General features: G+C 41.3%; 4 protein-coding genes, 1 long non-coding RNA gene and 1 pseudogene across 6 annotated transcripts in view; 5 read left to right on the top strand and 1 right to left on the bottom strand.

The window, feature by feature from the left end:
• The window catches only part of LOC143399550 (uncharacterized), a 21,409-nt gene extending 18,591 nt beyond the window's left edge, over positions 1–2,818 (top strand). Inside the window, exon 4 of the mRNA XM_076856280.1 lies at positions 378–2,818. Coding sequence (XP_076712395.1) covers positions 378–2,373 — 1,996 coding nt within the window. The 3' untranslated portion in view covers positions 2,374–2,818. The remainder of the gene's footprint in view (positions 1–377) is intronic.
• A 28,555-nt stretch (positions 2,819–31,373) lies between these two features.
• On the top strand, positions 31,374–49,665 carry LOC143399553 (uncharacterized). Of its 2 annotated transcripts, XM_076856283.1 has the most exons (5): positions 31,374–31,538; positions 34,553–34,692; positions 46,053–46,179; positions 46,442–46,502; positions 47,057–49,665. In XM_076856283.1, exons 2-5 carry the CDS (start codon positions 34,645–34,647, stop codon positions 48,891–48,893), a joined length of 2,073 nt encoding a protein of 690 aa, XP_076712398.1. In that variant the 5' UTR covers positions 31,374–31,538; positions 34,553–34,644; the 3' UTR covers positions 48,894–49,665. The 2 variants fall into 2 exon arrangements, with proteins under 2 accessions (XP_076712398.1, XP_076712399.1); XM_076856284.1 differs by lacking the exons at positions 31,374–31,538; positions 34,553–34,692 and adding an exon at positions 35,718–35,769.
• Positions 49,666–50,015: 350 nt separating this feature from the next.
• On the bottom strand, positions 50,016–77,035 carry LOC143399555 (uncharacterized). The gene is made up of 3 exons (XR_013091414.1): positions 76,753–77,035; positions 76,518–76,613; positions 50,016–50,388 (listed from the first exon to the last, which is right to left on the bottom strand). It is a non-coding gene; the product is annotated as an uncharacterized LOC143399555 (long non-coding RNA).
• Positions 77,036–77,873: 838 nt separating this feature from the next.
• Positions 77,874–92,536, top strand: LOC143399551 (uncharacterized). The gene is given in 6 exon segments (XM_076856282.2): positions 77,874–77,890; positions 80,016–80,068; positions 88,546–88,672; positions 89,102–89,162; positions 89,726–91,429; positions 91,431–92,536. Coding segments are annotated over 5 exon segments (2,112 nt in total). The 5' UTR covers positions 77,874–77,890; positions 80,016–80,020; the 3' UTR covers positions 91,603–92,536.
• A 12,344-nt stretch (positions 92,537–104,880) lies between these two features.
• Positions 104,881–125,869, top strand: LOC143399554 (uncharacterized). The gene is made up of 7 exons (XM_076856285.2): positions 104,881–104,980; positions 106,883–107,003; positions 111,223–111,342; positions 122,064–122,190; positions 122,456–122,516; positions 123,080–123,181; positions 123,298–125,869. The coding sequence occupies exons 3-7, from the start codon at positions 111,313–111,315 to the stop codon at positions 124,631–124,633; spliced, it is 1,656 nt and encodes a 551-aa protein (XP_076712400.2). The 5' UTR covers positions 104,881–104,980; positions 106,883–107,003; positions 111,223–111,312; the 3' UTR covers positions 124,634–125,869.
• Positions 125,870–139,644: 13,775 nt separating this feature from the next.
• On the top strand, positions 139,645–140,779 carry LOC143400226 (poly(rC)-binding protein 2 pseudogene; annotated as a pseudogene).
• The last annotated feature ends 3,400 nt before the right edge of the window (positions 140,780–144,179 follow it).

Here is a 144,179-nt window from a genome sequence, read left to right as displayed (position 1 = left end):
TACTAACAAACTGCATTCATGATACCACTGTTTAAGTAGTAGCTATGGAGAAGCAGTGTTGTAAAGTAATCTTCAAATTGACTTTCATATGGTTTAGACATGCCAGAAAACCAGTATTTTCACTGATCTTAATAATTGTGTAAGTCCAGTGCCTATTAATAAATGCAAAATTACAGAGCCAACCATAAATTGTGCTTGTAATTTTTTAACAGAAGTCATGTAGTAGGCTCTGGAAAAAATTTAAATGGTATTCAGTGTGGAAAAACTTTCAGTGAGATTCCAAATCTAGTCTTAAAAGGACATTCCTGGTAGAAAGTCCATGTGAAAGAAGTACATGTGGACAGGTCTTCATATATCAATTTTTTTTTTCTTAATAGGCCCATCATATCACACTCTGCAGACAAACCATATGAGAATGAAGAGTATGGAGGGAAGCTGCATGAACGTAAATGGATCAGAAAATCTTTCATTTCTCCCACAAAAACTCAAAGACATACTGGAGAGACGGCTCATACATGGAAACGATGTAGTAAAGCCTTCATTAACCTTAAAGTACACAAACAAACTCATACAGGAAAGAAGCCCTATCAATGTAAACAATGTGGAAAAACGTTTACTACTTACTCTTGCCTTCATATACATGAAGGAACTCATACTGGAAAGAAGCCCTATGAATGTAAACAATGTGGGAAAGCCTTCACTCAGTCCAGTCATCTTCACTCACATGAACAAACCCATATTGGAAAGAAGCCCTATCAGTGTAAACAATGTGGAAAAGCCTTTTGTAGTTCCTCTTACCTTCAAATACATAAACGAACTCATACTGGAGAGAGGCCCTATGAATGTAAAATATGCGGAAAAGCCTTTGCTTCAACCAATCACCTTCACTCACATGAAGGAACTCATACCAGAAAGAAGCCCTATGAATGTAAACAATGTGGGAAACCCTACACTAGGTCCGCTTACCTTCATAAGCATGAACGAAATCATACTGGAAAGAAGTCCTATGAATGTAAACAATGTGGGAAAGTCTTTCCCTGGTCCTCTTACCTTCAAATACATGAACGAACTCATACTGGAGAGAAGCCCTATGAATGTAAACAGTGTGGAAAAGCCTTCACTACGTCGTCTAACCTTCAAATTCATAATCGAATTCACACTGGAGAGAAGCCCTATCAATGTAAGCAGTGTGGCAAAGCTTTCACTCAGTCCAATCAACTTCACTCACATGAACAAACCCATACTGGAAAGAAGCCCTATGAGTGTAAACAATGTGGAAAAGCCTTCAGTTGTTCCTCTTACCTTCAAATACATAAACGAACTCATACTGGAGAGAGGCCCTATGAATGTAAAATATGTGGAAAAGCCTTTGCTTCATCCAGTCACCTTCACTCACATGAACGAAGTCATACAGGAAAGAAGCCCTATGAGTGTAAACAATGTGGGAATGCCTACACTAGGTCCTCTTACCTTCATATACATGAACGAATTCATACTGGAGAGAAGCCCTATGCATGTAAACAATGTGGAAAATCCTTCACTACGTCGTCTAACCTTCAAATACATAATAGAATTCACACTGGAGAGAAGCCCTATGAATGTAAGCAGTGTGGCAAAGCATTCGCTCAGTCCATTCAACTTCACTCACATGAACATACTCATACTGGAAAGAAGCCCTATGAGTGTAAACAATGTGGAAAAGCCTTTTTTAGTTCCTCTTACCTTCAAATACATAAACGAACTCATACTGGAGAGAAGCCCTATGAATGTAAGCAGTGTGGAAAAGCCTTCATTGCTTCCCTTTACCTTCAGGTACATGAACGAACTCATACTGGAGAGAAGCCCTATGAGTGTGAACAATGTGGAAAAGCCTTTGCTTCCTCCAGTGACCTTCACTCACATGAACGAACTCATACAGGAAAAAAACCCTATGAATGTAAACAATGTGGGAAAGCCTTCACTAGGTCCTCTTACCTTCAAATACATAAACGAACTCATACCGGAGAGAAGCCTTATGAATGTAAACAATGTGGAAAAGCCTTTACTACAACATCTAACCTTCAAATGCATAATCGAATTCACACTGGAGAGAAGCCCTATGAATGTAAGCAGTGTGGCAAAGCATTTACTCAGTCCATTCAACTTCACATACATGAACATACTCATACTGGAAAGAAGCCTTATGAATGTAAACAATGTGGAAAAGCCTTTTGTAGTTCCTCTTACCTTTATAGACATAAACGAATTCATACTGGAGAGAAGCCCTATGAATGTAAACAATGTGGGAAAGCCTTCACTAGGTCCTCTTCCCTTCAAACACATAAACGAACTCATGATAGAGAGAAGCCCAATGGGTCTTCTTTACTTACATGAATAAACTCATACTGGGAATAAGCCCTTTCACTACTTCATCTTACTTTTAAAAACATAAATGAACTTATACTAGAGACAAGCCCTATGATTGTAAGCTGTGTGGGAAAGCCTTTGCTAATTCATCTAGCCTTGAAATACATGATTGAACTCATAATGGACATAAGTTTTGTTGTGCTTTGGATTTGAGGTTTTCACTAAAAGGTTAAATGTGTAACAATGCAAGAAGTTTCAGAGGAGAAATGATTTTCTCATGGGAGTCTTAAATCAATCAGTCCATTAATCCCCTGACAGGGATTCACTGAGTGGTAGTGAGTGGCTGGAGGAGGTGGGAATTGGCAAGGCTTTGGAGTATATATTTGTATCTGGCCAGTAAAGATCTCTCACTCTGTTTCCTGATCATCATGTGAGCTGCTTTCCTTTGTCACACTCTTCCATTATGATGTTCTTCTGCCTTACCTCAAGCCTTTGAGGAATGGAGACTACTGTCTGAATTGACCCCTTAAATAAACTTCCTGCCCTACAATTGTACTGGTTGATTCTTTTAATCATAGCGTGAAAAAGATGACTAAAACAAATTTGTACCAAGAGTGAGGTCATTGTTGTTAGTAACCTGATGATATATTTCATAAGCATTTGCAGCTTTTGGAATAGGATGGAGGAATTTTGAGATTTTTAGCAGTTCAAGCTGGAAATTGTATAGGTTGTTGTAAGGGGAGCTTAATAGCCGGTAATGGTGGGAGCTCAATAAGACTGTGGACAGTGAAGACAGGGCTCAAGTGTGTTTAGAGGAAAAGGATGACACTACTGGTGATTGGACTAAAGGTCATTCCTGTTATGCTCTGGCTAAGAAGTTGTCTGCATTTTACCCATGTCATGAGTCTTTCTGTGAGGCTCATTTTAAAAGTGATGGACTTCTTAATCTGGCAGAAGAAATTTCTATGTAGCATAGCTTTCTGGTTGTGGCATGGATATTGCTGGCAGCTTTTAGCCAGATTTATTGTAGTAAGGAGCAGAAAGCAGAATAGAAAGATTTGGAAAATGTGGACTTGAACAAAACAGGGACTAAGAAAGTTGCAGTTGTTAAAGACATTACTGCCACTAAAGAAATGCTAAAGAGTGTCCATAGACAACAAGAAAGATGGTCTGAGGGCGTCTCAGGAGCTGGCAAGACCACACCCTTCTCATGAAGCTCTAGGGAATAATAGTGAAAATTCTCTTGAGACCAGTGGGGCACCCTTCTTAACACAAAGGGCCATAGGAAGTTTCTTCCCCATGCTCAGCCACCCAGATACTCACAGGCTGCTGCATCCAGGGTCTCTGCTCAAGATGGTAACATGACTTTGGCACCATGTAGTGCTCTTTTGGCACGAATGCAGGATGCTTCAGTTAGGAATTCAGGGAGGCTTCATGAAAATTTCAAATATCTGGTAGGCCAGGCAAAGTGCATCAGGGTCAGAGTCCCTGTGGGACTCCCCTGAGAATTCAAAATGTGGAGATGTGAGGAGGAAGCTGAAGGTGAAGAACCCAGAGATTAAAAAATGCCAATAACATGGGACATAATCATAGGAAAGCAGCAGGCATTGAGCAGAGACAAGCCAACACAAAGGCCATAGGGCTAGAGCTACACAAGCTTTTGAAGAGAACATCACAATGCCTTGTGCCTCAAATGCCAGATGTGGAGCTATAGGACCTGTTTGCCCAGCTGGATTTTGGTATCAGTTTGATCCTATCCCTTCATTCTATGCTCCAATTTCTGTAAATTAAAATGTTTATTGTGTACCGAAATTTTCTAAAAGTAAAGCTCAGGGTTTTTTGTTTTTGTTTTTGTTTTCAGTTGTTACTGTCTTCTCTAAAGGTCAGGCGAGCATCGGAGGAAGAGACCACCAAGAGACTGTCTCATGCAACAGCAAGGGGTTTATTGGGGGTCCAGCATGCTGGGGCTCAGAGCTCACTTGAATAGAGCAAAGAGCTTTCATTTTCCACTTTTTCTTGTTACTTTTAATCATAAAAGTGATCATTGGGGGGTGTCACATTTTATGTCTGCTAGTGGGGTATATTGTTGTCTGATTACCATAAGTTTGACTTGTCCAATTTGAGCTTGGAGAAAGGAAACTACACGGTTGAGCAAACAGCGTCCTATAGTTACCAATAATATGAGGATTATTAAAGGACTGGCCAGGGCTGATAAAAGCGTAGTTAACCAGGGGGACTGTGTGAACCAAGACTCATACCACCCTTTTTGGGTCTCTCTCTCTCTCATTGATGCTCTTCAAGGCGTCTTTTTAATTTACTCATAGATTCTTTTACAACTTCAGTATGGTCAGCATAAAAACAACATTCTTCCCTCAATGCAGCACAAAGGCCCTCTTTTCTCATGAAGAGGAGGTCCAACCTTCGCCTGTTCTGTAAAACAACTTCAGAGAGAGAGGTTAAAGATTCCTGCAAAGCTGTGATGGAGGTTTCTAATATCTTTAAGTTTTGGTCTATTGCTGTTTCTAATTGGGTCATTTGTTGTGTCCCCATGGACCAGGGCAGTGGTTCTTTTGCCCACCCCTGCAGCAACTCCTATTGCTAATAGGATAGCTAAAGTGAGGGATACAGGTTCCCGGCAGAACCGGGTTGTATGCCCCCCTTTTTGATCTTCAAATGAACCTGCGTCATGATAGAGCACTCTGGGAAACATCTGCACCATTACATAATTAATTATATCTGTTGACCAGTTCATGAAAACAAACAATGTTTAAGTATATAGAATTATACTCTTGTAGGGACAGACAAGGCAAGGCACCTAAGATAGTACCAAAGACAGGGAAACTCCCATTTGGTTGCAACCAGATTCAGAGGGCATTGCTTCTGTTGTAATCAATTAATCCCCTGAACCCCAAGTTTAGGTAGTTTCAGAATTTTGTACCCAACATGTAAGGGAAGGGGCTCAGAAGTTCACAGTCTGCAGAAGTTTATAAAAAGCAGTTTTTGTTTCTGTTTTTTTTTCCTCTGTTCTGGGCAAGTTAACTTTTCAAGGACACCTGGGAGGGCGATAGCTTTTTCTTCTTTTGTTTTGTTTTTTTTTTTTTCTCCCTGCCAGCTGTTACCATGGAGCCCAGTTGGTAACTTTTTTATCTTAGAAATGTATCCATCTCTGTGAAGCCCCAGCTCAAGGACAGAGGCCTTGTTTATATATTTTGTGAAAAACTAGTAAGGGGGTGTCTAGCTTAGGAGTGCTGATTTTTCCAGCCAGTGGCCAAGTAGAACAGGGCAACATGAAAAGAGGAAGTTTATCTATACTGAACTCTTTTATAGGGACTCTTTTGCTGAAAGTTCTAAAGTCAGCTATGGTGAAGACTTCTGGAGAAGGTCAGTTAAGACTTTTTTGTGGGCCTGGTATAGAGGGGGAAGATGGGGAAGGCGGGGCTGAGAGTAGCTCCCTGGATCTGAGAATGAGGAAGGAGAGATATAAAAGAATAATGGGAAAGGGTTTTGGGATTTTCCTAGCAACAAAAACTTGAGTAGTAGAACAGGTAGAGCAGAGGGGAAGACCGGAGTGAGTATCCCAAAAAGCCTGTGAGGGACTTTATAAATTTTTAGTAACCTGTTTTCAGTGATGACAAAGCAACTTTAAAGGCCATTTTCATTCCATCTTGGATAGGGGTCTGATGGCTCTCAGCTGGTTTGAGCTTTGGGTTAGCTGGTAAGAGGACCTGGTGGGACCCGGTGTGGGCACTGACAGGAGAAGAGAGGAGTGAGTGGGTGGAGGGGTTCCTCAGTACCTGTTACCTCAGCAAGGGGGCAATGGTCTGAGAACCGGCGGAGGTTTGGGTTTTTGATCTAGTAATTGGAGGGAAGAAATCAGGTTGCTGAGGTGGGAGTGACAGCAGAGAGTCTGGAGCAGAAGGCTGAGGGTGAGGATCTATTGGAGAAGCATAGTTTAGGATGTGAGCGAAGGAGGGAAAAGGCCTCCACATAGGGGAATCTCCTTTCACCCTTTTGAGCACTTGCAGAAGTTAAAAAGGTCACACAGAATTTGAGGATCTAGAGACCCCTCTGGGGGCCATCAGTTTTGGTTATCTAATTGGTAATATGGCCAATGCTATGTACTGAATTTGATTGGGAGTTTGGGTTCCATCAGGTAGCCCCTGTATGTTCACATCCTTATGACTTACAGAAGAATTCGGTTTTTCCCCCACACAGCCGTGACTGGGCTTTGATAGTCCACCGGGCAAACATAGTAATCTAGGTTAGCCAACCTGCATCTGGCTAGCGTGTTCCTACATCCATAATGTTTGTTTTCATTATCTATGGTACAGAAGGGATTTAATGGAATTTTAGTGGGATCCTCTTCATCAGGGATATCCCAATAGGAAAGACCTATAGCCAGCTGACAAATGTCTGGGTGGAGAGATGGTCATCAGGTCCCTAAGGGGGCTGTATGTGAGATAGACCATACTTCTTGTCCAGTAGGATTTGTGATCAGCCATCGCTGCTGAACGGGCTGATGAGGGTTAGGACTATTGGTGGTCAAGGGGAGAGTCTATAGCCCTATCCACATGGTGAATACGCAACTTGAAAGGGTTACCAGTTTTTTTCCAGTTTCTAGCCAGAGTCTGGACAGGGCGCAGGCTTGAGATGAGAGGCATGGATCCAGGAAGTGATTCCGTCTACCTTTACTGCTGTAGGTGTTATAAGTAGCACCTGGTATGGTCCTTTCCAGCGGGGTTCCAGGGATGACACCTGATGTCAAAGACCCCCGAGAACAGTTTAAGCAGAGCTTATATATTTTCCTTGGAGAGGGCAGGGAGGGAAGTTCATTGATGGGTCAGGGCGAGTGGGCGGTTTGCATGCAACCTGGTAAGGGAATACATTCTGCAGTTTGGCAGTTGGGGACAGCACATTCTGGGAACAAGATTAGCAAACAGTTCTCAAGATTATTAACCTTTCACTTCAATTGAATATTTCATAGTGATCATCCCTTCTGGTGTTTGTTTGCATTTTTGTTTTTCACTTTTGAGATAGGGTGTGGCTAAGTTTCCCAGGCTGCATTAGCATATTGCTAAGTGTCTAAGACTGGCTTTCAACCTGTGATTCTCAGGCCTTAGCCTCCCAAGATGCTCGAATTACAGGTGTGTGCCACCACACCTGGCTTCCATTCTGTTTTAATCAGATGGTTTAAACCTGTTTCAACATCTTTGGCAGGCTTCCCCAGGATCAAAGTTTTAAATTAAATTTCTTCAAACTGAAGGTAAATTTTGGACATTTCAAAGAACCCCAGAACTTTTCAGATGTTTATATTGCAAAAAGGAGATATTAAGCTCCTCAGGCTAATTTGCTAAGTTGCAATGTATGGCAACATTGTCAAATGACACAGTAATTATAAATTCTTTCAAAGTTATATTGGTATGAATGTCGATGTGATTATGTTAGAGAGTAAATGGAATTTATAGCTGTCCTGATATGATGCCGTTGATCACGATTTGGGTCATCTTAAAATGTTATCTGAAATAACTGAATTTTTCAATTAGTAAAATTTCATGTGATTTTAACCATTTATTTTCTAAGTCATTGTTATCAATAAACAATGACTATTTTGACTTTTCTCTGAAGATATGCAGTTGGATTAATGGAAATAAATGACTGACAAGTACTCTTCAATACAGTTTTCTGATTATTTTAAGACCTTGGAGGGATGAGACCTTCCATCTGGGACCCTAGTTAGTGCTTATGAGGAAATTGCTGGAGGTGGTTTTCATTCTAATTGTTAAATAAATTTTTAAAATTTTATTTCTGAGTTCCTCTGTGACCCACTGTTTATTCAATGTCTTTTTTTTTTTTTTTTTTTTTTTTTTTTGTGGTTTGGATCTGGAATGAAAGTGTGGTCTCAGTGCAGCAGGGCTGAGGTTGGGGGGTCTTTCACAATTTCCTGGGTCATGAGGGCTGTAACTTCATCAGTGGTTTCATCCCCTGATGGCTGAACAGGCCACAGGAAGTGGGATCTAGTTGAGGGAGTAGGTCACTTCCTGTCTGTCTCTGTTTTCCTACTGACTGGAGCTCAGTAGTGTGCCTTCACTGTGTTCTTCTGTCATTCTCTTTTTGCTTAGAGCTAGCCAGCTATGGACGGAATTTGATTTGATTGTGATCAGAAAAGATATGATTTCAAGGTGTTTGTTAAGACTTGTCTATGGCTTAATACATATTCTAGAGAAAGTTTCATGCAGTGATGAAAAGAAGTTGAATTTTACAGCTGTTGGGTATAATATTTTTGTAAAAGATGGTTTGTAATATACTTTGATATTTCTTTATTCCTGTTTTTTGTCTAAACAATTTGTTCATTAATGAAAAAGTGGGCTGTTAAGTTCCCCTCTAGGACCATACTGGATCTTGTAATTCTGGTAGTTGTTGTTTGATAGAATGGTGTGCACATAGAAAGTCAAGAGCGCAGTGTCTTTCTGCTGAAGAGTTCCCTCCCTCTGCATACTGACCTTCCATAGCTCTTTACACTTCTGGTCTCTAAGCCTGTCCAACTGGATGGAAGAGAAGCTGTTCCTGCTGCTCTGCTTTCTGTGGTGTGGGTACCTCTCTCCACTTTGGCACTGTCTCTGTAGCAGTTGAAGTGAATTTCTCATAGGCAGCATGTTGTATCGTGGTTTTTATCCATTCTACCAATCTTTTTTTTTTAAAAAAAAAATCCTTTTTAAATTGTAGATGGACACAGTCCCTTTATTTTACACTCATTTTCATGTAGTGCTGAGGATTGAACCCAGTGCTTCACACATGCTAGGCAAGCGCTCCACCAGGGAGCCACAGCCCCAGCCCTTCAACTATATCTGTCTTTTAATTAACAGATTTAGCCCTTTTACTTTTACAATTATTCTTGACAGTTAAGAAGTCTTTCCTTTCATTTTATTGTTTTTTAAAATTTTTCTCTGAATATCTACCTTTCTAGTGGGCTGTATATTTTCCCATGCTTTTTTAAAATTTTGTTACTGGGGTTTCAATTCAGGGTACTCAACCACTGAGCCACAACCCCAACCCTATTTTTTATTTTATTTATAGAGACAGGGTCTTACTGAGTTGCTTAGTGCCTCACTAAATTGCCTCACTAAATTGAACTCCCAATCCTGCTCCCTCAGCCTCCCAAGCTGCTGGATTACAGGTGTGCTCCACAACACCCAGGGGGTCTGCATGCTTTCTTGATAATAGTCACTTTTCTTGTACTTCTGTAGGTATGACTCCCTTAAGTGTCTTTTATAAGACTGGTGTTGTCAAAATTTTCTCAATTGATACTGGTCATGAAAATCTTTTCTTTTTTTTTTCATAAAGAAACAAACTATGGGGGCTGGGGATGTGGCTCAAGCGGTAGCGCGCTCGCCTGCCATGTGTGCGGCCCGGGTTCGATCCTTAGCACCACATACAGACAAAGATGTTGTGTCCGCCAAATACTGAAAAATAAATATTAAAATTCTCTCTCTCTCTCCCAATCTCTTACTTTCTCTCACTCTTAAAAAAAAAAAAAAAGAAAGAAACAAACTATGTTTTTCCTGGGTGTAGTAATCTATATTACTAGTTATTTTCTTCTAAGTCTTTGAATACTACATTCCATTCTCTCTTGGCCTAATAGATTTCTACTGTGAAATCTATTAGTTTCATGGGGATACAGTTAAATGTGACATGCCACTTTTCACTTACAGATTTCAAAATTCTTTCTTTGGCTGGACACAGTGGCACAGGCCTGTTATCCCAGGCTTGGGAGGCTGAGGCAGAAGAATCACAATTTTAAAGCCAGCCTCAGCAACCTAGTGAGGCCCTAGGCAACTCAGAGAGACTCTTTCTCTAATTTAAAAATTAAAAAAAAAAATAGGGATGTGTCTCAGTGACTTAGCACCCCTGGGTTCAATCTCTAGTGGGGAGGGGAAAGTACCCATTTATTGGTCCAACCACTAAATTTTTTTTTCTTTCTTTCTTTCTTTTTTTTTTTTTTTTGTGGTGTTCAGGATGAAACCCAGGGCCTTGTGATCATTTGGTGCATGTTTTACCACAGAACTACAGCTTAACTACTTAATTTTGTCTAAAAATTATATTTAATATTCATTCATATATTATCGGTTTTGGAAGTAGTATTTATGGCAGTTTTAATGTCACCTAATAGAATAGTAAGTACACCAGTTTATCCTTTTCACTGAATCATTGTTACATATTTAAAACTATTATGTATGAAATCTATATGTGCAAATGCTTAGGAAAATATTTGTTATATACTATGTATAGTTCGTAGTACTCTGATTCATTAAAATGTCAACCATTTTTAATATTTTTACTTCAAAATGCTCTTTTCCATTTTTAAAGTTTCATATCTGTGTTACCTAGCCAAGATGTGGGCTCAGTTTGCCATATTGATAAAACCTAAAGTCAAATCACACAATCTCTGAATTAACTTTGGATAAGATTTCTCATGAGTGTCATAAAAATATGTCTTGACTATTAGGTACAGCAATCATTGTCATTTTCCCCTCCTTACTAAAGAGAACACTGAGATTGGGTATCCACAGTATCTCAAAGTCTCATCCCTTCATACTATTTTAAAAAATAAACTACAAGGACATTTAGAAATGCAAGCTATTACAAATTGTTATTTCTTTTTTTTTATTGGTTGTTCAAAACATTACAAAGCTCTTGACATATCATATTTCATACATTAGATTCAAGTGGGTTATGAACTCCCATTTTTACCCCAAATACAGATTGCAGAATCACATCGGTTACACATCCACATTTTTACATAATGCCATATTAGTAACTGTTGTATTCTGCTGCCTTTCCTATCCTCTACTATCCCCCCTCCCAAAAATTCTTATTTCTTAATATACAAAATTACGAAACCCTCAAACAAATTGTGTTAGTAGACCTATGTCAAATAACAGTTAAAATTATTTATATTTTCTTGCCCAACTAATACCCCATATCTACATGGTCTGAAGGACACATTATACCGTTTTGTAATGATGAATACTGATTGGAGGTTCAAGGAAGGTTGAATGGAGGCATTGGACACTCATGTGACCCTCTACAAGAAGTTATAGAAGCAGCAGATGTATCGCTGCATATTGAGGTAAGAGATCATGGGAGAGCACTGGAATTCAATAGGCGAAAAATAAAAACCTTGGAAAATCCACAGACTCTGGACAGCAGCATGGCAAGAGAAATAAAATTCTAGCACCTGCTGCCTCAGCTCCTTAAAGGAAGGGGGAGTCTCCCACATGCCGAAGTAAATATGAGAGTCCCAGCAAACTATCAGCAGACACTGGCATTCTTAAGAATAATAAAGGTTCAGCATCCTTGTGGGATGATAACTTAACTGGATAAGGAACCAGAAATCTGCATAATAGTTGTGCTTTGGAAGAGGATTTCACATTATTATCCAGTGAACATTCGAGGTGCATTAGCCAGGAGGAGCTATTTAGAAGGGACCTATCATGTGAACTGGGACTGTTTTAGGGGACATAAAGACAGTCCAAAGCACTAGCTTTATGGGTAGCTGCCTTATGAACCAAATTCATTTCAGTAAGTGATTGACTCTGGCTGGGGAATATAGCTGAGTTGGTAGAGAGCTTGCTTTGCATGCACAAGGCCCTGGGTTCAGTCCCCAGCACCACAAAAAGTGACTGACACATACACACGGTGCTTCGCTACGTAGGGGGTGATGCTGTGACAGAAGGGACTGGAGGGGCACCAACTTCTAGATTTAGGAGATGTGGGAGCCTGCCATCCAAGACCAGGGAGAAGACCAGCTTCATACCAATGTTACACTGAAGGTGGGTCGCCCAGGCAATTTCTACCACCCTTTCCCCATTGCTGGGCACAGGCCCCTGCCACTGAATTTTGGGGGGAAGAATTCCCTGGTACCATGGCTACCCTGCTCACATGAGCATGCAAAGGCCGTCTTTGGATACATAGGTAGCCTAAGGTGCTCAGAGATGAGCTTTACCCAGACCAACCAAGTTGTCTATAGTCAGTCCCACAAGCACTTGAGTGACTATTTACCTGGCTCCAGCCATAACTCACTCCTGCTTGCTTTCTGGTGGGAACTATAGCTGAAAGATTGAAGAGAGAAAAGTCAGGGAAACCTTACAAAGGGTCTACCCAGGGGACCTTGGTAGATATTGGGAGGCAGCTCCATGGAGTCATAGTCCATGATCATCTGGAGCTTAATGGGCTCTTGGCATCCTGTCCTTTAGGGAAGTCTAGAGGCATATGATGGGGTTGTTATGGTTTGGATGTGAGGTGTCTCCCAAAAGCTCATGGGATAGACAATGCAAGAACATTCAGAGGAAAATGATTGGGTTGTAAGAATGTTAACCCAATCAGTGAATTAACCCCCTGATGGGGATTATGAGTGGTAACTGAAGTAGTAGGGTATGGCTGGAGGAGGAGGGAATTAGGGATAGAGCCGTGGAGCCAGGTATGGCTGAATGGGGCCCAATATCCCCACTGCCTGGTGTGGGGATGGCCTTAGGCCTTAACCTAAGCAACTCCAATTTAAAATAAGCCTGCAGTCTCACCAGGCAAGCATATGTCACCAGGCATAGCCTGATAAAAACAAGTCATTTTCACAACCCTGATAAGAGTCAGAGTGAAGTCACATGCCATTTGCCTTAACCCTGATAAAAGTCGGAGGGTAATATCAGGGTAGAAACCACCAGACCATATGTCCTCCCTAAGATGAAGTATGTCACTAAGAAACTGGGTAACAGCTTATAGGGACCTAAAGGGAGAGCAGAAGCTCCCAAAATTGATATAAATAATAGAGCAAAAGGGCAGACATTCAGCCAATGGGCACTGATGCACACAAGCCTGAGAGCCTGATGAGGACCTGGACTGACAACCCAGCTCTTCTCATCATCTGCCTGATCCTCTGGATCGTCCTCACTGCTTTCCAACTCTACAGCAGCCTCTTGACCCTGGTGAGAAAGGTAACTTCTTACAACCATCTCCTCAGCCAGCCGTCAGTTTCACCCCAGGAGAAGAATCCATCGGTTCCTGACCTGGTCACTGTGGTCTGAGTAAATGTGGATCTGCTGTACTTGAGACCCGAGACTTAAGACTTTAAATCTTAAGCTTAGCATGCAGAGGGAATGTCTGTAATAGGTCTGTCATGATTGTGTTTGCAGTGCTTAGAGTTAACTTAGAATATGTTTGTGTTAAACCATGACACAAAGAAAAGACCAACTCCAATTTCAGATCAAATTAAAGCAAACTTGTAACTATGGCCAGAACTGTCTGTCCTGAAAACCCTGGGCTCTATAGAGAACAACACCCCAGCTCTGTAGGAGCATAGTTTTATAGCACAAAAAGTTGCAAAGGGGGGTTTCTTGAGAACTTACAGCTAACAGGATTTTGATAAGCATAATACAAAGGCAGATAGTAGGTTAGTGATCTACATGGTATGATATTTCAAGGTAGGGAATAAATTTAGATCCCAACATAAGAATTTATAAGGCACTGCTGAGGTTTCAGAGAGGGTTATTATCTGGTTAAGGGAAGCCAGGCATGGGTGAGTTCAAGGCAGGAATTCCAAACAAGTTTAGAAATCACATTTATAGTAAAACAGAAATTAATTTTTCTTGACTTTGTGATGGGATGGCTTCCAATCTTAAAATGAAATTAGGCTAGGTTCATCACTGGGTTCAATCCCTAGTGAGAGAGAGGGGGCGGGGGAGATACTGTATTGAGTGCTTTTGAGTGAATAAAGAATTGAAAAGGGCATAACACATGGACATTATTTATCTTTCCTCTTGAGTGCAGATGTTGCACCTTGGCCCATGAGGACACCTAGTCACTTTACTACATATTCTAGTTTATCCTCCTGTAGTGCTTGGGTCTTCCTTTTCCCTTCCTGTTCATCATGATGAAGTAGGACAGGATAGACACCTGAAGAATTTTCAGGAAGCAGGTTTCTTGACCTCAGGGTTCAGAGATGGCTCTCGGCTAAGAATTCTTCTGAATAAAGATTTTGGAAATACTTTGAACTTTCTATCCAATGTGGGGAAGGGGTACGTGGAGATTCACATGACAAGTGATTTCTGTTCCATCCCTTAGAGCAGACATAGATTCACGATTTTTTTTTCTTTTTTAACCAAGAAACAGAAAATCTCTTTGTGCACAAGGAGCTTGTACACTAACTCACATCTTTTGTGTGCAAGCCTAACATTTATAAGACAGAGGAAGTCTCAACCACAGTAACCTGCAGACATCCTGCTAATCTGACAAGAGGAGAAGCTTAGTTATGGTGACTTCTGGGTGGGCGGCTCAGGCTGGCTCTAAGGACTGTAGATAGACCTTAGCACTCTCCTTACCTGCTTGGGATTCCCACCCTGCTGTCCTGTCCAGCTGCCTGCCCTGCATTCTGTCACTTACACTTGATGCCAAGCGCTGAATTCTGGAAGTGGATCGCTGACCTATTTCTCACACTCCCCCTCCATGAACTGCTCATTGATTTCTGCCTGTTGCCCACCCTTGTGCTCCTATTTAGCTGTGGCCTTCTACACCAAGATGCAGACATTCTGGCCCCTATCAGGTCCCCATAGGGCTCGGCTGTCCTGCCTGAAAAGGGCTGGGCCGAGTATGTCACTCGGGCCTGTGACAGCCAGGGACTGGACGACATGGGCTGTCCCTCAATGCTAGGAGGGGTGCTTGTCCCCTGTCTGTCAGGGGCCCTGGGGTGGAACTGTCCGGTCAGGCACAGAAGGAGGGGAAAGTTTCCACAATCTCCCGGGTTTTCTTTCCTCACCAGTCCTCTCCTTACTCTGCAGGTCAGTCGTTCCCTACTCTGGAGGCCCTGGAAGCCCCAGAACTGCAGCCTGCATGTCCAGGGACGTACCTTGGGAGAACAGCAGGTGAGTCTGCAGCTAGGACTGGAGGGACCTGGTCAGCAACTGCCCTGGGGCCCTGGCGTGGGGGTGAGCATTGCCAATCCCTGGGTCCCTCACAGTGGGCTGGGTGGCGGGTCGTGAGGTCAACTGCACAGTGTGCAGCCAAGAATCTTCTGGTAGGTCACTCTGGGACCCTGTCTGCTGAGCCTGCAGGGTAGGCTGGCCAAGTCTTGTCCCTGTCATCCTGTACCTTCCCTTTTGGCAACCTTCCTAGGTCATCCCTGGGTCGCTCCTGAAGCCTGCTTCCAGACTGTGTGGTGAGCATTAGCGGGAAATGAGTGGGAGGACACCGAGATCTGGAATCTGGAAGCAACACTTTATTAGTGGCAACAGGTCCCAGAGGGGTAATTCGCCAAGTCTGAGTCCTGGGCTCAACAAGGCCTTTCCTTTCATACATAAACAAGTTCGGAGTCTTTACATAGTTTTTTTTTTTTTGGGGGGGGGGTTACTGGGTATTGACCTCAGGGGCACTTGACCACTGAGCCACATCCCTGGCCCTATTTTGTACTTTTTATTCACAGAGAGGGTCTCACTGAATTGCTTTGCACCTCACCATTGCTAAGGCTGGCTTTGAAGTCTCAATCCTCTTACCTCAGCCTCCTGAGCTGCTGGGATTACAAGTGTGTGCCACTGTGCCTGGTGCATAGTTTGCTCTCTATTATGTTGTTGAGACTTTTTGTATCTATAGGCAAAGAGATTAGTGTACACTGATAGGTAGTACACATTATTTAGCACATAAACTGTATGTATGCATACATATACCTGTATGTAGGATACAGTACAATTTTATAAGTAAATAATGTATACTATATAACTAGTTTGTATGATAATATAATTATGTACTATGTAATTAATATAGCACACAGTAATTTACAGCATCATTGTATAGTATTAAATTCTTATCAATTTGTAGTAAAAGATGTTTCCATTTCCTCCTAACCAGCCCTGTCTCAAACCAAGCACATAATTTTGTGGGAACCAAAGGGCATCTTACTTAGATGATACTACAAATTCTTTCTCCCTTGTCCACTGTTCTCTCTGCAATCAAGTGCAATCCTCTGTGGGCCTGGATGGCTTACTGTGCTATCCTCTGCATAACTATGTGTGTATGTAATACATTTCCATTTTTCTTATGTGTCCAATGGGGGTGTTACATGTTTGTCCAAGTCACCCTGGGTGTTAATTCATTTGTAGCTAGTGGTGTGAGTAGGAGGCTGTTAGAAACCTTTGTAGCATAAACAGAATGGAGCCAACATGAATGAAAACAGCTGCTCAGCTTTTACTAATTGCACTTGGTGACTGCTTCCATGGTATAGTGAAAGTCACATGAGTCAGAAGCTACAGTTTTTGATGGGGTTGGCCTTTGTCTGCACACACTTCCTGATTTGTATTTGGTATTGTCATTTCTTCCCTTACATGAGTATCTGCATCCCCTACATAGCAGTGACTCACTGACTTTGCTCAATGTATGCCTTTCTCTACCAAGAAAGTGGAAAAACAGTACAGCAACCCAGCCAGTGCTTCAGTCCTGATTAACAAGAGACAGGCTAAAGCTCTGTGGACCCTGCATTTAATCTGGGAACCATTGCTGATTGCTTGGAATATCCAAGTGAACATAATAAGCAAATACTCCTGGGAGAGGCCCAGGGATAGTTCTTTGTTCTAGGAACCCAGTACCCAATGGCTTGGCTCCTCAAGACCTGGGAGTTGTACGGCCACTGCCACTACTGCCTGTGCCTCTGTCTCAACAAAAGTCTTGATCCCTGTGTAGATGCAAATGGCTCTTCAGCTGTTCTCAGGCTAACCCAATTCTCCCCTTTCTCACTTTTTTTTCACAAATAACTAGAATGTGGGAACAGAAGAATGAGGACCACTCCCAAGAGCCACTCCCAAGAGCCAATGGCCAACCTCCCTGTCTTTGGATAAGGTGAAGAGGAAAAAAAAATGCACAGGGGAAGTGGTAAGATGCTGTGTGATGGGAGAGGGCTCCTCCCCACAGACCTCCCCTGGTCAGGGGCCAGGTAATGGGTTGGGCTTAAAAGATTTTGTCTTCAGAAGCAATAGCAGAGTAGATGTCCTTGTTTTTACTTCCAATTTCACCCAGAGGGGTCAGACCTACTGTGGGACACAGCATTAGAGCACAACTCTAGGCCTTAAATGTGGCAAAGAGAGGGAAAAATAAACAAAATTGTTGGAATTAATATATTTGCTCTGATGCTGCATTTTCCTGGCATGGTCACTTGATCTTTGGGTAGCTCTCAAGATTAAGTCCATTGTTTAAAGTTCCTGTTTTCTGGAGATTGAGGAGCAGTGGAGCTTGGTGAAACATTGTGGTTGTCTAGCAAGCCAGTTCCTTTATTCCCAGGAGCTGAGTGCCTGAGATCAAAGTAGAGGCTGATAAGACTCTAGCACACAGCCTTCTCATGGAGGGCACTGCCACAGCAGCTACATATCCTGCACCTTTGCACAAAAACTTTTCCAGGCACTGAGCATGTCACAGCATTAAGTCATCAGAGGCCCCAATATCAGATGCTGCTGTCCTATTTGCTGTCAGCCCTCTCCACAACCAGAGAAAACTCGCTGTCCTGTACATTTCTACAGTCAGAACCCTTACAGACCACACAGGGTAAATCATTGTGACTTTGAAATTCAGTATAATGATAGGACATTCTTACTGTTGGGTACTCTATTTCTGTCACCATATTTGAAATGGTAGATAGTTAACATATTTTGGAAGCTGATTTAAAAAAATTTAAATAAAATTACAATAAAGTAGGCTGCTAATGTCATCCATGGATATTGTTTTACCTGAAATCAAAACTGGGAAAAGTCAGCACTAGACCACTTGAAGTTAATTTTTTGTTTTGTTTCAAGGATTGAACTCAGGGGCACTCCACCACTGAGCCAGATCCCTGGCCCTATTTTGTATTTTATTAGAGACAGGGTGTCACTGAGTTGCTTAGCACTTCATCATTGCGGAGGCTGGCTTTGAACTTGTGATCCTCCTGCCTCTGCCTTCCAAGCCACTGAGTTTACAGGTGTGCGCCACCATGCCCAGCCATTTGAAATTAATTTTAAGGATCAAAACAGATACAGAAGTCCTTATAAAACGGGATTAGTTGAATCTAGAATTTTATGAAAGAATAATACAAAGTGTTCGCATATAGTGTATCCTTGAAATTAAAATAAAGTTTAAAAAAGTATCTTTCTTATATGAAATAAGTGCTAATTGTCCATGTAAAGATACAGTCATCTAAACAGGTATCTATACATAAGTCATTATTTTTATTTTTTACTTTTTTAAAGAGAGAGAGAGAGAAAGAAAAAGAAGAGAAAGAGAGAGAATTTTTAAATATTTATTTTTCAGTTTTCGGTGGACACAACATCTTTATTTTTTATTTTTATGTGGTGCTGAGGATCGAACCCAGCACCCCCCACATGCCAGGCGAGCGCATTAGGCTTGAGCCACATCCCCAGCCCTATACATCAGTCTTTATTACCTATCACAAAACCACCCATCCTTGGAATGCATGAAAAGGCTTCATGTGAAAAGAAAGAGGGTAATAAAGGATGCATTTTAAGACTACGGTTTAAATTAATTTATAGATGTGGTCCACTGATGTGTATATGTGTTCAGAAAATAGAAGGTATTTTCCCTGAAATCTTCCAGATATTTTCAGAGAATATTTGTTAAACTTGAGACTAGAACTACTGTTACAGAAAAGAAGAGGCCACGGTCATGGGCATGAGGAGCGGAAGCCCTTCCCAGAGCCGATGGAAAGATAATGGCATCATTAGAGGAGGTAGCTGAGACGGCTGTGTGGCTGTGCCCTGTGCTTCATGCTGCCACAGGGAAGCATCAGGACACCAAAGAAGTGCTTTTAGCAGAGACTGAGGCAGGCTCAGGAAATTAATAGGGAAGGAAGGGAGCTCTGGATAGCACAGAGTTCACAAGGCAACCTTCAGACAAGGACAATGCAGTTTGCAATTTCACTCACTCCTGTCCACCAGGCACTGAGAAAGCCCCAGTTGTGTCCCACGGCTCCAGAAACGTAGGAGTTAGTGGCTCAAGCCCACCACCTGTGCTCACCTGTCCAGATCTAGCCAAACACCCCCTGGGCCACACCACTAGGGTTGGAAAATCCCATCTTAACTCATTTCTTTTTTATTCTTTTAAATATTCATAGTGATTTTATTAAAAAATGAACAAAAAATTCCCAAATGCCCATCAACCAGTAAACAGATATTCAAATTGTGGTATACCCTATATATAGTGCCCACCTTCACTCGTTTCTATTCTTTGGGAAATGAGAAAACTTCCAGCACAGTCCCACCACTCCAGAATTATGACTCCCAGTGATCCAGATTCCCACCAGTACCTGAAATCATCTTGCAAAATCTGGGAAGGTCTCCATATCCTCAAGCCTGAGATGCTGAGGCAAAGTATGGACTTTACTTACACCAGCCCTCTGGGAATGAACAGGCTGTGGAAGCCATTTTGCACAGCTCCTGGAATAAGAAATCCAATAGCATCATTATCCAGCACCACATTTGATCACCTGGTAGAAATTAGGGAAAATGCCAATGCCCTGCAAATTGCAGCTGCTGTTGAAAATAGCTTCAACATCACTCAAGCTTGACTCAGTCATGTAGCCCTAGGATTGTAAGTACAAACACTATAAGATGGGCTCTGGCCAGAATTGGCCTCAAATGATCTAGAGATATTTTCAGCCCTGTTCTACTTCTTCAGGATTGCAAATATCAAACCACAGTCTTCTGCACCTCCTGTGTAAAACCCATGGTACCTGTCGAGGTATCTCCATATACATCTCCCCACCTCCAGGAGCATGGATACCCAGTGTCAAAGTTCCAAACATGACCTGCACCATCATCAGAAACACATCAATACTCTCCACAGATCACAGACTTCAGACCTGAGATGCTGGTGCCAAAAGCCCTAGTACCACTTGTGCTCCTTTCTTGGGATGGTGTCAGGATGGTGGCAGCTGCCACCAAAAGCTTCATTTCCATCAGGGATTGGCACTGGAGCCAAAGGATACACACTTTTCATGCTTACCTTCACTGAAATGTTGGATACCTAGTTTCTCAAACTGCAGTCAGATATCGAGGTCCTCATGCAGTACGGACATAAATTAAAAAAAAAAAATCACAGAGACTATTCTTCTATTCTTTATACCTCCCTATAGCCAAATCTAATGCATTTGTACAACTGACATCCTATAGTCCATCTACATAGCATCCTTTTGCAAAGTCCACTCCATAAAATTGGAAAATTATATTCTCTAAAATTACAGTAGATGTGCACAAATCAGTGTCTGGATACAAGAATCACGAATGGAAACTTGACACCATCAATGTGGAAAATAACTCCCCAGGAATATATCTGCACTTGAGGGTCAGCTGTAAAATACTTTAAAAAAGTTTAAAATGTGGTAAGGAATATCAGTAAGATGTAAGCCAACATAGAAGAATGATAATAAGAAATGAGAAAAGGAAATTCTGGTTTAAAAACGAGAAATTCCCCAAAGAGGTAGAAATCATAAAGCAGACACAACCAGGAGCAGGGTTGTGGCTCAGTGTTAAGAGCACTTTCCTAGTATGTGTGATGCACTGGGTTAGATTCTCAGCAATGCATATAAATAAAAGAATAAAATAAAGGTCCATCAACAACTAGAATAAAAATTAAAAAGAAAACTAGGGTTGGGGATTTGATTGAGATGTAGAGTCTTTGCCTAGCATTCTTGAAGCCTTGGGTTTGATCCTCAGCACCACATTAAAAAACAACCAATCAGAAATCTTGGATCTACATCTGCAAAAAATCAAAAAAGAATTTAAGAGAGAGTTTGCATAACAGATTTGATGAGCAGAAGGAAGAAATTTTGAACTTCAGGAGAGTCTGTAGAATTTGCCCAGTTAGTCTAAAAAAAACTAAAAAACAAAAAACCAACCAAAGAAATAATTAAATGAAAGCCTAGCAGGCTTATGGATAATAATAAGTGAATGAATTTTCACATTATCAGAACCCCTGAACCTGAAGAAAATGTGAAAGCCATTGAAAATACAGCTTACAAAATAATAGTTTAAAACTTCCAAACCTTGAAAGAAATAAGGATGTTCTGATACAGGAAGCACCAAAGAGACCTTCATGAAGGTGTGTTACAGAAAAATGAAAGAAATGCAAGCAGAATAATTCTAAAAGAGCTAGAGAAAAATGTGAAGTGACATATAATAGAATGCCCATTAGACTCACAACACATTTTTTAGCAGCAGCCTTACAGGCCAGGAGAGAATGTGATGATATATTCATAATACTGAAAGAAAATAACTGGCAACCAAGAATACTACACCCTTTAAACTTACCCCTCCAACGACATGAGGAACCAGCATGGTGGTCTACAACTCTAATCTTAACCACTGGGGAGACCAAGGATGAAAACTACCATCCTGAAAACACATGAATAAAGAAAACTCAGTAGGGGCCTGTAGAGCACCCAGGATCACAGTAGGCCTGGGTCCAGTCCTCCACCAGCAGGGCACAGAACCCAGCCTCTGTCTCACGGCCATCCTTTCCAACCAGCAGATTAACACAGGATGCCAGGCCCAGCCCAGACGTGCCCATACAGCCTGCTTGGGACCCAGGCTCACAGTACACCCAGGTCTATCCATCCACTTTAGACACCCGCCAGAGCCCAGCCTCCAGCACAGGACTATCCCTTCCATCCATCAGATTACTGTGGGAGATAAGTCCCAGCAAAGATCCACCTTCACCAACCTGCTTGGGATCCAGGTCCAGGGTAGTTCCTAGTTCACCCCTCCTAACCTGGGAGCCTAAGCCTAACCCACTTCCATCTTGGGACACTGCAGAGTATCATAGTCTTCCCCACACCATAGCCCCCCTACCTTTTTGACAACAGACAGGGCCTTCAAGAAGCTGCATCTCAGAGCAGACATCCCAAAGAGAGTGTGAGGTCCACCATTTCATCTCCATCTCTGTAAGACACTGCTTCCATATGGGGCACCTCTAGTATTATCTCAAGTTACCTCTGCTATTGCTGCCACCAACCTTAGAGGCAGTAGCAAACATTGAGGGACTGGAAGGATCTGGAAGCCCAACATCAAGATGAGGCACCGACAATCTGCATAGATACTATCATTATATAATAGGGTAAAAACCGTAATATCTCAGATCCACATTACAAGAAAGGAAGACACATAGACAACATGATAAAACAAGAGAGGAAAGTGCCCCCAAACAAACCAGGACACTATAATAACAGAACCCATGGAAGTTGACGAAATGTCAGAAGAGATCAAAAGTTTCATAATGAAAATGATCTGTGAATTAAGGAATGACCTAATGAGCAAATACAGGTAGCAAAAGATTACTTTAAGAAAGAGACAGACTTTGAAAAAAGAAACAGTCAAAAATCCTTGAAATGAAGGATACAATAAACTGAATTAAAAACTCAATGGAGAACATAACCAACAGACTAGATCACGTGCAAGAAAGAACCTCAGATAATGAAGACAAAGTATACAATCTGGAAAATAAAGTTGATCACACAGTGAACATAGTAAGAAACCATAAATAGAACATCCAATAATTATGTGACAGCATCAAAAGACCAAATCTAAGAGTTATTGGGATAGAGGAAGACACAGCATTTCAAACCAAGGGAATGCACAATCCCTTCAATGAGATAATAACAGAAAATTTCCCAAGCATGAAAAATGAATTGGAAAACCAAATACAAGAGGCTAACAGGACACCAAATGTACAAAATTACAAAGACCTCACCAAGACACATGAAAATGAGAATGCCTAGTATACTGAATAAGGATAAACTCTTAAAAGTCACAAGACAGAAGAATCAGATCACATATAGGGGGAGACCAATTTGTATCTCAGCAGAGTTTTCAACCCAGACCCTCAAAGCCAGGAGATCATGGAACAACATATAACAAGTTCTGAAAGAAAATGGATGCCAACCAAGAATCCTAAATTCTGCAAGACTAAGCTTTAGATTTGATGATGAAATAAAAACCTTTCATGATAAACAAAAGTTAAAAGAATTTACAACTAGAAAGCCTGCACTACAGAACATCCTCAACAAAATATTCCACAAAGAGGAAATGAAAAACAATGATGAAAATCAACAGAGGGAGGTATTACACTAAAGGAAAATCTAATCAGAGGAGAAATCAATTCAAACTGAATACCAAAAATAAACAAAAATGGCTGGGAATACAAATCATGTCTCAATAATAACCCTGAATATTAGTGGCCTAAACTCACCAATCAAAAGACATAGACTGGTATATTGGATTAAATAAAAAGACACAACAATATGCTGCCTCCAAGAGACTCATCTCATAGGAAAAGGCATCTGCAGACTTAAGGTGAAGGGTTGGGAAAAATCATACCACTCACATGGACTGCAGAAGCAAGCAGGGGTTTCCATCCTCATATCAAATAAAGTAGACTTCAAACTAAAGTCAATCAAAAAGGATAAAGAAGGACACTACAGACTGCTCAAGGGAACCATACACCAACAAGACTTAATAATTATATATGCCCCAAACAATGGAGCAAATATGTTCATCAAACAAACTCTTCTCAAGTTCAAGAGTCAAATAGACTAAAACACAATAATTTTAAAAATGTCTTTTAATTTATATATATGCAGTGCTGAGAATTAAACCCAGGGACTCACACATGCCAGGCAAATGCTCTACCACTGAGTCACAACCCCAGCCCCTAAAACACAATAATTTTGGGTGACTTGAACACACCCCTTTCATCACTAGATATATCTTCTAAACAAAAGCTGAACAAAGAAACTATAAAACTCAATAATACAATCAATAACTTAGACTTAACTGACATACATAGAATATTTCATCTTTCAATGAAAGAATTCACTTTCTTCTCAGCAGCATATGGATCTTTTTCTAAAATAGACCATATAATATGCCATAAAGCAACTCTTAGCAAATAATAAAAAATAGAGATACTTCCCTGCATTCTATCAGATCATAATGGGATGAAATTAAAAATCAATGGTAAAATAAGAAATAAAGGCTACACCAACACCTGGAGACTAAATAATATGCTACTGAATGAACAATGAGTTGCAGAAGACATCAAGGAGGAGAATAAAAAAATTTTAGAGGTGAATGAAAACACAGGTACAATATATATGAAAGCTTTCTAAGAGAAAAGTTCATTACATGTAGTTCATTCCTTAAAAGAAGAAAAAGTCAACAAATAAATTACATCTTAACATTATATCTCAAAGCCTTAGGAAAAGAAGAACAAATATGCACCAAAAGCAGAAGACAGGAAACAATTAAAATCAGAGCTAAAATCAATTGAAATTGAAACAAAAGAAACAATTGAAAAAATTGACAGAACAAAAAGTTGGTTCTTTGAAAAAATAAATAAAATTTATAGACCCTTAGCCATTGCTAATGAAGAGAAGGAGAGAAAAAACTTAAACTACTAACATACATGATGAAAAAGGAAATATCACAACAGACACTATGGAAATACAGAAGATAATTAGAAAGTATTTTGAAAACTTGTACTCTAATAAAATAGAAAATATTGAAGCCATCAACGAATTTTCTAGAGTCATATAATTTGCCCAAATTGAATCAGGATGATATATACAATTTAAACAGAAAAATTTCAAGCAACACTATAGAAGATGCCATCAGAAATCTAGAAACCAATAAGAGCCCAGGACCGGATGGATTCACAGCCGAGTTCTACAAGTCCTTTAAGAAGAACTAATACCAATACTCTTCAATTTATTTCAGGAAATAGAAAAAGAGGGAGCAATTTCAAACTCATTCTATGAGGCCAGTATCCCCTGATTCCAAAACCAGCCAAAGACATATCAAACAAAGAAAACTTCAAACCAATATCTCTAATGAACATAGATTCAAAAATTCTCAATAAAATTTTGGCAAATCAAATCCAAAACATATCAAAAAGATTGTGCACCACGATCAAGTGCGATTCATCCCAGGGATGTAAGATTGCTTCAACGTATGGAAATCAATAAATGTAATTCATCACAGACACAGATGCCCTTTTTTACCACTTTTATTTAACACAGTTCTTGAAACACTGGCCTGAGCAATTAGACAGATGAAAGAAATTAAAGGGATACACATATGAAAAGCAGAACTCAAATTGGCCCTATTTGCTGATGATATGATTCTATACCTAGAAGACCCTAAAAGTTCCACTAGAATACTTCTACAACTAGTAAATGAGTTCATCAAAGCAGCAGGATATAAAAATCAACACCCATAAATCAAATGCATTTCTGTATAAAAGTGACAAGTTCTCAGAAAGGGAAATGAGGAAAACTACCCCATTTACAATAGCCTCAAAGAAACACAACAACTTGGGAATCAATAAAAGAGGTGAAAAATCTATATAAGACCTTAGAAGATGGAAGGATCTACCTTGCTCTTGGGATAGGAAGAATTAATATTATCAAAATGACCATACTATGAAAAGCACTATACAGATTTAATGCAATTCCCATCGAAATCCCAATGACATTTCTCATAGAAATAGAAAAAGCAGTAATGAAATTTATTTGGAAAAATAAGAGACTCAGAATAGCTAAAGCAATCCTTAGCAAGAAGAATGAAGTAGCATCACTATACCAGACTTTAAACTATACTACAGAGCAATAGTAACAAAAACAGCATGCTATTGGCACCAAAGCAGACGGGTAGACCAATGGTACAGAATAGAGGACACAGAGACTAACCCACAAAATTACAATCCTCTTATGTTAGACACAGGTGCCCAAAACATGCACTGGAGAAAAGAAAACTAGAGATTCATATGTAACAAAATGAAATAAACCCCTATCTCTCACCCTGCACAAAACTCAACTCAAAATGGATCAAGGATTTAGGAATAAAACCAGAGACTCTGGATGTAATAGAAGAAAAAGGCCCTAATCTCCATCATGTGGGATTAGGCCCCAACTTCCTTAATAAGACTCCTTATTAATTCTTACACCTGTAAGAATTAAAATCAAGAATCAATAAATGGAATGGACTCAAACTAAAAAGTTTCTTCTTAGCAAAGGAAACAATCTGTGAAGTGAATAGAGAGCCTACATCTTGGGAGCAAATCTTTACCCATCACACATCAGATAGAGCACTAATCTCTAGGGTATATAAAGAACTCAAAAAGCTAAGCACCAAAAAAACCAGAAACCCAATCAATAAACGGGCCAAGGACCTGAACAGACATTTCTCAGAAGATGATATACACTCAATCAACAAATATATGAAAAAATATTCATCATCGCTAGCAATGAGAGAAATGCAAATCAAAACCACTCTAAGATATCATCTCACTCCAGTCAGAATGGCGCCTGTTATGAATACAAACAACAATAAGTGTTGGCGAGGATGTGGGGGAAAAGGCACACTCATACATTGCTGGTGGGGCTACAAATTGGTGCAGCCAATATGGAAAACAGTATGGAGATTTCTTGGAAAATTGGGAATGGAACCACCATTTGACCCGGCTATCCCTCTCCTTGGCCTATACCAAAGGACTTAAAAACAGCATACTACAGGGACACTGTCACATCAATGTTTACAGCAGCACAATTCACAATAGCTAAACTGTGGAACCAACTTAGATGCCCTTCAATAGATGAATAGATTTTTTTTAAAAATGTGGCATATATACACAATGGAACATTACTCAGCAATAAAAGAGAATAACATCATGGCATTTGAAGGTAAATGGATGGAGTTAGAGAAGATAATGCTAAGTGAAGTTAGCCAATCCCCCCAAAAAAACAAATGCTGAATGTTTTCTCTGATGTAAGGAGGCTGACTCATAGTGGGGTAGGGAGGGGGAGCATGGGAGGAACAGATGAACTCTAGATAGGGCAGAGGGGTGGGTGGGGAAGGGAAGAGGGACATGGGGTTAGAAATGACGGTAGAATGTGATGGACATCATTAACCAAACTACATGTATGAAGACATGAATTGGTGTGAATATACTTTGTATACAACCAGAGTTGAAAAATCGTGCTGTATATGTGTAATAAGAATTGTAATGCATTCCACTGTCATATATGAATTAAAAAATTAACTAAAAAAAGAAAACTCTGTAGAAGAACAGACAAAGGAGAAGATAATCATATATTAGCATTAGAAAACAAATTTGCCCTTTTAAATTAGACTCCATATATAAGAGAGTTTATGTTACATTTTTCTTTGGGTTATTTCACTTGGCATAAATCTTTTTATTTTTATTTTTTATTTTTTTGCTTTTTGAGAGACCTTTATTTATTTTTTTATTTATATGTGGTGCTAAGAATCGAACCCAGTGCTTCATACATGACAAGCAAGTGTGCTACCACTAAGCAACAGCCACAGCCCTTATCATAGATCTTCAAGTTTAATCCACATCATCACAAATGACAGTATCATCTTTTCAAAAGCTAAACAATTCACACAGACATATCTACAATTTTTTTTATCCAGTCTTCCTTCACTGTATATTGTGTTTGTTTCTACATATTAGCTACTGTTAGGGAAGCTGAAATAAGTATTGGAGTGCAGGTATGCCCACAAGGGCTGTTTCATGTCCTTAATATACATACTTGGAAGAGAAATTGTGAAGTCATTGAATACCTCTGCTTTCATTTCATTTGAGGAACCTGCACAGTCTTTTCCATGGTGTTTGTACCAATTTATATCCACACCAATATTTTATATGTGCCTCCTTTTCTCCATATTCTGGGCAAACTATGGTAACACCTATAAATTCTGAGAAAATATTTGCTAAAATATTAATGTGCCTATGTGTACATGGAACTCATGCAAGTCAATATAGAAAAAAGAAAAATATCAAATAACCTGATTGATATGGGCCAGAAACTGAATAGATATTTTTTTTAAAAAAGATATAAAATGGCTAACAGGCACTCAGCATTACTGATCACCAGGAATTGTAAATAAAAACCCTAATTTGGATCCTATACCTCATTTATTTCACATAATAAAAATAAGTACCAAATACAGCAGGTAATTTCTATTCCACCACAGAAAACCCTAAGATGTCATGCATGGGCTGTCCAAACTCTCTTTCAGCAAACATTATTCTTTCTCAACTGCCATGGAAGTCTAGAAAACTGGAATACAACTTAGAAATACATCCCCAGATGGGCAAGTGATTAAAGTAAACTCAATAAGAAGTACAATATAGGGCTGGGGCTATAGCTTAGTGGTAGAGTACTTGTCTCGCACATGTAAGACTCTAGGTTCAATCCTCAGCACCATATAAAAATAAATAAATAAAGGTATTAAATCCATCTACTGCTAGAAAAATAAAAAAGAAGTACAATATATTAATAAACCTATAGGTAAAGAATTAGAATATATGAATGGAAGTATCACAATGACATTCATTGGAGACATTCTCATAAAGAAAAGCCCACACTCCAGTGAATTGTACTATAGTTGAATAAATTAATACCAATGCTTCAATGTTACCTCCAAAAAATAGAGAAGACAATAAAATATTGAGTATTGTGGCTGGGGTGGACTTTTGGGAGATGTTGGCTAAATCAGAAAACTTCAGTTAGATGGGGAAATTCAAAAGATCTGTTGAACAATGTGGTGATGATAGGTGATAAGGATGCAGTTTTTTTTTCTTGAAAATCACCCAGAGAGTAGATTTTAGTGTTCTTAGCACAGAATTAACTATGTGAAGTAATGTATGGTTAATAAGATTGTTTTAGCAATATTATAATATGATGGTATTATGTTTCATCATATTTTATATTGAAAATACACATTTTGGCCCTCAATAATTTTTTTAATGGAAGAGAAAATTTACATATGTATTTGTTTGCATAAACTACTACCCAGATAACATGCAATAATCTTTCTTAAAGAAAACTATAAGCCTTTATCTATTATAAATGTAGACATATATCTTCAAAAGTACGGGCAAGTTGAATGAAGACATAATAACTACAAGAAACCAAGCAAGATTATCTCATAAAGACAAATGTGATTTAGAGAAGAAAAGCAATATAACAAACTACCATAATGCCATAATGTAAAACAATTAATTTGACAGAGACTAACTGGATTTGTCTAACTGTAGACTAATCCAGGGTTCCTCCAGGATAAAATCTGTAGCACTTGAGAGCTACAGGAGGGCTTCTTAGACAAGCTAAAAGGCATCCATAGAATCAATAGACAGTGCCACCAAAGGTAAAAGCTGGGTGTTTATCTCAGGGAATGGTGAGACAAAAGAGTGCTGACTTTGCTGTTTGTATTCATTATTTAACTGGAGGTTTGGATGTTGAACAATGAATAGAAATTATATTGAAAGCATATGTAAAAATTTCTAAGGCATTCATACACAGTGAGCACACAACACTAGATTCAATCAGCTCAGAAAGCTGCAATTGACAAGACAAACACAAAAATAGAAGATGATGGAAACAGTCTGAAAAATGAAAATAAGAAGCAATTCTATTCAAAATTGTACAAAAAATATGTAGAAATAAATTTTACAATAGAGTGTTAAAACAGAAAGTTGAAAGTAATCAAAGAAGAGTTAAATAAATGGAAAGGTAGCTAATATTCAAGCACAAAAAGTTCAACACTCTCAAGATCACATTTTCTTTATTTATTGCATCCAATAAAATACAACAAATATGACAGTGTATCATTGTGCATCTTGGAGCTGAGCTATATCCCCATTCGAGCTGGGGATATAGCTCAGTTGGTAGAGGGCTTGTTATAACACCCTGGGTTCGATCCCCAGCACCACCAAAAAAAAAAAAAAAAAAAAAAAAAAAAAAAAAAAAAGGTCCACGTGCTTGTCTTCTTACCAGATCCCTCCAACTCCATGAGCACAAAGACTAAGTTGCTGAAGGAGATACCATGGGGAGGAGAACCAAGGTGCCCCCTCAACAGCCAGTTCTCCCCCAGAAGCAGAGCTGCCTGGTCAACACCTAGAACAGAGGTCTGAGTGGGCCCCACTGCACCAAGATTGCTGACCAGCCCACTCATGAGCTGGTAAGTTGTGGAGTGATTAGCAGCCTGACACATAGATCTAGTGCAGATGGGAGGCCAGGGTTCAACAACATGTCCACTGGGAGTTACCTTGTTGTGGGGTACAGATGAGGCAAGGCACCAAAGATAGCAGGAAACAGTTTTATTTGGCTGCAGCCAGGTTCAGAGGGCACAGCTTTTGCTGTAATCAATCCCCGTTAACCCTGAGTTCAGGAAGTTTCAGAGTTTAATACCCAGCATGTAAGGGGAGGGGCTCAGAAGCTCACAGTCTGCAGAAGTTCACAAAAAAGCAGCTTTTTCTTTCACTGTTCTAGGCAAGTTAACCTTTCAAGGACAACACCTGAGAAGGGGGAAGCTTCTTTTCTCCTTTCTTTCCTCCCCCTGTCAGCTGTTACCATGGAGCCCAACTGGTAACTTTCTTATCTTACAAATGTAAACATCTCTGTGAAGCCCAGCTCAAGGCCGGAGGCACATTTCTACAAATTACTATACTGGATGTTTGTGAAAAACTAGTAAGGGGGTGTCTAGCACCTGGAGTGCTGGTATCTTCTGGGCCAGTGGCCAAGTAAAACAGGGCAACATGAAAATAGGAAGTTTATCTACTTGCAGAGACTCTTTTGCTGACAGTACTAAAATCAGCCATGGTGAAGATTTCTGGAAAGGCCCAGTTAATACTTTTCTATGGAGAAAGGGGGTGCTACTACAGTATCATAAAGACAAGTAGTTAATTAATAGTTCAGATACCTCAGGCTTCCCTGGTGCCCACAGGCGTTATCCCCGGGGTCAGAGGAGGTGCTGCCTGAAAAGGGCTGGGCCTATTTCATCAGAGATTGGTTACTTTAGCTGTCCCTCCGGTGGGGGCGGGGCCTGGAGGCTGTCCCTCAGGGCAGCGCTGTCCAATCAGGCGCGCAGCTGGGGCAAGGGCGGGCTTCCGCAGGCTCGCCCTTTCCTTGCTGGGCCGCACTGGTCCTTCTTCCTCAGGTTGCGGGTCTTGGGCACGGATTCTGGGCGCCTCTGCGTAGCCAGAGAGTCCCAGAAGCTGAGGTGGCCGAAGTTCCTTCGTGAGGACGTCTGGTGATCCCAGAGGCCCAAACGGAGAGTGTGCGGCCAGGGCTGGCGGGTCCTGGCGGGCAGGTGAGCGTGGGAGCGGGTCGAGTCCCGGCTGGCGGGTGGCCCTGGGGCCTGTCCCCTGGTCCCGCGGGGTGGGCTGGGAGGAGGGTCCCCGGTCAGCTGCAGAGTGTGTTAATGAGCCCCCTCGGATGGCCCCTGGACCCCGGATCCTTGGTCCCTCGGGACGGACTGGGAGCGGGTCTCCGGCGTTCGCTGCGGAGGATGGCACTGTCCGCTCTGGCTGGTGGCCCTGGGCCCTTTCCCCTGGTCCCGCGGGGAGGGCTGGCCAGCGGGTCGCCTGGTCAGCTGCAGAGCGTGGCCTCAGTGGCCAGGACCCTCATGTGCCTCCTGGTGGGTGCTTGGGTCAGAGTGAGAACCAAGGTCCTGCAGGAGGGAACATTCTACGCTGGGGAGAGAAGAGCACAGTGACCTTCCAGAACCAAATGTCCAGCTGCTCAGGTTCCCTCATTCCTAGGGAGCCACCTGGGCTGCATCCGCTGTGAGAGTGTCCCTGGGCTTGGGGATGTGTTTAGCCACCAAGCGGGGTTCCTGGAGAACTGGGGGTGACAGGCTGCTTCCCTGCGCTAGTGCTTGTTGTTTCCTTTATCACATCTCGCTGCCAAGAAATTCCAGTTTGTCCACAAGTATGTAAGAAGCTCATTCCTTGATTGAATTCCTTGATTTTATGTTATTGGTTAACGTTTAATTGGATACAGTAATGTGATGTAAAGAAGAAGAGAGTTCTTGAAATAATTTTTTTAATGCTCAGTTTAGTGGGAATCTAAACACCTGTATAACCCGCCCAAAGAGAGGTGAATGGGCCCTGGTCAGGCTGCCTCTCCCAGCTCTCCCCTACCTGTGCCTGGAGGGGAGCACAGTTCCAATTTTTTTCTGTCATTCCTTGTACTTGAGCCATCTGTGAGGAGGCAGAATTTTAGTTGGTGCTTCTTATTTGAGTTTTCAATAACTTAATGTTGAAAACACAAAATGAGGGGTGCAGACCTCAAAGATTTAGGAAGGTGCTTATTCCTCTTCAGGACCTCAGGCACCTGGGGACTTATTTTCTGAATATGTGAATGGCCATCAGTTACAGAGGGGATTTGGGTTTTATACGGTACAATTGTGCTGATTTCACCATTGGAACTTGTGAGTGTGCTGTTTGGACAGTCAGGGGTAGTTATGTAGGTGAAAACTTTTAACTCAGGAAGGCAGCTGTAAAAAGTTGAGACTCATTGCTACTAAGAGAGATAGGAGTCCAGATTGTGAGGGATGGGTATTTCTTTTTCTGCAATTTGTTGTCTCCCAGAGATTCAGTATTTCTCTCCTTCCTTTGGGGCCCATGTTATCAGAAAAGGATTTTACTGGAAGGTTATCGGTGGGCTAGTTTCCCCTCACTCCTACCGAGCTGCCTTGTGTCTCCACTTTTCTTTGAGGGCTGTTTTGTAGGATTATTATTTTCCATAACTCTTCAAACGTTATGATTAGTACTCTATCACTGTGGTGCTGTAATGTGAATTGTTGGTTCCTCTGCCTCAGTTGCTTAGACTCGTATTACTATCTGTAGGCCTTCCGGTTCCCTTCCCTGTTCCTGCTTCAGGAACATCACTTGTTTCCAGTTTAATTTTTTAATTTTACGTTCTTGACCATTTCATTCTCTTTTAAAATTTGGTCCTCAAGTGTCCACACTTCATAAGTTTTGTACACGTTGGGAAATCATTGTTAGGTTATAGCTTGTGGATTAATTAAAATTACTAGAAAATTTCAGTGCAGTGTATATACACATGTGTATTCATCCCTTATACTATCTATCCTTGTTTACTTCCATGTGGCTATATATTGCTTTTTGCTGAATACCTTTTATGAGAACATTTTTCTCTGTATTTCCATGTTCCTCTGGGCACAGGGTCACAAACATTTGTGAGAAATTACATATCTGGTGTCCAAGGCAGCCAACCCTGAGCTCAGAGAACACCTATTCATTGAAAAGGTGTTCAGTCATTTTCTCATGTTTAATTCATTTGTGAAGTTATTTTTTGTTTTGTCTTAACATACCCTCTACATGAATTCTTTTTTTTTTTTTTTTTTTGTAAAGACTGCAGACTTTTCCTCTGAGGGAGGGCAGCCTTCTTTGACCCTATTGCAGTTTGATGGAGGAGTCTCTTTTTTAATAGATGTGAGTTTATCACTTTCTTCCTTTGTAACTTTTTTATCTTCTTACATAAGAAAACTTATAGGATGGTGACATGTTGGGCTCCCCGAGGTAAATCCTTAGGTGGACCCTCTTGGCCATGGAGTTCCAACCCTTCTGTGGTACATTTCAGCAGTCAAAGTCTGGCGCCCAAATAAGTTTTGTAAGCTTGGAAATATGTATATACCTCTGCAAGTGGGTTTTCATTGAACTGTGGATGAAGCAGGTATCTTTCCTCAACTAGTTCATGTGATTGCTTTTCCTTTTAAATTATTTTTATTGCCATATAATTAGGTTTTCATGTATTTAATAACTGTATTCCTTTGTTGTCTTTTCATTTTCTTGGCTGGAAATGAGTTGACTGAGAGTTAAAGTGTGAGGAGGCCTTGGCATACAGCCCTGACCTCTTCCCCAAGATGGATGCCTATATCCCTCCTTTCCAGTCTGTTGTAACCCGGCACCCACCTTCTCTGAGCTCAGGGTTGGCTGCCTTGGACACCAAATATGTAATTTCTCACAAATGCTTGTGACTCTGTGCCCAGAGGAACAGGAAGACAACAGGGCCTGCTTGAGAAAGGGCTTAAGTACCTGAGGGGAAATGTCCCCCTGGTGGGGCAGGTCCCTTGCAGGGAGAAAGTCTTGCCTGAAAAGGGCTTTTGCGTACTACCTGTCCTTCTGGCCTCATTTGTCCAAGAGTCTGATACATCTCCTGTCACTCAGAGTCCCAGGGTGTACATATGTGGCTGGGGTGAGAGAAGGGTCTTGTGGAGTCCTGGCCAGTGAGGAGGCAGCTGGTGGGAGGGGGTGGCCTTCCACAGTCTAACAGGACTTTCTCTCTCACCCTGTGCAGCTCATAATCCATCTCCAGGACTGTGTCTTCTCTGCTATGTGAGGCCCAAGTGATTCTGGCTCAGGTCTGTCTCCCTGTGACCTGCAGGTGCCATGAGGTCCACAGGAAGGATGTCAGGACTCCCCAGAAGGCAGGAAATGGTGAGTGTGTGAGGCCAGGACTGCTCAGGGAGGTGGGATGGTTAGAACTGGTGGGAACCAGCTGTGGCTGGACTCTGGCCTCCTACTGTCAGTTCCAGAGTCGGCCAACCCAGACCTGAGCCATGGTGTGGGCTGGTGCAAGTGACAGAACCCTCTCTGCACATCTGGACCCCAGCCCTAGGCCCTCAGTGTGCAGTGAAGGCAGAGGACCTCAGGGATCCTGCCTCAGGTGTGGGGCTCCTTCCTATGTGGAGGATTCTGGTCTGAGGGGGTCCATGTCCCTCCTTCTTCTGAAGAGTCATCTGGTTTTCCCCCACCTAGCCATTGTTAGGGTGCTCATTAGATCCTTTAAATTCGAGCTCTCTTCACATTTTCAGACTTTGACTCCCCATCAAGTTCCCAGAATTATCCCCTCTTTGCTCCTTATACTGCATTCAGTGGGCACAGCCTCGTAGATTTGTTTCTGTTTCTGAATTTGCCATGTAGTGAGAGCAAAGAAGAGTTACCTGGAACTCCACTGTTAAAACTCTGTGCCTCTCTTCCTTTACCTTCCCTAGGCATAGACGCCTTATCAGAATAACTTGTGCAGAGGTTTCCATTGGACCCTCCAGGGTCCTGTGTCCTCAGCCACTGTCCTTTCCTGTGGCTGCCACCTTGTCGCAGCCTGTGGAAGCTGCCCAGTGTCCTGCAAAGGGTAGGCAATTTCAGGCCCTGGGTCAGCACAGCCTGAGGTGTGGGATGCTGCCTCTCAGGGGAGCAGCTAGAGGTCCTGGGGCTGAGGAATCTCCTGGAATAGGCCTCATCTAGAGAGCTGTCATCTTGGGACATTGTTTTACCCACTCCCTGTTCCCATGTCTCTGATATCAGTGGACAGTTAGCCTGTAGATGCTGATGCTGAGGGGCCAGGTCAGCAGTGATTCTTGCCCTTGCATTCTCTCACAGTTGTGAAGGAGGAAAATTCTCCCAGAGCATAGGACATCCACCCCAGTGCAGTGCTGTGCAAACCTGAAAAGCCTGGAGTCATGGTCCAGGTCTCCTGGGAGGGTGATCATGGAGTGTTTCAGTGAGCAGGACGAGGTAGGAGGATGCCCAGCTCACAGGGACCTTACCTGCTTGCTCCTTGAGCCTGACATGTCTGCTCCCTCAGCACAAGCCCTTTATTTATCACTTGGAAATGATCTGCTCCCTTATATGACAGCCAGATTTCCTTAAATGTGAATGTATTTATTTAGAGCTGAGCAAGGTAGAATATTTTAAAAGAGGTAAAAAAGAAGTAAATTTAAAAAGAAAACAGATTTTTTTTTGTATATGATAAAAATTCTTAAGTTACCTTTCTGATTTGTTTAGAACATGCAGAACATTTCTGAGACCTCACTTTTTTTTTTTTTTTTTTAATTTGATTTCAAATGGAGTTACATGTGGTAGATTCATGAATGCTACTTTAGTGGCTGGGGTTGTGGCTTAGTGGCAGAGTGCTTGCCTAGCATGTGTGAAGCACTTGGTTTCTCAACACTGCATATAAGTAAATAAAAAAAAGGTTCATTGACATCTAAAAAAATTTTAAAAAATAAAAGAATGCTACTTTAGAAAATGAAAAATCCGTGTGTCATTGTTGCTGTAGAAAATGTTTCATTTTCACAAAAGGTGTGGTAGGTAAATTTATACTCCGTGGATTCATGAGAATATTAGTTCCCTTGTATAATGAAGAACTTGTCACAGTGAATAACTTCTCTTTGCTTTCTGTTACCTGAACTTGGAAGATTACTACTAAATTTCATGGGACAAATATGGCAATTGCCACAAATATCAAAGTATGTTCATTTGTTTATGAATTGATGTAGTGTCATGGAAATTGTTACTGAATATCATCTCTGTTGGCTGAACAAAACAGGTTTTCGTGAGATTATTATAATTCATGAGCATCTTTCATGATCTTATCTGATTCCAAGTGCCCCCTCCTAATGCCACCCAATGGGTGTTCACCTTTCACCTTGTGAATCTTGGGGTTGAAATAGACCTTCAATCTATAATATTACCTGATGGTATTTTCTACAAGGTATTGGAGACTCCTGGACATTTTGGTTACTCTTAGATATTTGTCTACTATTTCCACTTGTAGAAATAGTTTTCTGAATTTCCTCAACAAAGATATCCTGGTCTTGGATTTCATAGAATTTAAGAAATGAAGCTAGAGAATCAATTGTGCTGCTTCTCCACGATTTAATAAAATTGCATGCAATTCATTTCTCCTTTTTTCATTATTTATTGCTTAGTTGTAATTTTGCCAGGGTGCTGAATCCAGCCATCAGTGGTCCATGCAGGTTCCCTGGCTTGGCTGCCAGAAACTGTTAACATTGCAATATGTCATATAGGCTACCCCTTGAGGAATGAGTTGGAAGTGTTACCTGCTTCCTCTTAGAGGAGATTAAGGGTAGTTTTCATTGCCTCCTTAGTGTGGTGCAGAATCCACCATGACACCCCTGGGCCATGCCTTTCCTCTGATGACAGTTATTATCACTTCATTAACTTGTTCATGTTGTGTATTTCTCTTTTTGTGTGAGTTATGGTAGATTGTTTTCCTCCTGGAGTTGGTCCAGTTCATCTGAATTCTCAAATTGTGTCCGACAGTTATTCATAATATTCCTTTATGGTTCTTTTACTCTCCCTGAATAATGGTGTCTTTCATTTCTACTGAGGAAGTTTTGTTTCTGTTTTCTTAGTTTCTTAGTTTTCTTATTTCTGTTACAAGCATGTCCACAAAAAACCTGCTTTTTATTTTTTATTTTTTAATAGTTATAGATGGACAGCATGCCTTTATGCATGGGCTCTCTCTCATCTAGTGAGGAGGTCCATGGAATAGGTAGAGGAGAGTGTGGCTGCCGAGTCATGAATCAAGACCTCCAGAGATCTCACAGGAAGCAGGTCTGATTTTATTGTGCAGTTACCATGTATATATACGTGGCCAGTAGTTAAGCAGATTTTAGGCAGCCACCGATACAATTTCTGGCCAACTGTCCTTGTAGCAACCAATTGAGGAGTGGCCGTAGAGCAGCACTGGGACCACAACATGTGACCTCATGCTCAGGGTGCTGTGCCTACGGACTAAGCAGCCTGCCTCTCAGGCGTCCTTAACATATGCCATATATACAGTACTCCATGCACCTATTTCCATACCTTTATTTGTTTAGTTTTTTATGCTGTGCTAAGGATTGAACCCAGTGCCTCACACATGCTAGGCAAGTGCTCTGCCTTTGAGCTACAGCCTCAGCCCTGAAGAGCTTGCTTTTGAGTTGATTCTCTATTGATTTCCTATCACAGTTTCATTGATGTCTTTAATTATATGCTAGCATCGGATGTAGGTTCTCCTTGCTGTTTGTTCTTTAGTTCCTGAAGTGGAAGGATGAAGGGTTGATTTTTATTCTTTTGTAATGTAAGCCTTCAGTACCTCTAATTCTCCCTAAGCCCTGCCTGTGCTCTGTTCCACAAAGTTTCCTAAGATGCAGTTTCAGTTCTTTTCCTTTGAAATATTCAGTCTGATCCTGAGACACCCTTGACCCATGTGTTGTTTAGAACTTTGGGATTTGACCTGCAGATATCTGGAGGTCACCCAGCTGTGTTTCTGTTACTGACGCCAGTGTTCCTGGTGCCATGTTGGGATTTGGTAGCCTTCTGCACTAACGCCTGTCGTGGCTGGAGGTGGCTGGTCGTGGAGACTTCCCTGTGATGTTGAGAAGGATGTGTGCTGGGCTGCTGTTGGCTGAGTGCCCTAGAGGTACCTGTGGTGGGTGTGCTGTTGAGCTAGATACCACTACAGCTCTTCTGTATGCTCCAGCTGTCACTCACTGTCAGACGATTGCTGCTGACTCTTTCTGTCACTGGATTTCACCACGTGTCCATGTGAGTCTCTCAGTTGTTCATCAGGTGTTTTGACCTGTTGTAGGTCGTACATCTTAAAAGATTCAGGCAGTTGGTTTTAAGTCTTATTAGTGAGTCTAGTGTCCATGTTTTCTCAGTAGTGGTTTAACTCAAGCATTTTTTCCCCATTGGTGAGATGTACTTTGCTCTTTATGTGTATTCCTTATTTTGTTACTTTTGCAAAGTGGGTATTTGAATATTATAATCGTTTCTCCTCTGAAATCAGTTTTTCCCTCTATTCAGAGTTTGCCCTTGTTTGTTGAAGACTGTAGCCATTGTGTGTAGTGACTTTCCAGAGTATTTTTGGAGATAGTAGTTTAGTTGCTCAGTGTACTCAGAGGGTCTCTCTTAGCTTGTGTTGAGCTTGAGTTTTAATGGAGTTCCATGAGGAAATAGCTGGAAAGAAAACAAGAAACAGCAAGAGCTCAGCTCCTCCCGGGCCTGTGGATAGTGGAGCTGGGGCTGCTGCTTTAACACATGGTCATGCTGTTTAAAACCCCTTCAGCCTCAGTTCTCTGCAGACCTGAGCCTGGAGAGCAGCCTGTGGTCAGCATATGGGTCTTGGTCCTCTCTGAAAGGATTTCTCTTGGCCTGGGTGGGCTTCCACCCTGGTATACCAGGGTGCTGTGAACACTCATTTCTTCTTTTTTTCTGTAGTAGGGATTGAATACAGGGACAATCTACTACTGAGCTACATTCTCCAATCTTTTTTTTATTTTGAAGCAGGTTCTTGCTATGTAGCCCTGCATAGACTGCGACATGTTATCCTCCCACCTCAGCTTCCTAAATCCCTGGGATTTGAGCCACTGTGCCCATCTGAATACTCTAGTTTTTTGTTTTTGTTTTTGGATACCAGGGATTGAACATGGTAGTGCCAAACCACTGAGCAACATCCTCAGCTCTTTTTATTTTTTAGAGACAGGTTTTTGCTAAGTTGCTTAGGACTTAGCCAAGTTCTAAGGCTGGCTTTGACTTGTGATCTTCCTACGTCAACCTCCTAAATCACTAGGATTTGAGCTGTTCACCACCACACCTTGCCTGAATATTGTAATTTCTGAGAATATATTTTATTGTACCTTTCTCTCTCACACTTCACATTGTGATTTTTTTGTTTTGTTTAAACAACCACATGTAGGATTGATTTTTTTTGGGGGGGGGGGGTTACTGGGGATTGAACTCAGGGTCAGTCAACCACTGAGCCACATCCTATTTTGTATTTTGTTAGAGACAGAGTCTCACTGAGTTGCTTAGCACCTCACCATTGCTGAGGCTGGCTCTGAACCTGTGAATCTCCTGTCTCAGCCTTCCAAGCTGCTAAGTGAGGAAAGCAGTGGCAGTGGCTGTGGCAGCAATGGTGGTCATCAGGGCAATAATTCTATCGCTGATGAGGCTAATTGCACATCTTGTCTGGTACAGGATCTCATTCGGAAGGTTCTTCATCTCCATGTCCCATGGACTCCTCCACTGTCTGGACAGGTTCGCTGGAAGCCAGATTTCTGGGGGCACTCTGAAGAAAAATATACGTTTAGCTTTCATAGCAGGGGTTAGACAATTTATTGACTGCACAAGGGATCTCTGTATGAGTGATATTTATGCCATCAGTATCATTGATTATTACCATGGCAAAGGGTGGCATAACACAAGCTTGTGCATAGTGGGTATGGGTATCATTTGGGATGAAGGTAAATCCATGGCTAGGGCCTTGGTTCAACATCGACCCATTCTTCCAGCCCTCTGCTGCCCATTTGATGGGTCTAGCAGCCAACAATATGTGATATCCATCATGCCATATTGAATTTCTACATAACAGTTAGTAACAGATTGTCCCATGTAGCAGTTACTGCAGTAGCCCATATGGCTTTGGGGCCTGTTAAATGAATTGCAGGGAGCTGTGCCTACCCAAATGCACAGGTATTGTTCTTCCCTGGAGATATTTCTCTTATCAAGTAGAAGAGGTCTAGATGTGATGCATTGATTCCCGGGAGTGGTGTCATTATCTGAGGGGGACTTCCCAAAAAGCATCTTAGGACATGTTGGCAGTAAGTGTTTTTTTCATTTGCCATGGGGGAGTCTATGGCTCTAGGTAGCATTAACTATAACTCTAAGGTCAGTGAGAGACAGCCCAACATATGACTTATTATAGTTATCTACAATAGTTTCATTGGCAAAAGCAAAGCAAAGGGGGTTGTCCTGATTGTAGGTCTCATTATCAATTATGGAGAAACAAATGGGCAGAGCAGGCATGGAAATGCTGGTATTCCACTGCACAGTTAATTCAGGATCGATAAGATTAGATTTATTGGAAAAGAGCTTAGGTAGGTCTCTTTCCCAATTGGCCACCACTTTTAGTGGTGGCCTAGTGACCAAAGCCCAATTTACCTGACAGGAAGCTTCACTGTTAGCAGTGAGCACTGCATACGATAGGACCACCATCATAGGCCCAGGGATGGGGTTGCCAGCAGGTGAAGGGGCCATTCTGGTGGCATGGTCAACAGGACCTTAAATATCACCCCAGGTTACTTTACATGAGGTCCATTTGTGTTGTTGAGTCCTTTGCTTTCCTCCAGAGTTAGTTCCTTCATTTTCTTGGTTGGTGGTTCTGGTGGTCCAGGGCTTGACACTTCTGGCATGCACCCAGATGGGGTGAGGCGCCTATTCTGGAAAAACACCTGTAAACCCTTGACCCATGGTTAGGACGGGACCTGGACTATTCCATGCCCTTGTTATAAGATCCTTCCATGAGACCATAGGTAGATGGGGGTCCCCAAGAGGGGGGCCCAGAGCTTATGGGCTGCTGTTTCTATAGAAGATTTTGAAATGGTGAGGAAATTTAGAGTGAATAGGGTTTTGTTCATAGCATCGTGTGGGGAGCTAGTGTAGTTTCCCCACCTCTGCTTTTGGAGCATGGTCTTGAGTTCCCTGTGTATGTGTTCCACAATACCCTGAACCTAAGGATTATAGGGCAGGCCAGTTCCACATTTTATGTGACAGGTAGAGCAAAATTTCTTGAAGATTTTGCTTGCATAGGCTGGGCCATTGTCAATTTTTATAGAGACAGAAACTCTCATGATCCCAAAGCATTTAAGCAGATGGAAGATGACTTTTTTCATGGTTTTTCCAGTAGAAGGTGTAGCCATAATAAAACCTGAGTAGGTATCAATGACTACGTGAACGTATTTAAGGTTGCCAAAAGGCAAATAATGAGTAACATTCATCTGCCAAAGGGTGTTGGATTTGAGCCCTCAAGAGCTTACCCCTGTAGGTTGCAAGGATCTGATGGGGAGAAAAGGCACACAGTTTTTGCATCTCTGACTAGCCTCTTTAGTCAGTTCTGAAAATAATCTAGAGGCTTTAGGCAGATTGGTGGAAATGTGTGTGTAACCCTTGAGTTTGCTCAGTTACAGTCAAGCCCAATGTCATCCCTTTTTGAATCTAGGGCAAATAGAAGGAGGTGCACGTGGTTTGCTAGGGCTATTTGGGCATTCTCGCTGGAGATGTCCTGTTCCTCCATATCCCCAACAAGTGGAGCAACCTCTTTCTTTACTATTATTTTGTCCCCGCTTCAATGCAACTGCCATGGCTGAGGTCAGCAGAGAGGCTTGAGCTGTTTGTCTCCCTATGTCCTGGGTGGCCAAAATCCAGTCATCTGGGGTGTCATTGCACACTGGTGCGATGGCAGCCCTATGCTCCTTGTTTAATCCTTCCCAGAGTAACTCTTTGGCTAGGGCTTCCCTAGCTCATACGTGGGATACCTTCCCTTCTACCACCTTGTTTACTCTACAGATAAACTGTGGCAAGTCCTCAGTGGCTTTCTGCCTTAGTCCCTGTATAGAAACTGTTCTTCCTCCAGCTGGTAACTTCCTGCAGGCTCTTAAGGCAGAGTTGCACCTGGTTGAAATAATTTGGCAGACCTGTAACTTATACCACAGGGGAACAGCAGATTCCCTCTCCCTGCAAGCATTTAGCTGGGAGGTTAACAACTATGATGAGGTTGCGACCTCCTTGCTGCTCATATTCATTATAGAAAATGCCTTCCATTTTAGGTATGTGGATGGCTCAAGGGTGGCTCTTGCCAAGTCTTTCCAATCCTGTGGGCAGTCTACACTTGGGCTAAGGGTTTCAAGGACTTGTTCAGCAAAGGGACCCCTAGGTCTGTCTTCCTTCACTGCCTTCTTAAACTACTTTAATATTGCTAGGACATGAGGATACCAGTGTAGTGGCCTTTGAGGGGTGGGGTTCACATTGACTGAGAACGCAGTTGGTATCTCCTGTTCATAGGCACGCCATGCTTGGTCCTTTGTTCAACCTAAGTCTGAGAATGGATTAGATTCTGACCTTGGAGGAGCGGGTACTGGCCAAGGTGGAAGGGGGCCTATAAGGCTCTCCCTTTTACCTTCTCTATCTGTAACTGTTTCATTAGATTTGACAAAGAGCAGTAAATTTTCTTTGGCTTAATTGTGTCTGTCCCCTTTTCTGTTTGTTGTGGTTCAAAGGACTTTGCCTCAGAGCTTACCTGTGATTCTTCCTCCCTTTGTCTTGTTCTCCTTGTTCCCCTGCCTCTGATGCCATAACCAGATGGGTTACACCCTTTGTGCCCCTGAGATTGCTGGGTTGCTGTGACATTTGGAAAGGAATGAAGAGGCAGGGTATATCCCTGCCTAACTTCTGCTTGCCTTGCATTAACCATAATTCTTTCCCATATACTTGGATCAAACACATCAGCTGCTTTCACCCAGGGATAGGTATCAATTACCACATCCCCAAATTTGGGCTTCCTTTCTATTTAGTGTTAATCCTCTCATGCTAAGGAGGGTGCGCAGCAGCTGTGAGTCCTTAGTGGAGGTTGGTAAGTTGCCCATTTTTCCCTGTTTCCCTGGGGTCCAACACCTGCACTTACCTGCTTGCCTCAGGTTCCTCTGCAGGCGCCAAATGTGGGCTCTCTTGATCCAGCCAAAGCCCACTGAACACCTGAGGAGGGTGTGGTGACAAAGTCGAAAAGACTTCCAGAGACCAATTTCACAGAACTCTATCCACTTTATTATTGCATAGGCGAAGTTTTTATAATGATCCAATGAGCTACCAACATACTTATGAGGGGCAACCAATGGGCTAATAGGTCAGTGGCAGAAAAGCAGAAGGAAAGGAACATGCTGTGCATGGGGAGGACAATTACCCTGGTGATGGGGCTGAGTGCGGTTAACTAACCGTGGTATCTGGATTCAGTGTGCTGAACTCTGAGAGCCCCTCACATATGTAACATAGGCCACTTTTCAACTCCTGGGCCCAACATATTTTATTTAGAGACAGGGTCTCCCTGAGTGGCTTAGTGCCTCGCCATTGCTGAGGTTGGCTTTGAACTCCCAATCCTTCTCAGTCTCCCAAGTGTGCACCACCATGCTCGCCTAGAAGTTGATTTTTGATTATTAGTTTATTTTTTATTGAGTTTTGTATATGAATTTTTCACTGCTGACTTGGGGAACATATCTTCCTCATGGATACATGCAGGCTTTAGTGTATTGCTGCTATAAATATTGCAACACAGGATTTCGTGTAGACCTACATTGTGAACTTATTTGGGTTACCCCAACTTTGGGAAATGGCTTGGGTTCCAGGAGCCACCACTCTGACCTATTTGATGTGGTTGATCACTTCAGTCTGTGAAAGTTGAGGGGTCATGGGCCTGCCAGGAGGTTTGTGTGAGACCTGTGTGTATTTGAGTATGTGTTAAGAGCCCTGGGATTTATCAGGTATCCATCTACACCAATGTAGCCGATGTTCTGGTAGGAGCAGCATCTGAAAAAACCCCATCGGATATCCTTGTCCACTTGCCTTAGACACTCTAGGAAACAGGAATGCAAATGAGATGTGCACTGTGTCAGGTGGTCAGTATTGATGGGGAGAACCTCAGTAAAGGGTGCAGAGGCTGCACTGTCTCCTCCCATCTTGGTGCCTGTGGCTGTTCTCTCTGCAGGTGATAGTCTGAGTCTGAGTTGCCTATGCCCACCTCCATGTGCTTGGTGAAGTCCTTGATTTTGTCCCACTATCTGTGGCTACATGAGTTGGCTGAAGTCTGGAACACAGGGATTTTTTTCCTGGCTTCCCTGGTAGCACTCCTTGCTGTGTTGTCTGGAAGTGGTGAGAGCAGGCATCCTTGACTTGTTTTTGTTGTCATGGAGACAGCCTTTCATCCTTCAATGTAGCCTTCAGTGTAGGTTTTGAAGATCTCTGGCACTTTTTAAGGTGTTTCTTTTTATTACAGTTAGGTTTGCATCCTTATGTCAGAAGGAGTTGAGCTTTGTCAGCTGGTTTTTCTTCACTCTTTCAAGTTTTCAACTCCTTTCCAGATGCACAATGTGCAGGTATTTTCTACAATTCCTTCCGGTGCCATTTCACCTGCTGACGGTGTCCTATGAAGGACAACATTTTCCTTTCTAATGCTGATTCACTTTTAAGTTGCACATGTGGATGAGGTGCAATGAGGTGGTTGCACACCTGTTTCATTACATCTTAATCAGATCAGGGCACTAGCTCTTCCATTCCTAACATTTATCATTTCTTAGGGTCAGTGGACTGCTCCCCAGCTTTATTATGAAAACTACAGTGACATGTTGTGCACTATGGCCACCTACTCTGCTGGAGAGCAGAAGTGCTGGCTCCTCCTGAGTGGACTCTGGTACCTGATACCCAGCCCTGCTGTCCCCTCTCTTCTCTCCTCCTCATCACTGGTGAATACCCTTGTACTTTCTGTGAAGCCAACTTGGAGCTTTGCTGTGTAAGGACACACAGTCGGTGTCTCTCTCTCTTCCTGACTTATTTCACTTAAGATGGTATTCAGTAGTCCTGGCTTTGTTGCTGCAAATGAAAGGACTAAAAGCTATTTTTGGTGAAATTTGGTTTATCTATTATTTTCATGAATCAAATGGATGGTACTCTATCCCAGAAACCATCCCCAAATCCAGTGTTGTGAGACATGTGGTCTGCGTTTTCTTCTAAGAATTGGTGAGGTTCACATCTTACTTCAGGACTTTGGTCCCCATGGATCTCATGTATGTACCTCACAAATGCTAGGCAAGTACTCTGTCTCTGAGCTACAGTCCCAGCCCTGAGTACAAATATGGACTAAATACTTGGAGACCATAGAATCATGAGAACATCTCACATGTCTAGAATAGAGCCCTTATGTTTTCAGTCTCTCATGGCCTGCACTACATTTCTATTATTATTATTTTTACTATTGATAGGTCTTTATTTTATTTATTTATATGTGGTGCTGAGAATCGAACCCAGTGCCTCACACATACCAGGTAATGCACTACTGCTGAGCCCCAGCCCCAGCCCCAGCACCCCCGCTTTTTAAAAATTTTTAAAAATTGTTGATAGACCTTTATTTTTTTCATTTATATGCTGCACTACTTTTTTTTTTTTTTTTTTTGATGATATTTTAGACCTCAGTGTTCTTTGAAGATGTGGCTGTGAACTTCACTCAGGAGGAGTGGGCTTTGCTGGATCCTTCCCAGAAGAATCTCTACAGAGATGTGATGCAGGAAGTCCTTAGAAACCTGGCTTCTATAGGTAACGGTGATGTTTCATTACATATTGAAAGGCAGAGCACCCGGGAGTCCCCCCACCCACCCACTCATGTATTTAGAAGGTGGAAAGGGAGTACTTTTAGGAAAAAATGGGGCCTAATGTCAGTGCACTGTGCAGCATAAATACCATAATTCTTTTTTTTCCTCTTTTATTATTTTTATGTTTTAGTTATCCATATTATAAATCCCATAATCCATTCTGAAATTATGATAATTTTAATCACTGTTCTGGGTGTACGTTTTAGGATTCAGATGGGAGAACCAAAGTGCTGAAGATCAGAATACAAATCCTGGGATAGATCTAAGGTAACTTGTACTCATGAGAGGAAACAGAGAGCCCTGAAGGAATCCTAGCATATCCTATAATTTTACAAACAAGCAAAGTATGCAAGCATGGTATGAACTATATTTATTCTTTTTAAACCCAAAACATGAACTTTAAGATACATATTTAGTGTTTTCAAAATAACTGATTTTTTTGACAGAGCTAACAAACTGCATTTATAATACCACTGTTTTCATAGTAGCTATGGAGAAGCAGTCTCACAAAGTAGTCATGATATTGACTTTCAAACAGTTTCGACATGACAGAAAACCAGTACTTTCCCTGATACTAGTGTAAGTCCAATGCCTATAAGTAAATATAATATTGTTAATTAGCCAACCATAAATTGTACTTGTAGTTGTTTTTTTTTTTTTTTTTTTTTTTTAACAGGAATCTTATGGTAGATTCTGGAAAAATTTAAAAAGATATTTCAGGGAGATTCCAAATCTAGTCTTAAAAGGACATTCCTGCTAGAAATTCCATGTGAAAGCAGTATGTGTGGACAGGTCTTCATATATAATGTTTTCCTAAACAGGCCCATCATATCTCTCTCTGCAAACAAACCACATGAGGATGAGGAGTATGAAGGAAAGCCATATGAATTTAAACAGAACAGAAAATCCTTTATTTCTCTCACAAATGTTCAAAGGCATGTGTCAGAGCACACTGTAAATGGATTGTATGGATGTTTGACATGTGGAAAAGAGTTTATTTGTTCCAGGTGTATTGAAAAATCTCGACGATCTCATACTAGAGAGAAGATATATGAAGGCAAGCAATGTGGGAAAGCCTTCAGTACTTCAAATTATCTTCAGTTACATGTACAAACTCACACTGGAGAGGCGGCTTACAGATGTAAACAATGTGGAAATGCATTCATTAGTCTGGCTAATCTTAAAGTACATGAAGAATCTCATAATGGGGAGATTATGAGATGTAAACAATGTGGAAAAGCCTTCAGTTGTTCCAGTTCCCTTCAAAAACATGAACAAACTTATGCTGGAAAGAACCCTAATCAATGTGAACAAGGTGGGAAAGCCTTTGTTATATCCTCTAAGCTATACCCACAAGAACAAACATATAGAGGAAAGAAGCTATATGAATGTAAACAATGTGGAAAAGCCTTCACTAGTTCTTCTTATCTTCAGATTCATAAACGAACTCATACAGGAGAGAAGCTCAATGAATGTAAACAATGTGGTAAAGCCTACACTACTTCATCTTACCTTCAAATACATGAACGAACTCATACTGGATTGAAGCCCTATGAATGTAAGCAGTGTGGCAAAGCCTTCACTCAGTCCAGTCACCTTCAAATACATAAAAGAACTCATGCAGTAAAGAAGCCCTATGAATGTAAACAATGTGGGAAATCCCTCTGTAGTTTTTCTTACCTTCAAATACATGAACGAACTCATACTGGAGAGAAGCCCTATAAATGTAAACAATGTGGGAAAGCCTTTGCTTCATCCAGTGACCTTCATGCACATGAACGAACTCATACAGGAACAAAGCCCTATGAATGTAAACAATGTGGGAAAGCTTTCACTAGTTCCTCTTACCTTCAAATACATAAACGAACTCATACTGGAGAGAAGCCCTATGAATGTAAGCAGTGTGGGAAAGCCTTCACACAGTCCAGTCAGCTTCACACACATGAACGAACTCATACAGGAGAGAAGCCCTATGAATGCAAACAATGTGGAAAAGCCTTCACTACTTATTCTCATCTTCTAATACATGAACGAACTCATTCTGGAGAGAAGCCCTATGAATGCAAACAATGTGGAAAAGCCTTTACTACTTCCTCTTACCTTCAAATACATGAACGGACACATACTGGAGAGAATCCCTATCAATGTGAACAATGTGGGAAAGCCTTTGCTATATCTAGTCAGCTTAACACACATATAGCAATTCATATAGGAAAGAAGCCCTATGAATGTAAACAATGTGGAAAAGCCTTCACTTTTTCCAGTCCCCTTAAAGTGCATGAACGAACTCATACTGGAGAGAAGCCCTATGAATGTAAACAATGTGGTAAAGCCTTTGCTACATCTGGTAACCTTCACTCACATGAACGAACTCATACAGGAAGAAAGCCCTATGAATGTAAACAATGTGGAAAAGCCTACAGTAGTTCTACTTGCCTTAAAATACATGAAAGGACTCATACTGGAGAGAAGCCCTATGACTGTAAGCAGTGTGGCAAAGCCTTTACCCAGTCCAGTCACCTTCACTCACATGAACGAACTCATAGAGGAAAGAAGGCCAATGTGGGTAAACAATCTGGTAAAGTCTTCAGTTGTTCCACTTATCTTCCTGTGCATGAAAAGCCTCACACTGGAGATAAGCCCTATCAATGTAAATAGTATGGTAAAATTTTCATTTTTTTCCCTTTTCCTTTGAATACATGAACTATCTCTGTGGAGAAAGGCCCTATAAGTGTAAATTGATGACCTTGGTAAAGCCTTCACTAGTTTGACTTATTATGAAAGATATGAAAAATCTCATACTGGGGAAAAACTTTATGGATGTAAACAATTTGGGAAAGCCTTCACTTATACCTTTGGGCTTTGTGTACATAAAAATATTTATACAGGGGATGACCCTATGGATGTAAATGATGTGTTAAATCCTTCACTGATTGTGATTATTTTCATGTTGTGAATGAACTCATACTGGGGAGATGCCTCAGGAATGTAAACAATGTGGTGCAACCTTTCCTTATTTCAATTCATTTTGAAAAACACTAGGGAACACACACTGGAGAGAGATTGTATGAATGTAAACAATCTGGAAAAACATTCAAGATTTCCACTCACCTTTAAGTGTATAAATGCACACATACTACAAAGAAACCTTATAAATATAAGCAATGAAGGAAAGGTTTCATGTATTCTTATCAGATTCCAATCATAAATTCACACTGGATAGAAGCCTTATGAATGTCAACAATATGTGAAAGCCTTCAATTGATCTTCCTACCTTCAAATACAAGAACAAATGTTGGTTAGAAGCCCTTCAAGTATAAACAGTGTAGAAAAGCCTTTATTTGTGGCAGTTACAACATGAAATAACTCACATAGGAACAAAGCTATTCTAATATAACAAAGCTATACTAGTAATCAGAAATACCTTCTTTCCTTACTCCTAATAAGTATTAAATAAATGGTAATGTAGAAATGCCCTTTGAATGCAATAATTGTCACAAATCATTCAACTTTCCTGGTCATCTTCAAATACATGAAAGTATTCACACTACAGAAACTCTGAACATTAAAAATATGGTAAATCAGTGCTCCCAGTTGCTTTAAAAGCCATTTCACTCATAGTGGAAAAGAAACCCTCTAAATATCTGATATTTACCTCCTATACATGAAAGGTAATGGAGCAAAGAAATGTGTGAAAATGTTCAATTTTTTCAGGTCCTTTGAAGAACAATTGCACAGGGTGAGAAACTGAACCAGAAATCTGATAGAGTTTTCATAAATTCCAGTTTTATTTTTGTGTCAGATTTCCATTGCACTGATGAAAATACCAGAGAAAATTCAACCGAAGGGAGGGAAGATTTATTTTGGCTCATGGTTTTATAATATTCAGTCCATCATGGGCTGACTGCCTTGCTTTAGCCCCGAGGTCAAGCAGAACATGGGATGGAATGGTGAAGCGGGGTAGACCTATTTATCTCATGGAAGCTGGGAAGAAGAGAGAGAATATGAATTAAGTATATCACTAGTTACCTCGCAGGTTTTATTGTGCAGACGGTAGTTGTGGTCTTTCTATTTTCTGTGATGCTGCTTCCCTTGATACTGTAGTGTGCGCTTATGATGGGGTTCACATCTTTGGTGCCTCATGGTCCAGGTACTGATTAGTAAAGGAAGAGAAAACAATGATGCTAGCTTCTAAGAAAACATGAGAGAGGCTACTACCTCAAGTGTTCTGAGGGCAAAATCCCTAGTCAGCATGTGGGTTTTCCTTAGCACTGCTGTCTACCAGCATTGCAAACTTCTCATGAGAATAAGGTTTGATGACCTTGGAGAAAATGACACTGCATTTTGTGTATTTTCTGAAGATTGAGTTGGTGGCTTCCATTGTGGGTTATTGGATAGCTAAACTCTTTCATTTAACCACACAGAACATGACCACTATCAGGGATCAGATGAAGATATTTCCTGTGCAACCTACAAGTTTGCATGAATAACTACCCCAAATTTTTCAGAAGCACTTTATGTAGAGAGAAGAGTAGTTATGGGTAATGGGCTGTTCTAGCAACCTAATAACAAATGAAGTTGTTATTAGGGTCTGCCTCACCAAGACCCTTGAATACTATGTGCTATGCCTCCAGCTCAGGAAGTGTGATGATCCCCTGGTATCAGGTACAGGATGTTCTTCAGTTGGTCTTCCCCAGTTCTTCCCCACCCCTCTTTGTTCCTTATAAATCTCAAGAATACATGTAGAATGAGGATGTAGAAGAATGAAAAGCAATCCCATGAGATGACAGGCCAAACTGTCTGTCTCTTGGAGAAGGAGAAGTGTGGGAAGGCAAAAGTAAGAAGCGGCAGAATGGGAAGTGGAAAGAGATGGGGAGAGAACCCACTGACCATGTCCCTCCCTGGACCAGGGTCCAGTACAATGGGATGGAGTCTTTAAAGGATTTGTCTCTTAAGGCCACATTAGAGTAAATGTTCTTATTTTCAATGAATCCCCAAAGGATAATTGAGAGTAATATGGGTTAGGGTTTGATTTATGGTTGGGGTATAGAGAATATTAGTTTAGGGTTAGGTCTGGAGTTAGTTTTCTGTTTAGGGTTAGGATTACAATTAGGGTTATGGCTAGGATTACAATTACGTTTAGGTTTCGGGTTAGGGTAATGGGTAAGTTTAGAGCTAGGGTTAGGGCTTGTGTTAAGGTTAGAATTAGGACTAGGTTTTGGGTTAGATTCAGGGATAGTTCTAGGTTTATGTTTATAGTAACAGGTTTTGAGTTAGTGTTAGAACTAAGGCGAGGGTTAGGTTTTGGTTTAGGGTTAGGGTTAAAGTTATGCTTAGGGCTAGGTTAAGGCCTAGGATTAGCTCTAGGTTCAACCAGAGAAACAAGACAATCGATTACAATAGAATTCAAAGAGTTAAACCCACACAGATTGTCATTTGATCCTAGACAAGTGTGCCAAAAATATATTAGAGAAAGAACAGCCTTTATTAAAAAAAAAAAAAATGTGCTGGGAAAACTTGTTATCCATTTGTAGAAGAATGAGACTGAATCCCTGTCCCTCACCTTGCACAAAATTCAATTCATGGATCAAAGGGCTATGAATTAGATGATAAGCTATGAATTCGTAGGAGAAAACAGTCAACACTGCAACATGGTTGCAAGCAACAATTTTCTCAGGAGAATTCCTGAAGGTTGAGAACTAACTTGAAGAATTAATAAATGGGATGACATCAAATTCAGAATTTTCTGCAAGGCAAAGCAAACAAAAATGTGGTTAAAGGAGGAGAATAAATTTTCTGAGAGAATAGTAGTATCCAGTATGCATAAAGAACTCCAGCATCTTATAATCAAGAATAACCCAATTAATAAAGAAGTGAATTAAGTAAACACTTATTAAAAGAAGAAATACATTTGATCATATATAATGAGAAAAAAATATATGTATACAGATATATAATACACACACACATATATAAAATGATAAAAAAAATTTACCATCTTTAGGAATTGGGGAAATGAAAATCAAAACTACACTACATTTCATCTTACTTTGTTTAGAATGGCAGTCATTTGAATACAAAAAATAATAAATACTGGAGATATTGTGAATACTTTCACACCCTTGGAGGGATTGTAACTATGGAAATCAGTAGGAAGTTCCTCAAAACACTAGGTATGAAAAACCACATGATACAGTTATATCATCGCTTGGTATTTAACATAAAATATTGAAGTTAGGATATTATAGTGATACATGCATGGCCAGATTTAAAGGAGCACAACTTAAAATATGGAACTGGCCTCGATGTGTACCAGTAGATGTATGGATAAGAAAACGTGGGGTAAATCCACAGTAGAAGCTTATTCAGTCATAAAGAAGGATGAAATTGTTATTTACAGGAGAATGTATGGAACAGGAGAATATATGTGAAGTGAAAAAAGTCAACTCAGAAAGTCAAGGTTCATGTTTTCCCTCATGTGTGGAAGCTACAAAGAAAGGAAATGTATAGAGGGAGCTCTTATGACAATCAGAGGGAGATCAGTAGAGGAAGGGACCAGGCACAAGGAGGAGGGAAGGATAAGGAAAAAGAAGAGATGCTGGGAGGGTAATGGCAAAGTTATATTGTTCTACTTTGTGCATGTGTGACTGCCTTATAACATCACAGCATTACGTGTAAGTATCATGCACTAAGGAAAATGCAGGAAAAAAGAAAGGGTACATTCCAGCTAATCTGCAATCCCAGTGTCTGAAGTTCTCTGCATCCTATTCCTCCCCTCCTGTTGGAGGCGACCCCAAAGAGGAGTTTCCCTCTCAGGGCCAGTGCCAACTGGGAATCACAGCATGCACGGGAAGGTAAGTAGAGAGTGAAGGTTGCAGGTTCCCTCTGGGGTACCTTCATCTCCAAATTTGGAAACAGTAGCCACCTCCAGGAGAGTTGCTCCCTATGTGCATATCCTGACCTTTGCTGGGTTATAATGTCCATCAGCTCCCCTACTGGACTGTGGCAACTCATGCTTGTGCTGTTATCATCCAGGCAGGTGTCCCAAGCCAGTCCTCAGTACATAGGGCTCCTCATTGTTTCACAAGAGAAATATTGAGAAAGTGGTGACACAAAATGATAACGTAGCTTTTAAGGAAGTAGGAAATTATTTTATTCTGAGGCAAACTAAGAAATTAGTTTATTAGTTTTATCATGGCCTTGATAATACACAGATTCATGTTACTGTTCATAACATGTTCCACCATGGAAGTGCTTTGATGAACTTTTATACCCGTGGAACGAAGACCATGAATCTGTAGATTTAACAAATTCTTCACTGGGGTCCTTATGTAGGCAGGCAAGGAGACCTGCTTTATAGTTTTCAGAAATTATCTTGAAGAATTTGTAGCTTTAAGATTGATATAGGGAATAGGTTGGCTAAGCTTAGTGATACATTTTCATAATATCACAAGGATGTTTGATGAGATAAAATAGTTGAAAATACACAGCTTTTTTTTTTTGTATCCGGGATTGAGTTCAGAGGCACCCGACCACTGAGCCACATCCCCAGGCCTATTTTATATTTTATTTGGAGACAGGGTCACATTGAGTTGCTTAGCAACTCGCTTTTTGCTCAGGCTCATTTTGAACTCATGATCCTCTTGTCTCAGCCACCCAAGCTTGTGCCACCATGCCTGGCAAACACAGCTTTTAAAGGCATGAGATAGCCCAAAATACTTATGGTTCTTGTGAAGTGCAATTTTCCTCCCTCCACAGTCATGAGGGTCTGCTTTATCAAGATCTTATACTGTGCAGGATCTCCAATACATATGCCGCTTCAGAGAAGTTCAGCTTCATAGTGGACCCTTTGGGCTAAGTACCAAAGTGTGCATACAGAGCTTGAAAGTCTCAATCATAGCATTTGATAGAGTCTGAGAGAAAGGAACGTAGTCTTCAGGAAAAGGAAATAGTTCTAAAGCCTTCAAGGAAGCAATCCCTGCATGATGTTAGTGATACTAGCCATTGTGAGCTAGTTCTCAGCTTTAGTCATTTCCATCCTCTGCATCTGACAGCATTCCCCTCCAACATAAAATAGGTATAATATATTCAAAGTACACGTGATCAAGATTATACTGTGAAGAAAATGTGGTGAATGAATGGTTAGGCATCCAAACCAACCCCCAAACCTCTTTGTGCATCATCATACTCTGATGGGACTGACAGTATGTTTTCCCACTGTATGCACAGTTATCTGTACTTTGTGAATTGCTTCACTTGATGTTTGGAGTATTTAATTCATTATCAGTTTGATTTTTTTCTCCTGGCCACTTTGAGTCCATGGCCATAGAGTTGTGTTCAGTACCTGGTTCTAAGAAAGGTTTATCTTTAATGTCCAAATTATTGTAACTCTTATTCCCTCTATATGTACAGTTTTTATAAGATTCAAAATCTTTGGGAATCCCATATGACAGTCAACAGAGTAGAAGTCATGGTGAGGTGGTAGAAATCCATATGTCATAGTGCTCCCAAGCATTTTCTGCAGCTGATGATAGTATTTACATCATCTGGAATTTTGGATTCAAAAAATTGTTCCTATAAATAGTAGTTCATTTGGGTGATTAATAAGGTTTGGTGCAGACTTTGGGATGTGTACCACAATGACAAGGAGTGGATGTCCACTCAGGTTTGTTGCACTGGGAAACAGATTCAGCTGCAATAAGTTGACAATTATATTTGTCATATGAAATTTGTCATAACTTACTGTCTCCAGGAATAATGAAAAAACTGTTATGCAGTTGACTAGAACCACATTAGCATGCTTTCTTTTTTCCTTTGCATAGGAAGAAAGTTTGTTTTGGCTGGAAAGGTTTGGTATATGAAATACAGAGATTCCCAAAGGAGAGTTGGTAGGTTTGAGTCTGTGGTGTGCCCCCAAAGTTGCTGTTAATTCAAGAATATCCAGAGGTAAAGCTCGGAATGGAACCACCATTTGATCCAGCTATTCCCCTACTCGGTCTATTCCCTAAAGACCTAAAAAGAGCACACTATAGGGACACTGCTACATCCATGTTCATAGCAGCACAATTCACAATAGCAAAACTGTGGAACCAAACTAGATGCCCTTCAATAGACGAATGGATTAAAAAAATGTGGCATTTATACACAATGGAGTATTACTCTGCATTAAGAAATGACAAAATCATAGAATTTGGAGGGAAATGGATGGCATTAGAGCAGATTATGCTAAGTGAAGCTAGCCAATCCCTTAAAAACAAATGCCAAATGTCTTCCTTGATATAAGGAGAGTAACTAAGAACGGAGTAGGGATGAAGAGCATGAGAAGAAGATTAACATTAAACAGGGATGAGAGGTGGGAGGGAAAGGGAGAGAGAAGGGAAATTGCATGTAAATGGAAGGAGACCCTCAGGGGTATACAAAATTACATACAAGAGGAAGTGAGGGGAAAGGAGGAAAAATATAAGGGGGAGAAATGAATTACAGTAGAGGGGGTAGAGAGAGAAGGGGGGAGGGGATGGGGGAGGGGGATAGTAGAGGATAGGAAAGGCAGCAGAATACAACAGACACCAGAATGGCAATATGTAAATCAATGGTTGTGCAACTAATGTGATTCTGCAATCTGTATATGGGGTAAAAATGGGAGTTCATATCCCACTTGAATCAAAGTGTGAAATGTGATATATCAAGAACTATGTAATGTTTTGAACAACCTACAATAAAAATTAATTTTAAAAAAATATGGGGGAAAATACTGAATATTGGTTATGAAATTAAACTATAATCACTACTTTATAAAGTTTAAAACTGCTTTTTGGAATAAATTAGTGTATGGTCAATCTCTAGGGAAAGGCGATGGAATGGGACTGGTACAGGAACAAGGCAAAAGAAGACACATACACCTATTTTTATCTTTTCAATTTTAGCTCACAACCACGTATCTATCACCCATTTAAAAAATAAATATTTTCAAAAAGAGAATAATATAATTCAACCTCAAAAAAAAAAAGAATATCCAGAGGTGAAATGATTAGATTATGAGAGCTGTGATCTTATCAATTCATTCTAGTTTGGATGGACTGAGTGGGTGGTAAAAGCAGATAGGTGGGGTGTAGTTAGGTGGAATGAGTCACTAGGAGCATGTCCTGGAAGGGTTATTCTTCCTGGAGCACCTCTCTCTCTCCCCCCTCCCTCTCTCTCCCCTTCTTGGCCCCACCATGACCCAACCAGCTTCCATCAGGTTGGTTCTTCCACCCAATTGTGCTTCCTCACCTTGAGCCCAGAACAAGGTAGTCAACCATTTGTGGTCTGAGACCTCTGAAACCAGGAGTCCCAAATCAACCTTCCTCCTTTACATTGTTTACGCTGGATATTTTGGTCACAGTGATGCAGAAACTGACCAAAATATAGTTTCTTTCTCTAGATGTGATTTAGATTTGTGATGTCCCACATAAGCTCACATGTGTGACACTGGAAGTAGGTTTAGAGGTGAAATGATGTGGTGATGAGCATTTTTACCTGATCAGCTCACTAATCCACTTTAATGGATTACCTTGCTGGCAACTTAGGAGGTAGGGTATGGCTGGTGGAGATAGGTAGCTGGGGATGTGGCTTTGCAGGTTATATTTTGTCCTTGGTGAAGGCAGCCCTCTCTTTCTGCTTCCTGACTGCTACATCCTGAGCTGCTTTTCTTCTCCATGCCCTTCTGACATGGTGTTCTGCCTCACATTGGGCTCAGAGCAAGGTAGTTAGCTGTCCATGGACTCAGACCTCTGAAACTATGAGCAACAAATAAATTACCTGCTCTAAAGTTGTTGTCAGATCTTCTAGTCTTGGCAGCAAAAAAAGCTGATTAAAATAGTAGATTTGGGCTGGGGTTGTGGCTCAGTGGCAGAGTGCTTGCCTCACACATATGAGGCACTGGGTTCGATCCTCAGTACCACTCAAAAATAAATTAACAAAAATCAATATATTGTGTTCATGTATAAATAAAAAATATTAAAAAAAGGAAAATAGTAGATTTACAGGCATGGTGGTGCACGCCTGTAATCCCAGCAGCTGAGGAGGCTCAGGAAGAAGAATTATGAGTTCAAAACCAGCCTCAGCAAAAGCTAGGTTCTAAGCAACTCAGTGAGACCCTGTTTCTAAAAAAAAAAAAAAAAAAAAAAAAAAAAAAAATAGAAAATAGGACTGGAGATGTGGCTCAGTGGTTAAGTGCCCCTGAGTTTCATCCCTGGTACCCTCCCCCCAAAAAAATGTGGTTTTACCAGCTAAAACCTGGAATTTTACTTAAATATAATTAAATTATGAGAGAATTATTACTTGGGGTTAATGTAAAACCTGAATCTTTTGAAGTTTAAATTTTGGTTCCATTGAAGTAGGAGATTTGAGATAAAGAAAAAGGACATTTATAACAAAACATGACTAATGTGAGGTTATAATGTCATACTATGTAGTTAACTGAAACTGTTGAGTTTAACATTTTTCTTGACATTTAACAAAATATGTCAAGGAAAATCTTACCACCTAGGCACACATATGGCAGATATGATGTTAAGATAACAATAAACAAGAAGTAACACATTTTCTATAAGCAATTAGCACAAAAGCAATCTATTATTAGCAGAATTTCCTGCTCCTTTTTCCACTTCTTTCTTTTCTGAGCCAACTCCTCAAGTTTACATTCTAGGACTGACAGCTATCAGGTTCTAGAAAGGCAGGGTATAAAATTGACATCTAAAAGCTTAGAGCTTGGGCTTTAGGCTCAGCATTGTGTTAAGTACCATCATTTGCCCAATCAGATGAAGGTGTGTATAGGTAAAGAGTCTTTAAGACAGGACAAGGGGCTGGGCCTGGGGCTCAGTGCTAGAGCTTGCCTAGCGAGCCTGGTAGGTGGAGAGAATGGCTGATGGACAGACATGCCATATCTTCCTCCCACAAGAAGGCTGAGTTTTGGAGGCTGCTCCTTAAAAGGGACGAGAGACATGTCCCAGGCCACCTGGGTTGAAGAAGTGATCTGGGCCTCTGCAGAGTCCCCTGCAAGACCCATTTCTAGGAGAGTGACAATCCAGGCCTGAGTAAGCCCCCTGTCCCCATATTTCATGATCACCCAGGGTCCATAAGAGAAAATGTAGTGAGCAACTTGGTCCTAAGTCTGCTTCAGGTCTCCTTCCTGGCTGCTTGAGTGCACACAGTTTGGGGCTCTGACCTTCTAGAAGAGTCTGAACAGGAAGGTGACACCCACAGAGGTATGGGGTAGCCCTGCTGGATGACCTTGTTCCCTGGTCACAAGGGCTTGGGAGTTGAGGTGGCCTGTCCTCTGGCAGCAAGGGCAGCCCAACAGCCCAGGGTTCCCTGGGAGGGAGATTTGAAATGGAAAGTGAGGATTGAGACTCTGCTGCCTGCCCCCAGTGCCATCCAGTCCATCTTGGATGCCTGGCCAGACAAGCACCCAGAGGAGTCCTGTCAACTCCCAATTTTGCCCAGTTTCAAAGTGAAATATATAGAGGGCCTGGGGGTGGGTTGCCTTGGTCTGGGTGAAGCTCAGGCTACACATGGGCCCTAGGAGACAGACCGCTGGACAGGATCCTGGCTCCATCACTGGCCCATGTGATGGGTGTGTCTCACCAGAGGCTTGGTTTCCTCCTGTGTGAAGGGATGATGCTGTGATCATCCTTGTTTGTCTACCTGAGAGGACAAAACACCAAGGGTGTGGGAATGCAGTTTATCTGGGCCAATGCAAAGATGATCCCCAGGAGAACAAAGTTCTGCCCACCTAGAATGTGTGCTCTGTAAATGGCATCTGAGTGATCTCGGTTTATAGATCATTAAGGAAAACAATGGAAGAAAAATAGAAGGAGGAGGTGACAGCACACCTGTGGCTGTGCTGTGCTGACGGAGGACAGTAGCACAGGAGTGGTGTTGAGAGTAGTGGTTAATTTGTCCTCTACAGCTTTGGAGTTGTTTTGTTTCCTCACTTGTGGTGAAAGCGTAAATGAGATTTAGATTCCATCAGTCCTTCTCAAATTAAGAAATCCTGGGCTGGGGTTGTGGCTCAGTGGTATAGAGGTTGCCTAGCATGTGTAAGGCACTGGGTACGATTCTCACATACAAACAAATAAAAATAAAGGTACAGTGACAACTAAAAAATATTAAAGGCAAAAAAGGAGAGAAAAGAAATCCTGCAGAAGTGTGAGTTGTGGGAAGGCCCCCCCCCTGCCTGGCTCCTGCAGGATCACAGGGCTGCACGGCTCTCAAGAGTCCAAGTTAGCCTCAGACGGTGTCACCTGGGCAGTGAATGGAAACAGGCCCTCACATCCCCCAGGCTCCAGAGGTGTGGGGTGTTTGCACAGAGCCTGTCAATAACCTTGGAGAAACAGATGAGATAACACTGCAGGAACCATGTCCTGATCCAGGTCAGGGGCAGCCTTTCCATCGTGCTGGAAGAAGAGGCAGCATCCAAAGGAGCCACGTGGAAATAATGGATGTGTACATTTATGTTCACACCTCACCCAGCAGACATTGTGCTGATGGTAAGGCCAGGGGCACATGTGGGAAGCAGATGAAGGAGAGGGGCAGCTTCTCCCTGGTGCACATGAAAGAGTGCAGGCCTCTAAGTCATTCTCCGTACTCAGGGACTCACACATGTCTGGAGACCGCTCCACAACACTGAGTAGCATCACCATGTGGATGACAGCCCAGTGACAGGCAGCTGGGTCAATGGACATGGGTCTGCATGATTGTATAGCCATGAAGTGTGCAATCAAAGAAGCAAAGTGCTGCTGAGATGCCAATTGCAAGGAGGGAAAATTGTGGTTTTTAATGATAACCAGGGTGGAAACTGTGTGAACCTTCATGGTGAACAAGAAAGACTTTTTATATCTTAAAAATAACAGATCATATGTCACTGGTGTTCTTTTTTGGTAGTCAAAATCTTAATAAATTATAATGTTTTCTACTTTATCCACTCACAGTCTTGATAGGTCCTGACTCTCTCATCAACTCTATGACTCAGCCTCCCTTAGCTGGACTTGTCATTTCCATTCTCTCACTGTCACTCTGTGTGTATCTTTACAGGAGAGGTTAGGTTCTTGAGGCAGTATATTTTGGGGTCTTGTTTTTTTATTCATTCAAGCAGTAGATAGATGTCTTTAAGTGGAGAACTAGCAACTTATATTGAATTATTGAAAGGCATGGGCTTTATCATTTTGTTGATTTTCTTCTCATTTTTTGTATGTCCTTTGTTACTTCTTCCTATCTTATTCATCTCTGTGGTTTGATGCATACTGATTGATCATGTCTGATTCTTCCCTAGTCTCAATTAAATGTGTGCTCTTGTATTGGGATTTATTCTTTCCCACGTTCTTGTTTTGGTAGTCTCTCTTCTTCCACTCCCAGGTGTGGGATTCACTTTAGCTTCCTTTGCAATGCTAGTATGTGTTCATGAATTCCCTTGGTGGGAGCATATCTTGGGAGGTCTTTATTTCTCCTTTGACTGTGCAGTCTACCATTGCTGGGTATAGTAATCTTTGGTGGCACTTGTTTTATTTCAGGACTTGAAATACACCATCCATGTCCTCTGGCCCTTAGGTCTTCTGAGAAGGCCGATGTCAGCAATGGTCTTGTCTTTGGTGCTGTTTGGTGCTCTCTCATGCTGGTTCTAAAGTTTCTTGTGCTGCACTTTTCACTGAAGGAGCTGTTGTGGTGGTGGTATTTTCTCATCATGTGCATTTGGGGTTCCACAGCCCTGTGCATCTGGTGTCTGTGTCTCCACGTGTGTGCCACTGGGAGGCATCAACAAGTGGGTCTTTTTCTCCCCCTAATTCTGTCATGAAAGTGAGTACCTGGGTATGAGTATGAGTGGATGGTGGTTGGAGCTGGGCAAAAGTCCCGTCATCTGGGCTTGGGGTGCTCCAAAAGGAACATAAATAATGAAGCTTGGATCTGATCCCGCCATGTCAGATTGGCTTTCTACAGGATTTGGTGGGCCATGGCACAGCATCCTACTCTGCGTTCATGTGTCAGAGAATACTTATGGAGTGGACACTGAAGCATTGGAAAGATACAGTGGCATCCCAGATGGGAATGCCATGTGAGTGCAAGATGGTGGTACTCCCTTGAGTACCATCGGCCTATCTGGGTGAGGTCCTCCATTGGCTTCAATGCACAGACCTGAAAGGAGGTCTGAAAAGAAAAGTAATTGAATGGAGCATTTTTGTAGAAAATATTGAAACCCTCAATTATATTTTACAACAAGCTGTAATCAGTTAAAGTAGATGAGGGGCCACAAAATTTTAGTGATCCTAGTCCTTCCTTTATCTGACCACTGAAGGCGCTTTCCTGACCAAACAAAATAGGGTTTGTTCTAATCAGCCTAGTGAACTTCTAGATTCATAATTTTACCCAGTGGTAGTTAATGAACATAAGCTCCCAGGTACAACACATTTTTTTTAAGTTATGAGGCTTCTTGTTTATTTAGTTTTATTAAGTTGTGCTAGTGATCAAACCTAGTGCCTCACCTGTGCTAAGCAAGCACTCTACCACTGAGCCACAACCCCAGCCCCACAACACGTTTTTAACACAAAGATATCCCTGCATTTTCCTCTTTAGCATACTACCTTGTGTGTGTGTGTGTGTGTGTGCGTGTGTGTGTGTTTGTGTGTTTGTGTATGTAAATATATTTTTTGGCGGGTGGTACCAGGGATTGAACTCAGGGGCACTGAACCGCTGAGTTACATCCCCAGCCCTATTTTGTATTTTATTTAGAGACAGGGTCTCACTGAGTTGCTTAGCACCTTACCTTGCTTTTTGCTGAGGGTGGATTTGAACTCATGGTCCTCTGCCTCAACCTCCCAAGCTGCTGGGATTGCAGGTGTGTGCCACTGCACCCAACACACCCAGTATATTTCTTTGCATGTAAATTATCTTTATCTTGGTGCAGTTTAAAAAATATAATTCATCCCTAACCAACCAAACCAGCAGCCAGGAGCATTGGCATTGCTCTCTATCTCCTCCCCTCCTCCTCCAACCTCTCCACCTCTGCCTCCATTCCCCCTTCTCCAACTCCTCCTCCCAACCCCTCCCTCTCCCCTCCTCTACCCTTTCCTCCCCCTTCTCCATCTTCTTCCAATTCCTCCTCCCCTTCCTCCACCTCCACTCTCCCCTCCTTTTCCTCCTCCACCTCTCCTCCTCCCCCTTCTTCCCCTTCTGCACTCAGTTCCTCCTTCTCCACTCCCTTTCTTCTCCCCTTCTTCCTACGCTTCCACCTCCTTTCTCCTCCTCCCTCTTTCTTCTTCACCCCTTCCTTCTCCTGTACCCCAATTTTCCTCTAATAGAACAACCTGAATTAGTTTAAGAGAAGAAGCCTAAAAGAAACATAGAATAAAATGTTGAGTCCCAATACAATACTGACTCTAATTACATGGAAGGGGAAACTCTAAAATTATAGGAATTAAAGTTAAAACTCATTATTTACTTCCACTTGAATGCTACTGGATGTCTAACACAAAAACTCTGGTTTGTCACCTGACTTCCCAATCAGGAGGGTTGTGAGGACCCAAGAGAACAAAAAGTCAACCAGTATACACTCTGTAAAGAGGGTCACTGGAGAGGGAAGACATATGTATTCAGCAAGAGCCTGACCCAACCTGGCAGATGGCACAACATGTAGAGGAAAGCTAAAGGATCAAGAAGGGCTGGTCATGGTGGCACATGCCTGTAATTCCAGTGGCTCAGGAGGCTGAGGCAGGAGGACTGCAAGTTCAAAGCCAGCCTCAGCAAAAGCAAGGTGCTAATAAACTCAGTGAGACCCTGTCTAAATAAAATACAAAACAGGGCTGGGGATGTGGCTCAGTGGTTGAGTGACCCTGAGTTCAATTTCCAGTATAAAAAAAAAAAAAAAAGCCAAGAGGCTTCTCACAACTTGCCAGTGAACCCTGAGGAATCTCACCTGACATTAACAATATAAGAACAAGTTCTGTTTTCTATGAACCTGATATTAAGCACCTGGCAGTAATATATAACCAAAGCACGATCATATATGTACATTGAACAGGTAGACAATATTTTTCTTTCTTCTTTTTAAAATTTTTTGTTTTAATTAGTTATATGTGACAGTAGAATGCATTTATGCACTTTGACATATCATACATAGATGGGATATAATTTCTCATTTTTCTGATTGTACATGTTGCAGAATCATATTGGTCACACAGTCACATATATACATACAGTAATAATGTGTGATTCATTCTACTATCTTTTTAAAAAATATTTATTTTTTAGTTATAGGTGGATACAATATCTTTATTTTTATGTGGTGCTGAGGCTTGAACCTGGTGCCTCATGCATGGTAGGTGAGCACTGTGCCTCTGAGCCGCAACCCCAGCCCTCATTCTATTATCTTTCTTATCCTCACATCCCCATCGCTCCCCTCCCATAATTTCCTGCTACATAATCTAAGATAATGTTATTCTTCCCTAGTGCCTCCTGCCTTACTGTGAATTAGCATCCACATATTAGAGAAAATATTTGGCCTCATATTTTGTGGGATTGGCTTATTTCGCTTAGCATAATATTCCCCAACTTCAACCATTCACTGGAAAATGTCATAATTTCACAATTCTTTAAAGCTGAGTAATATTCCATTTTTTAATCCATTCATCTATTGAAGGGCATCTAGGTTGCCTCCACAGTTTAGCTACTGTGAATTGAGCTGCTATAAACATTTATATGTCTGTCTCACTATAGTATTCTGATTTAAAATCCTTTGGGTATAAACCAAGGAGTGGGATAGCTGGGTCAAATGATGGTTCCATTTCCAGTTTTCTGAGGAATCTCCATACTTCTTTCCATAGTGGTTGCACCAATTTTCAGCTCCACAAGCAGTGTATGAGTGTACATTTTCCCCAACATCCTCACTAACATTTATTGTTGCCTGTATTCTTGATGAATACCATTCTGACAGGAGTGAGATGAAATCTTAGAATAGTTTTGATTTGCATTTCTCTAATTGCTAGACATGTTGAACACTTTTTCATATATTTGTTGATCTATTTTATTTCTCCTTTGAAGTGTCTGTTCAGTTCCTTAGCCCATTTATTAATTGGGTTATTTGTTTTTTTGGTGTTAAGTTTTGTGTGTTCTTAATATCCTAGAGAATAATGCTTTATTGGAGTGCAAGTGATAAAGAATTTCTCCCAATCTGTAGGCCCTCTCCTTAAATTATTAATTGTTTCCTTTGCTGAGAAGAAGCTTTTTATTTTGAATATATCCCATTTATTTGTTCTTGATTTACTTCTTGTGCTTTAGGAGTCTTGTTAAGGAAGTCAGATCCTAGATTGATGTGTTGAAGATTGGGGCCTATTTTTTCTTCTATTAGGTACAGGGTCTCTGTTTTAGTGCCTAAGTCTTTGATCTATTTTGAGTTGATTTTTGTGCAGGACGAGAGACAGAAGTTTAATTTAATTTTGCTACATACGGATTTCTTGTTTTGCCAGCACCCTTTGTTGAATAGGCTATTTTTTCTCCAGTGAATGTTTTTGGCACCCTTGTTTAGTGTGAGATAACCGTATTTATGTGGGTTTGTCTCTGTGTCCTCTATTCTGTACCATTGGTCTACATGTCTGTTTTGGTGCCAATATCATGCTGTTTTTTGTTACTATAGCTCTGTAGAATAGTTTAAGCTCTAGTATTGTGATGCCTCCTGCTTCACTTTTCTTGCTAAGGATTGCTTTAGCTATTCTGGGTCTCTTATTTTTCCAAATAAATTTCAAGATTGCTTTTTGTATTTCTATGAAGAATGTCATTGGTAGGAATTGCATTAAATCTGAGAATTGAGAATTTTTGCATCTATGTTCATCAGGGATATTGATCTGAAGTTTTCTTTCCTTGATGTGGCTTTGTCTGGTTTTGGTATCAAGGTGTTATTAGCCTCATAGAATGAGTTTGGAAGGATTCCCTCATTTACTATTATGCTTTTGGTAGTACAGTCATTTTGATAATATTAATTCTGCCTATCCAGGAGCATGGAAGATCTTTCTGTCTTCTGAGGTTTTTTTCAATTTCTTTCTTTAATGTTCTGTAATTTTCATTGTGCAGGTTTTCCACCTGTTTTGTTAGATTGATTCCCAGGTATTTTATTTATTTATGTTTTTTGAGGATATTGTGAATGGAGTAGTTTTCCTAATTTCTCTTTTAGTGGATTCATTGGTGATGTATAGGAATGTGTTTAATTTGTGGGTGTTGATTTTATATACTGTTATTTTGCTGAATTTATTTATTAGTTCTAGAAGTTTTATGGTGGAATTTTTTTGGATCTTTCAGATATAGAATCATGTTTTTGCAAACAGTGATAGTTTGAGATCTTCTTTACCTATTTGTAGCCATTTAATTTCTTTCTTTTAATTGCTCTGGCTAGAGTTTCAAGGATGATGTTGAACAGAAGTGGTGAAAGAGGACATCCTTGTCATGTTCCAATTTTTAGTGGGAATGTTTTCAATTTTTCTCTATTTAGGATGATGCTAGCCTTGGGTTTAGGACATCTCAAAGCCCTAGAAAAAGAATAAATCAACACCAAAAGCAGTAGAAGACAGGAAATAATTAAAATCAGAGCTGAAATAAGTGAAATTGAAACAAAAAAATTGGCAAAATAAAAAGTTGGTTCTTTGAGCAATCAGATTTCTGTCCTTGGTACATTGGATCACCATTTATTCCATATCTGGATAACTTGCCAAACTTCAATAGATCAGTTGATGGATCAATCAGGCTGCCAATTGTGGATAAGTACAAGGATATGGTCACTATGGTCCTGGAATCAGGATCTATTTGTAAAGTCCAGAAACTTTTGATGATGCCAAATAAGTATAATGTGGAAGTTGTAGGAATACTTTCTGAAGATGTAGAAACAGATTCTGTAGCAATAGGTGAAAACTTCAAAATCAGACTCAAAACAATTGAAGAAGAAGAGATTCTTCCAGTATTCAAATTTTGTGATCCTAATAACCTTTGTCATTCTGGACGCACATTTGACGCCAGATAGTGATTATATAGCACAAATCCATCATCTACCCAGGGTATAATGTGGTGCTGCATATTCATACCTGTATTGAGGAAGTCAAAATAACAGCCTTAATCTGCTTGGTAGACAAAAAATCAGGGAAAAAAGTAAGACTTGACCCCGTTTTGTGAAACAAGATCAAGTATGCATCGCCTGCTTAAGGACAGCAGGAACCATCTGCCTTAAGACCTTTAAAGACTTCCCTCAAATGGGTCGTTTTACTTTAAGAGATGAGGGTAAGACCATTGTAATTGGAAAAGTTCTGAAATTGGTTCCAGAGAAAGACTAAGCATTTTCTTGATGACCCTGCACAATACTGTGGGGAAAATTGACTGCAAAAGCCTACTTCACACCACCTTCTCTTATTTTCTCCCCATTGATAAACTTCTTCCCATATTTTCCAAAGAGAAAATTCACAGCAAAAGTCCACATTATGTCAGATTTCTCATATTGAGAGCTCTGCTATAGCACTGTGGAATTTATCCCAAGATCTCCTCCTCCCCTTTCAAACTCTGTTTCCTTGGATAGATTTGGCAATAGCTTTGTAAGTGATGTGGACATAATTGCCTACAATAATGGAAACCTACAGGAATTTTTAATTTTTCATTTTCCCCTTAGGCATAGTCGTTTTTCCCCAGGCAGATCATTCTGAGTGTACAGAGTCTGTGTGCACGTGTTACAAAGACAACTACCATGTTAATAAAATATTCCATTTGGGAAAAAAAAAGTTGGTTCTTTGAAAAAATAAATGAAATAGATACACCTCTGGTCATGCTAACAAAGAGAAAAAGAGAAAACTCCAATTACTAAAAAACAAGATGGAGAAAATACTACAATGGACACGTCTGAAATACAGACGGTAACTAGAAAGTATTTTGATAATTTATACTCTAATAAAATAGAAAATATTAAAGACATTGACAAATTTCTAGACATATGACCTATACAAACTGAATGAGGAGGTCATGCATGCTTTAAACATATCAGTTTCAAGTAATGAAATAGAAAATGCCATCAGAAGCCTACCAACTGTGGTTGTAGCTCAGTTATAACGTGCTTGTGTAGCATGCATGAGGCACTGGGTTCGATGCTCAGCACCACCTACAAATAAATAAAATAAAGGTCCATCAACAACTAATAAATAAGTAAATTAAAAGAATATAAATTTTAAAAAAAAAGCCTACCAACCAAGGAAAGCCAAGGATCAGATGGATTCTCAGTCAAGTTCTACAAGACTTTCAAAGAAAAACATCAATACTCCTCAAAGTATTCCATGAAATAGTAAAGGAGGGAACACTTCCAAACTTTCTATGAGGCTAATAACACCCTGATACCAAAACCAGACAAAGACACATCAAGGAAAGAAAACTTCAAATCAATATCCCTGATGAACATAGATGCAAAAATTCTCAATAAAATTCTGGCAAATTTGTATACAAAAACATATTAAAAAGATAGTGCACCATGATCAAGTGGAATTTATCCCAGGGATGCAGGGTTGGATCAACATACAGAAATCAATAAACATAACTCATCATATTAATAGACTTAAAAACAAGAATCATGATCATCTCAATAGATGCAGAAAAAGCATATGACAAAGTACAGCACACCATCATGTGAAAAACTAGGGATAGTAGGAACAGACAATTTTTTTTAACTGAAACTTGTGATGTGCAGTTGTGTCAAACCTCTCAAAAGTAAATAAAGCTGGAAGGTTATAAGGAAAGGTTCTAGTGTGGGGGTGCCTAGTAATATCTATCACAAAGGCTCCTCCGGAGTCAGAAGTTTATCCTGAGTCAATTTTGGCCTAATTTCATAAGCCTAAAATCCTTCTAACTTGCTACATAAGCAGAATTGATCTGTAACTATTTTTTGCTGGTATGATTATCTAGCCCAAATATTTATTCCTCAGATTGGTCTAAAAGATGGCATGTTAAAGTGCTAACTTCACCAAGAGATCCCAAATGACACAGATCAAAGGATCCCTCTACTAACACAGTGGTAACAGAGAACAAAAGCTGTTTTATTTTGATGTATCTTTGTCTGGTTTTTGTATCAGGGTGATATTAGCTCATAGAATGATTTTTGGAAGGGTTCTTTTTCTATTTCATAGAATACTTGGAGGAGTATTGGTATTAATTATTCTTTGAAGGTGTTGTAAAACATTGCTAAAAATTCATCTGGTCCTGGGATTTTCTTAATCAGTAGTCTTTTGATGGTGTTTTCTATTTCTTTACTTGTGATTGATCTGTTTAAATTGTGTATGCCCTCCTGATTCAGTTTGTGTAGGTCATATGTTTTTAGAGATTTGTAGATGTCTTCAAGATTTTCTATTTTATTGGAGTGTAAATTTTCAAAATAGTTTCTAATTTTCTTCTGTATTTCAGTTGTATCTGCTGTGATGTTTCCTTTGTCATTGTGTATTTTAGTACTTTTGTGTTTTCTCTTCAATAGTGTTACTAGGGGTTTATTGATTTTATTTAGTTTTTCAAAGAACCAACTTTTTCTTTTGTCAATTTTTAAAAATTGTTTGTTTCAACTCCATTGATTTCAACTCTGATTTTAATGATTTCCTGCCTTGTATTGTATTTGATGTTGATTTGTTTTTATTTTCCTAGGCCTTTGAGATGTAAATTTAGGTCATTTATTTTTTGATTTTTATTCTTTTAATAAATGAGCTCAATGCAATGAAGGTTCCTCTTAACACTGACCTCAGCGTGTCCCAGAGATTTTGATATGTTGTATCACTCTTCTTATTTACCCTGAGTATTTTTTAAATTTCATCCCTGATTTCATCTGTTATCCATTTGTCATTTAATAGCATATTATTTAGTCTCTAGGTGTTAGAGTAGCTTCTATTCTTTATTCTATCATTGATTTCTAATTTCATTCCATTATGATTTGATAGAACTCAGGGTATTATTTCTATTTTTTTTGTATTTGCTAAAAGTTGCTTTATGGCATGTGATATGGTCTATTTTAGAGAAGGATCCATGTGCTGCTGAGAAGAAAGTGTATTTGCTCATTGATGGATGAAATGTAAATATGTCTGTTATGCCTAAATTATTGATTGTATTATTTAGTTCTAGAGTTTCTTTGTTTAGTTTTTTTTGGGGGATCTATCCAGTGGCTACAAATGTGTTAAAATCATCCAGTATTATTGTGTTGTGGTGTATCTGATTCTTTTTTTAAAAAAATATTTATTTTATTCATTTATTCATTTTAGTTATTGATGGACTTTTATTTTTTATTTATATGTGGTGCTGAGAATTCAACTCAGTACATCACATATTCAAGGCAAGCACTCTACCTCTGAGCCAAAACCCCAGACCCAGTCTGTTTGATTCTTGAAGTTGAAAAGTGTTTGTTTGATGTATATAGATGCTCCATTGTTTAGGGCATAAATATATGTGATTGTAATGTCTGGTTGATGAATAATTCCCTTAAGCAGTATAAAATTGCCTTCTTCTATCCCTTTTGATTAACTCCGGCTTGAAGTCCACTTTATCTGATATGATGATGGAAACCCTGCTTGTTTACACAGTCCATATATGTGATTTTCCCCATCCTTTCACCTTCAGTCTGTGGATGTCTTGGCCTACGAGGTGAATCTCTTGGAGACAGCACATTGTTGGGTTTTGTTTTTTATTCCCATTTGACACTCTATGTCTTTTGATTGATGAGTTTGGGCCATTAACATCCATGATTTATATTTCTAGTCATTTTGGCTTATTTCTGGTTTTTAATTTGACTTAGTTTCTCCTTTGGTTGACTATTCCTTTGGTGTAGTTCCTCTCTTTGCTGGTTTTCACTTTTTTTTCCCACTTCATCCTCATGGAATATTTTGAGAATGTTCTGTAGTACAGGCTTTCTAATGTGAATTGTTTTAACTCTTGTTTATCATGCAAGATTTTTTATTTAATCTTCAAAGCTGAAACTTAATTTTGCTAGATTTAAAATTCTTGGTTGGCATCCATTTTCTTTCAGAGCTTAAAATATACTATTCCAGGATTTACCCCATACATAGTTTCCCCCCCCACTCTCTTGTGATATTTAAAAATTTATCCTTATTCTCTGTTAATCATTCTCATTATAATGTGTCTTGGTAAGGTCTGCTGTTTTTTAAATTTGGAGTTTTGGGAGCCTCTTGTATTTGATTTTCCATTTCATTTTGTAAGTTTGAGAAATTTTCTGATATTATATCTTTGAAAAGATTGTGCATTTCTTTGGTTTTTTATCTATACTCCTTCATCTAGCTCAGTAACTCTTAAATTTTACTTTTTTTCATATTATCCCATAATTCTTGGAAGTTCTGTTCTTGGTTTCTTATGATCTTGTCTGGAGGTCAATCAGTCAAAGGCACATCAAAGGAAGAAAACTTCACACCAATATCCCAGATGAATATAGACATAAAAATTCTCAATAAAATTCTGGCAAACTGCATATAAGAACATATTAAAGAGTGCACCATGATCAAGTAGGGTTCATCCAAGGGATGAAGGTTGGTTCAGTCAATAACAATAATTCAACACATCAATAGATGTAAAAATAAGAATCATGATCATCTCAATAGATTTTAAAAAAGCATTTGACAAAATACAGCACTCCTTAATGTTCAAAACACTAGAAAAACTAAATATAGTAGGAGCATACCTCAACATCATAGAAGCTATCTATGCTAAACTCAAGGCCAACATCATTCTAAATGGATAAAAATTGAAAGCATTCCCTCTAAAAAGTGGAACAAGACAAGAATGTCCTCTTTGATCACTTCTATTCAACATCATCCTTGAAATTCTAGCCAAAGTAGTTAGACAGGAGAAAGAAATTAAATGGATACAAATAGGAAAAGAAGAACTCAAATTATTTGCTGATGACATGATTCTATATTTAGAAGACCCCAAAAATTCCACCAGAAAACTTCTAGAACTCATAAATCAATTCAGCAAAGTTTCAGATTATAAAATCAACATGGATAAATCAAACACATTCCTATATATTAGTGATGAATCTACTGAAAGTGAAATTAGGAAAATTACCCCATTCACAATAGCCTCAAAAAAAAAAAAACTGTGAATCAATCTAACAAAAAAGGTGAAAAATCTCTACAATGAAAACTATAGAACACTAAAGAAATAAATTGAAGAAGACTTCAGAAGATGGAAATATCTCTAATGTTCTTGGATATGCAAAATTAATATAGTCAAAATTATCATACTGCCAAAAGCATTATATAGATTTAATTAAATTCCTATTAAAATCCCAGTAAGTGGGCTGAGGCTGTAGCTCAGTGGTAAAGCTTTTGCCTCGCATGCTGAGGCACTGAGTTCAATCCTCAGCACCACATAAATAAAAAAACTGTGTGTTCATCTACAACTAAAATATATATATAAAAATATTTAAAAAAATAAAATCCCAATGACTTTCTTAATAGAAATAGAAAAAGTAACCATGGGACCCATTTGGAAAACTAAGAGACACACAGCAGCCAAAGCAACCCTTAGCAAGAAGAGTGAAGCAGGTGGCATCACAATACCAGACCTTAAACTATACTATAGAGCCATAGTAACAAAACAACATGGTACTGGCAATAAAACAGACATGTAGACCAATGGTACAGAAGAGAGACACAGAGACAAACCCATTTAAATACAGTTATCTCATACTAGACAAAGGTGCCCAAAACATACATTAGAGAAAAAACAGCCTATTCAATAAATGGTGCTAGGAAAACTGGAACTCCTCATATAACAAAATGACATTAATCTCCTATCTCCCACCCTGCATGGAACTCAACTCAAAAAAGACCAGAGACCCTACACCTAATAAAAAGTAGGCCTAAACCTTCACAATGTTGACTTCCTTAACAAAACTCCTAAAACACAAGAAGTAATATCAAGAATCAATAAATGAGATGGATTCAAACTAAAAAGCTTGTTCTCAGAAAGGAAACAATCAATAAGTTGAAGAAACAGCCTATATAGGGCTAGGGAGATAGCTCAGTTGGTAGAGTGCTTGTGTCACATGCACAAGGCCCTAAGTTCAATCCTCAGCACCAAACAAACAAACAAACAAACAAACAAAAAAAACTTCAAGACATAACCCTCAGAATGGGAGAAAAATCTTTCCCACCCACAGAGAGCAAACTAATCTCTAGGGTATCTAAAGAACTCAAAAAAACTTAACACCAAAAAAAAAAACAAATAACCTAATCAATAAATGGGCTAATGAACTAAACAGACACTTCACAGTACAATAAAATGCAATCAATCAACAAACATATAAAAACTGTTCAACATCTCTACCAATTACAGAATGCAAATCAAAACTACTCTAAGATTTCATCTCATTCCAGTCAGAATGGCACTCATCAAGAATACAAACAATAAAAAATGTTGCAAGGAAGGTGGTGAGGGCAGCAAGGTATACACTCATACATTCCTTGTGGGATTAAAAATTGGTGCAATCATTATGGAAAGCAGTTTGGAGATTCCTCAGAATACTTGAAATGGAATCACCATTGGACTCAGCTATCCCACTCCTCAGTTTATACCCTAAGGACTTAAAATCAGCATATTACCATGATGCAGCCACATCAATGTTTATAGCAGGTCAACTCACAATAGCTAAACTATGGAACCAATCTAGGTGCCCTTCAACACATGAATGGATTTAAAAATGTAGTGTATATATATATGATGAACTATTACTCAGCCTTAAAGAAGAATGAAATTATGGCATTTGTTGGTAAATGGATGGAATTGGAGAATATCATGCTAAGTAAAATAAGCCCATTCCCCCAAACCAAATGTGGGGGTAAGCTAGGGAAGAATAAAGTTACTTTAGGTAGAGGGGAATAAAGGAAAGGGAGAAGGTATGGGGGCAGGAAGGATAGTAGAAAGTATGAGACATTATTACCATATGTATATATATGACTGTATGACTGGTGGGATTCTACATCATGTACAATCTGATGATCTATCAAAGTGCACTCTACTGTCATGTATTACTAATTAGGACAAATATTTTTAAAAAAGGTGTTTTACAGAATCCAATGACATTAGATTTCTATAGTTTAAGGGACACCTATGATTTTATTAAAACTATATGATGTGTACATGTTTCTCACGATTCTGAAAATCTTTCCAAAGCCTTAAATGGCTTCCACTCACAAATCAGTGGCATATGGCTCATCCCCAAAGCTTTTACGAGTTACTGTCTTCATTCAGAGACTGACCGATGGAACTGATTGCTTCTGTGCTATCTGCAGACAATAGTGCTTTGTTGTGCTTTTTACTGTTGTTCTAGCATGATTCTTGCTCTACATTTGCCTCATGCACCAACATGAACCTCTGATGTTCTGCAATGCTACATACCCTTCATGTTCCATGTCCTACCTGAGAAAGAACAAGGACCCGTGGTCACCTCTCCTAGGTTCACTTCCTTCAGCAGAAAGCAGCCAGATCATGCTGATGTGCAAATGTCTTGGAACAATCTGGGGGGATGCTGGGGATATAGCTCAGTTGGTAGATATAGCTTAGGTGCTTGCCTTGCATGCATAAGGCCCTGGACTCAGTCCCTAGCACAACAGAAAACAACAGAATCCAGGAGAGACTGTTAGGTGGCCAGTTGACCATGAATGAGTGAACGGAAGAGATCAAGAAGTGCGGCTGAGCCTCGGGAGCCTTATCTGAGTGGCAAACACCTGTAAGATGGGGGCCTGCTAGGTCAAAGCCTCCTCTAGCATTCATTGAGATAAACTATCATTTCTGGACCATGTCATCATTATTTCATGTAACCAAGGCTCCTGGATCCTCCCTTGTCTCCAAAACTAGGTCATAACACATATTAAAAAGTAATGAACCAATTAAAGGGCAGGAAATTGAGGCAAAAATAGGGAAATTCAATAAGAAATCCATTAGGGGATGGGGAAATTGAGACAAAACAATGGGACTCAATCTCCCTAAAAACTCTCAATTCTGAGCAGTACATCATCCTCTCTGGGAGGAAGTCCACGCAGCTCCTATGATGTAAGTCAAAAGGTGGCATGGACAGGACTCTGGAAACTTCCTGGACCTCCCAGTGAAACTGGAGAGCAGGAGGAGTGTGCTGAACCTCTCCTTCCTGAGAGGACTCACTCTCTGCCTTCAGTGATCCTTTGCCACTTTCACATGCATTCTAATGAGCTCACTTCTGTTACACTGAGAAACATTTCTGGAATCTTTCTGGCATGATTGCAAGTCTTGGGGTGAAGGGGGGCTCTTCATGATGCCTCAGTTGTGTGGAAGGCCTCATACCTGTAACATCACCATGGGGTGGGAAAGAGGTCCATGTTTCCAGAGCTGCTCCAGACACAGGCTGCACTGAGGGTGACATGAGCGGTGACTTGGCTCTGTCCGTCTGCCCACCCCTGGGGTACACAGCCTAAGTTGGTGTGGAGAGGGACTTTGCCACATCCTGTCTAGCTTGATTCCATGGGCACTTTAGTTCAAAGAGTTGTGGGGTGAAAATCCCTGCCATTCTCCTTGGGTGCACAGGAGGCCTGGGAGGAAGTGTCCCTGGCTCTGGCTCCAGCTTGCTCCCTGGTGATAGAGGAAAGACCTGGCTGTCTTCCCGTCCCCAGGCATGCCAGCTAGGACATACCACAGTAGCAATAGAGGGGACCCTGAAATCTCCATGAGAACAAACCCACATCAGCCTGCTGGAGGAAGGTGCACCACAAGGAGGAAAGTGGAGGTGCCCCAGTACACAGCCAGCTCACCCCCAGAAGCAGAGCTGTCTGGTCAGCCATCCTAATGCTCACCTGAAGGAGCCCAGCTGAGCCTACCTGGAATTGCTGGCCAGCTCATTCATAAACTAATTTTATGGAGTGATTTGTTTTGCAGCAGTAGGTAAGAAATACATAAAGAAATACATGCAGGTAAATTGAAAAGTTTCTCTGATATGCAGGAGCTAATTAAAAATAAGAGAGGAGGGGTGGTAAAAAAAAAGAAGAGAGAAAAAAACACAGGAGAGGAAATCTCAACAAAGTAGAGGAAAGATGAGTACACTAGACAAAGGGGACAGAGGAGGAGGAAGAAGGGATGGGAAAAGGAAGGAGCAGTGGAAGGGATCTGACAGAATTTTCCTATATGTCTGGTCGGGGGATGGTGGATCCTGGCATCAGGCATATCCACAGGACACTAAGGATTTTTTAAAAACTACACTGTAGATGAACTGAAGAGATCAGTGGAGTGGAGGGAGTGGTGGGGGGGGGCAGGGGGAAGTGCTGGGGACTGAACTGGTATAGGTTGATTTCATATCTTTATAAACATGTCAGGGCATATCCTGGTGTTGTATATAACTAAAAGAATAAATGTTTTAAAAAACAGAGAGGAGTGCCAGGGACCAAAGATAAACCCCAAAGGCAAGCTCACAGGACATACTTCCTCCAGCAGGCCCTGCCTGTTTACAGGTACCATCCAGTATAGCGGTTCTTTAAAATGATTAATCCATCAAGTGGATGAACCCACTGATGAAGTTACAACTCTCATAAAATAATCATTTTGATAGGAGGCAGATAGATGTGAGTGGTGGAAACATGAGGTCAAGTGAATAATTCTCTAAAATGGGCCCACTGTCCTGCCCCTCCTCATGCTTTATTTTCCAAGAAGTAATTCATACACACTACTGCCTGGCCTCATATGTCACATTCTCCTCAACAAACTACCTGTTATCTGCAGGAGAAATGCAGGCCCAGAATAATGTCAATAAGATGAACCCAAGTTACTCTGAGGGGGGACTTTTGTGACACTTTCCCAGATCAGATCCTAAAGCTCAGAGATACGGCTCATTCTCCCTAACTATAAAATTTGTAAGAACAGGTTCCAATCAGAACCAGTCACGTGGACCAAAGTGACCTAGCACTGTCAAGACAGCGGGGAGCAAAAGTCTGATATCATTTTATTGTCAGTCAAAAGTCAATATGTGTAACTTTGGAACTCTCCAGGAACTTCCCTGGGACCCCAATAAAACTGGAGGACTGGAAGTGCATACCGTCCCTCTCCTGAGAGGTCCCCCTCTCTTGAGAATGTCCCCTTTCTCCTTCCTATCCCTTCTAATAAACTCATGCCTATAATTCTGAGCAACTTGCCTGAGAACTTTGTTTTTCTAAAGAATTGGGGTCTGAAAGGGGCGGTCACACTGCCTCAGTTTCCTAGAAGGCCTCAGGCCTATAAAAATTTCACCTCCGAATGTTCCTGATGGGTGTCACATGTGAGCTTCTGGGGAACATCTCGTGTGCAATCCATAACAACACGGAAGGTGGCATATTCTGGAACGTACTGGAAGATCAGAATGCAGAGTAAATGTCAGAGCGGTCTCCCCAAAAATACCTACTAGTAAAAACCTACTGTATTGGGTTGATCACATTTAAAAAAAAACACTGCACAAATTCGTTGAGTAATTTATAATCAACTTCACCTGCTTGAACTTGGTCCCTGTGGCTTCCAGACCTGTGAACTATGCTCGCGGCACCCATCAGGTCGCCACCGCAGGCTGCTGCCCTAGAAGCCGGGCTCCCTTGAGTGTCCAAGCAGTCACAACAGTAAAGGTCAGGAAGGGTGCGCTCTGAACTGCTAAGGCAAAGCTCATGTCGCTTCAGACAGGAGCAGCACATCTCTTCCTCTGCTTTGCTCCGTTCGTGACAACCATTTCTAAACTATCTTCTGCCAGCTTCACAGCGAACGCGTCCCCACAGGGTCAGGATTCATCGCAACTGCGAGGGTGAACCTGAAAAGAGATGGGTCAATACACCTGTCACTCTGGCCTCTGGCAGCCAGGGATTGGATGAGCTTAGCTGTCACTCACGACGAGGGCGTTGCCTAGGTATTGTCCATCAGGGCGCTGGGGCGGAACTGTCCAGTCCAGTGCGCGAACGGATGGCAAGGGCGGGCTTCCGCAGTCTCGCGGGCTTTTCTTCCTCGTCCACGGAGCTCCTTCCTCGCAGGCCCGCGTCCTCTGCTCCGGAAGCTCGGTAGGCTCTGCACGGCCTGTGTCTCCCCCTCGGGTTTCTAAAGATTCCTCGGGAGGACAGCGAATCACTCCGCATACCAGAGACGGTGGGTGTGCGGTCAAGACTGGCGGACCCGATCAGCGCCGGCGTGGGGACCCGCGTGAGGTCAGCTGCGGAGCGTGGGGCGGAGTCCAGGCTGGTGGGTGGCTCGGGGCCCTGTCCTCTGGGGCCGCGGGTGGGCTGGCGCGGGTCCCCGTTGGCGAGTGACGCTGTCCCCTGTCCCCTGGGCCCGCGGAGTGGGCTAAGCGGCAGCGGGACCCTGGAGTCCAGTCCTCTCCCTTTGGCGACCTCCAACCTCCGTGGGTCATCTGGGCAGTTCCCGCAGCCGGCGGCTCCCAGGCACGCAGCGGCGGTGGTCGGTGGGAGGAACGCGTTTGTCCGCGCGCCTCGTTTCCCGTGCGCAAGAAGCGGGTCCCAAATGCCTTGCCATTCTAGAGCCTGGCTCCTCCTAGGGCGGCAGCAGTGCCTTCCCGCGTTCCCAGACGCCGCAGACTGCACCCTCTGGCGCACACTTTCTGGACCGTCCGTTCTTAAGGCGACGTGCAGGTGACAGTGTTTTATTTTTGTTGTAGTTTCACCAAGTAATGGACGGCCTTTTTTTTTTTTTTTTTTTTTTTAACGTGGGTGAATATTTCTTTCCTAGGAGTGGAACGCAGAGAGGAATGACCTGAACTTGAGATTAAGAAGCACTTATGACTCTTTACCTTCTGTAAGGACAGATGCCTCATAAATGCCTTTGGGCACAGGTGTCTTTTGGCCACTTTACAGGATCCTGTGTCCCGAGCCACTATCCTGTTCTTTCATGGGGGTTGTCACAGGGTGTCCACAGCTGCCCCATGTCCTGCAAGATGCAGGGATTTTCAGGCCCTGGTCAGCTCCTCCTAGAGGACAGTTTGAGGTGTGGAGTGCAGCTTCTGAAGGGAGAAGCTGGAGGGAGAGGGACACTGTCTCCCCATAAGACCTGTTCCATTTTTTTTTTTTTTAAGCCAGGTATTGAACCCAGGGGCACTTAATCTGTGAGCCACATCCACAGCCTTTTTTTAATATTTGGAGACAGAGTCTCACTTAGTTGCTGTTTAGGGCATCCCTAAGATGCTAAGGCTGGCTTTGAACTCACAATCCTCCTGCCTCAGCCTCCTGAGCTGCTGGGATTACAAGTATGTGCCACTGCACCCTGTGGTGTAGGGACCCACTGGGTCAGAGTCCAGGGTCCTGGGATGCTGGTATGAAGGGAGAGGGACAGACATGATTCCTGTCCTCTGGATTCTCTCAGAGTCATGAAGGGACAACAAGAATTCCAAAGCAGGGAAAACTGACCCCAGCAGTGCGGAGCAAAAACCTATAAACTTTTGGCCCAGCCTGTAATCCCAGCAAGCTTGGGAAGCTTAGGCAGGAGGATCACAGTTTTGAAACCTGCTTTAGCAACACCCTGTCTCAAAATAAAAAATAAAATGAGCTGCAGATGAGGCTCAGTGATAACAGTGACCACTACCACCCAAGAAACTACAAAGGTAACCTGAGGGGGTGGGAGGATGTGCCTGGTGACAGGTGGGCTGACCTGAAGCTGGAGTCTGACAAGTCAGTGTCCAGGCAGGGAAGCCCTTCCCTGGGTTTGCTGCCTTGGAAAGACTTGCTCACTTCAGTTATTCATTAGCTTCAAAATGCCATTTATTAGTAGACCTAAAAAAGATGAGAAAATATTTCCAGAGGGCAAGGAAGAAGGGTAATTCAGAAGAATAAGAAAAAGAAATATTTGGTCTAATATTCTGTCAATTAAAGATTCTCATTTACTGTTTCCTCCCTCACACTGAGTTTATTGCTTTTTTTTTTTTTTTTTTTGTACCAGGGGTTGAACTTAGGGGTATGTGGAACCAGTCAGCTCTGCAAGCACCCACAGCTCCTGCAGAAAGGGCTGCTTTCCTAGGGAGGGGCAAACAGGGTCAGGGAGAAGCTGGAGGGGAGGGCAGCGAGGAGGGGGCCAGGTCAGAGAGTGTTTCCCCAGAAGTCAGCCTGTTCTCAAGAGGCACCAGAAAGAAGGATTCTATGTTATTTCTAGCACCAGTGGGTCAGAGTCCAGGGTCCTGGAGGAAGGAGGGAAACTTGAGTTAAGTTTGAGTACCAAGTATTTGTTCTGATTCCTGAAGAGAAAACTGTTCCCCTAATTGCTTATGAGGGGAAAAAAAAAGAGGGGAGAGATTTTCAGTATCAGAAGGTGTCTGCCATGGGTTAAAAAGATGGCAGTCGGCTGCCTTGGACACCAAGGCTGTAATTCCTCACATATGCTTGTGACTCTGTGCCCAAAGGTGCAGAAGAACTTCGGGGCCTGCTTTGGAAAGCCAGGACTCAGCTCTGCCTAAGTGGAAGTGTCCCCTGGTGGGGCAGGTCCCCTTGCAGGGAGGAAACCCTGCCTGAAAAGGGCCGTAGCCAAAACCCTGTCCTTCTGGCCTCATTTATCCAGGAGCCTGATACATGTCCTGTCACTTGGGCCCCAAAGTGTGCGTATGTGGGCTGGGACAAGAGCGGGGTCTTCTGGAGCAGGTGGCCTTCTGTGGTCTCAGTGGCCTTCATCTCTCATCCTCTGCAGCTCAGAATCCATCTCCAGGACTGTGTCTTCTCTGCTGTGTGAGGCCCAAGTGGCTCTGGCTCAGGTCTATCTCTTTTTGACCTCCAGGTGCTATGAGGTCCACAGGAAGGAAGTCAGGACTCCCCGGAAGGCAGGAAATGGTGAGTGTGTGGGGCCAGGACTGCTCAGGGAGGTGGGCTGTTTAGAACTGGTGGGAACCAGGGTGGCTGGATTCTGGCCTCCCACTGTCAGCTCCGGAGTCAGTCAGCCCAGACCTGAGTCAGATGCTGCTACAGCTCAGCCCTTGATGCCTTCAGGCCATGGTGTGGGCTGGTGCAGGTGGGTTCCCAGTGTGCTGCCTGGTCTGCAGCCACTTTGGCAGAACACTCTCTGTGCAGCTTGATGCCAGCCCAGCCCCTCAGTGTGCATTGAAGACAGTGGGCCTCAGGGGATCCTGCCTCAGTTGTGGGGCTCCTGTGTAGAGGATGCTGATCTGAGGAGTTCATGTCCGTACTCTTCACTAGGAGTCAACTTGCCCCCATCTCCCCTACCTAATCCCTGCTAGGGCTTTTAATTGATCCTTATAATACCTACTTTCTCCTCACATTTCCAGACTAAACTTCCTGGTCCAGTTCAGAGCATTATCCACTCTTTGCTCCTCACACTGCATTCAGTGGGCACAGCATCAAATATTTGTTTCTGTTTGTGAACATTTGCCAAGTGGTGAAAGCAGAGGACAGTCACCTGGAACTCCATTGTTGCAACTCTTGCTATTTATTTCTGGGTGTGTGTAGGGGTACTAGGGATTGAACTCAGGGACACTCAACAGCTGACCTATATCCCGGTTCTATTTTGTATTTTTATTAGAGACTGGGTCTCACTGAGTTGCTTAGTGCCTCACCAGTTGCTGAGGCTGGCTCTGAACTTGCAGTCTTCCTGTCTGGGATTACAGGAGTGCACCACCAGCTAGCCCCACTGTCACAACCCTTTGGGTCTGTCTTCCTTTACCTTGCCCAGGCACAGAGGCTTAATGCCTTAGGGTAAAAGTTCCCTTTCGACTCTTCACAAGGTCCTGTGTACTAGGCCACTGCCCTTTCATGGGGCTGCCCCAAGGTGCCTGTAGCTGACCTTTGTCCTGCAGGGTACAGGCAATTTCAGGGTTAACTCCTTCTAGAGAACAGCCTGAGATGTGGGTTGCAGCTTCTCAGGGGAGAAGCTGGAGGCCCTGGGGCTGAGGAATCTCTTGGAATAGGCCTCATCTAGACAGCTGCCTCCTAGGGACACTGTCTCCCTCAAGCCCTGTTCCCATTCCTTGAAGACAGGTGGACAGTGAGCCTGTGGATGCTGGTGCTGAGGGGCCAGGTCAGCAGTGATTCCTGCCCTTGCATTCTCTCACAGTTGTATAGGAGGAAAACTCTCCCAGAGCATAAGGACCACCCACCCCAGTGCAGTGCTGTGCAAACCTGAAAAGCCTCATAGACTGGAGTCATGGTCTAGGTCTCCTGGGAGGGTGATCATGGAGTGTTTCAGTGAGCAAGACCAGGCGGGACTTTACCCGCCCCTTGAGCCTGACACATCTATGCTCCCTCAGCACCAGCCCTTTCTGTGTTTTTCACTTTGAAATGATCTGCCCCCTTATTTAAGACCCAGTTTTAAATGTAGAATGTGTTTATTCAGAGCTCAGCAAAGTAAACTATTCTAAAAGACGTAAAAAGAAGATTTAAAAAAAAAAAAAGATAGGTTTTTTTTTTTTTTTTTTTTTTTTGTGTGTGTGTGTGTGTGTGTGTGTTTGATAGAAATTCTTATTTACCTTTCTGCTTCCTCTACAAAGATTCATGAGAATATTGGTTCCTTTGTATAATGAAGAACTCCTTATAGTGGACAGCTCCATTTTGCTTCCTGTTTTTTGAACTAGGAAGATACAATAAATTTTATGGGACAAACATGGCAATTACAAATCGATTCAGTATCATGGAAATTGTTATTAAATGAAAATTCTGTTGTGTGAACAGAACAGATTTTCATGAGATTACTAATAATTCATGAGCATCTTTTATGATCTCATCTAATTCCAGGTCCCTCCCAGATGCCCCTTCCTAATGCCACCCACTGGGAGTTCACCTTGTACCTTGTGAATTTGGGGTTTACATGGACCTTCGGTCTATAATACTATCAGATATTGTTTTCTACAAGCTGTTGGAGACTCCTGGACATTTTGGCTACTCTTAAATGTTTGTCTACTATTTCCACTTGTAGAAATAGTTTTCTGAAGTTCCTCAACAAACCAGTCCTGGTCTTGGACTTCACAGAATTTAAGAAATGAAATTAAAGAAACAATCGAGTTGCTTCACTGCAATTTGATCAAAGTACATGCAATTCATTTCTCCTTTTTATATTGATGCTTATTTTGCAATTTTGCCAGGGTGCTGAATCCACTCATCTGTGGTCCACACAGGTTCCCTGGTCTGGCTGCCAGAAACTGTTCACATCACAGTATATCATATAGGCTACACCTTGAGGAATGAGTTGGAAGTGTTACCTGCTTCCTTTTAGAGGGGATTAAGGGTAGTTTTCATTTCCTCCTTAGTGTGGTGCAGAATCCACCATGACGTCACTGAGCCATGCCTTTCCTCTGATGATGGTCATTATCATTTCATTAGCCTGTCCATGTTGTGTGTTCCTCCTCTGGTGTGAGTTGTGGTAGATTGTTTTCCTCCTGGAGTTGGTCCCGTTCATCTGAGTCCTCAAATTGGGTCCAGACAGTTATTCGTAATATTCCTTTATGGGTTTTTTACTCTCTGTAGGATGAATAATGGTATCTTTCATTTCTGCTGAGTAAGTTTTATGTCTCTTTTCTTAACTTAGCTGTGGTGTATCTGTTACAAGTATGTCCACAAAGAGCCTGCTTTTGAGTTGATTCTCTATTGATTTCCTCATCACAGTTTCATTGATGTCTTTAATTATATGATAGCATCAGATGTAGGTTCTCCTTGCTGTTCATTCTTTAGTTCCTGAAGTGGAAGGATAAAAGGTTGATTTTAGTTCTTCTTTTGTAATGTAATCCTTCAGCTCCTCTAATTCCCCCTAAGCCCTGCCTGTGCTCTCTTCCACAAAGTTTCCTAAGATGCAGTTTCAGTTTTTTTTCCAGTTTTTTCTTCCTTTGAAATATTCAGACTGATCCTGAGACACCCTTGACCTATGTGCTTTTTAGAACTTTGGGATTTAACCTGCAGATATCTGGAGCTCACCCAGCTATGTTTCTGTTACTGACGCCATGGTAATTCCAGTGTTCCTGGTGCCATGTTGGGATTTGGTAGCCTTCTGCACTAATGCCTGTCGTGGCTGAAGGTCATGGAGACTTCCCTGTGATGTTGAGAAGGATGTGTGCTGGGCTGCTGTTGGCTAAGTGCCCTAGAGGTACCTGTGGTGGGTATGCTGTTGAGCTAGATACCACTACAGCTCTTCTGTGTGCTCCAGCTGTCACTCACTGTCAGACGATTGCCTGCTGACTCCTTCTGTCACTGGATTTCACCACGTGTCCATGTGAGTCTCTCACTTGTTCATCGGGTGTTTTGACCTGTTGTAGGTGGTGCATCTTAAAGATTTAGGCAGTTGGTTTTAAGTCTTGTTAGTGACTCTAGTGTTCATGTTTTCTTTTTTTTTTTTTTTTAAGCTTTTTTTTTTTTTTTAATTATAGGTGAACACAATGTCTTTATTTTATTTATTTATTTTTTAATGTGGTTGCTGAGGTTTGAACCCAGTGCCTCACCCATGCCAGGCAAGTGCTCTACCACTGAGCCACAACCTTAGCCCTGTCCATGTTTTCTTAATAGTGGTTTAATTCAAGCATTTTTCCATTGATGAGATGTATATTCCTATTTCTGTGTATTCTTTATTTTGTTGCTTTTGAGAAGTGGGTATTTAAATATTACAATGGATTCCTCTGAAATCAGTTTCTCCCTCTATTCAGAGTTTGCTTTTGTTGAAGGCTGTAGCCATTGTGTGTAGTGACTTTCCAAAGTATTTTTGGAGACAAGAGTTTAGTTGCTCAGTGTACTCAGAGGGTCTCTCTTAGGTTGTGTTGAGCTTGAGTTTTAATGGAGTTCCATGAGGAAATAGCTGTAAAGAAAACAGAAGAAACAGCAAGAGCTCAGCTCCTCCAGGGCCTGTGGATAATGGAGCTGGGGCTGCTGCTTTAACACATGGTCGTGCTGTTTATACCGTTCTAGCCTCAGTTCTCTGCAGACCTGAGCCTGGAGAGCAACCAGTGCTGGGCATGTCAGTCTTTCTTGGTCCTCTCTGAAAGGATTCTTCCTGGCCTGCATGGGCTTTCTCAGTTCCCTGGAATACCTGGGTGCCGTGAACACTCTCACTTTTTTTTATATTCTAGGAATTGAACCCAGGGGTGCTGTGTCACTGAGCTACATCCCCAGGTCCTTTAATTTTTAATTTTGAGACAGGTTATTGCATTGTAACCTAGGGTAGACTAGAACATGTCATCCTCTCACCTCAGCCTGCTAAATTCTTGGGATTTGAGCCATGCCCTACTGTGCCCACCCGAATATTGTAATATCTAAGAAAAATGTTCATTGGTCCTTTTTTTTGCCAGGTTCATGTTGTGATTGTTTTGTATAAACATCCATCCAGATGCAGGATTTTTTTATTTAAAACATGTTTAAGCAATTCCCAATAATTTTTTACACCTATTGTCTTCTGACTTAGACACAGCAGTCAGAGGCTTTTTTCAGAGTCAGATAGCTCTAGATCCCCTGTGATGTACAACTGCAGTGATTCACAGGTTAAGTCCTTAGTTACTGGCATCAGTGACAGAAGCCCACACTGAGCACTCAGGCTACTGTATGGAGGATGGTGCTGAGTTTCATGGTTTGCAGCAAGTACAGTGAGACCTCTCTGCAAGGCCACCAGCCATGCTTCCCTGAAGCTGCATTGTGCAGTTAGGTGAAATTGGAGGCTGCTCCAACATCATGATGGTTCTGCTTGTATTTCCAAGTTTCTGTGTGGAGCAGCTCACTGTGCTATTTCCTTGACCTCCTGCTCCCTGGAGTTGTTGTGATTCCTCGTCTACATGGGGTTCCTGGTGCCATTACTGCACCTTGGTTATTGTTAACTTGAAGCAAGTATTTTTTTACTCATAAAGTGCTAGTCAAATTGCTGCTCTGTTTTTCAGAATTGTGTGGTATTCTGGATCCCTTGCAATGTTGTATGATGTTTTCAATTTCTACAGTTAAATCATGTGTACTGCTGTTGTAAGTTTTGCAGCACAGGATTTTATGTGGATCTACAGTGTGAACTCATTTGGGTTATCCCAACTTTGGGAAATGGCTTGGGATCCAGGAGCCAGTACTGTGATACATGAGATATAACCATATATTCAGCCTGTGAAAGTTGAGGGGTCATGGGCCTGCCAGGAGGTTTGTGTGAGACCTGTGTGTATTTGTGTGTGTCTTAGAGCCCTGGGACTTATCAAGTGTGGATCTTTGCCCATATAGCACGCTTTCTGGTAGGAACAGCAGTGAAGAAACACCATCATGTGTTCCTGGCCCCTTGCAGTAGAGACTTTAGGGAGCAGAAAGCTAGAAATACAAGTCAAACAGGTACCACTGCCAGGTAGTCCTTATTGATGGGAAACGAAATGGTGAAGGGTGCAGAGGCTGCACTGTCTCCTCCCATCTTGGTGCCTGTGGCTGTTCTCTCTGCAGGTGATAGTCTGAGTCTGAGTTGCCTATGCCCACCTCCATCTGCTTGGTGAAGTCCTTGATTTTGTCTCACTGTCTGGGGCTACGTGAGTTGGCTGAAGACTGGAACCACAGGGATTTTTTTCCTGGCTTCTCTGGTAGCACTCCTCTTACTGTGTTGTCTGGAAGTGGTGGGAGCAGGCATCCTTGACTTGTTTTTGTTGTCATGGAGACAGCCTTTCATCCTTCAATGTAGCCTTCAGTGTAGGTTTTGAAGATCTCTGGCACTTTTTAAGGTGTTTCTTTTTATTACAGTTAGGTTTGCATCCTTATGTCAGAAGGAGTTGAGCTTTGTCAGCTGGTTTTTCTTCACTCTTTCAGGTTTTCAACTCCTTTCCAGATGCACAATGTGCAGGTATTTTCTACAATTCCTTCCGGTGCCATTTCACCTGCTGACGGTGTCTTATGAAGGACAACATTTTCCTTTCTAATGCTGATTCACTTTTAAGTTGCACATGTGGATGAGGTGCAATGAGGTGGTTGCACACCTGTTTCATTACATCTTAATCAGATCAGGGCACTAGCTCTTCCATTCCTAACATTTATCATTTCTTAGGGTCAGTGGACTGCTCCCCAGTTTTATTATGAAAACCACAGTGACATGTTGTGCACTATGGCCACCTGCTCTGCTGGAGAGCAGAAGTGCTGGCTCCTCCTGAGTGGACTCTGGTACCTGATACCCAGCCTCCTCACCCAGCCCTGCTGTCCCCTCTCTTCTCTCCTCCTCATCACTGGTGAATACCCTTGTACTTTCTGTGAAGCCAACTTGGAGCTTTGCTGTGTAAGAACACACAGTCGGTGTCTCTCTCTCTTCCTGACTTATTTCACTTAAGATGGTATTCAATAGTCCTGGCTTTGTTGCTGCAAATGAAAGGCCTAAAAGCTATTTTTGGTGAAATTAGGTTTATCTATTATTCTTATGAATCAAATGGATGGTACTCTATCCCAGAAACCATCCCCAAATCCAGTGTTGTGAGACATGTGGTCTGCGTTTTCTTCTGAGAATTGGTGAGGTTCACATCTTACTTCAGGACTTTGGTCCCCATGGATCTCATGTATGCGTGTGCTGTGAGGGGAGCGTCTGACTTTAGGTGCTGCCATGAACATCCAGTTTCCCAGCCATTCATTTTCCAGAGATCCTGGTCCCCTGGAATGACCCTGCCCCCTTGAGAGACATCATTTCCTCCTGTGTATCTGCATGGTCCTGGGCCCCCCTGTCCTTCACTGCTCTGTGTGTCTGCCTTTAAACCAGCTCTACACTCCCTTTGTTACTCCTTTAAAGCAGGTTTTGAAATCACTTTACACTTTATTTTTCTTCTACCATTGTTGAGTTTCTTTCAATTCCATGTGAATCTTAGAATAGTACTTCTTATTTTTTATAAAAATGTCATTGGTAATATGAAAGGCAGCGAATTGACCTCATGGTTGATTTTTAGGCAGATTTACAATTTTTCGAGCTCACAAATGCTAGATATTTTATGTGTATCATTTCTTTCAGAAATATTTTGTGGTTTTTGTTAAGTCTTCTTGGTAATTTCTAAATACTTTTACTCTTGATCTTCTGTGATGGCTTTAAGGTTGCTCGTTTTTTAGTGGATGTAAGTGTGTTGTGTGTATTGTGGTGGTGTACAGCTTGGCTTTATTTTTTAGTTCCAGGCATTTGCGTTTTCTTCTTCAGCGCATGCACAGTTTAGAATTTTCTACTTACGAGATCATTTCATGGCTTTGTTTCTAAGAGCCTCAGCCCTTCCTCCTCCCTGACCTAGGCAGGAAGATTAGGGGGAGCTGGGCTCAGTGTTTCTTTTTCCCCACAAGTTTTTGCTGATAGTGTCTTGGGTGACTCAGCCTTGGAGAAGTAGTTTCCTTTGAATGTAGGCTCAGGAAGATAGAGTTCTCTGGGTGTGCTGGAAATGGCTCCTTTTCCTCCCTGTGCTGGCAGCAAAGGGCAGTTTTTTGTGATCTTGACTGTGGGAGCCTGGCAGCAGTTCAGGAGGTAAGACGTTGTGAATTTGTGAGGACCCCTAAGAATACACAGAAATCTTGACATTAATCAGAAGAAATTATCAAATTGTTTATTGATCACTGTTGTTGCTTACTAGTTGATTAAATTTGATGTTGAGTAAAGCACCTCAGATTTTACTTATTCTTTTGCTGTAGTCACACAGGATGAGCTCAATCCCCAGTTACCATGTTGTGAGTACCTGGATGAAATGTGGTCTACGAGGGCAGTTCCTAGACTCTTTGCTCATAGGATTCTGTTTTGAATTTTTTAAGTTCTAACATAAGATTGGAGCAAAATAATAGAATTTCCAAAGGAAAGCAAAGTTTCACTAAATACACTCTTACACTGTGATTCAGCCTTACTGCTTAGTTCCCTCTCCATCCTTATTTCCCCTTCCAGCAAAGATGCAACTTTTGTCAGTAGGCATTTCTTACAGTAGGTACTATCAGGACTAATATTAACTCTCTTCTGCACATGAGGTAGTATGGCTTCATTATATCGCTCAGTTGGTAGAATGTTTGCCTGGCATGCATAGTGCCCTGGGTTCAATCCCCAGCACCCCCAAAAAAGGAAAAAAAATGATGTGCAGATATGTACCCTTTGAAGACATTATGGGTGACCCAGGAGCATACCTTACTCTTTGTTCTCCACAACAAGAAGGGTATTTTTGCTCTGCTCTAAATTTTCTAAGTACTTTGGTTCTTATATAAGAATTATTCTGTTTGAAGACTGAGTACGGATAGAGAATACAAGTTTTGATGACCAAATAATGAAAGAGATATTGGAGGCCACAAAATCATATGAACATGTTGCATGTAGAGAGTAGATTCTTCATGCTATCATCTCTCCTGCCCTGCACTGTACTTTTGTAATATTTTAGACCTCAGTGGCCTTTGAGGATGTGGCTGTTAACTTCACCCAGGAAGAGTGGGCTTTGTTGGATTCTTCCCAGAAGAATCTCCACAGGGATGTGATGCAGGAAGTCCTTAGAAATCTGGCTTCTATAGGTAAGAATGATAACATTTATTTACATAATCAAATGCAGATTATGTGGACTTTAGTTTTCTTCTCACAAGTTAAGAATGTGTACTTTACTCTGGGAGCAAATGAGGCCAGATGTCATTACACTTAGCAGTATAATTCCTATGATTTAGTCTTTTTTTTTTTTCTTTTTTCTTTTTTTGTGGGTTCTGGGAATTGAACTCAGGGGGCTCGACCAGTGAGCCACAGTCCCGGCCCTATTTTGTACTTTATTACAGACAAGGTCTCACTGAGTTGCTAAGTGCCTTGCTTTTGCTGAGGCTGGCTTTGAACTTGTGATTCCCCTGCCTCAGCCTCCCATTTCACTGGGATTATAGGTGTGCACCACTGCCGGGGTTGTAATTTATTCTTAAACTACATTAATTCATAATGATTATTCTGGGCCAACATTTTAGGAAACAAATGGGTGGACCAGAACGTTGAAGAACAGAACACAATTCCTGGGAGAGATCTAAGGTAATTTATGCTCCCAAGAGGAAGCAGAATCCCTTAAGGGAACTGTGCATGTCTTATAATTTAAAGAACTAGCTAACAAACCAAATAAACGCAAATGAAATATTTTTATTCCTGGAAATTTTGTATTGGAAATGTGAATTTTAAGGAATAGGATTGAATTTTAGTATGTTCAATATAACTGATGTGCTGCCAGTACTATTTGCTGCATTTGTGATACTACTCTTTCAGTAGTACCTGTGGGGAATCAGGGTTGCAGACTGATCAGTGCATTTGCCTTCAAAGTTTAGACATGACTGTAAATCCGGACTCCCTGATGTTAGTAATGATATACTTCTAAGGCTTATTAATAAATACAAAAGAAATAAAGAGCCAACCCTTAATATTGCTTGTAACTTTTTATAGAAATCATGGTAGGCTCTGGAAAATTAAAATTAGGTACTCAGTGTGGGAAAACCTTCAGTGAGATTTCAAATTTACTTTAAAAAAGGATATTCCTACTAGAGTAAGTTCATGTGAAAGCAACTGTGTAGACACATCTTCCTATTACTTTTTTATTTTAATAGCCACATCATACCATCTGAGAATGAGGAGAGTAGAAGGAAGCCATCTGAACTTAAACAGAAGAGAAAATCTTTAACTTCTCTCACGAGTATTCAAAGACAAGTAGCAGTGCACACCGTAAGTGGACCTTATAAATGTTTGACATGTGGAAAAGAGTTCAGTTGTTCCAGGTCTTTTCGAAAACATGGACAGTCTCACTCAGGAGAGAAACCATATGGATGTGAACAATGTGGGAAAGCCTTCTCTTGTTACTTTTTCCTTCAAACACATGAACGAACTCATACTGGAGAGAAGCCCTATGAATGTAAACAATGTGGGAAAGCCTTCACTAGTTCCTCTTACCTTCCAATACATGAAAGAACCCATACAGGAGAGAAGCCCTATGAATGTAAACAATGTGGGAAAGCCTTCATAAGTTCTGCTTACCTTCAAATACATAAACGGATTCATACAGGAGAGAAGCCCTATGAATGTAAACAATGTGGGAAAGCTTTTAATAAGTACAGTAATCTTCACACACATGAACAAACTCATACAGGAGAGAAGCCCTATCAGTGTAAACAGTGTGGGAAAGCCTTCACTAGTTCCAATTACCTTCTATTACATGAAAGAACTCATACAGGAGAGAAGCCCTATCACTGTAAACAATGTGGGAAAGCCTTCACCAAGTCCAGTCACCTCCACACACATGAGCGAACTCATACTGGAGAGAAGCCCTATCAATGTAAACAATGTGGGAAAGCCTTTGCTACATCCACTCACCTCCACACACATGAACGAACTCATACTGGAGAGAAGCCCTATCAGTGTAAACAGTGTGGTAAAACCTTCACTAGTTCCAATTATCTTCCAGTACACGAACGAACTCACACTGGAGAGAAGCCTTATGAATGCAAGGAGTGTGGTAAAGTTTTCATTAGTTCCGCTTACCTTCAAATACATGAGCGAACTCATACTGGAGAGAAGCCCTATCAATGTAAACAGTGTGGCAAAGCCTTCAATACAGTTGGTCATCTTCATAAACATGAACGAACTCATACTGGGGAGAAACCCTTTGAGTGTAAACAATGTGGAAAATCCTTTACTAGTTCTTCTTACCTTCAAATACATCAACGAATTCATACTGGAGAGAAGCCCTATGAATGTAAACAATGTGGGAAAGCCTTCACTACATCCAGTCACCTCCACAAACATCACCGAAGTCATACTGGTGAGAAGCCCTATCAATGTATACAGTGTGGGAAAGCCTTCACTAATTCCACTCACCTTCATGCACATGAACGAACTCATACTGGAGAGAAGCCCTATCAATGTAAACAATGTGGGAAAGCCTTCATTAGTTCTGCTAACCTTCAAACACATGAACAAACTCATACTGGAGAGAGGCCTTACCAATGTAAGGAATGTGGGAAAGCCTTCAGTAGTTCTGCTTACCTTCAAATACATGAACGAACTCATACTGGAGAGAAGCCCTATGAATGTAAACAATGTGAGAAAACCTTCATTAGTTCTGCTTACCTACAAAAACATGAACGAATTCACACTGGAGAGAAGCCCTATGAGTGTAAACAGTGTGGGAAAGCCTACACAACATCTAGTCACCTTCACACACATAAACGGACGCATACTGGAGAGAGGCCCTATGAATGTAAACAGTGTGGAAAAGCCTTTGCTAGGTCCACTCACCTTCATACACATGAACGGACTCATACAGGAGAGAAACCCTATCAGTGTAAACACTGTGGAAAAGCTTTCACTAAGTCCAGCAACCTTCACATACATGAACAAACTCATACTGGATAGAAGTTCTGTGAATATAAACAGTGTGGTGAAACCTTCAGTTATTCATCTGCATAGACAACGAATGAACTCATACTGAAGAGAAGTCCTACAAATGAAACTGGTAAAACCTTCAATAGGCCCATTCACCTTCAAAAATATGAACGAACTCATAAGGAAAAGAAGCCCTGTGTTTGTAAATGGCGTAATAAAGTCCTTATTCCAAAGCATCAACTCATACTAGACAGAAACCCTCTTAGAGGAAAGAATGGAAAATGCCTTACATTATTAGTTCCCATTGTACGCATGAAAAAAATTTGTGCTGGAGAAAAGGCATTGAATGCAAAAAAAAGAGTGGCAAATCATTTAATATTTCTAGTCACCTTCAATGACAAGAAAGGACTCACACTACAACAAATCTGAATGAGTATATGTAAGTTCTCAGTTGCCTTCAGAACCATTTCACTTGCTCTGGCAAATAAACCTCGTGAATGTGTGACATTCCATTTTCCTTCCTATGCATGAAAGTACTCATAATGGAGAAAAAGCCTTGAATGTGAAAAAGGTCTGATTTCCCAGTTTTTTTGAAAGACAAAAGACAAAAAACAAAACAAAATAAAAACCAGTGAAAACCCTATGCAAGTAATGGATCTTATAATGGCATCTGGTGTTCCAGTTTTCTTCATGTTACTCAACCTTATATTGCTGTGTCAAAACATGAGAAATTCAAGTTACAGGGAGAAGATTTCCTTTGGCTCACAGATCGCAGGTTTCAGTTCATCTTGGGGTGGCTCTTTGGTTTGGTCTGAGATGACTTAGAACACATTGTTGGAAGAGCAGAGCAGAGCTGTGTACATAATGGCAGCAGGGAAAAGAGAGAGTGGAGGAGGAGGGCACCAGCAGCCAGATACCCAGTGACTGTTTCTGTTTAAGGTTACTGTTTTCATAAGTTGTCTAAGTGCAATGGTTAAAAAAAAATTTAGGCAGAAATAAATGTGACACATGTTTATGAATATGTGATTTATAGGTCATATATATATATATATATATATATATATATATATATATATATATTATGGATCAAAATGTATTTCATTTATTTCTGAGTTAAAATACTGAATGTTTAAATGTTATCATCAGGTTGAAATTTATCCATTCTGGTTTTTTGTTTGTTTTGTTGGTTGGCTTGTTTTAATTTTGTGATAACAAAAAAGATTTGAATCTGGGGCTGGGGCTGTAGCTCAACAGCAGCACACTTGCCTGGCATGTGTGAGACACAAGATTTTAAGAGCACCATAAATAAATAAATAAAATTATAAATGTTTACAACAACTACTTAAAATGTTTCCCTTTTTTTAAAAAAAAATTGAATCTATTATTATGTCTGTTTTCACTTTAAAAATTGTTATTGGAGCGCATAGGGTCCTAGAATTACATATCCTTAAATTTTTGGTATAAGACAAACTTTTAAAGTTTTGCCAATTTCGTAGGTTTTCACTGCAAGTGAGAGTTGCTGAGACTTAGAATTTCTAATTGATGTGTATGATTTTCTATACAAATTGTATGAGCATATAAAGTTGTGTTGATGCAACTATTAAAAATATGAACGATTTTAAAAAATTCAAAGATTTTATGATATGGATATAAAAATAAAAAAGCAGAAGGAAAAGAGGTGAGAGAGGTGAGAGGTCTAAAGGAATATGTAACTATGAGCATGTTTTTATAAGATCTATTGCATTTGATGAAGACAGGTTTTTTTTTTTTTTTTTTTTTTTTTTATAAGAAAACTGGGTGGTAGAATCAGATTTTCTCTTAAAGTAGAACTATGGGTCGGGGCTGGAGCTTCAGCGAAGTGGGAAAGCCCTGGCCTGGCACCTGTGAGGCTCCACCATGTGTGGTTCAATCCTCAGCACCACATAAAAATAGATAAAGATACTTTGTGTTCATCTGCAACTAAATAGATACTAAAAAAAAAAAAAATTTAAAAAAGTAGGATGGTGGATTATTCCTTAATGAGCTGTGGGCACTACGGGGCAGATCTGCTGGATTGAGCAAGTTATAGATCCAAATAAGTCATAAAACTTTAGAGTAAATTTCGAAGTATTCATGCAACATGAATTTTGTAAAAGGAATTTTCTTAGTAGCCATGTTGACTCTAAGTTAGAGGAAATTATATCTAGATTTTTCTAAAAATTTGAGCATTAATATTTTATATAAATCAGAATGTAATTCACTATACTAAAAATCACTTAAGTTTTCTAGACCTAGTGTTAGGGAGAAAAAGGATGGAAGATGTTTTTTAATTTGTATTTTTTTAAATTTCTGAAAGTTTTTTTTTTTTTTTTTTAAATATTCAACCATGTCCTGGACAGCAGTTTTACAGTTTAGAATAATATTTTCCTTCAATATAATCTGATTTTTCTTAATGTGTCTGTATTGTTCAGGGTAACTGGACAACTTTGTTCGTTTTTGTTATTGTTGTTGTTGTTATTGTGTTGCTTTTTGTTTTTGTACCAGGGATTGAACTCTGGGGCACTTGGCCACTGAGCCACGTTCCTGGCCCTATTTTGTATTTTATGAAGAGATAGGTCTCACTGAGTTGCTTAGTGCCTTGCTATTGCTGAAGCTGGCTTTGAACTCATGAAACTCCCACCTCAGCCTCCCGAGCCACTGGTATTACAGGTGTTGCCATCACGTCTGGCCAACTTTGCTTCAAGTTTTTCTAAGAGTCACATATGCCCTATTCAATGCAATGATTTTCTTATATAACTCATAAACTTGGGCACAAATTCTTCTAGTATCTAATCAAGTTTAAATTACTTAATGTGATTCAGCTTTCAGGTTATCAGTGGGCTTCTTGTAAAGAAAATAGCCCATATTGCAGGAAGTGTTTCTGTACCTTTTGTAATTGTCCTAGGAAAACAAAGCTTTTATTTTCTTTCAAAATAATATCTTGTTTGCTTTATTATTTTAATTTCTATTATTTAGCAATATGAGTCTTGAAATAGTTAAATTTAGGGTTTTATTTTCTTTTAAAGTTTTTCAGTTGTTACTGCCTTTGAATGAATAAGATTTCTCAATGGTTAGTGTTTTAACTACATTTTAAAACTGTTTCAACATCTTTGGCAGGACTTCCCCAGAATCCAAGTTCTAAATTAAGATTTTTTTTTTAACTTAAATTTGGGACATTGCTGAGACCCCTAGATCTTCTCAAATGTTTATTTTACAAAAAAAGGAAATATTAAACTAATCAGGCTAATTTGATGTGTTGAATTGTATATGAACATTTTCAAATTATATAGTAATCATAAATCCTTTAAAAGTCATATTGATATGGATATGGTGTCAATGTGAGTATGTTGGAGAGTACCTGGAGTTTCTAAATGACTTTTGGTCCTGGCCTGATGTTATCAGCCATGACTGTGATTATTTGGAAATGATGCATACAAAGGAAATAATTGAATTGTATCTTAATTATGAAATTTCATCCAATTTTTAACTGTATATGTTCTAAGTCATTGTTATAAATAAAGTTGTTATTTTGCTTTGTCTCTGTATATAAACATTGAAATCAGATTCATGGAAATGATTGACAAGTATGCTTTCATACAGGTTTCTGATCATGTTAAGACCCATGGCCTGAAAAAATATTTTCATTACTTTAATAAAGAAACTGAGTAACTAAAATTTTTAGATTAGAAAACAGAACAAGAATTAATTATATGACACCAAATTAACTGATCATTGTATCTATATGAGTTTTATGTGAAACATTATTCTTTATGTAAATGTGTTTGTTTTCAAGATTTAGGAAAACATTTTCTCAGGCTGTCTGGAGTCTGCAGCAATTTGAGTGCTGTGATCTGGGTGTGGAGTAGGCATGTCTCTAAAGGTCCTAGTTTGGCCTCTTGGTCCCAGTGTCGTGACATGGGAGGTGCTAAAACCTTTAGAGGGTCCCAGTGTCGTGATATGGGAGGTGGTGATACCTTTACTAGTTAGAGGTACTTAGACGCTTGGTGCTGTGCCCTTGCAAGGATTAGGCCTTCCACGAGGGACCCTGATTTATGCTCATGAGGGGATTGGTACAGGAGCTAGAGCCTGGCTCCCCCCTGGCTCATCTGGCTTCCTGGTTGGTGAGGTGACCTGTTTCCCACAAGAGCTCCCAACATTGCCATTTACTAGGGTGCAATGCAGCCCACATAGCTGCGCCAGAGCAAGCAGCATGCTCTCAAACTCTCTCAACTGTAAACTAATAAACTTCTCTGACATATGGACAGTGAATGGAGAACATGGTGCCAAGGAGGAGGCTCCTCAATCAGACTACCTGAGGGCGGGAGGCAGCTTTGGAGTTAGGGACCAGGCAGAGGTTACAAGAGTCTGGAGATGCAGGTAGAAAAACCCCTGGTGTGTTCCAAGCAGATGGTTATAGGTGGCCCTGGGGAGGGCTCAGAAGATGAGCAGACCAGGTCCAAGACCTTAGAGTTTGGAGGAGGAGGGGAGAGCAGATTGTGATCGGAGTGAGGGCTCCGCTGGAAACTGAGGCAAAGACCCCCTGGTTTCACCATGGCAGAGAATTGGCCTGCATTGTGCCCATGGCCTGAGACACTAAGACATCAAAGGAGAGGTCAGAGCAGGAAAGCATTCTGGCCACAGCCTGGGCACCATTCTTTGTGTTTACTGTGAGATGCAGGAACAAAGGAAAGCAGAGCAGAGTCTGAGCTGAGTTCTCGCTCCACATGTGGTCCCACCATCACCAGCCACTGTGATGTTCTGCCACCAAGAACCCTGACCAGAACTCAGCAATGCCAGATCCTTACCTCTGGACCTGAGAAATGGACCTGAACAAACCTTTTTTTCCTGTAAAGTAACCTTGCATGCGGTATTTTATTATCGCATCCAGCACAGCAGCTATGATTGTGAACCAAAGTGGAAATGTTTACTTTTCCACCATGCTTGATACTCCAAAATTCAAAAACTAAAAACAAATTCAAAGTATTCTTAATTTTTTGGCAATGCAGTTACTTACATGAGAATCTCCTCTTTGTAACAGGGTAAAATTGAAAACAATTATTTTAAAGAAATTTTCAGTGGGATGTCATTTAAATTATTTATAGATACAGAGGACAAGACTAAAATCTGTCTTGGTATATAGCTTTTTAGGCTGAATTTTATTTTTCTTTTCATGATGCTGGGGGTCAAACCCAGGACCCTTTTGTGAGGCAAGCACTCTATCAACTAAGCTATATCCCTAGCCAGTCTGAAAATATTTTTTTCAAGACCAATCTGATATGTAAGTATTCTCCAAGCTTCTAAATAAAGTCAGGAGGCTATGAAAGAAGGAATCCCATACACTTATGTCTGATAATAAGAACTGTCAACGAGAGATTGTCAGGACCACAACCTTGAACAAACCCTGCTGCAGACACCTGCATTTATATATCATCACCGTATCTGGAAATGATAAGAGATCAAAAATAAAAGGCATTTGGGCTTCTTTCTTGCATCTCAGCATCATCTCTTCATTTTGAAAACTCCTCTTGATTTGAAAGTCATTCTTCTCTTTCCTTTACCTCATATAATCATGTCTTTTTCAAAGCTCAGAGCCCCAGGGACCACCATAGGGATGATATTCGAGAGGGTTAAATCTCATTAATCACTATGAGAAAGGAAGCAGTATTAACTCCTTAAATCAGTGAGAAACTGAGTGTTAACAAAGTGACCATTGTCTCTCAGATAGGATGAGGGATAGGAATTTTTTAAAATATTTTTTTAAATGTTGATGGACCTTTATTTTATTCATTTATTTATATGTGGTGCTGAGGATTGAAACTGAGGGCCTCACACATGCTAGACAACTGCTCTCTACCACTGAGCCACAACTCCAGCCCCAGGATATGAATCTTGAGCCCGAAATTCCTAAGTCTTGAACTAATTCCTACGTCTACTGTCCTTAGTAATAACAGGACAAGCAAACAACAGCAACAGCAGAAGCTGTGGCTCTAGTCAAAAACTGTGTGTACAGCAGTTTGTATAGATCAATTACTGAAAGGAAAAATTCCCAATAACCGTTTCTCACAAGAAGGAGAACACCACCAACCTCCTAGGTTTCCTTCTTATATCCCCTTCCAAGTTACTTTTCTGTCCTCCCCAAAAGTATACATTTTCTAACTTTTGAGTGAACATTGCTTCTTTTTAAACATTCGAATGAAATCATACAAAATATTTTTTCATTTGTTTATTATGTCTATTTTATATACATTTTGCATATGATTGCTGTATTATATTCCATTTAAAGATATATAATGCATTTTGTTTATTTTATGATATTCATTTTTTGTTGTTTCCTGTTTGGAGAAGTGCCAACTAATGTTGCTGTGAGATGTCCTTGGCATGGTGAACCTGTTGAGGCATTTCTGCTGCTCACGTAGCTGAGTGGAATCACTGGTGCACAGTGTGGGGGTCCTTCTCTGGCACATACTGCCCAGGATCTGTGAAGAGGGTTGTAGCTGCATGCATGAGGGTTCCCCTTGTTCTGTGTCCTCACAGCATTTATATCGTCAATGGATTTCATATTAGCCAATGCTTAATGGCATTACATGCTAGTTGGAATTTGGATTCTACTCAAGAGTAACAATGTAGAACATGTTTCCATCATTCTTGGCCATTGTTTCTTTTAATGAAGCACCTAGTCTAATTTTTGCCCAGTTTCCCCTACGAGTTGTTTATGATTTTCTTACTGTTTTTTTAAAATTATTATTTCTTATTTAGAGAGCAGGGATACATGTTCCATATGCTCTTCAGGTCTGATTTGGAATCTATATCCTGGTATCGATATCCTTGATATCCTGGGCCCTGCTCCTCCATCCTCACTTGGGCCCATGTTCTTCTCCACTTTCCCATGGGAGAACACTCGTTTAGAGAAGGGAACTATAAATATGGGATAGAGAAGGAGAAGCAAGATTTAAATCACGAGAGAATAAGACAAAAGAGGTCAAAGGCAACCCTTCTAAGGGCTAGTTCATCCATCCTCCTAACAACATTCCCAGAGGGTACTGACAGGAGCAGGAGGGTCCACGAGTTCCCCGGGTTCTTCTTGTGTCCTAGCAAAAGAGAAGCAGAACTGGGTTTCTAGTGTCTACTTCCATGGAAACCTGAAACTAAGATGAGCATGTACACCCTGATCAGAGACAGGGCTGCAGGAGATGAAGCTGTAGGTGCCTCCTGTACAAACTGGAGTGGGTTGTTACATGGGTATCATATGACCATAAGTGAGGACCACTTTTCTCCATTGAGAACCCACTGTGCTCTGATTCCCTAAAAAGAGTGAGGCTCTGGTGAGACAGATTGCCAGAGCTCTTCCAGGCTCCATAACTGTGAAATAAATGTCTGCTGTTTGTAAATCATGTAGGCTACAGCACTTGGTTTCAGCAGCCAGAGTGAACTGAGACCAAAGTGATACCTCAGCATTTGTGCCATTGAGAAGTGAGTCATTGACCACTTGGTGTCATGAGCCACTGGGGAGGCTGCCTACCATACAGCCTACAAAGACACATGGGTCAGATTCAAACTACAGGGGGTTGCATTGGAAATTTTATTGCTAGAGTATGACAATATCTGTATTTCATCTAATTTCAACCTACATCTCACTGATGCAGAAACAAAAATAAGACCCAGAAGGGAAGTGATCTGTCCAAGATCACACAGTTGGAACCAGGGTGGTTAATTTATTCCCTGCTTCCTTCCACTGTCTTGAAGTTCTTTATCTCTAACATTGTGAGTTGTCTAGTGTAACACCAAACCATGAGATTTAAATTTCATCCAATGGACACTTGAATTCCCTAGGAAGTCATTCACACTGTGGTCCCCTTCATACATGCTTGAGAAATTCACACAGACCAAGCTTCATTAGTGGCTCACAGGGAGGGCCACCCAGTTACAGCTCTGGGTGACTCTCAGCATGGTTGCTGTGGAGCATCCACTGGGCACTCACAGGTCTGTTTTCTGTCTACGCTGGGGATGGCTTCAAGAACTCAAGTGTTAGAGGCTCTTCATGCTGACTTTGAATACTGGTAAGTGCTGTTGATACACAGCTAACAAAACACTTTGAAGATACTAATTGTTTTTTCGTCCTCTGTTTCACACATCAGATTTTATTTTGAATTTTTCACCTTGTCCTTCACATACACAAATAGGAAATGTTGAGCCTTACTTGTTTGAATCCTGATCCCCATGCTCTTGTGGCTAGTGGCGTTGTCACTAATTCTGTGTGCCTCTTGATCCTCTCCAGTGTGAAGCAAGTCTTCCATGAACCTGTAAAAGATCTGCATGGTGTGACCTTCCAGCCAGGCACAAGGAGACTTTGGTAGACTGGCTGGAACCATCGATTACGGTTTGGATGTGAGGTGTCCCAAAAGCTCACATGTAAGAAAATGCAAGAAGGTTTGGAGGAGGAATTAACTTAGTTAGTGAGTTAATCCCTGATGGGATTAATTAGTGACTGGAGGTAGGTGGGGTGTGGCTGGAGAAAGTGGTTCAATGGAGACATGGCTATGTCTCCATTGGGGGATATATTTTATATCTGAAGAGTGGAGTCTCTCTTTACTTTCTGATCATCTTGTAAGCTGTTTCCCTCTGCCACATTCTTCCACCATGATGTACTTCCTCACCTCGGGCCCCAAGGAATGGAGCTGGTCTTCTATGGACTAAGACCTCTGAAATCATGAGCCCTCAAATAAATTTTCTTCCTATACAACTGTTTTGGTTTGTTTCTTTTGGCCCCGCAGTGAAAAAGCTGACTGAAACACCAAGATAGGACCATTTTCAATTCCTTCCTTTGCTCACACAGGGGCTTCATCACCGTCCTTTGTTTACCAGACCAGCACTTCAGTGAATGAAGTGATAGTAGTGACTGCCACCTTGTTACAGTGTAGATGTTTGGTGTGTCCTCCCAATGCTCATGTGTGACAGTACAAGGAAGTTTAGAGGTGAAATGAGTGGGTTTCTGAGAGCCTTCACCCAATCAGCAAATTAATCCCTGATAGGGATTAATGGGTGGTAACTGTAGGCTGGTAAACTGTGGCTGGAGGAGTTGGGTCATGGGAGACATGGTTTTGAGTATGTATTTGTTGAGCTGAGGCTTAGTTTCTCTTTGCTTTGTGATCATGCCTTGACCTGATTTTCTCCACGACATTCTTCCACCATGATGTTCTGCCTTACTTTGAGCGCTAAGGAATGTAACCAGCGTCTATGGATTGATACTTCTAAAACAACGAGCCCCCAGCTTTTTCTCCTTTAAAATTGTTACCACATCTTTTGGTCACAGCAGCAAAAAACCTGACTAAAGCTCACCTATTTTCCATATGATGGGATTGTCATTGTTGCTGCCTGACCATCAGTGTGCTCTTGTGAAATGTGTATTGGTACAGGACAAACTTCTTTTGAGTTTTTAAATGCACAAAATAGAATAAGACGTGACAAGCAGGGAGCAAAGTGCCTGGCTTTGTGGGAAGGGCTGCTGGATGTATTATGGATAGGTATACTTATATTTTCTATACTTCCTTTAAAAAGTTCTCTGCCTAATAGCCCATTAATATCTGTGATTTAAAAATACATACACAAAAGCCTGTTTTCCCAGGTGTAAAAAGGGGTAGGGGGTGGGGGTGGGGGTAGGGGGAGGTAGGCAGATTAGAACTTGTGGGAACCAGCTGTGGCTGGACTCTGACCCCCCCACTGTCAGCTCCAGAATCAACCAACCCAGACCCAAGTTAGATGCTGCTACACCTCAGCCCTTGATGCCTTCAGGCCATAGTGTGGGCTGGTCCATGGTAGGTTCCCATTGTGCTGCAATCCCATGACTAGACAGGTCAAACTGTCTGTCTCTTGGAGAAGTGTGGGAAGGCAAAAGGTAAGAGGCGGCAGAATGGGAAGTGGAAAGAGATGGGGGGAGAGCCCACTGACCATGCCCCTCCCTGACTCAGGGGCCAGTATAATGGGATGGAATCTTTAAAGGATTTGTCTTTTGAGGCAGCATCAGAGTAAATGTCTCTGTTCTTATAGGACAATTATTCTCAATTGTTTTGAGGAATAATTGAGAATAATATTGGGGTAGGGTATTGGAGAAAATTTTTGACAATCTCAAATCTGGGCAGCAGGTGGAGGGATGGTGTGGACATTATGAGCTGGTTTTCAATATCCTGGTGTGATTACTGAGCTCAGAGCAATGGAGAACAATATCTCAGGAGACCCACATCCAAATCCTGAACACTACTTGATCAAACCATGGATTCTGGTTTGTATGCTAACTTCATTCCTGTATATTCAAAGGCAAACTACTGTAAACAAAAATTGCATTTGGGGATGAGCAACAAGGAATTTGTTGAGGGACTCAATATGCTGTATGATCAGATGATTCATTTAATCCACATTTCAGTAATTTATTAACATGAAAAATGAATCATTAGGTTTGAAATGAGCTAACTACTGAAGAAATAATAATACTTCAATTAGTTTAAGAAATTTGAAAAGTAAATCTCAGGAATTTGAGGATATAATGTTCTTAAAACATGAACACATTCAACCAGAGAAGTGAGACAAACCAGTGGATCAGAATAGAATTCACAGAGACAAACCCACATAGACTGTTATTTGATCCTGTTCAAGTGTGCCAAATGCATTAGAAAAAGAACATCCTTTATTTAAAAAAAAAAAAAAAAAAACTGCTTAGGAAACTTGTTATTATCCATTTGTAGATCCCTGTCTCTGACTTGTACAGAGTGAATTCAAAATGGATGAAAGGCCTATCAATTAGATGATAAACTATGTAATTCCTAGGAGAAAAGAATCAACTCTTAACAGAGTTGCAAGGAACAATTTTCTCAGATTTCTAAATTCCTCTTTATTCAGAGATGGTGTCAATAGGTCAAATACCTGCTGTGGTTCATTTTTAGGTGGGTGGGGGGTGGTGCCTATTGGCTAAAGGAAGGGTCTATGTTTTATTGCTGATTCATTAGGGTGGCACTGTAGTTTGGATAGGGAATTTCCTGTGGCTTGTGTTGAGGTTAGCTGGCCTATTGGGGTGAGGTGGTCAGGTGCCTGTCAGATGTGAGTTCCTTTTATGTTCATTCCCTTTGTCTGAGGTCTGGGCTTTTAAATGACATAAGCTTCAATTTTACCCCAGAGAAGACAGGTGTGGGAACAGCTGCAGAGGAGGGGATGTATCCTTGGACTTATTCTCCATATCCTTCAGGAAGTATACCTTTATTTATTTATTTATGGCACTGGGGATTGAACTCAGTGCCACTGTCATGATGGGTGAAAGGTGCGACTTACCCAGTTGAGGAGGAGAAATAAAGAATGTCCACTGCTTCTGCCCTTTTCAATGCTTTATTCACTCAAATCACTCAATACAATTTCACTCTATAGGTTCTTTTTTTTTTTTAAAGAGAGGAGAGGGAGAGAGAGAGAATTAATTAATTTATTTATTTTTAGTTTTTCGGAGGACACAACATCTTTGTTTGTACGTGGTGCTGAGGATCGAACCCGGGCCGCAAGCATGCCTAGCGAGCGTGCTACCGCTTGAACCAGATCCCCAGCCCCACTCTATAGGTTCTTAATCAAGAACTGTTGCAGTGGGGCACTGCAACAGACATAATCAATTCAAAGCAAACAATTCTAAACACTGCAAACACGCCTCATCATGGCAGACTTATTACAGACATTCCCCCTGTGTGCTAAGCTTGAGTGTCAGATCAAGTCTGAAGCCTTAGGCATTAAGACCAGAGATGTACTCACTCAGACAACAGTGATCAGGTCACGAACCAAGGCAGGTTTCTCCTGGGATGGAGCTGATGGCTGCCTGAGGAGGCAGTCACAGGGAGGTGTCCTTTTCTCACCAGAGTCCAGAGACTGCTGTAGAGTTTGAGAGAGGTGAGAATAATGCAGAAGATCAGGCAGATGAGAAGAGCTGGCATGTCAGTCCAGGTCCTCATCAGGCTCTCAGACTTGTGAGCATCAGTGTCAGCTGGCTGAATGTCTGTTCATTTGCTCCATCATTTATACAAAGTTTTGGGGCTTCTGACCATCTGTCAATCCCTATCAGCTGCTATTGGATTTCTCAGCCATGTCATTCCTCCTGAGGTTAAAGCATCTGGTCTGGTGGTCCCCACCCTGATATTCTTGCTTCTTGCTCTTATCAGGCAGAGGGCAACATGCCAAAGAGTTCACTCTGAGTTTGTCAGGGTGGGGAGAAGTGACTTGTTTGGGTCTGAGGGCCATACTGGAGGGCTCCCTAGGTGTGCTGGTGAGACTGCAGGTTTCAAACTAGAGTTTTAAAATGGAGTTGCCTAGGCTAAGGCCTAAGGCCATCCTTACAGCCACTCAACCCCTGAGCCACATCCCCAGCCCTATTGTATTTTATTTAGACAGGGTTTTACTGAGTTGCTTAGGACCTCACTTTTGCTGAGGCTGGCTTTGAACTCTCAATCCTGACTCAGCCTCCTGAGCCGCTGGGATTCCAGGTGTGGGCCTCTGCGCAGGGCAGTACCTATACCTTTAAACTTTGGAGGTCAACAGTGGATACAGCTGAAGATTTAGGGTTCCCGTTGTAAGGTCCTTGCTTAGCACCTGGATGACCATCTTAAGTGACAGCCGCCACGTTAAGAAAAAGTTTCCTTCCCACCCGAAAAAGACTCACCACCCGCTCAAATTACTCCACCCTCCACCGCCCACATTCCTTCCAGCCCGAGGGCGATCAGCACTCCCCCATTCCAGCCCCACCCTTCACCGCGCGGGAGCACCCGCCCAGCTCGGATCCTCCAGCCTGCCCCCAGAAGTCCCGAACCCCAGCTGCGTCCTCCCCGTCCGTGGGGAGGTGGCCTTCACTTGTCAGCGCTGACAAACACGCTCCGTAGGAGTCGGCCCGGTCTCGTCTTTCATTGCTCGCTCGCCCTGCCCGGTCCCTCGCCTCCCTTTCGGGTCGGCAGGGAACAGACGCCAGCTGGCTAAATGGGAAGCTCTCAGTAGGACAGCTGCGGACTGGGCGGGCGCCGCGGAGCAACCCAGGGCGCTCCTCAGATCCTGCCTTCCACTCCCGGTGGGATCCTAGAGCTACTGCCGCGCTCAGGTCCCGGCTCTACAAGGAAGTCCCGTCTGGAAAGGGGGCTGGACCAAGAACCTGTCTTCGGGCCTATTACAGCACCGATTGGGTAACGTAAGTTGTCACTCAAGACTAGGGCGGTGCGCGGAGCCTGGCAATCGGGGGCGCCGGGGAGGAACTGTCCAATGAGGTGCGCAGAAGGCGGGGAGGGGCGGGCTTCCGCATTCTCGCGGGGTTTTCCTCCTTTGCTCGCTGAGTTCTTCGCCCACTGCTTCCGCGTCTTCCCGAATTCCCAGGTTCTCCGCGTTAGCCTGAGTCCCCGACGAGCTCGGGTACCCGGGATATTCCTCCGGAGGACGGCGGGTCACCCCGGTGGCCCAAAAAGGTGAGTGTGCGGCCAGGACTGGCGGGACCCGATCACCACCTGCCTTGGGGACCCGAGTGCGTGTGAGCTACGGAGCGTGGGGCGGATTCCCTACTGTCGGGTGGCCTGGGCCCGCGGGATGGGTTGGATGACAGGTCCCTGAGGTTAGCTGCGGAGCGTGCTCGAGTCTGCGTTGGCGGGTGGCCCTGGATCCTGGATCTGCGCGTGAGTTTGGTGGTGTGTCCCTAAGGTAAGCTGCAGAGCGCGGCCGAGTTCTCTGTGGCAGGTCGCCCTGGGCCCCTGTCCTATGGGTGGGCTGGGCAACAGATCCTTGTCCTCTATTTCGTCTTCCTGTTGGCGACATCCCTGGGTCAGCTCTGGCCAGCTCATGTGGCCTGATGCTCCCAGGGTGTGTGGTGAGCAGGGGAAGGTGTCACGATTCTGGACTCAGGTGTGTTCTGACTGTGTTAGCCTTAGGGGTCCCCGTCTGTCCCTGTTTCTCCCCAGGATTAACCTGTGCATCCTACAGACACATACTCCTAAATGTGCAGGAAACAGGGTATCAAGTCCATTTTCCATTCAAAGCCTGGCTCCTTCCAAGACTGGCAGCAGAAACCTGAAATTCCAGTTCCCTCCCGCATTCCCAGATGCCAGCTGCACCCTCCAGTGCATACTTTGCCAACTATTTGTTTCATAGTGTTTTAATTGTGGTAGTTTCTCCTATTAATGAATGGCACGTTTAAAATATTTTATTTTAAAAATATGGGTAAACATTTCCCAGGAGTGGAAAACAGAGAGGAATTACCTGGAACTTGTGTTTAAAAGGTACTTATGCCTCCCTTTATCTTGGACGTGTTTTGTCTTTGGGCATAGGTGTCCTTTGGCCACCACATTGTGACCTATGTCTTCAATCACTGCCCTGTTCTTTTCTGGTGTTGCTGCAAGTTACCCACAGCTACTCTGTACCCTGCAGGGTGCAGGCAATTTCAGACCTTGGGTCACCTCCTCCTACAGGGCAGCCTGAGGTGTGGGGTGCAGCCTCTCAGGGGAGCAGCTGGAGATATCCAGGTCTGGCATTGAAATGCTGGTGTTCAGGTAACATGACAGACATGGTTCCTGCCCTCCGGATGCACTCAGAGCTTTGAAGGAAAACAGTTATCCCAAAGAGCAGGGGAAACTGATCCCAGCAAGGTGGAGCAAAATGCTACAAAGCTCTTCAGCAGCAGGTGGGGGTTGGGAGGATGTGCCTGGTGACAAATGGAACAAATATTAGGTCTTACATTCCCCTCTCTAAAAATTTTTACATACTGTTTTTCTTCCCCAGAATGAGTTTACTGCATTTCTTGGATGATTTCTATTTTTTTGCAGGGGAGCATGTTGCAAATTTAAATTAGAACTGCAGGCCTTTGCTTTGGGAATGATACCTGGGAATAGAATCAGTGAAAACCTCTATTTCAGTGTGGTTGCAGAAATGCGTGCATTTCCAGATGAAAGTGTGGTAGAGAAATTGTATATATGTATATATCAATTTGTTGTGTGTGTGCGTGTGTGTGTATATATATATGTGTGTGTGTGTGTGTGTGTGTGTATATATATATATATATATATATATTTTTTTTTTTTTTAAGTTGTAGATGGGCACAGTATCTTAATTTATTTTAGTGTGGTACTGAGGATCGAACCCAGTGCCTTACACTTGCAAGGCAGTGCTTCCCCACTGTGCTACAATCCCAGCCCCAAGAAGTTGGTATCTTTATCACAAAGATTCAACCTCACTAAGTTGCTGAAGGCCTTGCTAATTGCTGAGGCTGGTTTTGAACTTGGGTTCTTATGTCGTCCTCTGGAGTCACTGGGATTACAGGCCTGCACTATAGCACCTGGCTAGTCAAAAATTTTTATGTACATTTTTTTTTCTCCCTTTAGATGTGTTCTTTTTTGCAATGGGGATGGAAGAGTGGTTTAAAATATAATTCCAGGGCTTGGCCTTTTGGATGCTATCTGGGAAAAGAAACAGGGAAGATTTCTTCTAATATGATTGCAGAAAGTGAGTATATTTCCCCAATCCATTGTGGTAGATGAATTGGCTCATTACAAAGATTCACCAAAACATCCACTCCTGTAGTTTGCAGTGGTTTGGCAGTGGCTGGGTCTGTTCTGTACCCTGTGAACGCAGGTGAATGTTTAACACTGATTCTGTTGACCAAAACTAGTTAATTCCTAATAATAGTCACCTGTTATGATTATCAAATATTATATTGGATATAGCATTGAGTAACATGTTTATTGTCTGAAAAGGAATAATTTTGATTTTCCTGTTGAAGTATTTAAATGTGAGTGTTTAAAATTGTTCCTCCTATAAACACAGACATAAAGTTTGAGTGATTGAAAACTTGACTGAGGGGCTGGGGGTTGTGGCTTAGCGGTAGAGCACTCACCTAGCATATGTGAGGCCCCTGGGTTCGATCATCAGCACCACATAAAAATAAATAAATAAATAAATAAATAAATGTTAAAAAAAGAAAACTTGACTGAGAAGAAGAGATCCTTGATCCCAGTGACTGTAACCCAAGGCCAGACTTCCTTCTGCAAAAGGAGGTCATTGAAGGTCCAGTCAGAGCTTTCTGGGCAGCCTTTCCTGCAGAGGCCCAGGCTGCTCCCACCAACCCTGGAAGGCTCCCTTATATGGAAAAGCTACAGAGCTCTGGAAAGCTGGGGATCCTCAGGCAGATGTGGTGGGGGACTGGATGGAAAGGCTAAAGGGAGCCCCTTTCTGAGGGTGTGTATTGATCCCAGAGTGTGCAATGAAACAAGTGCAGATTTGGGTGAGAAGCAACTTATCTAAAGGAGCAGGAGCGGGGAGAACCACAGGTGAGCTCTGCAAGCACCCACAGCTCCTGCAGAAAAGGGCTGCTTCGTAGAGACGGGCAAACAGGGTTAGGAAGAAGCTGGAGGGGAGGACAGCGAGGAGTTAGCCTGTTCTTAAGAGGCACCAGGAAGAAGGGTCCTATGTTGTCTCCAGGTGCCAGTGGGTCAGAGTTCAGGGTCCTGGAGGAAGGAGGGAAACTTGAGTCAAGTTTGATTAACAAGTATTTATTCTGATTCCTGAAGAGAAAACTGTTCCCCTAATTGCTTATGAGGGGGAAAAAAATAGGGGAGGGATTTTTAGTATCAGAGGGTTTCTGAGTTAAAAAGGGAGCATCTTTATGGGGCTGAGATTGTGGCTCAGTGGTAGAGTGCTGCCTGGCATTTGTGAGGCAGTGTGTTCGATCCTCAACACCACATAAAAATAAATAAATAAAATAAATTTATTATTTTTTTTAAAAAGGGGAGCATCTTCAAAGTCAGTATGGGAAAGGGGTCTCTGTGCAGAATTGCTATAGCAGAATGCAAAGGAAGAGGTTTTCTTCATTCATAGATCTTTCCCATAATTCTCTTTGACTCTTCCATTTTTTTTACATATCTTTTTATTTTGGCCAATCCTAAGCTGTGTCCTTTATAGTAAGCTGAATGTAAGCCATGTGTTTTGCTAAAATCAAATCATTGAACTTGGGGGGGCGGGGCGATGGAAGTCCCCAGTTTGTAGTTCTTTGCTCGCAGCAGTGTGGCTGGCTGCCTTGCACCTGGCATCCATACTGGGGCAGTGGAGCTGACCCTGAACCAGGGTTTGTGCTGACCCTAGTGGTATCAGAATTAATTGTTGAATGACCAGTGGTTTTGGAGAATGGATTGGTGTTCATCAAACTCACGTTTTAGGTGTCAGAAGGGGTTTCAGGGAAAAGGCCTCACAGGTAAGGGCCCTCATGTGCCTGCTGGTGGATGCTTGGGTGTCAGTGACCACTGAGGTCCTGCAGGATGGAACATTTCACTCTGGGGAGAGGAGAGCACAGTGACCTTCCAGAACCAAATGTCCAGCTGCTCAGGTTTCCTCATTCCCTAGGAGGAGCAACCTAGACTGCATCCACTGTGAGAGTTGTCCCCATGCTTGGGAATGTGTTTAGCTACCAAGCGGGGTTCCTGGAGAACTGGGGGTGACAGGCTGCTTATCTGAGCTTGCTTCTGATGTAACCTTTATCAACTCTTACTGCCACAAAATTCCAGTTTTCCCCCAAGTACTTAGGAACCTTTTTTTTCCCCCTTCTAGGGTACTGGGGATTGAATTCAGGGGCACTCAACCATTGATCGACATCCTCAACACCTTTAAAAATATTTTTTTTTTTGTATTTTTTGATTTAGACACAGAGTCTCACTGAGTTGCTTAGTGCCTCCCTTTTGCTGAGGCCGACTTTAACTCATGATCTCCTGCCTCAGCCTCAGTAGCTGCTGGGATTATAGGTGTGCCCTACCATACTTGGACAGGAATTTCATTTCTTCATTGAACTTAGTATTTTTATGTTCTTGGTTAACATTTATTTGGATAGAGTAATTTGATGTAAAGAAGAACTGAGAGTTCTTGATATAATTGTGTATGTGTGTATATGTGTGTGGTGCTGGTGGGGATTCAAACTAAGGCCTCGTGCATGTGAGGCCTTACCAACTGAGCTGTATCCCCAGCCTTTTAAAATATATTTTTAATGCTCAGTGAAGTCAGATTCTAAACTCCCATATATCCCTACCCAAATAGAGATGACTTTGCCCTGGGCAGGCTGCCCTGGTCTCTGCTACCTCTGCCTGGAGATGCGGACAGTGCCGATTCTTTCTATCATTCCTGGTTGTTTACCCATGTGTGAGGAAGCAGAATGTTACTTGGTTTTGTCTTATTTGAGTTTTCAATAACTTTGTGTTACCATTAGTACTCTATTACTGTGGAACCGTAACATGTAGTATGTGGTCTCTGTCTCAGTTGGTTAGACTCATGTTGCTGTTTTAGGCTGTGGTTCCCCCAGGTCCCTCCACTGTTTCTGCTTTGGGACCCTGACTTGTTTTGAGTGTAATTTTTATGTTCTTGATAATTCCATCCTTTTTAAAAATTTGGCCCCTAAGTATGCACACTTTATGTTGTATACATTGGAAAATCATCAGGCTATTGATTATGGATAAACTACATTGCACTAAATGGATCAGCTTTCTGGCCTTTAATCCTTGTGTGTATATCTCTAATACATGTCTGTTCTTGTTTACTTCCATGTGGATGTACATTGCTTTTTACTGAATACTATTTCTATGAGCATTTTTTGTGTATTTTCATGTTCTTGGAAAGGTTTTCAGTAATTTTCTAAAATTTAATTCAGTTAAAACTCAATTCAAATTTAATTAGTTTGTGAGGTAATTTCTTCTTTCCTTTAATATTCCCTCAACATGAATTTATTTTTCTTTGTAAAGACTGTAGACATTTCCCCTGAGGTAGGGCAACCTTCTTGTACCTGATTGTTGTTTCATGCAGGAGCCTCATTTTTCATAGATGTGAGTGTATCAATCTCTTCCTTTGGAATTTCTTTGTCTTCTTATTCAGAAAACCTATAGGACAGGGGGCATGATGGGTTTCAAGAGAGAAATACTTAGTTGTCCCCTCCTGGCCACCAAGGAATGAGCCCTCCACGGGCCAGCTGTCAGAACCTGGCTCCCAACTTGGGAATGTGCTTACCTCTCTGCAAGTGGGTTTTCATTCTGTACTGTGGGCGAAGCAGGCTCCTTACATGAGGTGGTTCAAGGGCTTGCTTTTCCATTCATTGAATTCTTTTTATTATTACCATATAATTAGTTTTTCATGCACTTACTAATTGTATTTCCGGATTGTCTTTTTATTTTCTTGGGTGAAAAAGAGTTGATTGAGAGTGAAAGTGTGAGGAGGCCTTAGCCATGCAACCTTGGCTTCTTCTCAAGTGATGGATGCCTGTCTCTCTCCCTTCCATTCTGGCCAGACCTGGCACCTACCTTCTCTGAGGTCAGGGTTGGCTGCCTTGGACACCAAGGCTGTAATTCCTCACACATGCTTGTGTTTCTGTGCCCAGAGGAGCAGGAAGACAACAGAGCTGGCTGTGGAGAGCTGTCTCAGCCCTGCCTAAGTGGAAATGTCCCCCTGATGGGGCAGGTCCCCTTGCAGGGAGGAAATGCTGTCTGAGAAGGACTTTTGCCAAGACTCTGTCCTTCTGGCCTATTTACCCAGGACTCGGCTATATCTCCTGTCACTCAGGGCCCCAAGTTTGTATATGTGGCTGGGGTATGCAGGGGTCTTATGAACCCCGGGCAGGTAGCAGGCAGCTGGTGGGAGGGAGTGGTCTTCCACAGTCTCAGAGGCCTTCATCTCTCACCCTATGTATCTCCAGGACTGTGTCTTTTCTGCTGCATGAGGCCCACGTGGCTGTGTCTCAGATCTGTCTCCCTGTGACCTACACCTGCTGAGATCCATAGGAAGGATGTCTGGTCTCCTCAGAAGGCAGGAAGTGGTGAGTGTGTGGGGCCAAGTCAGATCACAGGGGTGGTGGGGCGGGGGAAGGTGGGCTGTTTAGAACTGGTGGGAACCATTTGTGGCTGGACTCTGGCCTACCAACTGTCAGCTCCAAAGTCAGCCAAGCCAGACCTGAGTCAGATGCTGCTACAGCTCAGCCCTTGATGCCTTCAGCTCATGGTATGGGCTGGTCCATGGTGGGTTCCCAGTGTGCTGCCTGGTCTGCCTGATCTTTGAAGAACCCTCTATGTCCAGCTGGACCTCAGTCCCAGCCCCTTAGTGTGCAGTGAAGGTAGAGGACCTCATGGATCCTGCCTCGGGTGTGGGTCTCCTGTGTGAAGGATGCTGGTTTGAGGGGTCCCTGTCCTTCTTTCCCCAGGAGTCACCCTGCTTTCCCTCATCTAGGGCCTGCTAGGGCTCTCAGTAGATCTTTAAAATTTCTGCTCTTTGATGACATTGCTGGAATCCACATTCTTCTCCAGCTCATAGCATTATCAACTTTCTGCTCCTCACACTACATTCAAGTGGGCACAGCCTCAAAGATATGTCTTCTGTTGATGAGTTTGCCCTGTGGTGAGAGCAGAGCAGAGTCACCCAGAGTTCCACTGTGAAACGACTTCCTGTCTCTCTTCCTTTACCTTCCCCACCAGAGATGCCAGGATGTCTTTGTGTAGGAGTTTCTTTTGTACTCTTCTAGGGTCCTGTTTCTTAAGCCACTGTCCTGTCCTTTTCTGGGGCTACCTCTGGATACCAAAAGCTGCCCTGTGTCCTGCAGGGTGCAGTGAATTTTAGGCCCTAGGTCACCTCCTTCTAAAGGGCAACCTGAGGTATGGGGTACAGACTCTCAGGAGAGTAGCTGGGGGGCCCATTGGCTGAGGAATGTGATGGAACAGGCCTCATCTAGACAGATCCCTCCTAGGGATATTGTCTCCCCCAAGCCCTGTTCCCATCCCTTGGAGACAGGTGGACAATGAGCCTGTGGATGCTGGTACTCAGGGGCCAGGTCAGCAGTGATTCCTGCCCTTGCATTCTCTCACAGTTGTGAAGGAGGAAAACTCTTCCAGAGCATAAGGACCACCCACCCCAGTGCAGTGCTATGCAAACCTGAAAAGCCTCATAGACTGGAGTCATGGTCCAGGACTCCTGGATCATGGAGTGTTTCAGTGAGCAGGACTAGGTGGGAGGATGCCCAGCTCATAGAGACCTTACCTGCTCCTTGAGCCTGAGACATCTGTGCTCCCTCAGCCCCAGCCTTTTCTGTGTTCCTCACTTTGAAATGAATGCTTCCTTATTTGAGACTCAGGTTTTCCTTAAATGTGAAATGTATTTATTCAGAGGTGAGCAAGGTGAAATATTCTGTTTTTTGAAAAGTCTTTTCTATGTCATCATTTCATTCATTGGACATATTTTGGGAATTTAGGAAAAAAAGTCCCTAATAGGTTATGGTGTCTTTTTCATGTCCTTTGTGGTATTGAGTGTCATACCCAGGGCATTGCTTACACTGGTATTTTCTCAAATTATACCCTTCTTTGGCTTTCTATTTTCTTTCTGATTTTATTAGTAGATTAGTTATACATAATATTGGGGTTTGTTTTATTTATTTATCTCTTTGCCAACGGGGATTGAATGAACTCTTTACCACTGAGCCCCATTGCCAGCCCTTTGTGTTTTTTATTTTGAGACTGTCTCAGTAAATTGTTTAGGACCTTTCTATTTTGCTGAGGGTCACCTCAAACTTTCATCCTCTGCTTCAGCCTCCTGGGTTGCTAGGATTGCAGCTGTGCACCACTGTGCCTGGCTAATGTTGTGGTTCACTTTTTATATAACATGCAAGCATGGGATGCAATGTTCTCCACTTCAGATGCCAGTAACTCCTCTTTCTCTCTCCTACTATCTTCCTGTTTCCTTTCCTCTATGTTACTGGCCTTCCTCCTATTTATTTATAGTTTTTTTTTTCAAATTAATGCCTTGTAGATAAACATAATGGAATTTTCTGTTATATATTCCTACATGCACACAGCATAATTTGTTCAGTTTTATTCCACTCTTACTCTATTTTCCTGACCCTCTTCCCTTTCTCTCAGTCTCCTTGGTCTACTGTATTGGTCTCTCTTCTATTTTCATGAGATCCCTCATACCCCACTTCTTCCCTGATTCTGCTCTAGCTGCCACATATGGGAAAAAACATTCAACAGCTGGCTTTCTGGCTCTCACTTTTTGCACTAAGTATGTTGTCTTCCAGTTCCACCCATTTTCATCCCAGTGGCATAAGTTCATTCTTTAGCACTGAGTGAAATTCCATTGTGTTTGTGTACCACATGTTCTTTATCCTTTTATCTGTTGATGGGCACCTGGTTTGGCTCAATACTGTGCATATTGTAGATTGTGATGACTGCCACTGTAGCGTGTTGATGTTACACTGGGCACTCCGGCTGCTGTCTGCAGGATGGTGCCGAGTCCCCGGGTTTGCAGCAAGGACAGGTAAGACCTCCGCGAAGCTTCCAGCCGGGTTTCACTGAGGTGCATCCTGCAGTTATGTGAGATTTGATGCTGTTGTAGCATCACAGTGGTCCTGCAGGTTTTCCTGGGTTTCTATGTGGAGCTGCTCCACTGCTGTTTTGGTGACCTCCTGCTCCCCACAACTGTTGTCATTCATCATCTACATGGTGTTCCTGGTGTGATTACTGCACCCTTGATTACTGTTGACTTGAAGTAAGTTTTGTGCTCATGACGTGCTAGTCAAAGTGCTCTTCTCTTTTTCAGTTTTTTGCTATTCTCGCTCCCTTGCAATGTCATATGATGTTTTCAATTTCTAAAAAGAAATCTTCACTTAGGATTTCATTGGTAAATAGAATCTGTAGATTCTTTTGGGGGTATCACCACATTAATAATGTTAAAACTTTGGTCCATGAGCATGGGATGGTTTTTCTTTTGTTTGGATCTTGAGCTTCTTCCAACAAGTGTTGCAATTTAGGAAATAAGTTTTATACTTTTCTGTTGTGTTAGTTATTATGTATGTATTGTATGTTCTTATGTTATTATTCTATATTTATTCTTGTGGTGCTATTATAAATGAAGTTTTGTGTTAATTGCATTTCAGTATTTCATGTGTACAGAAGTTGACTTTTTATTTTAAATTGATTTTTATTGAAATTTGTGTATTAATTTTTTACTGCTGACCTTGGGAACAGATCTACCTCTTAGGTGTTTACAGGTTTTCAAAATCATTTGTATTTCTACTGTAAACTTTGCAGTAAAGGATTTCATGTGAACCTCCATTGTGAAATCACTTGTATTACCCCAACTTTGTGAAGTGATTTGGGATCCTGGAGCCACAGTTGTGACATGGGAGATGGGCTTGGTCACTTAAACCTGTGAAAGTTGAGTGGATGTGGGCTGTGAGGACATTTGTGGAAGGCCTCCCTCTGTGCCTTTGTGTGTGTCAGAGCCCCACCACTTCTCAGGTACTGATCTCCGCCCTGTAGCAGGCTTTCTGGTAGGCGCTGCAGTGATGAAAGCCCATTCGATGTCCCTTTCCACTTGCAGTAGAGGTTTTAGGGAGCAGGAATCCAGCAAAACCAGTCATTGGGCACCATGTCTGGTGTTCGCTGTTGATGGGAAGAGAGGTGGTGCAGGGCGCAGAGTGTGCTGTCTCCTCCCATCTTGGTGCCTGTGGCTGCTGTGTCTTCCGACGAATGTGTCTGGGTCTGAGCCTGAGCCTGTGCCCACCTCTGTGTGCTTGGCGAAATCCTTGATTTTGCTCAGTGTTTGGGGCTGTGTGAGTTGTCCCTGAAGTCTGGAATACCTTAGTGTTCTTCCTGGCTTCCCTGGGAGCACCTCTGCTGTGTTGTCAGAAGTGGTGAGAGCAGCCTTCCTTGACTTTTTCTTTTTGTCATGGTGGGAGCCTTTCATCCTGCAGTGGAGCCTCACATTTTCTAGATCCCTGTGGCTTTCTTCAGGGTGTTGTATTCTTTGCCAGGTATGTGTGTGTTTATGCCCTGAAGATGGGTTGAGCGTTGTCGGTGGCTTATTCTTCATTCATTCCAGGTATGAACACCTCTCCAGAGGCTTGATGCACAGGTATTTTCTACAATTCCTTGGGGTGCCATTTTACTCTTCAGATGGTGTCCATGGGGGACACCATTTTTCCTTTCTATGCTGATGCACTTTTAAGTTACACATAATGGATGAGGAGCAGTGAGCTAGTCACGCACCTGTTCCAGTGTGCCATGATCAGATCAGGGCATCAGCTCTTCCATCTGTTAACATCTGCCATTTCTTGGTGTCTGTGGACTGCTCCCCAGCTGAATTATGAAAACCACAGTGGCATACTGTACACCGTGGCCACCCTACTGTGACAGAGAGCAGAAGTGCTGGCTCCTCTGAGTGTATCCTGTCACCTGAGACCCAGCCTCCTCCCCCAGTCCTGCTGTCCCCTCTCCTCTCTTCCTCACATCTGGTAAGTACTCAGTGCTTTCTGTGACATCAGCTGGCAGCTTCCCTGTGTGAGTGAGGACACGCAGTGTGTCCCTCTGTGCTGCCTTCTTCCACTTAGCATGGCATCCGTAGTTCCAGCCTCATTGCTGCAATGACAGGACTGAAGGTATTTTTGGTGAAATTAAGTTTACCTATTCTTTCATGAATCTCATAGATGATATAATATCCCAGAAACCATTTCCAAATTCAGTGTTGTGAGACGTGTGCTCTGTGTTTTCTTGTAGGAATCATGAGGCTCACATCTTACTTCATGACTTTGTTCCATGTAGATTTCAAGTATGCATGTGCTGTGAGGTGGGGTCTGATTTCTGGTGTTGATGTGAACATACAGTTTTTCCAGCCATTTATTCCCCAGGGTTCTTTATCCTTGGAAAGATCTGGCTCCTTCTGTATGGGTCAGCACTTCCTGGGTCCCCTATTCTCCTCCATTGCCGTATGTGTCTGCATTTAAACCTGTGCTACTATGTCTTTGTTTGTTTTAAGTTTCTTTTTATTATGATTTGTTGTATATGACACGGAATGTATTACAATTCATATTACACATATAGAGCACAATTTTTCATATCTGTGGTTGTATACAAAGTATATTCACACTATTCATGTCTTCATGCATGTACTCTGCATAATCATGTCCATCACATTCCACCATCATTTCTAACCCCCCTGCCCCCTTCCTTCTCCTCCTTCCCCTTTTCCCTGTCTAGTTTTTGTCTGTTGCTCCCATGCTCCCCCTCCCTACCCAACTATGAAACAACTTGATGCTGGTTGTTTTTATCTGTCTGTCTGTCTGTCTATCTATCTATCTATCTATCTATCTATCTATCTATCTTTGTTTTATTTATTTTGGGGGAACCAGGGATTGAACTCAGGGACAGTTGAGCATTTAGCCACATCCTTAGCCCCATTTTGAATTTTATTAGAGACAGGGTCTCACTGAGTTGCTTAGGGCCTGGCTGAATTGCTGAGGCTGGCTGTGAACTTTGGATCCTCCTGCCTTTGCCTCCCATGCCGCTGGGATTACAGGTGTGTTCGATGCTGGTGTTTTAATGACTCATAATAATAGCCATTATTTATCAGGTGGTTAGTATGTGCCTAATCCTGTTAAGATACTTCACGACCTAGATTTCTTTTTAAAGTCGTGTTTGTTGACTTTAAATATATGGTACAATTTGCCCTATTTAGTTTTATATTTATATGAATTTTGATAACACAAATATAAAAAATGACTATAGATAGATAGATAGATACATAGAACAGTCAAGATACAGAATGTTACCTTTTCTCCTTTACTTTAGATAAATTAATTTTAATATATTTTCATTTAACCCAATGGATTACCAACATAATTTGCAAGGAAAATAATTGTTAGTAAGATATTTCATGTTCATTTCTTTGTCCTAGTAATTCTGTGGAATCAAATGTCTATTTAACACATAGCACACCTCAATTTAGAGTAGACACATTTCAGATACTCACTGGCCTCATATGGCTCCTTTCTTCATCTTTCTCCTTTTAGCAATTCATGATGTAGGCTGCATGATAAGTCCCCTTGTGATGTGGTTTCTTGTTGAGTTCCATCAGAGAGGGACACCAAGAGATGAATTTAGAATATACAAGAGTAGAGCATGGTGCTTTATTCTCCCTATAAGACTCTTTTAGACTGTGAGTTGATTTCTACATGCTTTTGGTAGGAATAGCTTCAGTTAGGTCACCTTCTCCTACAAGTTTTTCATAATGGCTGTCTCTTCTTTCACCTCCTACCTCTCCAAGTTTACAGAAGGAAAGGTGCTTCACAAAATTTGTTAGTTTCCCTCAATCTTGCCCTTATCTTTTATAAATACCTTATTAAACAATTTTTACTTTGATTGATCTTTTTCATCCTTAAATCTTGACTACTGGATTTTAAATTATAAGAAAGTAAAATATACCTCATCTCATATCACAGGCACTGTATATATAATGCCAGATTAATTATATATTAAAATATAACATATAAAATACTAAATCTTTTAAAGAACATATTTGTATAACTTTGTGAAGAGAAATGGAAAACAAAAAATATGAGATAAACAAAAACTTGAAAAATTAAATGATATCGTACTTAAAATTTTTATGTGTAAACATTTATCAAAAAGAGTTGAAAGAGACATGAATTGTATTACAGGTCATTTTTGTTTATTTTTGATATTTAACTTGACTTGGTTCCTCCTTTGGTTGGCTTTTTCTTTATTGTAGTTCTTCCCTTTGCAGATTTTCATCATTGTTTTTAATTTCCTCCTCATGGAATATTTTGCCTACAATGTTCTGTAGTGCAGGCTTCCTTGCTGTAAATTCTTTTAGCTTTTTTTTTTTTTTTTAATCATGGAAGGTTTTCATTTCATCATCAAATTTGAAGCTTAATTTTGCTGGATATAAGATTCTTGGTTGGTATCCATTATCTTTTAGAACTTGGTATATGTTATTCCAGGATCTCCTAGCTTTAAGAGTCTGAGTTGAAAAATCTGCTGAGATCCAAATTGGTCTTCCTTTATAGGCAATGTGATTTTTCTCTCTTGTAGCCTTTAAAATTCTAACCTTTTTCTGTATGCTAGGCATTTTCATTATAATGTGTCTTGTTGTAGATCTGTTGTAAATTAGAACAGATGTGTCTTGTTGTAGATCTGTTGTAATTTTATACATTTGGTGTCCTATAGGCCTCTTTTATTTGATTTTCCAGTTTATTCTTCATGCTTGGGAAATTTTCTGCTATTATTTCATTTAAGAGATTGTGCATTCCTTTGGTTTGAATCTCTGAAGCTTCCTCTATCCCAGTAAATCTTAAATTTGGTCTTTTGATGGTATCCCATAATTCTTGGATATTCTGTTCATGGTTTCTTACTATTTCTTACTATCTTCACTGTGAGGCCAACTGTATTTTCAAGATTGTATATTTTTTCTTCATTGTCTGAGGTTCTCATTTCCAAGTGATCTAGTCTGTTGGTGATGCTATCAAGTTTTTTAATTGGCTTAATGTTTCTTTCATTTTGAGGATTTATTTTTTTTTTCAGTATCTTTATCTTTTTCTTGAAATAATCTCTTGCAACTTATATTTGCTCTCTCATCTCTTTATTGGAGTGATCGATTTTTGCCTGTATCTGCTCACTTAGGTTGTTCTTTTAATTCCCAGGTCATTTTAGTTATGTATATTCCAAACTCCTTCTCTGATACATCATCTATGGTGCTATCTATGGATCCTGTTGTTGTGGTATCTTGGTTTGTTTGGGGCACTTTCCTCCGTTGGTTTTTTTTATGATATCTATGTGTCTTCCTCTCTTGATGTGTAGATCTGAGGTATGACAGCTTCTTTCCTATTGTCTTATAGTGTTCCTATAAGTTACCAATACCTCACCTTTAAGGGGGAGATCAATATTATAACACTTAATGTACCTAATGTGCAGCCATAGATCAGTTAGCTTCTATTTTTATATTTACAGTTTTGTCACTATAATCAGAAATGATGAGTTTGGTTATCTTCTACCATATAGTCAATAGGTTTCTGTAATGGTTTACAGTTTCTAATGGTAGAAGAGAGGGTGGGGCTTGGCTGAGATGTTTATGAGGTAGGATGTGAGAGTATGGAGGTAATAGATTATGTGAGTAATGAGAGGGTAATCATTAGTAGGAGAAACAAGAGATAGGGAACCCCATGCAGGACTCCCTGTCACCTCAGCAACAGGATAACTGTTATCACCCCTATTGTAGAGATACCTTTGGTGCAGCCAGGACTACAGGGACCTTGGTGATGTCTTACCAGGTCTTTATTGTTGTCCCTTGATAGAAGCGGCGATATCTCAGTTTTGTGGTGGTAGCAGCCTCAAGCCTATATGTACCCTGATGTTGGGCTTTGGAGCCATGCTTTGGTGAATAAGGAACCACAGCACGAGGTGCTTTACCACATATCTCTGGGCCTGGGACAAGCCTCTCCTCCAGATCTTCGGGCCTTTCCTCCAGATCTCTGACCGTGCTGTGACCTGCTCTATCTTTGTTACTGTAGTTTGAGCAGATTTTGAAATTACGAAGTGTTATGCTTCTTCTTTTTTCTTCTTCTTTCACTGTTGAGTGTCTTGCAAGTTCATGTGAACATTAGAAGAATACCTCTTCTTTTTGTATAAAAATGTCTTTGGTATTTGGAAAGTGATTGAACTGACTTCATGGTTAATGTTTGGGGAGATTTACAATTCTGTATGCTGGCAAATACCAGTTATCGTTAAAATGCATCACTTCCTTCAAAAGTATTTTTTAGTTTTTGTTGTGTAAGACTTTGCGGATAGTTTGTAACCGTTTTTATGTGGCTTTCACCTTCTGTCCCCCTCCTGGCTATTTTCCATTTTAGTTGTGCTTTTATGCATCTCACAATGTGCTGTGGCGCTCTGATGTCCCATGGATTACAGGCTTCTCCTCCACTCATTCTCATTGTTAATTCCACATAATTTTAATAGTTTGAATTTCCCATTCTTCTTCCTTAAAACTATTCTTATGTAAAAATGTTTTCCCCTTTTTTCTAGCAAAAAAAGTTGTTTTAATTTTATTTTCATAGAAGAATCTAATATCAATTAATGTCTGCCCATGGAATTGAGGAAAACAATGCATTTTTTCAGTTAGATACCAGTTTATCTTGACTCATCTTTTTCTTTTTTTCTTTCTATTTTTTTTGGTGCCTGATATTGACCTCAGGGGCACTGGATTACTGAGCCATATCTCCAGCGCTATATTGTATTTTATTTAGAGACAGGGCCTCACTGAGTTGCTTAGCACCTTGCTTTTTTTGAAGGCAGCTTTGAATTTATGATCTTCCTGCCTCAGTCTCCCGAGACTCTGGGATTACAGGCATGTGCCTGAGAGCCCAGCCTTGACTCATACTTTAACTTGCATGTGAATGTTTCCACTTCTCCACATTACCTTCTATCTCTTTAGTCAATTTCCATATGAATTTGAAATTTTCTTTTCTCTTGGTCTGTCTTTTGGTTCATCTTTCTGCTAATCTTATGCTGTGTTTAATAGTATAATTTAAAAGTTTCTTATTTATAGTCAGGTGTCACTTAACATTCTGGATGTTCTTCTTTAGGCTGCCTCATGATTGCACAAACACCACAGTGTATTTACAGAGTCCTAAAAGGAACAGCCTATTACATGCCTAGACTCTGTTGTTTCAGGACTTCCTAGGCTACAGCCCTGCACAACAAAATACCAAAGGTGATCATGCAGTAGGTGTTTTTGTACAGTCATTCCTACAAACACATTGCTTTTTTCTTTACTACTGATAACCATGTGTATGTAGTCCATTATTAACCAAAAATGTCTTTGACCAAAACATTATTATGTGGCACATGACTGTATATTATATAAACCAAAGGTCTGCTGTCTAGAACATATTGATAGGTATTACTTTTTTAAAAAATTCTTATTGTTCTTGGACAAGTATTTTCTCTTGATGAAGCACCTACAAATTCTATTTGATTTTCTTGGTGTTATCACACAGGATAAGCTTAATCCCCAGTTTCTATGTTTTGACCACTTCAATTAAATGTTGTCTACTAGGGAAGCTCTGAGATTCTTTGTTCAAAGGGTTTTTTTTTTTTTTTTTCTTTTTGAGGGGTTGGGGGACTTTAATCCTTGAAGTTCTAATTTAAGAGTGGAACAAAATAACAGGATATCTGAAGGTAAGCAAACATTCAGTAAGGCCTATGTTGCTTATGTACCCTCTAAAGCACTCTGACTCAGTGTAAATTCTTAGTTTGGTATGATCCTTCCCAAATTCTTAGCTCCCCCTACCCACTAAAGTACCACTTAGTCAGTAGGCATTTTTCAGAATAGTTACTGTCAGGAGGACTAATATTAGTTCTCTTCTGCACATGAGTTAGTAGGGCTTTATTATTCCATGTATTAGACATGCACCCTAGAAAGACCTTAGGGGTGACCCAGGAGCATGCCTTATTCCTTGGACTCCACAAGGAGAAGAGTGTTTTTGCTCTGCTGCTACATTTCTAGATAGAAAAGTAGCTATTCCATTGGAATGCTTGTTTGGGAAGTGAGTGCAGATGTAGAGTACAAGTTTCAAAAACCATATCATGAAATAAATATATGGAGACCACAGAAATGTGAGAATATCTCACATGTTGAGAATAGAGCCCTCATGTTGTCAGTCTCTCCTGGTCTTCACTACATGTTTGTGGCATATTTTAGACCTTAGTGGCCTTTGAGGATGTGGCTGTGAACTTCACCCAGGAGGAGTGGGCTCTGCTTGATCTTTCCCAGAAGAATCTCCACAGAGATGTGATGCAGGAAGTACTTAGAAACCTGGCTTCTATAGGTAAGGATGATGTTTCATTACATAATGAAAGACAGAGCACTTGGGAGGTGTACTTTGCTCATGCATGTGGAATGTGGAAAAGGGAGTAACTGGGGAATAAATTGGGCCCAATGTCATTGCACTCAGCAGCATGAATATCATAATTCTGTCTTTTTTCTTTTTTCCATCTTTTTTATTAGTGCATGATAGTTGTCCAAATTGTAAATCTCAAATGCATTCTGAAATCACGATGATCCATAATGACTGTTCTGGGTCTACATTTTAGGAGACAGATGGGAGGACCAAAATGTTGAAGATCAGAACACAAATCCTGGGAGAGATGTAAGGTAATTTGTACTCATAAGAGGAATCAGAGCCCTGAGGGAATTCTAGCTTTTCCTATAATTTTACAAACAAAACAAGCATGATATGAAGAATGTTTATTCTTTTTTTTTTCAACCAAAATTAACCTTAATGTAAAATACATGTTTAGTATTTTCAAACTAATTGACTTGTTGACGGTGCTAACAACCTGTATTTAATAGCACTGCTTTATTAGCAGCTGTGGAAGAGCAGTTTTGCAAAGTAATTGTTACATTGACTTTCAAACAGAATACAGTGTAGACATGACAGAAAACCAGTACTTTCCCTGACATGGGTATTAGTGTAAGTCCAATGCCTGTTAATAAATGTAAGAGTATTAATGAGCCAGCCATAAACTGTGCTTGTAATTTTTATACAGAAATCATATGGTAGGCTCTGGAACAAATTTAAAAAAGGTGCTCAGTTTGGAAAAAACCCTCAGTGAGATTCCATATCTTAGGGGGTTTTTTTGGTACTCATGATTGAACCTCTGGGGCACTTGACAACGGAGCCACATCCCCATCCCTATTTTTGTGTTTTTATTTAGAGACAGGGTCTCACTGAGCTGCTTAGCACCTCGTTTTTTGCTGAAGCTGGATTTGAACTCGAGATCCTTCTGCCTCAGTCTCCTCAGTCACTTGGATTACAGGTGTGAACCACTGTGCCTGGCTCAAACTCTTAGTCTTAAAGGATATTTCTGGTAGAAAGTTTATGTGAAAGCATTGTGTGTGGACAGATCTTCATATATTATGTTTTCCTTAATAGGCATATCATATCTCACTGTGCAAACAAATCATATAAGAATGAGGAGTGTGGAGGGAAGCCATATGAAGTTAAACAGAACAGGAAATCCTTCACTTCTCTCACAAGTGTTCAAAGACAAGTGTCAGTGCATGATGTCAATGGACCTTATGGATATTTGACGTGCAGAAAAGAGTTCAATTGTTTCAGGAGTTTTGAAAAATGTGGACAATCTCATACTGGGGAGAAGATATATGGAAGTAAGCAACCTGGGGAAGACTTAACTTGTTCCGGTTCCCTTCGAAAGTATGATAGAACACATACTGGAGAGAATCCTTACCAATGTGAAAAGTGTGGGAAAGCCTTTGCTAGATCCAGTCACCTTTGTTCACATAAAAAAACTCATACTCTAAAGAAGCCCTATGAATGTAAACAATGTGGAAAAACCTTCCCCTGGCCCTCTTCCCTTCAAGTACATGAACGAACTCATACTGGAGAGAAGCCTTTTAAATGTAAACAATGTGGGAAAGCCTTTGCTAGATCCAGTCACCTTCGTGCACATGAAGAAACTCATTCTGTAGAGAAGCCCTATGAATGTAAACAGTGTGGGAAAGCCTTTGCTACATCCAGTCGCCTTCACGCACATGAAAAAACTCATATGGTAAAGAAGCCCTATGAATGCAAAGAATGTGGAAAAGCCTTCGCTTGGCCATCTTCCCTTCAGATACATAAACGAACTCATACTGGAGAGAAGCCTTTTAAATGTAAACAATGTGGGAAAGCGTTTGCTACATCCCGTCACCTTCCCTCACATGAAGAAACTCATACTGCAGAGAAGCCCTATGAATGTAAACAGTGTGGGAAAGCCTTTGCTGCATCCAGTCATCTTCATGCACATGAAAAAACTCATACTATAAAGAAACCCTATGAATGCAAACAATGTGGAAAAGCCTTCCGCTGGCCCTATTCCCTTCAAATACATAAACGAACTCATACTGGAGAGAAGCCCTATGAATGTAAACAATGTGGGAAAGCCTTTGGTAGATCTAGTTACCTTCGTTCACATGAAGAAACTCATACTGTAGAAAAGCCCTATGAATGTAAACAATGTGGGAAAGCCTTTGCTACTTCCAGTCACCTTCACTCACATGAAAAATATCATAGTATAAAGAAGCCCTATGAATGCAAACAATGTGGGAAAGCCTTCCCCTGGCCCTCTTCTCTTCAAATACATGAACGAACTCATACTGGAGAGAAGCCCTATGAATGTAAACAATGTGGGAAAGCCTTTAGTTGTTCCACTTATCTTCATGTGCATGAACAGACTCACATTGGAATGAAGCCCTATAAATGTAAATAATGTTTAAAAGCCTTCACTTCTTCCTCTTCCCTTCAAACACATAAACAAACTCATATTGGAGAGAAGCCCTATGAATGTAAACAATGTGGAAAAGCCTTCCCCTGGCCCTTTCCCCTTCAAACATGTGAACAAACTCATATAAATGTATACAAATATAAATAAATGTAAACAAAGCCTTTATTTTACCCCTATCTTCATGTGCATGAACAGATTTACATTGGAAAGAAGCTCTATGAATTAAACAATGTGGGAAAACCTTCACCTGGTCCTCTCACCTTCAAATACGTAAACACTGAAACTGGAAAGAAGCCCTATCAGGGTAAACAATGTGGGAAAGACTTTGCATCATCCAGTTACCTTCACTCACATGAAATAACTCATACTGTAAGGAAGCCCTATGAATGTAAACAATGTGGGGAAGACTTTGTGTTAAGCTCTCAGCTTCACAAACATGAAAGAACTCATATAGGAAAGAAGCCATATGAATGTAAACAACCTTAAAGAGGTTTGGCTACATTCAGTCAGCTTCACTCACATGAATGAACTTATATAGGAAATGAGAACTATGAAAGTAAACAAAGTGAGAAAGCCTTCACTAGGTCCTCTTACCTTCAAATACATAATTAAACTCATACTGGAGAGAAGCCCTATGAATTTAAGCAGTGTGGCAAAGCCTTCACGCAGTCCATTCCACTTCACCCACATGAATGAATTCATACAGGAAAGAATGCTATGAATGTAAACAACATGGGAAAGGCTTTGCTTCATTTGATGGCTTTCGGTCCCATGAAAAAACTGATACTGGAGAGAAGCCTCATGTATGTAAACATTGTGGTCAAACTTAGTTTTACCATTCATCTTCATGTGCATGAACAGACTTACCCTGGAGAGAAGCTCTATGAAGATAAATAATGTATTAAAATTTTCATATTTTTTCCCTTTTCCTAAAATATAAGTGAACAATCTCATAGAGGAGAAAGGCCCTATGACATAATTTTGTGGTAAAAACTTCAGTAGTTTGGCTTCTTCAAATACATAAGAAAACTCATAATGGGAAAAAACATTATGAATGTATACAAGGAAAGCCTTTACTTCTTTCTGTAGGTTTTACATACATATATTTATTCTAAAGAAGAGTCATTTGAATGTAAACAGTAGGGCAAAACATTTACAAGTTGTGATTATCTTCATGTACATGAAATAAATCATACTGGAGAGAGGCCTCTTGAATATAAACAGTGTGGTACACCCTTTGCTTATTTCAATTCAGTTTGAAAACACCAGAGAACTCATACTGCAGAAAGCCTGTATGAATGTAAACAGTCTGGAAAAGTTTAGTACTTCCACTCACCTTCAAGAGCAGATGCACTTATACTGCTGAGCAAGTATAATGTAAGCAATGCCGGAAAGGTTTCACTTATTCTTATCAGCTTCATATCATAAATTCATACTGGATAGAAGTATTATGGCTGTCAAAATGTGTGAAAGCCTTTAATTGATCTTTCTACCTTCAAATACAAGAACAGACACACTGGTGAGTGTTATGTTTGAGTCTAATCAATATAGATTATAGATTTTAGATATAAGATATTGATAAGCAGAATAAATAAGATAAAATTAACAAAAATAAGTACTATGGGATGAATAATGTTAAACTGCCCTGTAATAAGTTAGAAATAAGCATAGAACATAAGTTCATCAGGAGTAAGCCTAAGTAATAGTAGTAAATCGTGTAACTGTAAGATTTAGGATTTAAGCCACAGGAAATAAAATATAGAACAGTGTGAGGTGATAAATCAGTAGGCCAGTATAGTTATAGATAAATATAGGCTAATTGGTTAACATAGATATAGATAAGGTTAAATCAACATAGCCATAGACAAATATAGATTGGTATAGTCATAATGACTCAATTTTTATAACTCCTCTATGAACTCTCATATAAGTTATTTTTAAGATGCTAAAAAAAATTTTTGTTTTTCTGTACTTGAGCACAGGATGTAAACCCATAAATGTTCTTGAACCCAGGATGTAGTTGTCTGTTTTTGCTCTGCTCCCTGCTTTCTCAGCACTTGTCCTGTTTGTTTGCAACTTGCAGATTCTGTAGAATGTGGTTTTCTTCCTGAAATACTCTGGCCACAGACAATTTGAAGCTGTTCTCCCATAGGGTTGCTTGGACTCTGTGAGGGGTCTCTGGCCAGATAATAAAGACTCTCAAATTTTCTTTAAATTTGGACTTTGAGAGTTTTCTGAGTGGTCATCCCATAACAGTGAGAAGCCCTTTGAATATAAACAATGTAGTGAAAACTTCATATGCTGCAATTACATTCAAAATCAAGAAGTAACTCATATTAGAATAATGCTATACTAATATAAAGAATCAGAAAAGTGGTGCAGTTCCCTAATAAGCCTTAAAGAAATGGTAATGTAGAAATGCACTTTGCATGCAAAAATTATGGCAAATTTTTCAGTTTCCCTGATCATCTTCAAATACATGAAAGGATTCACATGACAGAAACTCTGAACAAATGAACATGGTAAGTCAGTTTCCCCACTTGCTTTCAAAGCCATTTTACTCACAGTAGGGAGAAAACCTTCTAAATGTGTGATATTTACTTCCTATACATGAAAGGTAATGGAACAAAGAAATGTGTGTAAGTGTCCAATTTTTCCAATTCTTTTGAAGAACATAAAACAATTTGCACAGGGTGAGAAATTCTGAAACAGAAATCGGATAGTCTTTACATGTTCCAGTTTGATTTATGTGTCAGACTGGATCTCCACTGAATTGACAATAATAGCAGAGAAAAATCAACCTCAGGGAGGGAAGATTTATTTTGGTCCATGACTGGCTGACTGCCTTGCTTTAGGCCTGAGGTGGAGCAGAACATAATGTGGAATGGTGTAGGAGGGTAGACCTACTTACCTCATGGCAGCTGGGGAGGAGGGCGAGAGTGAACCAAGCCAATCCCTAATTGTCTAACAGGTTTGGATTGTGCAGAGTGAGCTGTGGCCTTTCTGTTTTCTGTGCGTCTGCTTCCCTTGATACTGTAGTGTGCAGCCTTGATGGGGTTTATATCCTTGGTGCCTGATGGTCCAGGTACTGATTGGTAAAGGAAGAGGAAACAATGGTATTTGCTTCCAATAAAGCATGGGAGAGGCTACCCCCAGTGTTCTGAGGGCAAACTCCTTTGTCAGTGTGGGTTTCCTTGGCACTGCTGTTTGCCATCATTTCAAAATTCCGATGAGAAAAAGTTTTGATGTCCTTGGAGAAAATGACACTGCATTGTGTACTATCCTGAACAAGAATAAATCACATTTCCTGAAGATTGATATGATGACTTCCATTGTAGGTTACTGGGCAGCTAAACTCTTTCACTTAACCACACAGAACATGAGCATTAGTGGGGATCAGATGAAGATAACCTGTGCAACCTGCAAGTTTGCATGAGTAACTACCCTCAAATTTTCAGAAGCAATTTGTGTAGAAAGAAGAGGAGACAAAGGGCTGGAGTGTAGTTCAGATGGTAGAGTGTTTTGTCTCCCATGCATGCACAAGGCCCTGGGTTCAATCCCTGGCACACACACACACACAAGAGTAGTTATGTGTAACATGCAGTTCTAGCAACCTAATAACAACTGACCTGCTCACCAAGACCCTTGAGTACAACATGCTATGCCTCCAGCTCAACAAGTGTGCTGATCCTCTGGTATCAGGTACTGGATGGCTCTTCAGTTGGTCTTGAGCGAGCCCACTTCCTCCCCACCCCTCTTTGTTGCTTGTATATCTCTAAGAATACATGTAGAATGTGGATGTAGAAGAATGAAAAGCAATCCCATGAGATGATAGGGCCAAACTGTCTCTTGGAGAAGAAGAAGTGTGGGAAGGCAAAAGGTAAGAGGTGGCAGAATGGGAAGTGGAAAGAGATGGGGGGAGAGCCCACTGACCATGCCCCTCCCTGACTCAGGGGCCAGTACAATGGGATGGAATCTTTAAAGGATTTGTCTTTTGAGGCAGCATCAGAGTAAATGTCTCTGTTCTTATAGGACAATTATTCTCAATTATTCTGAGGAATAATTGAGAATAATATTGGGGTAGGGTATTGGAGGAAATTTTTGACATCTCAAATCTGGGCAGCAGGTGGAGGGATGGTGTGGACATTATTCATATATGTGAGCTGGTTTTCAATATCCTGGTGTGATCACTGAGCTCAGAGCAATGGAGAACAATATCTCATAATTTGTGTAGAAAGAAGAGGAGACAAAGGGCTGGAGTATAGTTGCTCAAACCATGGATTCTGGTTTGTATGCTAACTTCATTCCTGTATATTCAAAGGCAAACTACTGTAAACAAAAATTGTATTTGGGGATGAGCAACAAGGAATTTGTTGAGGGACTCAATATGCTGTATGATCAGATGATTCATTTAATCCACATTTCAGTAATTTATTAACATGAAAAATGAATCATTAGGTTTAAAATGAGCTAACTACTGAAGAAATAATAGTACTTTAATTAGTTTAAGAAATTTGTAAAGTAAATCTCAGGAATTTGAGGATATAATGTTCTTAAAACATGAACACATTCAACCAGATAAGTGAGACAAACCAGTGGTTCAGAGTAGAATTTAAAGAGACAAACCCACACAGATTGTTATTTGATCCTGGATAAGTGTACTAAAAAACATTTTGGAGTAAGGACAGCCTTTATAAAAAAAATTGTGGAAAATCATAGGATGAGCTATACCACTTTTTGGTATTTTCTATAAAATATTGATGTTTGGATATTATAGTGATACCTGCATGTCCAGGACCATAGCAGCAGAATTTAAAATATGGAACTGGCATCAGTGTGTATCAGTGGATGAATTAATACAAAAAATGTGGGGTAAATTCACAGTAGAATCTTATTCAGTCATAAAGAAGGATGCAATTGTCATCTGTAGGAGAATATATGAAATAGGAGAATATATGTGAAGTGAAAAAAGTCAACTCAGAAAGTCAAGGCTCATGTTTTCTCTAGGGTTGAAGTTACAAAGAAAGGAAAAGAAGGGGGCTGGGGATACAGCTCATTTGGTAGAGTGCCTGCCTTGCATGTCCAAGGCCCTGCGTTTAGTTCCCAGCACCAAAAAAAAAAAAAAAAGTAAAAGAAATGTATAGAGGGAGATCTTAACAGAATCAGAGATCAGTAGAGGAAAGGACCAGGCACAGGATGAGGAAAGGATAAGGAAAAAGAAGAGATGCTGGGAGGGTAATGGTAAAGTTATATTGTTCTACTTTGTGCACGTGTGACTGCCTTATAACATCACAGCATTACGTGTAAGTATCATGCACTAAGGAAAATGCAGGAAAAAAGAAAGGGTACATTCCAGCTAATCTGCAATCCCAGTGTCTGAAGTTCTCTGCATCCTATTCCTCCCCTCCTGTTGGAGGCTACCCCAAGGAGGAGTTTCCATCTCAGGGCCAGTACCAACTGGGAATCACAGCATGCACAGGAAGGCAAGTAGAGAGTGAAGGTTGCAGGTTCCCCTTGGGGTACCTTCATCTCCGTATTTGCAAAAACTAGCCAGCTCCAGGAGAGTTGTTCCCTATGTGCATATCCTGACCTTTGCTCGGTTGTGTTGTTCATCTACTTCCTCTATTAGACTGCGGCAACTCATGGTTGTGCTACTAGCATCCAAGCCTATGTCCCAAGCCAGTCCTCATTACATAGGCCACCTGATTGTTTCACAAGAGAAATATTGAGAAAATGGTGACATAAAATGTTAACATTGTTTTAAGGGAAATAAGAAATTACTTTATTCTGAGGCAAATGTGAATGACTGTGTCCTTGGCACACAGATTCATGTTACACTTAAAGATTTGTTGCTCCATTGAAGAGTTTTGATGAACTTCCTTACCCATGGAACAAAGATGTCTGTGAATCAGTAGGTTTACAGATTTTTCCTTGGGGTCCTTATGTAGGCAGGCAAGGAAACCTGCTTATAATTTTCAGAAATAATCTTGTAGAATTTGTAGCTTTAAGATTGATATAGGGAAGAGGTTGGCTAAAATTAGTGATACATTTTCATAATAATGTAACAGGGATTTTAGATAAGATACAAAGGTTGAAAATAAACAGATTTTAAAGGCTCTAAGATAGCCCAAAATAATTATGGTTCTTGACATGCAATATTCCTCTCCTCAGTCATGAGGGTCTGTTCAATCAAGGCTTTACACTGTTCGGGATCTCCAATACGTATGCAGCTTCAGAGAAGTTCAGCTTAACAGTGGACCCTTTGAGCTAAGTACCACAGTGTGCATGCAGAGCTTGAAAGGCTCGATCATAGCATTTGATAGAGAGTCTGAGAGAAAAGATCGTAGTCTTCAGGAAAAGGAAATAGTTCTAAAGCCTTCAAGGAAGCAATCCCTGCATGATGTTAGTGATACTAGCCATTGTGAGCTCGTTCTCAGCTTTAATCATTTCCATCCTCTGCATCTGACAGCATTTCCCTCCAACATAAAGTAGGTCTAATGTATCTAAAAAAGTGCCAATGATCAAGATTATATTGTGAAGAAAATGTGGTGAATGAGTGGTTAGGCATCCAAACCAACACCCAAATCCTCTCTGTATATCATCATACTTTACTCAGACTGACAATGGTTTTCCCTTGTATGTACAACTACCTGTACTTGATGAATTATTTATTTGATATTTGGAGTATTTAAAATAATTTATTATCTATTGGTTCTATTTTTTTTTCCTGTCCAATTTGAGTCCGCATTCATACAGTCATGTGCAATAGCTAGTTCTAAGAAAGGTTCATCTTTCTTTAATATCCAAATCATTTTAATTCTTATTCACTCTATATGTGTAATTTTTGTAAGATTAGGTTCAAAATCTTTTGGAATCCTATATGACAGCAGAGTAGAAGTGACAGTGAGGTGGTAGAAGTCTGAATGTGTCATAATGCTCCCAAGCATTTTCTGCATCTGATGAATTATTTATATCATCTAGAATTTTGAATCCACCAATTTGTCCTGTAAGTAGTAGTTCACTTTGGTGATTGGGTTCACGTAGGGTTAGAGCCCAGACTTTGGGACGTGTGCCACAATGACAAGGAGTAGATGTCAGGACAGGTTTGTTGCATTGGGAAACAGGTTGAGCTACAAGAAATTAACCATTATACTTGTCATATGAAATTTGTCATTATAGTCTCCAGGATAAAACATGCATACTTCCTTTTTTCCTTTCAATAGGAAGAAAGTTTGGGCTGGAAAGGTTTGGTGTATGAAATAAAGGCATTTCCAAAGGAGATTTGTTATGGTTTGGATCTGTGGTGTGCCCCAAAAGTTTCTGTTAATGCAGGAATATCCAGAGGTGAAATGATTAGATTATGAGAGCTGGGATCTTATCAGTCCATTCTAGTTTGGATGGACTGACTGGGTGGTGAAAGTAGATAGGTGAGACATGAGTAGATATGATGGGTCATTGGGAGCATTTCCTGGAAGCATTATTTGTCCTGCAGCCACCCCACTTCTTTAATCCACAGTTGGCTCTTACACCCAATTGTTCTGCCTCACCTTGAGCCCAGAGCAAGGCAGTCAGCCATCTAAAAATCAGACCTCTGAAACCAGGAACCCCAAATCAACCTTTCCGCCTTTATGTTGTTTTTGTTGAATATTTTGGTCACAGTGATGCAGAAACTGACCAAAATATAGTTCCTTTCTCTAGATGTGATTTAGATTTGTGATGTCCCACATAAGCTCACATGTGTGACACTGGAAGTAGGTTTAGAGGTGAAATGATGGGGTGATGAGCATTTTTACCTGATCAGCTCACTAATCCACTTTAATGGATTACCTTGGTGGCAACTTAGGAGGTAGGGTGTGGCTGGTGGAGATAGGTAGCTGGGGATGTGGCTTTGCAGGTTATATTTTGTCCTTGGTGAAGGCAGCCCTCTCTTTCTGCTTCCTGACTGCTACATCCTGAGCTGCTTTTCTTCTCCATGCCCTTCTGACATGGTGTTCTGCCTCACATTGGGCCCAGAGCAAGGGAGTCTTCTAGTCATGGCAGCAAAAAAGCTGATTAAAATAGTAGATTTAAAATGTGGTTTTACCAAGCTAAAACCTGGATTTTTTTCTTTAAATGTAATAATGAGGGAATTATTACCTGGGGTTAATGTAAACTTTGAATCTTTCAAAGTTTCAGTTTTTGTCCCAGTAAAGTAGGAGATTTGAGTTAAAAACAACAACAACACATTTGTAACAACACATGATTAATGTGGATATAATGTTATAATTTGTAGTTAATTGAAACAGTTATTTATCATCATTCTAAGAAAAGATGAGGGGCTGGGGTTGTGGCTCAGTGGTAGAGCTTGCCTAGTATGTGTGAGGCCCTGGGTTCTATTCTCAGCACCACATAGAAATGAATAAGATAGAGATGTTGTGTCCATCTACAAAACTCACTCTCTCTCTCTCTCTCTCTCTCTCTCTCTATTCATACACACACACACACACACACACACACACACACACACGTACATCTAATTTGACACATTTTCCGTTCTTTAGTGATCCAGTCATCTTTCCCATTCTGAGGCTGAGAGACACACTTTATAAATGGAAATTTCCCTTACAGACATCATTTTTAAAATAAAAGGGTCTCAAACTGAAAATAGTAGTTTTTGAAATCTTATTTTCATAGATCATTGATTTTCCAATCATTTTTTGGTACCAGGAAGAAACTCAGGGGCACTCGGTCACTGAGCCACACCCCCAGTCTTATACTGTATTTTATTTAGAGATAGGGTCTCACTGAGTTGCTTAGCCCTCACTTTTTGCTGAGGCTGGCTGTGGACTTATGGTCCTTCTGCCTCAGCCTCCTGGGCTTCTGGGATTACAGGCATGTACCACCGGGCCCCGCTATAATCTGTTTTTTAACTGTGTTAAGAAATGAGGCCCATTTTGCCTGCCACAGTAGCCCAATCCCTGGAATGATGAACTGTGCAAATGAGAGAGAACTCATCTAAGCAGAGTTCAGATGTGAGAAGATAGGAGCAGCCTTCACTCTGCCTCTGGAGGATGGGGGAGTTGAGGTCATTGTGGTGTGCTGTCATCCTGACTCTTTATATTGTGTGTTCAAGAAATGGCAGCATTAGCATGAGCTACGGAGTGCTTTTGACACTCTGATGTGAAAAGTTCACCCACTAGACACACATGCAGGCCCAACTGAGATAGACAAAGTAAAGAGGGACTGCTTGGCTAAAAGCCATGACCCTTTACTTCTGCCTAAAGATGTCCTGTGGGTAACTGAGCAAGATAAAGATTGGCATATCTGCCTTCATTTTGTATCTTTTCTCTTTGTTACTTTTGTAAACTTTGGGTCAGATTCCTGTTGAGTTCTGCATATAGGCATGCTAATCATTTAAGGAGTACTCACCAAAACCTAGCTATGTAAGGTTTATCAAACCCAAATTTAGCTAATCTTTCTATTCTCCCTCAAGATGGGCAAAATTTGTGGTTTCCCATTTCGGATCCCTGGAGTAGCCTCTAGAGATTTTAAATTTTTGTCATAAAATTTCAAGAATGATGCAGGGGAGGCAGATCACCCACAGTGGGACCCTCCCTTAAGCAGGAGCTGTCCTCTCATGCAGATTGAATTGCCTCTTCCAGGATCACAGGTCTGATAGACAAGCATCCTGAGCATCAAGGGGCAGTTTTTCTTCAAGCAATAACATTCTCTCGAGGGAGCCTCCTCACAGAAGCAGGACTGAGAGGTGATCCATGACTGCTTAAGTATGCAGACTTCTCAGCCCTACCCCAGTCCTTCCTCCACACCTGAAGCTCATCTCAGCAACTGGAGGACAGATCGGAGATACTGGTTTCCTTTTGATTTTCCATTGTGACCGTGTTGATTAGTTGTCTTTCCAGCTTTGCACAATTACACTTTCTTTTTTGGTCGTGAGTGGCTGTGTGTAATTAGTTAGGGCTCCCAGAATGAGGCATCTGGTCTAAGACTCCCATGACACAAGTTCAGGAAAACAACTGGGTGGACCACTACTATTGTGACCCTTATGTCAGAGGATCATCTACAGCAAAATCAATAGGATTATACCCTCAGCCTGATGACCTCTAGAACAGAGTATAATAACATTGTTGGTGAAAGAAGATTTATTTGTTTTTCCTCAATTTCAACTCCATTAATGGTATTCATGGTGAATACCATTGTATTCGCTGAGTACTTTGTATGCTTGGAGTCAACATGGGTTCTTATAATATTGCCTTCTAGTAAGATACTGATTTGTTCTTTCGCACTGTCTTCTTCCCAAAAAGAAGTTTGCAGTATAGTAAAAAACAGAATAAGAAACAGGTCAACAATGTTAGCAGAGCACATGGTCAGCAGGTCTTTCAGAAGAAAGGGCTCATGATAGATATGGGAAAGTAGCCAACAATTAGTTATTATTTTTTATTAATGGGGAATTTGGGACATTTTATAAACTCCAACCAGAGACATACTCTTTAGAAGGGAAGCAGTCTAGTTGAAAAGTAGATTCCCTCAGAAGACTAGTATGAGAGTGGAGGGTTTATCTTCCAGTGCTTGGATGATTTACAATGGAGGTAGCTTCTCAAAAAACAGAAGACTCTTTAGTTTGTGGCCTACAATTTTGGTTGAAAAATGTATGAGGTGGTCCTCTTAATCCCTCTAGCCATCTCAGTCATAAGTATATATGTATGTTAAAAGCAAGAAGGTGTGTGTATAGGGGTACTCTTCTCAACTTTGTTAGTAGTTTTTTTGTTGTAGTTGTTGTTTGTTTTTTTAGAGAGATGACATTTGTTTAGTCTTTTAGAAGAAAAATTCACCTCATTGATTTTGAGGCATTTGTTATTTCTTTTATTTTCTCAAATGCATTCTACAGATTTACAACATTTTTAGGGTAAAACATCTCCAACCTGACACTAAAATTCTATGTAATCTTTAGTAAGACTGACTTCATTCTGTGGCAATGCAGAGGTTCCACAATGGAGAAGATTTGGATTTTTTTCATTCATATATATGAATGCTTATATATGTATAATTATTCCTGTCTTCCTAGACTTTATCTACCTGAGACCTGCTGCTATGTACAGTCCAGTTTCTGTCAGGCCCAGTCTGACTGACATTGAGCTCAAATCAACTTTCTGGCATAACCTGAATTTTAAATATTCATGTAAATTCAGAACTCATGAAAAGTTTTGCAGCTGAGATTTGAGAGAAACTTCTGTGACATTTCAATATATAATGAGAAAGCTTATGTATAGTGAGCTTATGGACTCCCCAGGTTTCCCATGCCTGGTTATTTGAGCTAATAGCAATTCACAAATGAGACAGAACCAACCTATTAGTGATTTAGGGATCTAGCAAGGGGTTACACAAGGAATATTTAAAAGGTATGTCCAGAAGAAAGGCAAATTAATATTTAATTCTCTAGGAAGTCCTTGGTGGTTAATTAGGGTTTGGAATTAAGGTAACCTGGTTTGAATTTTGGCTTTCTAATGTAGAAATGAGAACACAGCCCACTAGACACAAAAGTTGGTAATCTCCACAGGATGTTGTATTATCTGCCCCCGTGGCCTCCCCTGGGTAGGGAAGCATTGTTTCCCATCATACCAAGATGGAAGATTCCAGGGTTCACTTAAACACAAGCTGACTTTGGAACTGAAAGAAGGCCTTGTGTCTACATGGAAGCATAGGTTGCCATCTGGATGGTGGGTGGGGAAGCAATGACAGTCATGCCACGTCTTCTTCCTATAAGGCTGAGTTTTGGAGGCTGCTCCTGTGAAAAAGAGGGAGACACCTTGTGGAGACCATCTCAGGACACTGATTCTGGGCAACAGAAGCACCTGTTTTCCATGTTTTCATCCTCCATAGTGGCTCAAATGACTTGCTTGTCTTACGTGGTTGTGTGAGATTGTGTTTCAGTTTGATAGAACTTTCCTTGAGAAGATGCAGCCTTGAGACAGGCCCTGCCTTTGAAGAAGAATGCGGGTAGCATTTCCTCCTAGGCTCCATCTGGTGAGACAGGAGCATTGATGGAGGGTGGAACCGATCACTCCCTTCCTTGGGCCACAGAGGATTGGGATGTGCACATGCCTTCCTGAGATACCTTCTTTAATTGTGGAAGTCCTGATCCCCTCCTTCAGTCTCCTGTGCTGTTACTAACAGGGCTGTTCTATTTCACACTGATGGAGCCAATTGATGAGGAAGGGAAGGTTGAGAGGCAGTAGTGACACAGCCAGCCTTGGTACAGGTCTGGGTCAATCTCTTTATTGTCAGAAATGGTCCATGCTTCAACTTAGGATGGAGCACAGCCAGGGAAGGGATACACACTCCTGAAAACACTTGCCTCAAAATTATCATTTCCTCTACTAAATTTGTGCTGTTGAAGTTAATAATGAAAAAAAGAAAAACTAGGTTTATGATTTGATTGAGAAAACTCAGTGGTTTTCCTGGGGACACATTTTGGCATCTGAGTCATCAGCCTCCTTTTGAAAATAAAGGTTGGCTCACCAAGGCTTGCCCTATGACACTTCAAATCTCACCTCAACATATTCATCCCTCTGTGTTCCCAGATTCAAAACTAATTGTTGTGACCTTTGACCAGTGTTACTCACTTTATTCCATTAAAATCATGACTTCAACCTTTAATGTCAGGTCTAAAATCCTATAAACATGCATCTGCAATTCGCTCTGTGAATGTCAAAGTGTCATCCTCCAGGCTGAACTGCTTCCTGAGTGACATCCCCCATGCTGAACTGCTTCCTGAGTGAAGGAGCAAGAGTGATGAGTGAGCTCTGGATTAGAACACTACTTCTTAAAGTCTGACTTCTTAAACACTGACTATGATCCCAATCAGCATGTTTATCTGAACAATTTTAACAAGAGTCTTTAATGCACCTTGGTTTGAAACAACTGAATAGAAGAATGACTGTAGTTTTATCCCTGATGAAAAGTGGTTGCCCACGTGTGTGGCAGTATCTCTGGTTTATATAAGGTCTTTCATAAGAACGTAAAGAAAGTATCGATTTATTGTTCCAAGCATAAAAAAAAAAAGAAGAAAGCCATCAAATATTTTCACATGATTTGTGCCTATCCAAAAGAGCATAAATAATGATGCTTGGAGCTGATCCCGCCATGTCAGATTGGCTTTCTTTTTTAGAGTGGAAAGTAGAAGGCTTTATTTTTTTTTTATTGGTTGTTCGAAATATTACAAAGCTCTTGACATCTCATATTACATATAATAGATTCAAGTGGATTATGAACTCCCATTTTTACCCCAAATACAGATTGCAGAATCACATCGGTTACACATCCACATTTTTACCTAATGCCCTATTAGTAACTGTTGTATTCTGCTACCTTTCCTATCCTCTACTATCCTCCCTCCCCTCCCCTCCCCTCCCATCTTCTCTCTCTACCCCATCTACTGTAATTCATTTCCCTCCTTGTTTATTTTCCCCTTCTCCTCACAACTTCTTATATGTAATTTTGTATAGCATTGAGGGTCTCCCTCCATTTCCATGCAATTTCCCTTTTCTTTCCCTTTCCCTCCCACCTCATGTCTCTGATTAATGTTAATCTTTTCTTCCTGTTCTTCCTCCCTGCTCTGTTCTTAGTTGCTCTCATTATATCAAAGAAGACATTTGGTATTTGTTTTTTAGGGATTGGCTAACTTCACTAAGCATAATCTGCTCTAATGCCATCCATTTCCCTGCAAATTCTATGATTTTGTCATTTTTTAGCGCTGCGTAATATTCCATGGTGTATAAATGCCACATTTTTTTTATCCATTCATCTATTGAAGGGCATCTGGGTTGGTTCCACAGTCTAGCAATTGTGAATTGTGCTGCTATGAACATCGATGTGGCAGTATCTCTGTAGTATGCTCCTTTAAGGTCTTCAGGGAATAGACCTAGAAGGGCAATGGCTGGGTCAAATGGTGGTTCCATTCCCAGCTTTCCCAGGAATCTCCATACTGCTTTCCAAATTGGCAGCACCAGTTTGCAGTCCCACCAGCAATGTATAAGAGTACCCTTTTTCCCCACATCCTCGCCAGCACTTGTTGTTGTTTGACTTCTTAATGGCTGCCAATCTTACTGGAGTGAGATGGTATCTTAGGGTGGTTTTGATTTGCATTTCTCTGACTGCTAAAGATGGTGAGCGTTTTTTCATGTACTTGTTGATTGATTGTATGTCCTCCTCTGAGAAGTGTCTGTTCAGGTCCTTGGCCCATTTATTGATTGGGCTATTTGTTATATTATTGTCTAATTTTTTGAGTTCTTTGTATATTCTGGATATTAGAGCTCTATCTGAAGTGTGAGGAGTAAAAATTTGTTCCCATGATGTAGGCTCCCTATTTACCTCTCTTATTGTTTCTCTTGCTGTGAAAAAACTTTTCAGTTTAAGTAAGTCCCATTTGTTGATTCTTGTTATTAATTCTTGTGCTATGGGTGTCCTATTAAGGAATTTGGAGCCCGACCCCACAATATGTAGATCGGAGCCAACTTTTTCTTCTATCAGATGCAGAGTCTCTGATTTGATATCTAATTCCTTGATCCACTTTGAGTTAACTTTTGTGCATGGTGAGAGGAAGGGATTCAGTTTCATTTTGTTGCATATGGATTTCCAGTTTTCCCAACACCATTTGTTGAAGATGCTATCCTTCCTCCAATGCATGCTTTTAGCTCCTTTATCAAATATAAGATAATTGTAGCTTTGTGGATTAGTCTCTGTGTCCTCTATTCTGTACCATTGGTCCACCCGCCTGTTTTGGTACCAGTACCATGCTGTTTTTGTTACAGTTGCTCTGTAATATAGTTTGAAATCTGGTATCGCTATACCGCCTGATTCACACTTCCTGCTTAGAATTGCTTTTGCTATTCTGGGTCTTTTATTTTTCCATATGAATTTCATGATTGCTTTCTCTATTTCTACAAGAAATGCCGTTGGGATTTTGATTGGCATTGGCTTTCTACAGGGTTTGGCGGGCCATGGCACAGCATCCTACTCTGCGTTCATGTGTCAGAGAATCCTTCTGGAGTGGACACTGAAGCATTGGATAGATACAGTGGCATCCCATATGGGAATGCCATGTGAGTGCAAGATGGTGGTACTCCCTTGAGAATGAATCAGTTAAGATGTGGGAGGAGAGTGCTGCACATATGAACTTTGCTGAGGGAACTGTCCTGAGAGAATGGTCACTATGGCTGGACACATGAATGTCACCTTCAAAGCTTTGCTATGATCATTGACCAACTAGACATTAGCAGTTTTGTGACAAGTAGCACTGCTGCCCATAGACCCTGGTGGTGGTCCCTGCTAGTCAGTGTGGCTCCCTCATTGGAAAAGGTGGTTGTGAGATGAAGGAGATTCGAGAGAACACAGGGGCTCAAGCCCTCGTGTCAAGGATATGCTCCCCCAGTGCAGCAGGGTGGGCATCCCGCAATCCATCAATGAGTGTCAAACAGATGTGCACCATCATGTTGGAGTCCCCCCACGTGTTGGTAATCTCATATGCCCAAGCTGCCGTCTTCTGCAGTCCTCTTTGCAGGGGGTCAGGACAGATACAGCACAGGCAGTGACAGTGTGAGCTTTCCCCACAGTACCCTGTTTATGGGCTTCAACCCTGATATGGAGGGACCCTTGTAGAGACCTGTGCCATTCAAGGACAAACTGCCATTCCAGAGGCAGCTAAGCTGTACCAGTTGGCAATGCAACAGTCTCATTGTCCTCTGATGTGTGGCAACACCAGATTCAGCGGCACTGAATCCAGCTCTCCAGAGATGAAAGGCTATCAGGCAGGTTTGCATGCACTTGTTCAGGTTACTCATAAACTCAGTGTCCCAAACAACTTGATTGGCTGCACAATCAGGTTGCAAGGTGCCAAAATATTTGAGGTCCTTCAGATGTCTGGAGCACAGATGAAAATGTTGAGCCCAGTAGAAGGATCTGCTGATTGTCAGGTTAACATCCATCACTGTATCTGCTGCCAGCATTAGCCTGGCTCAGTATCTCATCAACCTCAGGCTTTCCTCAGAGAGGAAGTTGTATGGGGAGCTGCTTGAACAATGTAGATTGACCCCTAATCCTTTTCAGTTGTTCACCACCACCCATGATCCAGTGTAGTTTCTGAACAGTCAGCAATTCCAGGATTTATAGTTTGTAAATCTTCACTTTATCAACCACTCATGATTTATTTTATTTGTTCTAATTAGTCATGCATGACAGCAGAATGTTTTTAACTCACTGTACACAGATGGAGCACAACTTACCATTTCCCTGGTTGTACATGAAGTATAATCACCCATTCACGCAATCATATATGTAGCTAGGGTAATAATGTCCATCCCATTCCACTATCTTTTCTATCCCCTTTCCCCCTCCCCTCTTCTCCCTCCCTTTTGTTCAATCCAGGGATTGAACCCAGGGGTGCTTAAGGACCTAGCCACATCCTCAACCCTTTTTTACATTTTATTTAAAGACAGGGTCTGAGTTAATTAGGCCCTAGCTAAGTTGCTGAGACTGGCTTTGAACTGTCAATCCTCCTGCTTCAGGGTACTTAGCCACTGCGATTAGAGGCATGTACCACTGCATCCAGCTGACACCTGTATGTCCCATCCAAATAGAGGTGAATGGACCCTGGGCAGGTGCCCTCCTTCCCTGCTCTCCCCTACCTCTGCCTGGAAGGGAGTGCTCTACCAAATATTTCTGTCATTCCTTATAGTTTGACCATCTTGGGGAACCATAATTTTACTTGTTTCTGTCATTGAGTTTTCAGTAACTTATTGCTACCATTAATGCTCTGTTACTATAATGCTGTAACGTGTATTGTGTGGTTTCTCTGCCTCAGTTGATAAGACTCCTATTGCTGTCTGAGTTGGTGAGTCTCAGTTCCCTCCCACGTTCCTGCTTCGGGAACCTAACTTGTTTCCAGTTTAATTTTTAATTTCTTAACCATTTCATTCTTTTAAAAATTTTGTCCCCAAGTGCACACACTTCATGTATGTACACATTGAAAAAAATGTTGTCAGGTTATAGGTTATGGATAAATTCAAATTACTAGAAAATTCCAGTACAATACAGTACATCTTACTGTTAATACTGTTATCCCTTATTGTGGTTTGTCTGGTCACTGGTATGGTTCACTTGGTCACTCGGCTACCTCAGTCATGGGGGATAGAGACGCAGAGTCAACACACAGACACCGGGAGCTGGTGAGAGAGCTGTCATGTGGCAACCTCAGTGACCTCTAGCAGCTCATTTAATGAGGAACTGATTGCAATTGATATAGAATGCATCTTCCAATCATACATAAGCAAGCAGGTTATACAACATCTAGAAACCAATCATCTTATGTCTAACGTAGCCGCACTATGAGGAAGCTCTAAATATTGCTATGCAGTGGAAGGCAGATTGGTAGGGTCTTTGTCCCTTTGAGAGGGGGCCTTATGAGTTGGGGTTTCATGCCCTGAAGCACCTGACTCTTGGTTTCCTGGCCTTGTAGCCTGGCAACGCTGACCTCAAACACTGAGGATGTGGTTTCACAGACGGCCCACTAGGGCAGAGTGCCCCATCCTGCAGGTGTTCCTGTCAGGCCTGTAGGAGCGGAGGTTTTCCTAGCATTCTGAGCTGCTCATAGCTGCTAGCTGCAAACCCAAAGTTATTCCAACATCTTATCCTTGTTTATTTCCATGTGCCTATATATTGCTTTTTACTGAATACCATTTGCATGAGCATTTTTCCAAGTATTTCTTTGTTCTTGGAAATTTTTAAAATAATTTTCTTATGTCTAATTTATTTGTGAGGTTATTTCTTTTTCCATTTAATATTCCCTGCATATGATTTCATTTTTCTTTGTAAAGACTTCAGACATTTCCCCTAAGGTAAGTCAGCCTTCTTGCACTGAATTGCAGTTTGATGGAGGGCCCTCATTTTTAATAGATGTGAGTGTATCACTCACTTCTTTTGGAATTCTTTAATCTTCTTATTAAGAAACCTACAGGACAAGGGACATGGTGGCTTCTGAGAGATAAATCATTAAGTGTCCCCTCCTGGCCACCGGGGAATGAGCCCTTCTGAGGCCACATTTCAGCAATCAGATTCTGGAGCCAAACTTGGAATGTGTTTACTCCTCTGCAAGTTGGTTTTTATTCTGAACAGTGGGAGAAGCAAGCTCCTTACCTAAGCCAGTTCAAGTGCTTGCATTTTTTTCACTGACTTCTTTTTATTATTGCCATATAATTACTTTTCATGTTCTTAATAATTATATTTCCTGATATCTTTTTATTTTCTTGACTGGAAATGTGTTGACAGAGTTAAAGTGTGAGGAGGACTTGGCCATGCAGCCCCAGTCACGAATTCCCAAGTATTGGATGCCTGGCTCTCTCCTTTCCATTCTGGCCAGACCTGGCACCCACCTTCTCTGAGGTCAGAGTTGGCTTCCTTGGATACCAAGGCTGAAATTTCTCAACATGCTTGTAACTCTGTGCCTAGAAGAGCAGGAAGCCAACCAGGCCTGCTTTGGTAAGGAAAGCTCAGCACTACCTAAGTGGAAATGTCCCCCCAGTGGGGCAGGTCCCTTTGCAGGGTGGAAATAGTGCCTGAAAAAGAGCTTTTGCAAAGACCCTGTCCTTCTGGCTTATTTATACAGGAGGCTGATACATCTTCTGTCTCTCAGGTTCCAGAGTGTGCATATGTGAGCTGGGGTGAGAAAGGGGTCATGTGGAGCCCTGGCCACTCTGTAGGCAGCTGATGAGAGATGGTAGATATACACAGTCTCAGAGGCCTTCTTCATCTCTCATCCTCTGCAGCTCAGAATCCATCTCCAGGACTGTGTCTTCTCTGTTGCATGAGGCCCATGTGGCTCTGGCTCAGGTCTCCCTGTGACCTGCAAGTGCTATGAGATCCTTAGGAAGGATGTCAGAACTCCCCAGAAGGCAGGAAATGATGAGTGTGTGGGGCCAGGACTGCTCAGGGAGGTGGACTGGTTAGAACTGGTGGGAACCAGCTGTGGCTGGACTCTGGCCTCCCACTGTCAGCTCCAGAGTCAGCCAAGCCAGACCTGAGTCAGATGCTGCTACAGCTCAGTCCTTGGTGCCTTCAGGCCATGGTGTGGGCTGGTGCAGGTGGGTTCCTAGTGTGCCTCCTGGTCTGCAGCCCCTTTGGCAGAACCCGCTCTGTGAAGCTTGATGCCAGCCCAGCACCTCAGTGTGTATTGAAGACAGAAGGCCTCAGGGGATCCTGCCTTAGGTGTGGGCTCCTATGTGGAGGGTGCTGACCCACGGGGTCCATGCTCCTCTTTCTTTCCAGTAGTCCCCCTGCTTTTACCAACCTAGCCCTTGCTGTGGCTATCAGTAAGTCCTTAAAATTCTTGCTCTGTCCTCACCTTTACAGAATCCACCTCCCCAGAATCACCAATTCTTTGCTCTTCACACTGCATTCACCTGGGCACAGCATCAGAGATGGTTTTCTTTGGCGAATGTGCCCTGTGGTGAGAGCAGAGAACACTTACCTGGAACTCCACTGT

This window comes from Callospermophilus lateralis, chromosome 5, assembly GCF_048772815.1.
Source record: "Callospermophilus lateralis isolate mCalLat2 chromosome 5, mCalLat2.hap1, whole genome shotgun sequence".
NCBI lineage: Eukaryota > Metazoa > Chordata > Mammalia > Rodentia > Sciuridae > Callospermophilus > Callospermophilus lateralis.
This window is presented reverse-complemented; position numbering and strand designations above follow the sequence as displayed.

Coding starts and splice junctions, on each gene's coding strand:
- LOC143399553 (XM_076856283.1), top strand. CDS start 34,645: ATGAGGTCCACAGGAAGGATGTCAGGACTCCCCAGAAGGCAGGAAATG. Junction 34,693..46,052: donor TCCCCAGAAGGCAGGAAATG/GTGAGTGTGTGA, acceptor ATGATATTTTAG/ACCTCAGTGTTCTTTGAAGA. Junction 46,180..46,441: donor TAGAAACCTGGCTTCTATAG/GTAACGGTGATG, acceptor TGTACGTTTTAG/GATTCAGATGGGAGAACCAA.
- LOC143399554 (XM_076856285.2), top strand. CDS start 111,313: ATGTCTGGTCTCCTCAGAAGGCAGGAAGTG. Junction 122,191..122,455: donor TAGAAACCTGGCTTCTATAG/GTAAGGATGATG, acceptor TCTACATTTTAG/GAGACAGATGGGAGGACCAA. Junction 123,182..123,297: donor CTCAGTCACTTGGATTACAG/GTGTGAACCACT, acceptor TTTCCTTAATAG/GCATATCATATCTCACTGTG.